General features: G+C 34.2%; 1 protein-coding gene across 2 annotated transcripts; it reads left to right on the top strand.

The window, feature by feature from the left end:
- Nucleotides 1–50,879: 50,879 nt before the first annotated feature.
- On the top strand, nucleotides 50,880–115,294 carry TFEC (transcription factor EC). 2 transcript variants are annotated; one of them, XM_061197960.1, is made up of 8 exons: nucleotides 50,880–50,902; nucleotides 62,139–62,390; nucleotides 82,641–82,727; nucleotides 102,171–102,285; nucleotides 104,282–104,338; nucleotides 107,926–108,001; nucleotides 113,846–113,993; nucleotides 114,873–115,294. In XM_061197960.1, exons 2-8 carry the CDS (start codon nucleotides 62,211–62,213, stop codon nucleotides 115,251–115,253), a joined length of 1,044 nt encoding a protein of 347 aa, XP_061053943.1. In that variant the 5' UTR covers nucleotides 50,880–50,902; nucleotides 62,139–62,210; the 3' UTR covers nucleotides 115,254–115,294. The 2 variants fall into 2 exon arrangements, with proteins under 2 accessions (XP_061053943.1, XP_061053944.1); XM_061197961.1 differs by lacking the exons at nucleotides 50,880–50,902; nucleotides 62,139–62,390; nucleotides 82,641–82,727 and adding an exon at nucleotides 91,695–91,760.
- Nucleotides 115,295–144,179: the final 28,885 nt, after the last annotated feature.

The following is a 144,179-nucleotide window of genomic DNA, read 5'->3' as shown; positions in this document are numbered from 1 at the left end:
TGTAGGGAGAAAATAATCTTCTTCCACATTTTTCCAAAGGAAGAATGAGAAACAGAAATTAAGATGTTAATTACCATGTTAGAATGTGGTGATTTACAGTTTAAGATTAAAAATAAACACTTAAACTATTAGATTGATCCAACAGCAGAATGGGTTTGAGATCTCTGTTACTGGAGGCATTTAATAGCAGTCTGAAAATTTTTCCTTTTTCATGAATAATCAAAGGTTATATTTTTCTTTCTCTCACTGGGAAGGAACTTAGAATGTTCTCAAAGACACGTTCTACCTCACCCACCCCTGAAAACATTACTAGATTGGAAAATGTGCTGTTAAGAAAAGGACAATGGAATGTAGCACTCTAAGTTGCTGACTACAGAATCTATAGAGAAGGGGATATATCTGATAATACTTGAAATTCAGTTTGTAAGCAATCTTACAGTTCATGGATCAAAACCCTATGTACTTTGGAGAAATAGTGAAGGAATATAAAATTATGGTCTTTATTGTATACAATTTCAGTTTAGATATGAAGAGTAGGATATATTACAGACAATACTAGTCAATATTTTTTAGGATTCTAGACATTCTATTTTGATGGGGTATTTGTTTTGGAGGGTCCTAACATTAATGCAATTTTTATTTTTTTAATTTTCATCTGAAATAGTCCCTTAAAAGAGAAATAATTTCATGTGATATATGAAATGGCTTAGTACAATATTTAAACACCATTTTAGGTTCTGAAGAACCTAGGGGCAGGACAGGAATAAAAACGCAGACATAGAGAATGGACTTGAGGACACGGAGAGGGGGAAGGGTAAGCTGTGACGAAGTAAGAGAGTAGCATTGACATATATACACTACCAAATGTAAAATAGATAGCTAGTGAGAAGCAGCTGCACGGCACAGGGAGGTCAGCTCGGTGCTTTGTGTCCACCTAGAGGGGTGGGATAGGGAGGGTGGGAGGGAGACGCAAGAGGGAGGGGATATGGGGATATATGGATATGTATAGCTGATTCACTTTGTTATACAGCAGAAACAAACACACCATTGTAAAGCAATTATACTCCAATAAAGATGTTAAAAAAATTAAACACCATTTTAAATATAGTTTATGATAAATAGCTGTGTTTTAAGAACAGTTTTATTGATATAAAATTGAGGACCCAAGGGTGTGAGTTGGAGGTATGGAAGTTTATAACATTGGCTGAGATGCCTTCTCTTCTTTGACCTCTAACTGACTATGGATCATGTACCAAAGAGTTTTGCCATAAAACTCCCAGTGATGGTTCAAATAGTGGCAGATTAAGCCAGATAGTTAATGAATTTACCAATGGAAAATAGCTCAAATATTATTGTTGCTGCTCTAAGGATGTCACTTCACCTCTTTTACAGCACTTGGCAGATTCAGAACTATCTCACTCATACATCCAGAGGGAATATATCAGAAGAATACCTTGTGAGATATGAGGAAGTAAATGTGGAGGCAGAAATTACATAACTCTACAGTTTCCAATCTATAGCAGTTCAAGCAGTTTACTAGTAGCTTATAAATAGGGGAGGGAAGTTTAAAATCATGAGTTGGCAATACATTCTGCTTTCTCTCTTTCCTATGGAATGCTGAATTATCATTCTTCTAGAATCTGATTCCTAAAAATAGAATCCAACTTTCTTGAAGTATTGATATTGTCACCCTGCATTTGCTAACACTTCATTGCAGGACAATGAATTTATTGTGTCTTATAGAATTACAACTTGAGAAACAGTGGGGAGGGTAATCATAAAGAAACATTCAAGATCTTAAAAAATGAGGACAAGAGCAATTGAATGGTCATTTGGAGTTGGCCTTTTTTCAATTTCCCTGGTCCTAAATGTGGCATCATTATTTTAGGATAGTACCCATAATGTGACTAGCCAGAAATAGAGAGAGAAAAATATTTAGTTTGACAAACTGGGCCAGGGGAGATGAAGGGGTTTGGAATGAAGCAAATAAGTTCTTTGAATTCTGCAGGGGGCAAGAGGGAGTTAAGGGGGTGCTAACATCAATCTAGAGCGCCCCTCTTTACTTCAAGTATGGAACTTGGAGTTAGATGAAAACCATTAGAATGAAACTACATTTTAAAACTATCATTTACCTTTCATTTATATTAAGAAAAAAGAGCTTAATACCTTAATTAATCATGAGTGAAAGAAGTTAAATTTAAAAGAGAATAATTGGCATTCTAAAAATTAGAAATAGGCAAGCCACAGGCTCTGAAAAATGTATTTTTGCAGATGTTACGTAAGAGTCAATTAATTCATGGAACTATTTTTGCCATCCTAGTGTTAGTGTTACAGCATCTTATGAAAGAGAGGTTAAAAGGATACATTTAATAACTTTGGAATCATGGTTGGTTATTTTTGTGTTAGCTTTATTAAAAGGTCAATCTGAAAAGTTATGTCATTGATAGCACTGTGAATGAACTAATCAAACACATTTAATACAGGGTTGCAGCTAAAGGTGACATCTATGTAACTTTGAATGAATGATTGGTATAACTTCACTGGCACTAATCATTTCATTTTGGCTTCATCTTGGGCTTATATTATTCTTGTGACATTTAATAAAATCTATAAACCAACTTAAAAAGCTTATTCAACAATTATGTACTTTGGGCTTTTAAATGTATTTTATTTAAGCCAAGAAGTTATTGGCCTCTTCTTTTGACACAATTGCTTTGTGGAGTGTAGGATTCTATCATCTGTTTAATGGAGATTCACAAATAGAATCTATGTGGTCAAATTAGTTCTGTAAATTAGACTCAAGTAAGTTTTATGGGTATATGCAAAGAACGCTCTCCATCACAGAAGTAATTAGAAGATTTATGGAATTCCTACTTAAAAACTGATCTCTGGCTTCGCTTCTCTTTTAGTTTAAAAACCCTTTGATGTATTCTTCTCAGCAGTATAAAAAATAATCACACCATATGCATTGTTCCTTAAATAAGTTCTTATCATAGTCTAGAACACCCTGCATGATCTGGTTCCTATTTTCCTAATCTAGTCCCCAGTCATTCTTCTCCCTCTCACTATACTGCAAATTGGCTTAACAGTTTTTCAGACTCAGCTTGCTCACCTCTAATGGGGAGCTTTTGCATATACTGTTCCATCTGCCCTGCTCTTTGCATGCAGGGCCCCTTTTCATTCTTCAGGTTAATGGTTCTGTTTTTTAATGGGCCTCCTTCTTCAAGGCAGCTTCTGTTTGTTACTATTTATGTTAGCATTTGCTTATCTGTTGAAATTTTGACAACTCCATTAACCTAAAGTTCTGTGAGAGTAGACACTCTTTTAAACTCATTCACCCTCTGTCCACAGCAGCCAGCAAATGCTGGATATGTAGTAGCTGCTTAATTAATTGCTATTCAATGAAAACACAACTGCAATAACTGAAAATAAATTGAGTACTTAATTAGTGCATAGCTCTGAAATAGATGCTTTCAAACAATTGCCAGATACTATTGAAACTGATACATGAAAAACAATGGATTCTTGAAGGTTTTGAAAAAATATAAAGACATATAAGGCATACTCAGGAAGCACTACAAGGCAGGATTATTTACTTTTGGAATTATATTTCAGAATTATAATAATGGTCAAATATTGAAAATTTACAGAAACTGTGTAGACTCACCACAGGTGATTTCTTTAAATATCCTGAAAAATTTGGGATTAGTTCATATATTACGGGAACCTCAATACGACATGTAAAAACTAAATCTCAGTTCAGATCTTGGCTGACAAATGTGCAAAAAGTCATTTTTATTAGAATGGGCTGTGACTCAGTGTAGGAAGGTAGAATAAATAATTTAATATTGCTGAATGTTCAGCAATTTGTTAAAGAATTTTTATGTTATAAATAATATATTTATGACAATTAGTACAGAAGAAAATTTAATTGTGTCATTAGAAGTTTATGAAAGATTATATCATGAAATAAGTTTTAATCAAATCTTAAAGTTGCTTGGTTTATTTTGTAGGTAACCCAGTGAAAATATTTTAGCCAAAGCTCGAAAAGATGCTGGAAGGCCAAGCAAAAATGCCAAGAATTGGGTTAATTGGCATAATACAAGGTGGCTGGGCACAGTTGGGGAAAGTGTCAGAGTAGGGAGAATCCCTACCAAGAAAGACGGTTTGTGCAATTAGCTCTCTGAACTTTAACCCTTCCAGAATAATTAATGAGTAACAGAGGGGATCAAGACAAAGACACAAAGTGATATGGTGGGTGCTAGCAAGTAATACATCAAAGAATGCTTGTAATTGGCCCTGTGGCTTTCATTCTTTGCCCTATTTCTTTCAATCCATTGACTCAAAATAATGGGTTCAGGTTCATTATCAACAGGTTTTTAGCTGTAAGAGTACAGCATTACAACAAAGCTTGGATTGTGGCAGTGTTGATGGCTACGTAAGAAGTTGTAGTTGGTAACCACACTTTGAGGAAGGAAAATAACAGATTCCTTCTAAATGAATCAACAGCTTTTATACACATATTCAGAATCTTGAAAGCCTTAAATTCTCCAACTCTACAATGCTGGAATATGGTTGGTGTGGGCAGGTATGTGTATTTCTATTTGAATGATTGATGTTTGAGGCTGTGGTGAAAGGTTTATCATCCCTATATTATTTTAAATGAAACTGAATTATTGGTATATGACACACAAAGACACCAAGGGTTTTGTCACTCTAAGCCTGTAACTGTAGATTATTTCTTATATTTTTGAATTATGAGTTTGCAGGAATTTTGATTTCCTTTAATTATTTACTTTACATCATAATGGGAGAAAATTTGGACATTTCTAAAATAAGTGGTCTGATTTCTTTTAATTTAGTAAGCTAAACCTAATAAGAACTTATACTGTACACAAGATATGTATATAGTTTCAAGATTTATGCTTTGTTATTTTATTTAATTTTGTGTGGTCATTATGTAAGGCAGGGTAAATTTTATTTTTGTACTTCAATACTTAAAAATATCTTTATTAATCACTCTAAAGTCTTTAAAAATTAGCATTGCAGTTATTAATTTATATTTTCATACCAGTACAGGTAATTTCAATTGTGGAAATTAGATATCATTATACAATTACAAATATCAGAATCTAAAACTAATTAATGCATCTAATGTTTATCATTTAAAATTTCAAATATTTTCATAGTGCTTAGTATTATCATTTTATCTAACTAAAAATTTAGCTGTATATTTTGAACTAGAATTTTATTAAAAGCCTCTGTATTTTCAGCTATTATATTGTCTTTCTCAAAAGGATACTGTTTACTGGTAAACAAGCCATCTATTTGTTGTTAATGTTGCAATCAAATTTCTCTCAAACTTTAAATATATATTGGAGTCAAATACTGAATATTAGATTGACTGAGTTAGACATTTAGCTTTGGGATTCCCATTAATTAGACATCTATTAAAATGTATTGAAAATGATTGATGGAGATGAGATTCACTAGATATATATGTATATATATGTATATGTATTTATGTATGTTATATATGTAATTTTATTGTGATATAATAACATTATCTCACAATAATGAAATTATACTAATTACCTAGCATGTATCTGCTGAGACTACAATTTGCCAACAAAAAATTTATGACATTATCACTAATTCATATGAGCATATCGTTGGAAATCATTATGCTTATGATCATTATGATTCACTCTAACAAATCTATGAATTTACAAATTTAGCTTTTACATTTCCTGGTGGACAGTGTTTCACTTAGCATAGTTTCTTTTGTTTTAGATCATAATGGTACATTAGATTTTAAAAGAGGAAGATACTCATTTTTAAAAACCAGTAACAGAAAGCACTTTTTCATTTGGTTAATAAATGATCCATTAATACATAATATTGGCCAAGTATTTCCTGTAGTGAGTTAAAATTTTCTTGGACTTAAAAGTTTAGAGTTTTAAAGACTCCTTAGAGAGCATTCTTTGACTTTAGTTTATCAAGTTAATCTAGAAAAAGGTCCTCCTAGCTCTAATATGCTATACTAAATCTGGGTGAAATAGCAAATTTAGGAGTGAGGCTTTGGAGGATTTGTCTCTCAGTGTTAAATTCTCCACTTACCCTGAAGCAAATGTGTATGTATAACATTCATTAATTCTGTATGCGTTTCATGCTTTAATAAGAATTAATTAAGTATTTCCTAATATAACAAGGATTCTAATGGATGGATTGGAAAATCAAAGATGAATAAATGTGTTATCACTAAGCTCACAGTCTACTGAGGAAAACAGATGTGTAAACAAATAATAACAATACAACAGTGTTCAATACTATAATGAAGATATGAATAAAATTCTTCCCAAGCAGAAGAAAAGAACCACTAAATATGTCTGAGGGAGTCTCCTAGAAGACTTCATAGAAAAGGTGGCATCTAAACTTGGGTCTTGATTGATAAATAAGAATTAATCTAATCAGACAGGAAAGGTGAGAGGTGGAGAGGATGTATTATACAAGGTTACTGAGGCATAAAGAGCATACTAAGTTCAAATAGCAGCAAGTTGCTTAAAAGATTACTTTGAGTACTGAGTACTGGTTGGAAAGTTGTAGGGATATTAGGCTAATTTGTTGTATGGGGTCAGGTTGAAAAATACCTGAATCTATGCTAAAGATTTTGGACTTAATTCTGGGAGCTATGGGGGAACTCTGGAATATCTCTCAGAGCATGCTTTAGGAAGACAAGTGTATAGGCAGTGAGTAGCTGGTCTGGAGAGAGCAGAGACTGGTGGCTGACAGCAAGGACTTCTGGGAGGCAGCTATGATTATTTAGACAGTAAACTATGACCTACTCAACTGAGGCAAGGGCAGTGGGCAAGGAGAAGTGTAGGAAGGATTTAAAGAAGATTGCTGAATGGTTCCACAGGATTTTGATACTGCCATATAAAGAAGATGGGATAGCTGAGAGAAAGCCCCGAGATTTTTTTTTTTTTTTTTGGTGTTTGAGACATTGTAGGTGTAATATTTCTTTGTGGGAAAATAATGAGATGGACATTTTAAAAATAGCATCATTGAGATATAATTCGTATACTATTCAGTTCACCCACTTAAAATGTACAATTCAATGTTTTTTTTTTTTTAAGCATATTCACAGAGTTGTGCAAAATCACCACAATCTAATTTTAGAATGTTTTCATCATCCTCCCCCCAAAACACCATAACAATTAGCAGTCACTCCTTATTATCCCCATTTTCCCAACTCTGGGCAACTACTACTGTGCTTTCTGTTTTTGGTCTAGTCTCGTCATTTCGTATAAATGGACTCATACAATATGTAGTCTTTTGTCACTGGCTTCTTTGACTTAGCATAATGATTTCAAGGTTCATCCATATTGTAGCATGTATCAGAACTTTGTTCTTCATTCTTTTTTATTGGCAAATAATATTTCATTGTATGAACATATTTCATTTTATTCATCCATTAATTGGTTGATGGACATTTGGGTTGCTTCTACTTTTTGGCTATTTTGAATAATGCTGCTATAATATATGGGTATAAGTTTTTATGTGGAGGTATTCTCTCATTTTCAATTCACCAAGGTGTCAAATTACTTGGTTTTTATAGTAACTCTATGTTTAACATTTAAAGAACTGCCAAATTATTTTCCAAAGTGACTGCACAATTTTACATTCCTACCAGAAATGCATGAAGGTTCCAATTTCTCCACATCCTCATCAACACTTGTTATTGTCTGTCTTTTTGTTAGAGTCATCCTGGTGTGTGTGTGAAGTCATTGTGGATTTACATTTTCCTAATGAATAATGATGTTTAGCATCTGTTCTTGTGCTAATTGGCTATTTGTATATCCTCTTTGGAGAAATGTCTATTCAAATTCTTTGCCCATTTTTAAATAGGGTTCTTACAATTTTTTTTTAATTTTTGAGTTGTAAGAATTATTTACATATTTTGGATAAAAGCCCCTTGTGAGGTGTATGATTTGCAAATATTTTCTCTCATTATGTGGGTGGTCTTTTCACTTTCTTGATGGTGTCTTTTGAAGGACAAATATTTTTAATTTTGGAAGTCCAATTTATATATTTTTTCTTTCATCACTTGTGCTTTGAATGAAACCTCCAAGAAAGCATTGCCTAACCCAAGGCCACAAAAAGTTCTTTCTATGTTTTTTTCTAAGAATTTTATAGTTTTAGCTCTTATAAGGTCTAGGATCCCTTTTTAGTCAATTTTTGTGTTTAGTGTGAGTAAGGTGTTCAGCTTTATTCTTTTGCATGTGGATATCCAGTTGTCTCAGCACCGTTTGTTGAAAAGATTATTCTTTCCCATTTTACTGTCTGAGCATCCTGTTGAAAATCAACTGACCATAAAGGTAAGGGTTTATTTCTGGACTTTCAATTCTATTCCATTAATTTATGTCTATCCTTGGCTAGTACCACATTGTATTGATTACTGTAGCTTTATTGTAAGTTTTGAAATTGGGGATAGTAAGTCTTCCAACTTAATTGTTTGTTGTTCTTTTTTAGTACTTGTTTTGGTTATTCTGGGTCCATTAAATTTCGATATGAATTTTAGGATCAGTTTGTCAATTTCTGCAAAACAGCCCACTGGGATTTTAATAGGGATTTTGCTGAATCCGTAGATCTATTTGGTACACATTGCAGTTTTAACAGAGTTGAATATTCCTATCCATAACCATGGGATATCTCTTCAAATATTTAGAACTTTGTTTTCTTTCAACAATATTTTATAGTTTTAGTATACATGTCATATTTTCACTAAATTTATTCCTAAGTATTGTCTCATTTTGGTGCTGTTGTAAATGATATTGTTTTCTCAATTTTATTGTTTGGATTGCTCATTGTGGTTTATAGAAATATAATTTTTGTTTATTGATCTTCGCATCCTGCAACCTTGCTGAATTTATTTATTAGTTTTAATAGTTTTTCAATGGATTCCTTAAGATTTTCTGTGTACAAGATCATGTCATTTGCAAATGTAGATAACTTTTCTTCCTTTCCAATCTGGATACCTTTTATTTATTTTTTTAGCCTAATTGCTCTGGCTAAACTCTCTAGTACAATGTTGAATAGAAGTGGTACAACATCCTTCTCTTGTTCCTGGTCTTAAAGGGATAGCATTTAGTCTTTCACCATTAAGTATGAGCTATGTTTTCTTCAAAGATACCCTTTATCAAGTTGAGGAAGTACCCTTCTATCCCTAGTTTGTTTGTTTTTTTTTTGTCATGAAAATGTGTTGAATTTTTTCAGATTCTTTCTCTGCATCTATTAAGACGTTCACGTGGTTTTGATGGGATGGAATGAAATTTAAAAAGAATTAGTCCATGGATACACATAAATACAACATTATAAGACTACTTAAACATTTTTGTAGCAAACATTTTATTGTTAATAATATGTATTTTTAAGAAAAATGTTTGGGCCCAAATACAAAGGCATGATCTGTGTATTCCATACTTCAGTATCCCATACTGAGTATATATTTTTGTATAAGATTTAAAATACATTCTTTTTGTCTATAAAATAGAAATTAACCAATTTTATAAACACACACAAGTATGAAACTGCAGCTATATTTTTTGCATGTATGCATTTTCAATAGAGACAGAATAAGGGCTAATCTTTGGGAAAGAAATGAACAATGAATAAATTTACTTCATGGAGTCTTGTTTGTATTTCAGTTATGACAAAAACACATTTTCTTGTTTATGTAGTACTAAATATTTTACTTAAAATGGTGGCATACATTACTAAAAATGAGTTTCTACTTTGATATGTGGTATTTAGACTTGAGAAAATCAAGTGCATTATCATAGACAGTGAGGCATTATAAGCAGGTGTTTAGATCAGAATATGAAATTATTAACATTTATAGGAGAATTATTTAAAATGAGATTTGTGTATTATGTGGCAGCTGCAGAATTTCTCTCACTATGCCCTTTACATAATTATAGCAATCATTATAAATAGACTAAAGAAATCTCTTTATATCTAATAAAGTATATGTTTTAGGAAAAGGAAAGAGGGATATTTTAGAAATTCAGTAGTTATTCTTAAAATAATAAGTCATTTCTGAAATCTACCTTTGATTATATAGTCTATTAAAATCTCAGTTCAAGATAAATATTTCTGTATTGCTACATACCTGAGTTGCCCTTTAAATGCCTAATACCTTGATTCATATTCAGGTTTTTTTTTTAACTTTAGTCTGCCTGCTGTGATGAAAGAGTCATCTCATCTTGTATTAATTTCATTTGATATATAGAATATCATTATGTCATAGCTGTTGTGGTAAGCTTAAATTTCAGAGAATCTCTGAATTTTAAAAGTAATATTTTATATTTTTCTTGTGTTGGGTGTATTTTTCCTTTTCATAAAAATGTCTATTTTAGCATCACCTAATATAGTAAAAATATTAACTTGTTGAGCATCAGAATATTTTAAGAATTCCCCTTCTTATACAATAACCAAATAAAATAGCTTAAAATGTGTATAGGCATATTCCTTATCATTTGAATCTTTGCCTTTTTTTCCTTTAATCATTATGCGTGGAGAATACAGAACACGTTCAGATTTATAGCTTAGAGGAATATTTTAAGTCGATTTCATTGTGCATTACTTGAGTGAGCATGTGTGTGTCTATGTGTTGCTTTGAGGTTTATGCCCTTACTTTTTTGTTCTGTCTTGCTCTTCTTAGAGGATTATTTCTTCAAGTACATTTTTGAAAAAGTATTTTTTCATGCTTCTCTGATAATAGTAACACGAATAGTCACATTGTTTAATTTGATTTTAACTACATGATAAAAATATCGAAGAGTGTACCACAATTTGGTCATAAGAGAACATTATTACTTTAAAATGAAATTTTGTCATTGAAACTTCAGTTTAGATCTAATAGACACTTGTGTTTATTGTTATATATATTAAAAGATGATGTTTCTAACCAACTGCCAAATAGAATATGTATGTTGAATGTGTTTCTTTTTATTTCTAATGTGTTTATGTTTTCTTCAGATTTATCTCATAACCTAATGATACTCATTTCTGAGAGTATAATACTAGATTCTTAAGTACCAAAACACTAAAATACCTAACTCTATAACTTTGTATTAGATGATCTGAGAGAATTTATTTGTTTATAAATATTACATTTATAAATAACCTTATTTTTTCAAACAAATACATGTTAGGAGATTTTTGTATAAGTCAACAAAAGTGATCCATTTGTTTGCTTTATTATCTCTTGCTTTGTCTGGTGACAAAGAAGTAATAAATGAATATACTTGACATTTTAATACAAGGAAGCATATTGAATTTTATAGGTTTTACTAACAATTAACAAGGTTGGATTTCTTTGGAAATTCTGAAAATGGCTTTGTACTTATACACACACATTTATATTGCTTTATATATGCATACATTTATGTATATATAAAATACATATGTATATTATATTTTTATATTATTTAATAAATGATTTTATTTTATTTTATATATGTATATGTTTATATATGTATTTATATTGTTCTGAAGAACATATCTCAGAGAAAATTAGAGTATACATCATCACTGGAGACTAAAAATGGTTAAATATCTTGATATATTAAAATTACCCCAGACCAGTAATTTGAGGTAAACTTCTAAAAATATTTTAAATTTGATTAGTAGAAAGGATTAAACATTAATTATGACATCTCTGGAAAAAGAAGCAGTGCTCACTAAAAACCTATATGCATAAATCATGCCAATCTAAAATTATCGTTAAGAATCATGACAGCAGACTATTACATTGTTGATTAATAGTGTTTTATCAACCTGGCAGTAAGGCTCTAGCAACATTTCAGAGAATATAGTCTGAACTTTTCCTCTTCAGGATTTTTTATCATCAACAAGAAGAGGAAATGTGCATCAAATATGTGCATAGGATTACTTGACCTCTTCATTTCTTATTGAGTCAATTCTGATGAGACATATTTTTAGGAATTTGTAAATTTTATTTTCAAAATCAGAGCCTTATAATATTCTATAATATTCTCTCATTACTTTTTTAGTCTCTTCTTTATCTTTGGTTATGTTCCTCTTTTAATTGATTATATTGTTTATGTTTTCTTTATTCTTTTAATCAATTTTGTCAGAGATCTGTCTGTTTTGTTAGGCTTTTTTTTTCCCCTCAAACAACCAACTTCAGCTTTGTTGATCTTCTCTAGAGTACCTCTAGGTGCTATTTCATTGAATTTTAAAAATGATCACTCTTTCTATGTTCAACATGTTAGCCAAGAATCAAGTACGGAGAAATGTAACATTTGCAAACCCCACATTTAACAAATATTAATGAATTGTATGTATCTATTTTTCCTGTTGTCTAAAAGTTGTGTTCTTGTTTCTATTATTTCTTCATGTTGTGATTGTATTTTTATTACTTCAATGTGTTCAAGTACAGTATATCCTATTCTTGGAAATATCCTTAGAAAATATGTGTTATTAAAAATGAGAAAGTGGATCTTTGTTAAATAGCCTGCATATAAATTAAAGAACTAGATATATCTAACAGATTTTCTGCAGTTGCTTTATGACTTTGGGATGTATTTTTGCCTTTTACTTTTAGAATTATTATTTATTATTAAGATTTGTGAAGGCAAAGCATTCTTTTCTGGTAGTGTTAAAATAATAATTAAAATTTTATTTCATAGATGATCTGTTCATATACAAGTCAACTTTTCTCCCACTTTATTAGTTATTCCAAAATTTTCCAGTCAAATTATTAAAAAACACTGTAGCTACAGTGTATTGGAATATTGTTTGGAATATTAGAACTTTTAGTGTTAGGGACTCAGCTTAATTATTTCTTTGACATAGGTGGTATGTTTTCTAGCTTTTTGTCTTCCCATTTATTTATACATCCACATTATACACCCACAGTTTACTCTCCTACCCTTTTAGGTTTTTAGAGTCAGAATCTCTGAATCCTTGTTTTTAAGTTGCACTTAATGTAATACTGAATTAAACTATTTCCATGCTTAGCAACATTGAAATAGTTATTAACCCTGATTTAGGGAGATGAGGGCTGGGCTTATAGGAAAAATAATTAATCATCCTGTTATACAATGTAAGGGAAACAGAGACCTCCAAGTCTCCCCACTGCCCTCAAAAATACAAAAATGTAATTGCTTCTGTCTTGCTGGAAATCCTCATTTCATTTGGCAACACTCCTTGAAAGTCTACCAATTAAACATTCATTTGTGATATTAAGTATTCCCTTTCAAAACAAACAAGAAAAAAATTCTCAAATAGTGCATATTTATGAGGATTTATTCTTTTTTAAGTATCTTAAATTAGAAAGATAGAGTAGGACTTCTGAGAGGAGAAAATGGTGAGCAAATTCTAGGTCAAGATTTTCAGTGAAGGAAGGGCTTAGGTGAGTAGTAGTGCACTTTAAGTTAAAACTGAGAGGAGCGCTCCTCCCTTTTCCTACTCCCTCAGGGAATTTAATTTACCAAAGTTCCCTTTGATAGCACTGAATGTTGCAGGTTAATGGACAAACAGATTATTAGGTGGAGGAGGACTGTGGTATTAGTGGAAGAAAGACTTTAGTCAAGAACACCATACCTTTTCACTAAAAGATAGATTATTTGAGTGAGTTTGGGAATAATAGCTATGAGTAGTACATAGTAAATCTTTATTTATTTATTTATTTATTTATTTATGGCTGCGTTGGGTCTTCGTTGCTGCACGCGGGCTTTCTCTGGTTGCCGTGAGCGGGGCCTACTCTTCATTGCGGTGCATGGACTTCTTATTGCGGTGGCTTCTCTTGTTGCAGAGCACGGGCTCTAGGCGCGCAGGTTTCAGTAGTTGTGGCTCACGGGCTCTAGAGTGCAGGCTCAGTAGTTGTGACGCACGGGCTTAGTTGCTTCGTGCATGTGGGATCTTCCCGGACCAGGGCTCGAACCCGTGTCCCATGCATTGGCAGGCGGATTCTTAACCACTGCGCCACCAGGGAAGCCCCATAGTAAATCTTAATAAATATTTGCTTAATTAACAAATAAATGCATGATCAAAGAAGGTAGAAGCAAGTGTCAACATTCAAAGCCATTGATACAGGACAATGTGTCATTAATTGCCCTGTGCACTTGCTCTAAGCAATACAATGTGAAAATCAGTCGAGCGGAATGCTTGTAGTCATGGATATCCAAAATTCTTGGTGGTTTGACTACAGGTTTTTCCGTATTTCTCTTGTTGTCCTCATTTCTTGTCTCGCCTTCTCTTCCATAATCCAGAGCTAAGAATGGTCAACATTTCACTGAAGGCGCCCTTGTGTTTTTGCTGAAATCAGAGGCTTTACAGACATTCTCAAATTAGCACTTGAAAATCATTGGTTCATCTCTGCCTTATACATGGAAATATCCATGAGAAGTAGGTCTTGCCTAATCATCTGAAATGAGTAAATCAACGTTTGTGGAAAATCAGGGAATCCTGAGTAATAAAAACAATGAAAGATAAAGAGCTTGTCCTGCCTCGTGTTTTACAGCCTTATCCTTCTGTACTAGAGGGGCTGTCCCAAAGATCCTTCTAACTCTCCCCTTTATAAAACTCTATATTAGAATAATAATAATTAGAATCTAAGAAATGTTAGTAGACAAATTGGAGTTTAAATGTTCACTTGAAATGTATTTTACATTTTATATAAACTGATCACAAAGCTCATTATATTATTTAATTTTTATCCTTAAATACAAATTATTCTTAGGTGAGAGAATGATAAACTCTCAATATTTCACTTGAAATCACCTCTTGGCCAAGATGAACTGTGGTCTTACATAAACTGTACATTGACTTTAATGGGTCATATATGCCTACTGTGTAAACTATGCCTAGGGAATAATTTAGTAGATTGTAGATTGCATTATCTTCTCAAGACTACTAGGGTACCATTCAGCTTTCTGAAGAGGCTTACACAGTAGACATAATTAATGTTATTTATTCAGTTTCAGATATTTAAAAAAAATGTTAAGTACATTTTTTAAACATCACATAAAATAATTACAGTTTAGCAAACTTGTTTTATCTGAACTAGTTTAACACTTCCCCAGCTAAGTTCAAAGTTCTCGAGCATTTTAAACTTTTCCTAGGCTCATTACAGCTCAGAGAAAAAAAAAATTCTCAAATGTAATTCAGTATTTTAAAATTAGAATATGTATTGCTTTTCAGATTTATCTCATACACATATTCCCTGGCAGTTTAAAAAACATGATCTCCTATTTCATCTCCCCTAACCCAGAGTTACAAACTAAAAAAATGTCTTATTTTCTAACATATTAAATGTTGATTAATCTCTTAGGGAGGACCCTACTTTAACCTAGATCTAAAGAAACATTGTAAATTGTGTTAATTTCCAATGAGAAATGCAACTACCAAGGGTGCTATATATTTGTGTCCTCTGATGAGTGCAGATAGATTTTATAGCTTTGTGATAGGCCTGGTTCAAATGTCTAATGGCGACAGGTAATGAAAGATGGGTAAATTCATTTCCTCAATAGGGACAGAAGAGCCACCAGGGCCATCAGGCTGTGTTATGTAAATAGGGCAGCTTCTTCCTTGGGTAGGCCTTGAATGGACATTGCCAGCATTCACCAGGAAGATTCTAATTTTATTTGACTCCCTTTGCTGAACAAGGCTCCTTCTGTTTTATATATTCTTTCTTTAGGTAAGATAATAACCTCAATCAGGTTGATTCAATTTTTTTTAGCTGACTGGGAAGCCCTTTTCTCTAAGATGACACTGTAACTTCAGTGTGGTCTGTTATGTCTCAGTTCTCCTGCAGACCACAGTCTCATGTTCCTAGTGGAACATCATCCACATCAAAACCATACATAAGTGTGCACATATGTGTAGACACTTTTGTATTAGCCACTATTATACAGTAGGTGAAGAAGACTGGCAATTTCAAATGGTGAAATAATCTTTGGTTTCAGTTTATAATTCATGCTCTAGTAAGTGAATGTGTTATAATAATTGTCTGTACTGGATATAAAACTTTTTGTTGGTTTCCAGTTTTATCAAAGTTGTACATATTCAAATAGTTCAACAAGGCTTTTATGAAAATCAGTAGTCTATCACACTCACCCTCTTCCTCCATTTTCCCTGTGCCAGAAACAGCTCCATTCATGACTTTAGTTGATTTGTTTGGTATTTGTCTCTAAATAATGTGATAAAAATTATACATTTTGGTTTCTCAGTTTTATGCATTATCAATCGCCTTCCCATTCCTAAGGATCAGGACTTAACTCTCTTCTCTACCCACCCCATAATGCATATACATAATGCATAATACAAAATCTTCCCAGTCCCCCCCACCCCCAATTTCCCTATACAATTATGTTGTTATTTAGGTTAGATAAATATTATGTTTAGATTATTATGACCATGTAACCACTATCCAGAACTGAACAATATGGTAAATCATGATTAATTTCCTTTACTGTTCAATGTTCTGTTTTTCCTAGAGATATTACTTTCATTCCTCATTTAAATGATTTTTTTAAATGTATTTGTAACTTATTTAGTACCAAAGACTCCCCAACATTGTGTGTGTCTTCCTTCAAGATGTTCAAGTACATCAGTATACTATCAATTTCATCTTTTTTTGGAGTAGCCTGATATTCTCCAATACAGACTAGTTGTACTTTATACCCGGTGCATAAGTCATATGGAACCTCCTGCACCATCACCCTGCATACGCCCATTGTCTCCACCATGTTGGGTCTGCTATGTCCTACCCCATGTCTTCCTTATAGATTTAATCCCTTATCTTGTATATCAAATAACATATCCATTTTTTCATGTCTGCAAATATCTTTTGCTTGGAAATAATTTTCTTTCAGAATTATCTTGAACCAATTCTCAGTGATGGTTTATTGAGAAGAAAGAGACCATTTGATACTCAATCGTTTGTATGTGTTCTTTCTTCCCCCTCCTCTCTGGAAGTTTGTAAGATCTTTTTGTCCCACTATTCCTAGTTGGGATGGGCATATTTTCATGCATTATCTCAGTGGGTCACTTTCTCCCACTGCCATTTGCAGGCAACCTCTGATCTGCCTTCGGTTACTATACATTAGTTTGTATTTTCTAGAATATTATATAAATGGAATCAAACAGTATGCACTCTCTTTTTTTCTGGCTTCTTTCACTCAGTATAATAATTTTGAGATGCATGCATGTTGTAGCATGGATCAATAGTGCATTCCTGTTTTATTGCTGGGTAGTGCTTCTTTGCATGGATAAATCTTGATAGATATTTGCATTGTCTCAGCTTTTGGCTTTTATAAATAAAGCTATTATGAATATTTGTGTACAAGTCTTTGCATGGACATATGCTTTCATATCCCTTGAATAAATACCCAGGAGTGGAATGGTTAGGTCATAGAGTAGATGCATGTTTAACTTTTTACGAGTAAACCAAACTTTTTCTGTAGATTGTACTGTTTTACATACCTACCAGCAGTGTATGAGAGTTCCCATTCCTTCACAACCTGACACTCAATATGGTCAGTGTTTCACATTTTAACCATCCTAATTGGTGGATACGTGCATGGTGGTATCTCATTGTGGTTTTAAATTGGATTTCCCTAATGACTATTGGTATTGAACACATTTTCATTTGCTTATTCACTATACTTACGCCTTCTTTGGTGAAGTGTCTGTTCAAATAGTTTTCCTCCTTTCTTACTGGATGTCTTGTATTAAATTTTGAGCGTTCTTTATGTATTCCAGCAACATGCTTTTATTAGATATATGATTTGCAAATATTTTGTCGTAGTCTGCTAGTGCTATCTTTTCATTCTCTTAATAGCATCTTTTAAAGAGAAGGTGTTTTACAATTTGTTAACATTCAGTTTATCAAATTCTCCTTTTCTGGATCAGACTTTTGATGTCATATCTATGAAATTGTTCATTATCCCCAATTCACAGCGGTTTCTTTGAGAATTTTTGTAGTTTTAGGTTTCATATTTAAGTCTTTGATCCATTTTGAGTTAACTTCTGTTACAGTGCAGGTTATGGAAGTTATTTCTTGTTTTCATATCTAATTTTTCTAGGACAATTTGTTGAAAAGGTGACCTTCTCTGTGCTGAATTACTTTACAGCTTGATTGAAATCAGTTGTCTATATATCTATTAGTCTATTTCTGGACTCCCTATTTTGTCCCATTGGTCTATGTATACGTTTTAACATCAATTCTACACTATTATGATTACTGTAACTTTATAAGTTGTGAGATCAGGTAGTATTAGTCCTCCAGCTTTTAACTTCTTTTTCATTTATTTTGGCAATTTTACGCCCTTTCCACTTCCTACGAATTTTAGAATCAGCTTGTCAATTTCTACAAAGACCCTGCTTGAATTTTGATAGAGATTGTGTTGAATCTATGGATCTGTTTGGGGATTTTTGACATATTAATAATATTGAATCTTCTGATGCATGAAAACAGTATACTTTTTCAGTTATTTAAGTCTTTATTTTTTCCCAGGAATTTTTAAAATTTATAAGTGTACTGGTATTTCACATATTTTGTCAGACTTATTCTGACAATTTTTAATGCTATTTAAAAAGTATTTAAAAATTACCCATTTTCTAATTGTTCATTGTATTTTCTAATGGTTCATAAAAGTGTCATTGATTTTTATGTTGATTTTGTATCCTACAACCTTGACAAATTCACTTAGTAGTTCTAGTAGCTTTTTTGTAGACTCAATTGCATTTTTTACATGGACGATCATGTCTAAGAATAATGACAGTTTTACTTCTTCCTTTCCAATCTGGATGCATTTTGTGTCATTTGCTGCCTTATTGAAATGGCTTAAATCTTCAGTAAAATGTTGAATAGAGATGGTGAGAGTTGACATCTTTGTCTTGTTTCTGATCTTAGTGGCAAAGCACTCAGTCTTTCACTATTAAGTGTGATGTTTTCATAGAATCTTTTATCAGGTTAAGTTCCCTTTTGTTCTAAGTTTGCTGAGACTTTTTATCAAGAATGAATCTTGTAGTTTGTCAAATGCTTTTTTTAATGTCTTCTGAGATGATCGTATCATTTTTCTTTTTAATTATGTTAATAAGGCAAATTACATAGATTAAGATTTGAATGTTAAACCAACCTTGTGTTTGTAGGATGAACTCCACTTAGTAATGATTATTTCTTTCATTTGATATATTGTTGGATTATATTTGCAAAAGCTTTGTTTAAAATTCCTGCATTTGTGTTCGTGAAGGATATTGATACGTAGTTTTCTTGTTTCGTAACATCTGGTTTTGATTCAAGGTAATACTGACCTCATAGAATAAGTGAGAAAGGATTCCCACCTTTTCAGTTGTCTAGAAAAGTTTGTGTACAATTGAAATTATTTATCCATAAAAGTTTGGTAGAATTCATCAGTGAAGCTATCTGATTTTGGAGTTTTCTTTTTGATAAGAATGTTAACTTCATATTCTATTTTTTTTAGATAGACGTAGGCTATTCAGGTTATCCATTTCTTCTTGAAGTCTTGTTTGTGCCTTTTAACAAATTTGTCCATTTAATTTTTTAAAAGGTTTTGAGAGTTTTTTCGAATAGAGTTATTTGTAATATACATTGATCATCTTTTCAAGTAGCTGTAGTATCTGTAGTGATATCATCTCTTTCATTCCTTATTGAGTGATTTGTGTTTTCTCTTTTTTACTCTCTTGTTGGATCAGTATGGCTAGAGTTTTATCAATTTTATTGATTTTCTCAAAGAACAGCTTTTGGATTCATTGATTTCTTTATTTTTTATTTTATCAATTTTCACCCTGATCTTTATTATTTCCTTTCTTTTTTTACTTAATTTGTAATTTGTTTCCTTTTTCTAGTTTCTTAAGGTAGAAGCTGAGGTTTGACATGAGACCTGTCTTCTTTTTAAATATAGTCATTTAGTGCTAAAGATGCATCCTCAAGTACTGCTTCATTAGTACTTCACCCATTTATTTAGCTCACATAGTTTTGTTTTTATTTTTATTCAGTTCAAAATACTTTCTAACTTCCCTTTTGATTTCTTTTCTAATCATGAGTTATTTAGAAGCATATTACTTTGTTCCAGATATTTGGAGATTTTCCATAAATCTTTCTGTTTTGATTTCCAATTTAATTACACTATGCAGAGAACCATACTTTGTATGACATGCTTTCTGTTATATTTATTCATATTTATTTATTGCCCATAATATGTTATCTAGGTAAATTTTTCCATGTGAATGTAAAAATAGTGTGTATTTGTTGTTGCTGGGTGGAATGTTCTGTAAATATCAATTAGGACAAGTTGTTTGATAATCCAACACCTTGGTCACATCTTCTATATTCTTACTGATTTACCACCTTCTATCTGTTATTAAAAGAAGGTTATTAAAATTTCTAACTAAAATTTTTTATTTCTCATTGTAGTTCCATCAGTTTTTGCTTCATATACTTTGAAGCTTTGTTATTAGGTGCATAATTGTTTAAAATCATTATATTGGTTTAAATGAATTGACAGTTTCATTATTATAAAATTACCTTCTTTATCCCTGCTAATATTCATTGCTGAATAACCTACTTTAACTGATATTAATACAGTCACTCCAACTTTCTTTTGATTAGTGTTAGTAAGGGTATAGCTTTTTCCACCCTTTCACTTTAAAACTATTTCTTACTGTATATTTAAAGGGCATTTCTTGTAGGAAGCATATAGTTGGGTCTTGCTTTTTTAAAAAAAATACAATCCTACAATCTTTGCCTTTTAATTAGGATAATAAGACATTCAATGTGATTAGTAATTTGAGTGGTTTAAAACTATTATTATTTGTTTTCTATTTTTTCCATCTATTCCTTGTTCTCCTTTCCTCTTTCTCTGCCTCGTTTTGGATTAGTCAAATTAAACAAATACTGCTTATGATTGCACTTTATCTCTTTTGTTGGCTTATTCTCTATAACTCTTTATTTATTTCAACGACTACTTTAGGGTTTATAGCTATGTCTTTGACTTCACACAGTTTTCCCTCAAGTGATATAACTCTTTATGTATAGTGAAGAACCTCACAATAGTATACTTCCATTTCTTTTCTCCCAACTTTTGTGTTATTTTTCGTTAATTTTATTTTTATGTTATAAACCTCACACTGCATTATTATTAATTTTGTTTAAATAGTCAATTATACTTTAGAGAGATTTAAATAATAAGAAAAAATCATAAATACGTACCCATAAATCACTATTTCTAGTCCTCTTCTTTCTTTAACATTTCTGATAGTGTGGGTCTGCTGGTGTTGAATGCTTTCAGATTTTGTATGTCTGGAAAAGTATTTCACCTTCATTTTCAGAAGATGTTTTTGTTGAGTTTAGAAATCTAGGTTTACCATTTTTATCTTTCAGCACCTTAATGGTGCTGTTTCACTATCTTCAGTGACAGAAATCTGCTGTCATCCTTACCTTTGTTCCTCTGTACATAACATGTTTTCTCTGGCTACTTTTAAGATTTTGTCTTTATCACTGGCTTTGAACAATTTAGTAATGGTATGCCATGATGTTTAGGGATTGGAGTTATTTAATTGAGCTTCTTGGGTTTATATGGGTTTATAGTTTTTACCATATTTGAAGAGTTTTGGGCTATCATTTCATCCAATTGTTTTTTTTTTTTTCTGTTCTCTCTCTCTTTCCTAACTCTGGGAACTACAATTACACATATTTTAGGCTACAAGAAGTTGTCCCATAGCTAGCTGGTACTATGATTTTTCAAAGAAAAAATCAACATTTTATGTACATTTAAGACCTCTTTAAATATTTTCAATATTAATTTTATAAAATATTTATTAGAAATATTTTTGCAGTATATAATCCATGTATGTTTCATATGTTACTTATAAATTTTTCAGGAAAAGCCCATAGTATGAAAACATTAAAAGACTCCCAGTAGATTGTAAAATCACTATGTAAGTAATATCAGAAAATATTTGTATATTTAATTTATTTTGAATTTAGATTTCTATTCTTCTTTTACACATGTTTTACTATCTTTCTTGATCTTGATTTTGTCTACATCATTCAAAAAGAATTTAAATTAAAGATGAGATAGTGTGAAATAGCACTGGAAAAAGCAAAAAAAAAAAAAAAAACCCCACAAAAAACACATTTAAATGACAGAGATTACTATAGCATTGATTGCAAACTGTGGGGCCTATTGCTTTTAAAAGCATAACTTCAAGCACAATGCTAAATTGTTTTAAATATAACTATGGAATTACTGAGAGGAATCTTTTCCCGTTTATGTCAAAGATGAAAGATAATTTGTGATGATGCATAGCTATTTTCCTGTCATCATAATTGAACTTATTCTCTAAACTGTGTTAACAACAGGGATGATCAGGGAGCCTACCCACTGATATCTTACTACACATATAACTAGTGATAAAAATTTTAGATCACAGTTTATGCTTTCAAAATGCTTTTGCTTTCATAAAATGCCATGTGCATTTATATATTCATATGAATATCATATTTAAGATCATGAAATGCATTTACTCTAGTTTAGCAAACTAGGAGTATAATTTTTGACTCAATAAGATTTATTCATTACTTTATTTGCTTAAATTAATACTAGCAATAAAGAAATGTTATCAAGTTTAGGAACTAAATCTGTGAGTTGGAAAAATCTGAATTCAGATGCTGGCTCCATTAGTAAGGTTGCCAGATAAAATATAGGGTGCCCAGGTCTACATTTGAGTTTCAGGTGAACAACACGTTATTATTTGGTATGTATATGTCCCATACAATATTTGGACATACTCAAAGAACATTTATTTTTCTTATCTGAAATTAAAATATATCTGTGCATCTTATATTTTTATTTACTAAATCTGGCAACCCTATCCATCAGTCACCATTTTAATGGCAATCCCCTTATTCCCTCAACATTTTAGCCCCTGGATCTATGTCATTCTCCCTTCAAATTGTTCTGTCTTGGTGATTTCAATTTTTCTGCACATAATGTCTCCAGTACTTTGGTCTCTTACTTCCTTAACCTCTTTTCCTCCAGTGATCTTTCTCTATTATGTTAACCCACCTTTTATGTTAATTATTATATTCTAGACCTCATCATTCCAAATATCTTTAATTCCAAGAATTCCACTCTCCAGCTAACACTTCTGATTTTTTTATTGTACATCATTGAAAATCCACAGCTGTGGTATTTGTTCTTTTTTACTCCACTGGAACCTACAGTCCACTGATCCTTCTACCATTTCATTCTTCACGTTCTTAATTCGCTCCTTTTGATAGATTCCACAGTTGTTCATGGCAGTATGGAATTATTATTATATGGAGCCAGACTACCTGGAATTAAAGGACTTAAATCCTGCCTTCACCATTTACTATCTATAACTTTCAACAATTTACTTAGTCATTCTGCCTCAGTTTACTCATCTATAAAATGGCAATACTAATAGTTAAACATGCCACATAAGGCTATTGTGAAGAATAAATAATTTATGTAATGTGTTTTGAACAGTTCCTTCCTGGTACAAAGTTTGCACTATAAATTTAGCTTTTGTTATCATTATCATCATTAACATTATTACCATTGGCAACATCAAAATGCCCTAATTCACACTCTCAAATCCTTTGTCCATCTCTTCCTTCACTTTTCTTGTCTGGCAAAACCTAAATCCTATTCAAATCCAACTGTACTCTGTACATGAACATAGAAAGTAGAGGGAAAAATCGCAAAGCAAACAGGCTGTCTGGTTTCACTTTAAATTAATATTTGTGAGCTTCAAATTGTCCCTTACTGCTCCCCAGAAATCCAATTACATGTCCAAGATTCATTGCATCTCTGTTTCACATGTCTCCTTTCTCACCAACCTTGAATGCCTCTCCTCATTCTTACATTGTACTTCACTGAGGAAGTGTGAGCCATCAGAAAAGAACTTCCAAAACCTCACAGCCCTGTTTCCCAGCCTCTTGGAGTCTGTCCACCCTTTGGCTTCCCTCCTTTCACTCTGAATGGACTCTCCATGCTCCTACCTTGACCAGTCCCCCCATTTGTGCACTGCATCTCCTCCCCTCCTGGATGTTTGCATTTGGATGTATGTCTAATAGACACCTCAAATTTAACACATCCAAAACCACAAATTGCTAAATTTTCCAGCAGATTATCTCATCTCAGGAAATGGCAGCTCCAGCCTTACAATTCCTCAAGACAAAGCACTTGGTTCCTCTCTTCCTCTCACACCTCACATCCTTTGCATGTGGCTCTGAAGAGCACCTGATATACCCAAAAGTTATTTTATCCAATCTTTAGTTTTATAATTTGGAAAAGTAGATGAAACAAATAGTATCATCTATTAAAATTTTGGGAGAGAATTAAACCAATAATGCCTGGAAAATGCTGACTGCTGTGTCTGGTGTATAGTAAATATTCAGTAAATGTTTGTAGCTATTTTTACTATTATTCATACTGCTCCTTTTTCTGTTTCTCCTCCTCCAGACTATGCTAATGTAGGTAAATATACAAACACATGCAGCTGCATATAAAATGCTATGGGCTTAAACGTCATTAGATGTGTATTAATACAAAGTATACTATTTGCCCCAGTTTTGTAGAAAAGTAATTCCTTTTGGACTGCTTATATGAGTTTAGTCTGAGATACCCAAAGAATCTCATCATTTAGTAATGATGTTGTATAATGTAAAAATTCAACTGAGCCAGACTTCCTGAGCTTGAATTTTGCCTCTAGTATGACTTTGGTCACTTACTTGAACTCTGTGCCTCAGTTTTCTCATCTGTAGTATGGGGATTATAATAGTACCTCCTCATAGGATTGTTCCACTGTTTTTCATATTTGTGCAGTTTTAGTGTGGTTACTGAGATATTATAAGTGCTTTATAAATGTTCACCACTTTTGTTTCTATTTTGTTTTTGTTTCTAAGAAGGGGTCTTCTTCATAAGCTTCCAAGGCATGAATTCAAAGGATTGTATTCTAGCTCATTTCTCTTGCAGATATTATGGTCTATGTATATGAGTATAGTTTTTCACAACTTCAGAAATGTAAAGTACAGTGTGATTTTGCCCCAGATGCTTTGCCGGTTTTTTTTTTGACATACATGTTTCTGAAACAAAAATGGATGACTTTGGCTGCATTTAAATTATGGGGAGTATAATCAATACCAAATGTCTGTCAATTTCATTCATTCCACAGAGACCTATTAAACACTGTATATATATTGTGCACGAAGTTTTGTAGTGGGGTACAATGGTGATTAAACTGAAAAAGCTTTTTCCCTCTTTGAACTTATGGTATGAAACAAGGAAAAGATATTTTTCACATAAATAACTATAAGCCTATTTCTTTTCTTTTTGATAGTCGTGTTGGATTAAGGATCTGGCCAACTTTGTAGCATCACATGGTGCCAATTTTTAGGCAGCACTGCAACAACACTGGGGTTCTTTGGATCTGGGGTGCTAGTTTGCTCAGGTTTTGCCCACGCAATTCCTTACCTAACTGGAAAAATTGAATTTGGTCTCCTTTCCACTGAAGTAGACAGTGCTGCTCAGTGTAAACAAATTTGGAAAAGAGAAACTTCTTCACGGGTGCTGCTTGTCCCAATCAAGTATTTTAGATCTTACACAGGCAGGTTCCAGGTAGAACTACAGATCATGCCTCAGAACCTGAGACTGGGAAGCTGTCAGTTGCCTGGAATCAGCAGGTGTAGGCAGTCAAAATACTGAAGAAGAGAATAACATTCAGCATCTGGCTCTTTACCAGGAACCAGTGATTCATTTTATTACCTAACATTTAGACCCTTAAATATGCTTCCCAAGTGGTTGCTCAAAAAAAACCGAGAAAACGAACACTAAAGGATTTGAAGGACATTTTGCTGATACAGTAGCCAGAGGAAAATAAACTTACGTTCTAATAAGATTTTATAACAAAGTAAGTGTAGGTCAGTTTATCTATTCTTGGTAACTATAACACTGTGAAAGGAAAAAATATTCTAAATAATTTAAATTTTATGTTCAGAGCATGTAATAAATCTCTTATTTTGAATATAAAGAGCTACACGATTAGTACTAATTAAGAGCAAATGCCTATTCTCATTAAATAGATGTTGTACAAATACCTTAAAATATCAGTTAGAAGACAGTAACATTATCATACTGCATGATATCCCATAAGACTTGTTCTGACCATGATGGAGAATATGCGTAGAAGGACTTTAGAATACTTAATGAATCCTACTCCTGTCTTCTTTGGGGCAAGTCACTTCTTTGTTTAATGTTCAGAGGCACAAGTTTACAACTTCTGAGTAAAATTTAACATCGTTCACATTGGAAGACTTAGATTCTAATTCTGCCATAAATTTAAATGATATACCTTTAGAGATTGTAGATTACCTTTTTATTTTTGAGAAAATAACTAAGCATTATTTGGCAGCTGAGGGTCCCGAAATTGGATACTAGTGGTTTTGTAGTTCACATTCACAGGAAGGCCACATTTAGCACCCAGAAGAGTTTTCTTTCATAGTGTCACGATTCCTACCCATATATTCTACTTCATTAATCAAAGAATTCAGTAATGTTTAGTTCATTTTGAGCCCCGCGTAGACTGAATATGCATAAGAAGTTGACCTTGGATTTGTCAGGGTATGAGTGAACCCATTGGTGACCTCTCATGACATTTTTTAGGTAAAGCATCTCAAATAGTCATACTCTGTTAAATACTAAAACATGCATTTTCATATGGGTTTCCTTTCCTTTTTGTTCTTAACTATTATTTGCAGGTAAAACTATATACTGTTTTTGATACTTTTTCTTTGAAAAATAAGAAATGGTTTATTTTTAACACATTTTGATAAATGTAAATAGAAATCTCAAATTTAATCATAGTTTGTTCAGCAAGATTTGCTAGGTGAGAGCCCCTTATTTTTACTTAAACCCTTACATATTGATACTATGACAGTTTTAACAATTCATGTTTTAGCCCACCATCTTCTCGTAGGAATTTGATGAAGCATTTTTAAACGACTATTTCCATTCATAAGCTTATTCCCCTTTGTATAACCTTCACTTATAGTGCATATAGTTTTCAAAAACTTTGGTCCTCTGTAGAGTTTGAGATATCTATTATTAATGAAATATTGGTGGATTTTTTTTTTCTGAATTGTCTTGAGAGAATAATGTTCTCTTACTCAGAAGAAGGTCCTTCAGAATGAGGTATTCTAACAAAAAAATCATTATATCCACATATGTTCATAAGATACACTATTAAATTTAGTAGTCCCATCACATGTAAGCTTCAGATATTGTTGCTTTAATGCATTCCCTCACTACTTTGATAAAAGCCTTAAGATGTTGCCACTAGTTCTTTGATGATTTCCTCTGATGTTACAGTACCTTTCTTTTTTTTCTCCAAAAAATCTGTTTTGCATAAACATGAGAAGTCAAGGCAGTTTGAGTTAACCAGTAAAAAGATTCAATTTTTTTCAACAAAAGTACATATATTTGTGATCACATATTATAGCCCTCTCTCTCAATGTAAGGGAAGTTTATTTTCTATTTCTGGAAAATTTGAGCCTTTAGGTTTAAGAGAAGCCCAAATATGTTGTTCAAATTTATAATTTTGAGCTTTATTCAGCTACTTCCATGTTGAATTAATGAGATTTATTAATGGAATTTAGAAGGAGAAGAGGCATATTGACCTAGATATTGACTTATTCATTTTTCCCCATCATCCCTGACTGACTCCTGAATGAGTCCTGCATTCTGTTGGATTCAGGCATGGATAATTTTCTTTTTAATGTTTAGTTCTAGCTTCCAAATCTTTTTGTGGCAATTTCTTTTAATAAAAAGCCATTCTGGATTACTTATTACATCCATAATTAGGTTTAATATTCCTATAAGGATGAAATATTAACAAATAACAAACTTAAGTTTGTCCATTTTAACTACAAAGTTCTGCTTTCAACTAGACTATAGTTAATAATATGGTGTTACATACTTGAAATTTGCTGAGAGTAGAAAAGTGTTCTCAGCATTTAAAAAAAGAGTTAACTAAGTGAGGTGATGGATATGTTAATTATTTTGATCATGGTGATCATTCCACAATGTATATGTATATCATACTTTTTTTTAAAACCAAGCATGTTCTTCTGTGACTCTATTCTAGAAAAGAATGCCATTCTACCAACTGTCAGTGGTACCTGTGGGTTTGCATTCATCTCATTGTGCTAAAATGTCATTTTTCACTTTGCTACCTATATTCTGTGACTTGATAGTATAGACATCTAAAATCTAACTATTGCATCTGATACTTTTACTTGTATTTCCTTTTCTTTAAAATGAAGCTTACTAGGCACCACTTTCACTATTGTTTTTCCCATGTCACACTTGTTGTTTTTCTCTAATAACTGATCTGTAGCTTTATATCAGCTTGCCAGCAGAAGGTGAACAGTTGAAGGTCTGTATATGGTGTGAGAGATGAATCTTTTGCCCCTTGTTTCAGGAACTGGCTGATTGTGAAGCTCTGCCATATTATTTTTGTGTGTGTGCATGTGCATGTGTGTGTGAGTGTGTGTGTGTGTGCTCTTTGTTTCAGAGCTGTCATCCAACACAGGGAGCATAGAACCTCTGAATTCCCTGGGTTTTTCAAAACTCAGCTCTGCCTGCTTTGAGTTGAAACCAGAAAATGAAGTATAGTTTTCTACATGATTAGCAAGATCCATACACATGAGAAAAGAATCACTTCTGAGCACACTATTACTTATTATAGATTTTCAGATATACCAGCATGGTCACTGCCACTTACGAGCTCTCTTTTTCTCTTATTTAACATAGGAAGTTTTCAACGGGTTGAATTTTCCAATATTCTAACTTTATAATTTCTGAAGTATGTTACCTTTTAAAAAACTTTTAAATCACTGCATTTCATATTCAAGTGAAAGCACCTAGCACAGCTCCTGGCACATGACACACATGCCCCAAGTTACTTGAATCTAGAACTGATATCGGAATAGAGTTGTGCTTATATTTTGTAATACTTGGCCGACCTTCTCTAGCAGTTTAGTTGGATATGTATACATATATATTTTTTTCTACTTTTCCCTCATTAGTTGATAGCAAAATGAAAGGAAGCATTACCATATGGGAAATGCAATAAATACAAATGTTATATTGAAAGATAAGGCAATTCACATAGCTTACACCCAGTGTAATTAGTATGTTTACATGCTAGTCTAGATAAACCCAGTTATTTATGTTTCAAGAAATATTTCAGTATATTTGACAGATCCTTCTCATTTCAGTGTCACAACAGGAGATAGATACTCAAGTTACGATACTCAAGTTACATTAACTAAGTATCCTGGGAAATTAAGTCTTAACATTCCCTTGAGGGAAACCTCTACCTAAAAAGAATGTGTTCCATTTTAAATTTCCTAAGCCATGGCAGTGTATTTAATTTATCCTAACATTTGAACTCTGACAAAATGAAAGTGAATAATCCAATGTTAATTCTTTAATATCTGGCATAAGAATCACAATTCCTACAAATGCAAGAACCATGCATGGATTCTGGCGAATCTGGGTTAACCCATATCAGATAAGTCCCAAATAGCAAAGGTGGGGATGGGAATGTGATTTAGAAAGTGTAGGATGGTTTTCATTGGCCATGATGTTAGTGGCTCTGTGTCATGAATATGTGGCTGCACGTTTGTGCTTGCCAGGTTTGATGTCATTAACCCAGGAACTCAAAGCTGACCATCACGACACTGTGCAATTTAAGCATTACAATAGATTCCTAATATGGGGAAAGAAAATAAATAAAAATGGAGTACTTAAAATGCAATTGTAAAACAAAAATAATATTAGAATATCAGGTCTTTCTATTTGTAATTTCTATTTTATGTGCCCTGTAAAAATTGAAATGAAAAGATATTTCCAAAGCTGATTTGTGAATTTAGTTTGGCCTCTCTTTTCTGAGCCCAAATGAGGTGAAAAATCTTATTAATAGAAAATATTAATGCTCTTTCTCTCTTTCTCTCTCTGTGTGTACATGTCTTCCTCAACTTACGATGGGGTTACGTCCCAATAAACCCATTGTATGTTGAAAATATCGTAAGTCGAAAATGTATTTAATACACCTAACTTACCAGACATCATAGCCTAGCCTAGCCTACCTTAAATGTGCTCAGAACACTTACATTAGCCTATAGTTAGGCAAGATCACCTAACTCAAAGCCTATTTTATAATAAAGTGTTGAATATCTCATGTTATTTATTGAATACTGCACTGAAAGTGAAAAACAGAATGGTTGTGAGTGTATCTATTGTTTATCCTTGTGATCATGTGGCTGACTGGGCTCTGCAGCTCACTGATGCTGCCAGCATGGGGAGAGAGCATCTTACCGCATATGGCTAGCCCAGGAAAAGATCCAAATTCAAAATGTGATGCATGATTTCTGCTGAATTCGTATTGCTTTTGCACCATTGTAAAGTCGAAAAATTGTAAGTTGAACCACTATAAGTTGGGGACCATCTGTATACATTTTTTTAAAAATTAGGGAATAAGAACAAATCATGTTGGCTAATTCCTAAAACATTATCAATTAAACAAAGACTATTCCTGCCAGTGCCATCATTTTCCTGGCATTTGTTGACACCTTTATTGAAGTCCTATGAGCCCCATTTTCCTTTGTTTTATTCCCACATCATCATGCACCTACTGACCAAAGTGAATTTAAATACCACTGGCATTTCTTGTCACCAAGAGTATGAATTATCCCCAGGAGAACATTTATACCTTGCTTTATTCTACTCTCTTTGTCTAGGTCACACCTAGACTTTGTAGATTATTGCATATTACTTCCTATCTTACTTGAGGAACAAGACAATCTTACTCCCCTCTTCCCCCTTCTATTTCTTCTTATTTTACTTTGTCAGAGTGTAGTTTTATCATAGTTAAAAATGTCAACCAAAAATTATAGATTAAAACAAGAAGTATACTTTGATGATTCTTTGGTGTGCATGGGCATTTTTTTAAACCTCTAAAGGAATTTTAAAAACCCTCTTATTTCTACACTTATTCTTTCTCTATCTCTGATCTTATTACCTTTCCAGATTCTATTCCTTTAAAAATTACTATACTGTTATAATTATTATAGTTTCCTCAGGGAAACTTCATGTTTGCTTATAGCAAACTATGAATTTGTGAAGTGTCTCATATTTTTATACTTCTTTGAAAGATGGCAATTCCCTCCTTGAGGATTCTGGAAAGCATTTTTGGCATAGATCTTAAGAACAAAAATAATAATATTGATAAACACACATATACTCATACAGAGAGTTTTTCTTTTATTTTAGTTTTTATCTCCCCAAATCATGGTAATCAAAATTATCATCTTCATCTCTCTGTCAATCTACTCCCTCCCTTATTCCTGTACCTACTCCCTCTTCCTATTTGTATTTATAATGAGTTTCAGAATAAAGTTCATAGCTTATTATTGCATGGGCTGAATTTGTTTCTTAGGTGACAATACAGATGAACTAAACTTTACTAAAGAGCGATTCCCTTGGGAAAAGTTGATAAGTTAAAGGCTATTAGGAGAGTTTTATAGTCATTGATCTTAATGACAAATATCCCAGTTCTCTCAACATATGGAAGGATTATGCAGGTTAATTTCCTTTGAAGTAGACATGGTCATTGACAGCTTTGGCCAATGAATGACAAACAGAAGTGACGAGTGTCACTTCCTACAGAAGCTTTAAGAACCTGCATATGGTTCATTGCATCCTGTTTGCCTGCCTCAGTGGTGTTGAAAGCGTATATGGAGATGGAGCCTCCATTATCCTGGGTTCTTGAGTAACTGTGTGGAACAGAGCCTCCCTCCCCCCACCCCCTGCAATCCACACTGGACTTATAGAGTATAAAATAACGTTTTGTTTTTAACACTCTGTATTCTTTGTAGGTTTTTATTACCACAGCATATCCTGTCCTCCCCTGTCTAGCAGAGAACAACTGTACAATTTTGGCAGACTGCAAAAGAATTATCATTTTCCCAATCTCTAGGGAGCTGCAGTGTCAATCACGGGAGATGCCTTCTCATTTGGAACTTCCTAATATTACAAAGGAAGAAGCTTTATATTTTTACTTATTTTATGGATAATAAATACATCGTCTCGTCTGAGTATAGGTTAGATGGTAGCCTCCATGGAATATTTCTGTTTTCTGGAATTTTATATATAATTTTCCCTTCCCAATTTTAAATATATCTTCTGTCTTTACCTTAAGGATTTATTACCTTCCAAATGCAAATGCTTTGGGGAAGGAGAATATTTTAAGTCTTATTAGGCATTTATACCTTGGCGAATAAAGTACATAATGAATTAATTAGAGAGTTTCCTAAAAATAGTTTTAGATAGTGGCAAAGTGGGGAGATGATAAGGGATCATGGCACCTGTCTGGCAAAAGGGAAAAAGACATAGAGATTGCATGTTAAAGACAAATTTTGCCTACTTCATAAGTTTTAGAAGAGCCGATTCTTTGTTTAATTCTCTGGTGTATGCCAAGATTAAACATAAGCTCTAGAGAATTCTTAAAGCCCTTGGCATCATAGAAGAATTAAATTATATTAATGCCTTAAAGGTTTCTATAGACTTCGTGCTCTTCAAAACTGATTTGTTGGGGACAGAAAAACTTGCAAAAGTCATTTGATTCTCCATTTCTCACGGAGCAGTGTTAAGTCATGCACTTCTGCTGACACTGTGGATGGATGAGTTGATGTCTGTGAAGTTCACTGAAGTAGATGAGAGCATTTTAGAACTGAAAAAGTACTACTACTGCAATTGTATATTTATACTGATTTTACACGTGGTCCACAGCTCTCATGCCTAGTACGCTTCTTGTTAAGGACATAATAACTTTGATGGAATAAAACTTAAATGCAGTTTTAAAAGATATATTGAAAGTTTGCAAATACTACACTTGCTAATGTGCTAGTGAAATAATAGAAATCTAGATAAGTTTCAGTGTTAGTATTTTAGTGGGATGAACTCCTATATGTTTGGTGGTCTGTAACTCTTAAATGATATTGGAATTTAAGATCAGATTTGATATTTAGTGTTTATCTTAAAGTGCTATTCAGGCAAAGTGTAGAGTAATCATATACAAACAGGGAACATTCACTTTCTAACTTACGCACTTCTGGTAATGAAATCAGACTTTTGAATAATCAATGTGAATTATTTGCCAAATGACTTAATGATAATATTAATCTCTCTGTAAAAGGATAATTTCTATCCCTGAGGGACATATAAACTCCAGTTCTATATACTCACATCTGATTTTGTTTGTTTTCTATGGTAATATTGATTCTGGACTTTTTCTCCAAACTTCTTAGGAGAGTTATATCTTTTCCTTGAATTTAGCTTTTTAAAAGAGAAGTTAGATTTCTTCAGTGTTTATCAGATTGGAAGTTTTTAAAAAATTAATGATTATCTTAAACTAGGCTACTTGTTGGTAAGAAAAAAGGCATACTTATGGGCATAATGACCCTCAACATCCCAGGTATATATGTATAAAATCAATTGCCATGAAAAGGATTCTTTACCAATAATCTTTTATCTTTGAGACTTCTATGAAAGCAGTCTGAAGTTACAATAAATGCATTGTTTTTCTTTTTTGAAGAGCTGGTATGCAATCTTCTTGTCTGCTTTCTACTTACTTGTAGGAATGTTTTTTGAGTCCATTTCCAGAAGTGCATTAGCTGCCATTTGGCAAACAGAAAATTTTTTCTTCTATGATCTGTTAATATGTTTTTAACTTAAACATTATTTATCATAGACATTATCTATTACTGATTGTTACCTTAGTGCCCCCAAATATGTTTGACTTTAGAAACCAAGCAGCCTCTACTTTTGTGGCATTTCTCATTTCAATATCCCAGTCCTTTACAAAATTAGATGTAAGAAAACAATCCATTTATTCCTTACATCATTTTTGTTTGCTATTTCATATATTAATCTATTAAATTACTGTTTCTCTGCCTTTAACTAACTTAAACCGTAGGTAATTTATCTTCCAAATTCTATTAGATTTTAATCTCCTTGAGGGTAAGGATCACAACAGCTTGTCTTTGTATCCTACTGCCTGATACATGGTAGACATTCAGTAGAAGCTGATTAATGAATAATAGATACATAGATAGATAAAGTATTGGTTTTGATGGAGAAGCTACTGTGAAGAACATAAGGCTTAGTATTTAATATACACTGTCTGTGGTGTGACAGGACTAATTATAAGTACTTGGAGCATATGCTATCCATGTTCTGTCTATACTTCCATATACCACTTACCATCTCAGTGAATGACAGCTTGTCTTCCAATCGCCTGCAGTGGAAGTTTTGTAAGAAGGCTGCCCTCAGCAGAACAGATTCTACTTTGCCCAGCTGCAACTTGGGCAGTATATGCTTGGGAGTTAATGTTCCCTTGGAGGCAGCCTGAAACCAGTGACTGATGGATTTTAGGGGGTCTAAATATCCCAGGTCCTTTGCTCCCTGCCTGGAATAAATCTAAGCATTTTACATAATTTCCAGTGTCATGAAACTAAGAATTACCACTACAAAGAAGAAAAAGTTATGGTCTAATCCAGCAATAAGTACATCTTTAGGTAAGAAGACAAACAGTCAAACCTTTATACTACAGTGTAACGATTACCTACATATTATATGATTTAAAGCTAAGGAATAAAAGCATTTTCCCAGGTTATTTTTTAGTCATTAAAAAGTATTTCTTTTCTTAGAGAGATTTTAATCTGTATGTGGTCAAATATGTTAGACTTTCTTGATATTTTTCTCTACTTTATGAATTACAAAATAGTCACATTTTGGGGGGTGATTTTTAAAATTTTATATTTGCATCTTTAAGATTTTGAAATTGAATTTTTGGTATAGTAGAAGTATGGGTCTCTGTCTACTTCTCTCTTCCTCTCTCCCTCTCTCCCAACAAATTGTTAGCTATTTGCCCTTAAAGTATTTATTGAGAAATATATCTATTTCCTACTGATGTGAAATACAACCTTCAACATATACTAAATTTCTAAACATGCATGTTTGAGTTTTCTGTCTACTGTATGCCAGCAGTAAGCTGTTTTAATTAGTGTAGTTTTACAGTATGTCCAGTATCTCATTAGTCAAGTCCTTCTTCACTATTTTTTATTTTCAAAATATTTTGGCTATGTTTTTCATTTATTCTTCTTAGTAAATAATAATAGAAACACCAATAGACTGTAACTAGAATTTTGATGGATATTATATTGAATTTACAAATTTATTTGGGATTAAAATATACTGACATTAATACTTACAGTAAAAAGATATGTGAAGTTCCGTTTGTTCACACACACAAGAGCATTTAATTCTTATCTTTCAAGAAAAGCCTATAGACAGGAGGTCAGACACAATCTAGACTTTGAAAAAGGGAGAGTCTTGCATCAGGACATTCTAAGCAGAAGGAAGGAAAGATGTTTATGATGAAGCTTGAAATCCAGACTTAGATTTGGTTGTGAGGACTTTTATATGCTATTCTAGAGTAATGGGAATCAGTTTAGGCAGTAGGAAGCTTCTGATGGTTACAATAAGGAGAATAAAATTATCAAATCTGTGATTTAGAAAAACAACGCTCTAATCACGTGGTTGTTTCCTCTTGACAACCAGCCCTCATCCGGAAACTATTTTGGGGCCTATGAAGTCACCTCTTCAACATAAACTCATGTACTAGTTGAAATGGGCTTATATGATTAACAAAAGATGCTCTACTCACCCCTATTAAGAACCGTGAACAAGGAACCAAGGATGAAGACCAAATATTTATTTCTTATTATATCACAGTATCACACAAAGTAGTATACTATCCTTAAATGTTTTGGTGTACAAATTATTTTTTAAGTCAAAACTATATTTTACTACAAATTACAAACATGTTTATTATATAAAATATAGAAGCTATAGGTAAACAAAACTTTTAAAATATCTTAAGTGCTCCTCTAGACCACCATTAAGATATAAGCACTGTTAACACATTGGTGCCTTTTGCTTCAGGTGTGTGTATCCACTTGTGCATTTCCAACTTTTCAAAAACCAAAATGTATGCCCTTATAATAATAGAGCTTCAAAACTTACCTTCTGAATCACACAAATGTGTTTTAAATTATAATTCTATCTGAAGTAGTTTCTAATATGAGTTAAAATCCTAAATGTTTCTCTTTCTTAACAATGTTTCTTATTAATCTAGTTTTTTTTATTTCTAAAATTAGCTTAAATCAATCACCTTTGCTCTAAATTAAGTACTTACTCCTTCCCATCACCTTAGGAGATTTAAATGTGTGATAACATCATAAGAAAATGTAAGGTGACTCAAAAATTAGTTATTGATAATGAGAGAACTTTTAAAATTTTTACTTAATAGTTTTGCAGTTCTTCAGAGAAGACACAAAACGCTGAGACATTTTCACATAAACTTCACTCCTTGACAAACATCAATGTCAATTTAATTGCATGATTTTATAAAACACAAAGAGAGGAATTTGAATGTAACCTTTGCATGAAACTTTAGTAATTATGTTATATGTAATGATGTAACTGTTATAAAATAAATGCAAATTTTCACAGCACAAATTATAGTGTGGGAACAAAGTTGTATCTTTAGATTTTTACTTTCATGCAGGTAACTAATATATAAAATGAGACATCTTTAGATGTTTCATTTGTAAAGGCAGTGAGTGAGTAACCAGTACTCATGTCCCTTAAAAATATGTCACACTGGGATATGAAAAATAAAAATAATAATAAAAATTAGAAATCTTGTAAGTTGAAATATATATCTTCCAACTACATGGGAAAATAAAATATTCCTGGACAAGATGAAAATTATCCCGGAATTTGAGAGCAAAATCATATGTAAGGAAAATGTGATTATATGAAATATGGGAAATTTAATGGCCTAAAGCAAAAACTCAAAATCTGTTAACACTCTTAACAAAACTGCAATTCTTAAAAACTGAAAATCGGTGCAGGTCAGCTTTTTGAAGAAACGTTAAGTGTGAGACTTGACATGTCGCAATAAATGTGGGATCTTAGTCCATTTTGATAACAACCATTTACTGCTTGTGTTTATTCTGGGAAGAAATGTTGATTATGGGGCAATAATAGGATCAACTAGAGCTTTTACTGTGGTCACATTACTGTGGAGTACTTCTGTTGGAGTGCTATTTCTCAAATTGGTAGCATATTTCACATAAAGAAAGGAAGTCCCCCTACGTGAAACTGCTGTGTCATTTCTTCTTCCTTAACTGAAATTCCAACCAAGGTTCAGGAAATGCCCTAAAGAGCCACTTCTCTTTTCTCTTTCCTCAACTAAGTGGATTCCAACCAGCCCAAACTATTCATTATTCATGATCAGGGCGTTTACTTTGGTTGTCTCCTTTGGCATGGTGCTTATGTTATGGGAAGAGGGATTATAATTTGGTGCTGTTTGTAAAGGTGATAACACTGATAGAATCCAGTCATTGCTGGTAGGTAACTAAACTGGCAAGTTAATTTTCTGTACTTTAAACTGTGAAAGACAAGTCTAATCAATACCTATTTTACTTTGATATGTGTGGCTTGCTGATAATTATAGATTCATCTTGCATGATCACTGGATATCAGGATATTAGTGTAGTTGAGCTATGATTTGCTGTAATTTGGGTAAAATATATCTAAAACTCAATCTATTAATGTCTTATTTTAATCAAGATGTAGAAATCACTGTTTTATTTCATGATAACCAAAGGAATTTCTTCTTCCAGTTTAATATTCCTGGGTATTTACTAAATTGGAACATGATTTAACATTTTATTGCATCTTTTATGTTATTTTATGAGTAAATGTTAATTTCTGTTTACATTTTAGCAATATATATTTTATTGGCTTTTAAAGGTAAGAAAATATGCGTACTATTCATAGCAGAAATAACACCAGATAGTATTTTAGTATATGTTATTTTTCCAGCATTAAAAGTTATTCTGTTTTTTTATGGAGATTTGAATCTGAAAAATTTGTGTAGGAGATGTCAAATATCCCAAAGCAATAACTTTTTATTATAATAGTTTTCAATTAGTTTATTAGTAATAGTTTTCAACTGTAATAATTAGCAGAGTTGTAGTAGGGACTGGAAGATTATATATATATTTGTTTATATATATATGTATATAAAAACACATATATTTTATATATATTTGTTTCTATGAATTATAATCCCATGCTTTCAGTATCATCTTAAAATATTTCGTTGGGAATACACATTTTGAGAAGAAAATAAACCTGAGGTAATCTTTAATTCATTTTGGGTAGCTTTTTAGTAGCTTATTTACTAGAAACTTCATTTAAAGTTAAGAGAATTTAAAATAACCTTCACAGTTCTTCCTTGTTCAGAGACTGTGTCAACAAAGCAAAGTGAAACAGAATGTAGAGTTCATTATCAAGATTATTCAGACAATTCTGCTTCACTTCTATTTTAGATGAATCTGAGCGTAGCTTTACACTTTCAAGTAACTTTTGAATTAATACTAAATCTTTTACTTTTTTTGGTGGAAGCTACCTTAAATAGGCCAAACTTTGTAATCTCCATTTTGAGAATAAAAACTCTTCTTAGCTATAAAACAAATGGAATAGAGATAATTTTCATGTTGTCTATTTCTTTGGTTTATCATTATTTTTTAAAAAATTTCTATTTCATTACAAAGCAGTAGAATAGTTCAATGTATGAGCAATTTTATTGAACTGGAAGTCGGAGCTGATGTCAAAAATGAAACAAACTGAAAAAAGTTCCTTAAAAATCAGCTTAATTTTAATGACTGTGGCACAAGTGTTTATTATAAGTTTTAGATAGCCAAAATAATTATGAGGTATTTAAATCTGACGGAAATGTCTAGCATTAGTGACATTTTCAGAAATTGTGGTAATTAACACAGTGAAAGTGGAAAATAATTTTGAAAATAGTGGTTTGAATAGTTAGAAATGAGAAATAAGGAAAGGAGAAACTGAAAGAAATAAAATATTCTTACATGATAGTTTCAAATAAACTAGTGAAATATGATTCAAAGGAATAATGATGGATACTGATAAAGTAATAAACATACAAGTGGATGTATAATCATCAATTCTTTATTAATCAATTATAAATAAAATTCAATTTTATTTTTGTACAAATCAATGCACAAAATGAAATTCACTAGACATACCAGATTCTTCATGGAGGAAAATTTAATTAACTCCTTATAGTAAAAAATATTGGATTAAGCAATGGAGTGATAGCAGATCCAGAGAAGCGATGTTTACAAATAGCAGATTGCAAATTTTATACTATTTGGCAAAAAACCCCAAAACAAATGTATAGTGCAAAATATAGTTCTTGCTCAGGTTTTACTGATTATATTTACTAAGATTAGGAAGAAGAGTCAGTGAGGCATAGAGCAGAGGATGTATGAGGAAAACAGTAAGAATCACAAGTGTTTTCAAAAACATAACCTATGAGGGGAGACCTTAACAGTAGTCTTATAGAAAAATGAGTATCAATAAACTAACATACAAAAATATCCCTTATTTTCTAGAGTTGTGAATTACCAGCCTGTTCAGGAATCTGTAGGTCAGGGTATAGGTGTTTGGAGATACACCAAAATTGGTCAGACATTATTTTGCTTGTGAGAACTTAGTTGATGATAATTTTGTGATTCCATTAAATTGTAGCTATTGGAGCATGGATGTCTTGGCCAATTACTCATCAGCAAAAAAGAATGGTATGGGAATGTATTACAGGTAGTTTATGTTAAACATTAGGAAAATTGGGGGAATCTGTATTATTGAAAAGTGAGATAGTAAGATAGGTTGTGGAATTTCCTCAGGTGACAGTTTTAAGAACAGATTGGTTAAGGACAGAAAACCCTAGGTTCTAATTTTGTAATTGTTCTCAGAATACAGCAGGAGGTTGAGCCTAATGATCTTAAAGCCCATTAGGTTGCTGTTTTACTTTTTATCACTTCACATTTGAAAGAACATGTGAAATTCAAAAATAGAACTAAAAAAGGCAATTGAAGGGAATGAGGCTAGGAAAGAGATTGAGGTTTAATACGAATTCCCATATCCCCTTACGTTTATTCCCAAGAGTTACCATGGAAGAGTATTTCCAAATCATTTCTTGCCTTTCCTGAAACACTCCTCCTCGGCCTGTGTACTGGAACAGAGTGTGATTCACTTTCTAGCTTCTTCCACTGGGCCAGAGAATCCTTCTATCCCTCCCTTTGTTCCTTTCTTTATTCCTTCTTTTGTGAACATGTTTCCAATACAAAAGTTCATATGCACATGAACAATTAAGTTCTGAAAGATATTTAGCTTCCTTGGGTGTATTTCCATCCAGAAAAGCATTTGAGCCAGGGTTATCTGTTCAATCAGACATTTCACTGTATCCCTTTTTTTCCTCCATTGGTGAAAACTCATTCTATCAGACATCTTTCCACACCCCCCAAAAATCTAGACCAGTACCTATTTGCCTTGAAAATCTCTCTATAGACAGGTAATGCTGTCAGCTAGTGTCTGCAGGGAATTCCTCAGCAGCTAGGATGTTTACATTCTCTGCTCCCTTTGATCCTGTGCAAATTCAAATAGATTTGAACCTACTGAACTATTGACGTCCGTAACAGAAGTTTTGTCAGTAGCATTTTTACCATCAGACTCTAAGGTTTGGTAAACTTTTAGGCTTCTCTTTAATTAGTCTTAGGCTAAGAGGCATCTCTCAAATGTTTCTCTCCATTTAGTCAATCACTTTTCCTCTTCTATAGGTTATGATTGTCCTACACATATGTAAGGCACTTTTCACATGATGGATGATTTGCTCTTTCCATCAGAGCAGAGATGTGAAAAGCATGGCACATTCAGGGGTCTTTGATTATAGCTTGGAATCATTGTGGGGAATAACATAAAGAAGAGCTGGAGAGTTAAGGTGGGGGCAGACCATAAGAGCTATGCTTTTAAGGGTTGTACAGATTTAACAAGAGTAGCTTGTTCTGATTGTGTTTTAGCAGGATATCTCTGGCCATTTGGAACACAGATTGGTGGGATGAAAGACCAGAGTCATAAGTTTTAGATTTTGTTTATAGAGTGCTCCTGTATCTGCTTTAAGACAGCAAGGACAATTATGTGTCTCTGGATAATACTTTGCAAAGTGGTTGTACCTCTGGCAACAACAGAAGGCAAGTTCTTTACTAAAAATGTTGTAGAACCTACTTCATAAGAAAATCAAAGGTGGTGGACTGTGTCATTTTCCACTGTAAAAATAACCACTTAAACTGAACATGGATTAGCTCCCAAACCAGTGGGCCAAGGAAATATTTGCAAGTGATTCAGTGATTTCTTTGTGGTTGCTTTGTTTAGTGCTGATAGAACACACTGTAAAATAGGAAGTCAGAAGTTCAGCATTTTTAGCTTGCTACTAACTTGCCATGTGACTTTAAATAAGTCTGTGTGTGTGTATGTGCGAGTGTTAGCTGAATATTTTATATTGAATTAATACCTAGCGTGGAGAGTGAATGAAGGGCTGGGGCTGGGCCTGAGTGTGAAGGAAGAGGGGTGTGGTTGTGTTAAAGTCTCCTATGCTTGAAGAGTAGTTCTGAATTTGCTCCTAGGATATCAAATTTAGATTGGTCATGGGAGCTCTAAGATTGGAAATAAAGGTCACAACCCAAAGGGAGGACTTCTCTGCTTCTCCCTATGGGATCCCTGATCTCACATTTCTGACAGATTTCTAGAGCATAGAACATAACCAGGGGCTACTGTCTCATATATTCTCTCCTATGAAAATAGCCTTGGAGGACTCTGCCTTAGGACAGAGGTCTCAGAGCAAAATGAAGTAGAGGATGAAGCAACTCTGCATAATTTGCCTTTTCTTCATAGGTCACATCTACTTTTCCATATTTTCTAAAAATACATTGCCAGTTCATTCTCATTTCTATTTGTTTCAATAGGAAACACTGGTGTACTAAGTAGTATCTAAATTCATTTAGATTCAGCCCCACTGAACACACCCAGTGAAATATGTAACGCAACCTTTAACCAGTTGCTTAAGATGTATTTGTCTAAAGACAAAACAAGCAGCAACAATGACAAAATAGCAAGCAAAAATATCCTATAATATGCTAGGAGAAGGAAAGAATTTATAAAATAAATGCATAAGCTGAAATATTAAGTCCTCTATTGAGGGATAAAAGAGAGACAGTGAATGTTAATTACTTCTGCTTGAGTAACAGTCATCTTAGAAGGAGTTTTAACCAGTATCAAAATCAGATATTGTAAATGAAATAGTCTTTTCTCTTCCACAGTTGATAATAGTTAACATCCATTGGGCTCTCATCATGTACTAAAGACTTTATCACCTCATTTGAGCCTGACATGCCCTTGAGGCAAGTCCGCTATTGCCATTGTTGAGAAAAGTGAGGCTTTTGAAGGATAGGTAACTTTTCCAAGGTGACCAGTGGGTAAGTGATGGAGCAGCGACCTGGATCTAGGTCTGTAAGGGTCTTAGACCTAAGTAAACTCTGTAGTCTTTTCTGGGGAACTTTTAAACTTAAACTGTATCTTTGTTGTTCTACTTTATTCATTTTGAACAAGATCCCATCTTTATAGCAGAGAAGGGGAAACAGTTCAAGGGAGAAGGGTTGGGGGAAATCAAAAATCACAGCTCTGCTAAAAGTGGTTCCTAGGCTTATACATGGATAACGAGGTCTTTGACTACATTAAATTTGCAAAAATGGCAGTTGCAGAGGTAACAAGGGACCAGAATAGATGGCTCTATTTCATAAAAGAAAGGGGCAAAGTGAAGAGACTCATTAATGTTGAAGCAGTAGATGGATAACCAGTGACAAATATCAAGCAGATTTGCTTCAGTTTGGTCAGAGAAAGGTCACTGATTATTTTTGGTTAAACTGGTTCACAGAGGCCAGGTCTCCACTAAAAAAAGGGAATTAATTGCTTCCATTTCCCACTAATTGCCTCAACATTTCCCTTTGCTTTGTCATTGGAGATTTGGTCAGAGAGGCAAAAAGTCAAAAGTCAGAGTTTGATGGAATCTACATAAAAAGGGAATCTGAGGAGACCAAATTATGGCATTTGGTGTAATAATGATAATGATATTTAGCATTTTTCCCTGGGAGTGCTGTGGATTTTTAGAGACCTTTTCAATCTTTAATCAGACCATAGGGCACATTTAAGAGAGTTCACTGCTTTTATTTCCATCTAGAGGATAAGGCATCACAGAGATATGAACTGACCTAGGGCAAATCTCCTGAGATGTTAATCCTCTATGTTGGATTACACCCTCTATGTTGAGTTTTAGCTGGAAGGCTGGGCACTTCCCAGAGGTATCATTCGTTCATACTCCTTCAGAGTCTAGACTTCTTGCACATTACTTTCTGAGATTACTACCTCTATCAATGGCAGAAAAATCACCCAAGAAATTGGCATGAAATAGTTTTGATGTCACAAGAATTGCTTAGTTTTCAGGCTATTAATTGATTCTTGAGCCATCTTCAATTAATGAGATATTCTACCTGTATTTTCTTAATTAACCAGTCTTTGAAATCCTTTATAGCTCTAAATCCTTTGGAATCTGTGAGTTTTGTCGTCCAGACATTTTGTACTTGTTTGGAACCCAAAGTGGCAGTGTAGAGAGTGGGAAGAACATGGGATCTGGATATGCCAGGTCAGTGTTCAATCTTCCTGGTTCCTCTGATTTACTAGTAATACCTTTGGAGGCCCAATAGACAAATGTTGCTCTTTAGGAAGTCCCAAACCTGCAATTTCAGCTACTCTTCTTTGCTGGAAGAACCAGAAATATGTTATTATTAATTAGATATTTATTACATTATAGGTTCTTAGAAACATGGTGTATTAGAATGAGCATAGGTTTTAAAGCAAGGCGCTTAGGTTTCAAAACCAGCTCTGTCATAACCAGCTGTTTGATCCCAGACAGGTCATGTAATTTGATTGAAACTCATGTGTAAACTCATTTCTTCATGTGTAAACCTGGTATACCTCATTGGGTTTCATGATTATTAAATAAGAAAGTAAAGGTAAAGCACCCAGCTCAATGTCCACATATACTTATTAGCCATGTACCTATTAACATCGTTATTAGAAATGATAAAGATATTAAATGGTAAAACTATTAATTGGGGCATGACTTAAAACATAAAACCCTAGTAAAAAAGAAGTCTAGTACTTTATAAAAATCCTTCCTTTGAATAAGATACTCTCACAGTTATGGTGAACTTGAGCTGGACCATCTTCTGGTCAGATGCCTCTCTACAGCAAGTCCTCCTTACCTTCCCCAACTGAAAGTGCTTTACTCACATTAAGTCATGTAGTAATCAGAACAATTCTGGAAATTAAGTAGTATTATTGCGCCCAGTGAACAGGTAAGAGTGTTTACATATGGGGAGGGAAATATCTGGCCCAAAGTCATACAACTTGTCCGTGAGGAGCCCAGCTTTGAAGCCAGGTGGGCTGATTCCAAACCCTATAATCCTAACTGCTCCTCTAACACTGCTTTGGAAACATCAGACTGCAGTTCAAGGTTGTCATTTGTGCAAGCTGAGAAATTAAATAGCCCTCACCCTCATTTTTAAATTAAGGGGATTCTTAAAGCTTATCTTTTGTCTGACAGAAATGGCTCTTCGCACCAAGAATCAAAAACCATTGTTAACAGTGATATCTATGTCACCAAACACTTCCTTGGATTCTTTCTAAGTGTTTTTATTTAATTTCAAAAGGTACAACCAGCCCTTGTCAGAACACATCTCAGTCCTCTAACCAAGAAATGTTGGGAGCTGGGCATATGGTTTCTTCCTGCTCCCATGGTGCTTTTCCCTTTTCTGCCCCTGCCCTTGCCTCCCTCTGGAGCTCTCAGCAAGTCCCATGAGCCTTTTCTCCCCAGTGCTGAAGCTGAGGTCCAGCTCTGAGGGGAGCCCTAATTGTCAAACTAGTTGCTCATAACTTTTTTGACTTGTTTCTCTTAAACAATGTAACTTAATAAAACTCTTTCAAATATGTAAACAGGGCACACCTACTAACACAGGAAGAGCTAAGACCGTGTACACATGGGAAAGCTGGTTTGACTGTTTTGATTAACTTGACTGCTCAAGTCAGTCAAAAAGTAATCACCAGTTAAGCAAACCATTTTGACAGATTTTTGGCCCACTGTGACTGATTATTTGACTGGCTTGCCTGTCAGCTTGAAGTGGTCAGATTGACTGGAGACAGTCTAACTGGAAAATTTAACTTTGGAGTACGTGTATACCAGAATCTACTTTAAATAACTTTATTTGAAATCTGTACATATTTTCCTGGGACCAGTGAGAGAAGTTTGAAAGTGACACATTGCAGCATTTGACTTTGTAGAGTGAGATAGATGTCTTGCCACTTGCTAGCACTGGCAATATATTTATAGGCTACAAAACAATCACATTTCCCCCCATGCACATATAGAGTTCAATAAAATTGAAACTCTACCTTAACTTGACCAAGTCCTAATGTAAGGCATTACATTCTCTTACTCTTCTGAAGGGTTGGTGATAGACATATGACAGCGAATGACTTCTCAGATATCAAGTTACCAATTCAGTCATTAGTGACTTGGGGTAAGACAAAGTTGACCTTGCCACTAAGAGTAGTCCTTCTAAGAAGAATTTATGAGAGAAAGAAAAACAAAACAAAACCTTTGATGAGAGGCAAAAGAATCTGGTTGACATTATTATTTGAGCTGCTTTTTCAAAGCAAGCCCCTTTATATCTATCTATCTATCTATCTATCTATCTATCTATCTATCTGTCTATTTATCTATCTATCATCTATCTATCTACCTATCTATCTATCCTTATGTTCCTTTAGGAAGTTTACTTTGAAATGAGCTCCAGCTTTGGGCAAGACATAAACAACACTATAAGGATGGAAATAATGATTTATTCTCACATTATAGTGTTGGATTTTATGGGGAGAACATAATGAGGTTATCGTCTGCTGTAAGCACATTTTTATAAGGTCTGGTTTACGCTGGTTGAACATCCTAATACATTTATGTTGAGATTTTGAAATATCCTGTTACTGTTTGAAAGACGTTCATGTGCTGCTCTTCAACACTCCTAAAATTCTAACTTTTCCCATGGAAATGTTTTGTAAATGTTCAGGACTTAGATGCTATCTCATGTACTTCTATTAAAGTTCAGTGGTAAGGCTAGATAGAAGTTAAAGCCAGAGTGTTAGTAATGACTAAAATAATGATACTTTTCTTAAAATAGCTTGCTTAATAGTCATATTTTCTCTTGTGTTAGAGTCACTTGATGTATAATTCTATTTTTAGAATTTTGTGATTAATAGAGGGAAAGGAAGCTTACTTTAACTTTGCTTTCAAAGTTTATGCTTTCTAGTCATTTTACAATTAAGTGGTTTTAGCAGTAAAGCCCTTTGACCTGAGTAAAAGAGAGAAATAAATTAAATCTCACAGTTTGAAGAATGCTATAGAGAGTCCACTGGGGTATATATTTAAATTGTATATGTTCTCTACATTATAGAATCATTGTTAATAATGTTTCAATGATCATCTTGATGCTTCAAACCTTTTACACATCTAGGATTATTTCCTTAAACTATGCAAATGTACAAATTTACTTCCCCAGCAGCAACTCACACGGATGCCTATTGCATTGTTCCTTCCTCAGCCCTAGGTATTATCATTTAAAAATATTTGTTAATTTGAAAGGAAAACATCTTCATTTTAATAATCAATTCTGATGAGGAACAAAGACTCAGTAGTGAGACCAGTGAGGCTTTGAACTCAGGCTTTGCTTCAGAGCTCCTCAACCTATCCTTTATCTCCACTTTCTCATGAAAGTGCGGAGAAAGGCTGCTCACCTCACGGCTTGCTGAGAGGATTATATGAGACATGGTGGGTAGCACTCCGTGCTCTGTGCCTGACACAAAGCAAACTTTCTATACTTATTAGCAATGTATGCCATTATTATCATTATGATTATTAACATACTTTTTCACTTTCAAGAGAACACCAGCATAGACATGAGCAGACTTCGATTGATTTTAACTCTGCGTGCTGCTTTATTAACATGCTTAACATGAGCCTTAATTAGCTTATCAAAAAAATGGGTCAAATAAGGGATCATAATCATAAGGGATCAAATGAAAAATGAAGTTGAATAGGTAGGTGGGGGACAAACTATCCATAGGCCATGATAAGGAAACTGAACTTTATTCTAGATGAAATGGGAAGCAACTGAAAGATTTTTAATCAGGAGAGAGGTTAATCCATTTTATGATTTTAAAAGTCCATTCTGAAGGGTGTATGAAGAATGGTTGAAGAGAGCAAAGGAGGGGGCTGGGAGATGAGTAATGAGGGATTCACAGTAAGGGATGATGGTGGCTTGTACTAGAGCTCTGGTAGTTGGAGATAGAGATGACTATTTGAGGTCCATTTGTGAGTTCGAATGGATGGGGTGGATTATATATGAGGGTAAAGGAAAATGAAGGACAAAAGGAAGACTGCGCAGTTTCTGAGTTGAGAAATTGGATGAATAATTATGCCATTAACTGATTTGGAGAAGAATGAAGAGAAACAGGCTTTGGGGAGGATTATCACGAGTGGTTGGACATGCAAATTTTAAATTTCGAGATATTTGTGAGATATCTATCTATTTATCTAATATACATAAACCTCAACCTCCCAGAGAGAAACTTTGGGATTTATGTTTTGTTAGTGTGTAACTGGTATTTATAACTGAGGGAATAGACGATATCATCCACATACATGAGAAAGAGGAGAAGGTGTCTAGTGCTGAGTCCTGTGTCATCTCCAATTCACTTCTCAAGTTACTGCATTCCAGTTTCCATTTCATAGAGAGTTCTGGAAGAGAATTGCAAATTTGGGTATCATTAGCATATTGGTGGTATTTAAAGCCAGGGGAACAGATGAGACCCTCTTTGGGGAGAGTGTGGAGAGAGAGGAGAAGTGCCTAGTGCTGAGCCCCGAGGTCTCCTCATTTACAATTTGCAATGTCCCTCCTGTCCCTACAGGCTGACTTCTATTCTCACTATGTCCCTGAGATCATTCTCCTGAGGGTCACCAGTGACCCAGTTATTTCCCAATCTGCCAGCAATATCTCCTGCTCTTTCTATTCCCTCATCCCTGTGCTATTTGACTCTGTTAACCACTTTTTCCTTGAAATTCTATCCTACTTTGGCTTTGTTAAATCATTCTGTCCTAATTTTCATTATACTTTCTTGAGATTTCTTTAGTCTTTCTGCCCATTACATGTTGCTATTCCTCAGAGTTCTTCACCTGGATTCTGTCTTTTTACTTCTAATTCTTTGTCCTGTGTGATTTTAACTAAAACCCTGATTCAGTGATTTGTTCTAAGCTGGCCACCATATCTGTTTCTCTAAATCCACGCATCTAGCTGTTTACTAGGCATCCCCATTGGATGTTTCACAGCCACTCTGATTTCATTATGCCCAATACTGAAGTTATCATCTTTCCTTCTAATCTTTTGCCTCCACTTTTATTCTTTATTTTGATAAATGCCATCTTCTCCACCACTTCATCATATGTGAATCTTCCCCTTCACCACATGTATAAATCAATCAGAAATCCTGTATGTATTTTACAATTTTTATCCTCTATATTATGGGTAATATTTAACCTATCTTTTTAATATCAAATACTATTGCCTTAGCTTGGGCCCTCTATTCTTCTCTCCTGGAATATTACTAAAAACTCCTAATTGTTCTCTTTGTGCCCTGGTCTTTCAATAATTCAGTTTCCATATTGTTGCCTAAGGGATATTTCTGAAATACTAATTGATCATATTACTATCCTGCTAAAAGTCTTATATGGCACATCAGGGCTATAAGCACAAACCTTAAGGTTGTATTTATTCCTCTTTATGAGCTGGCTTCTGCCTAGTTTTCTATTTTCATTTGTCCTCACCTGCACTTTATTCAGATCATACAGAGGAAGAAAGAAGGGAAGAAAGGAAGGGAGGAAGGGGGTAAGAAAGAAAGAACATTTTGTCTTTATAACTTCTGCTTTTGGAGCATTTTAATAACATTGAGAGCTTAATTAAAGACATTAGATTTGGGGAACTGAACTCCGTAGGATTTTCCTCAAATGACTTCAGCTATGATGAGGAAATCCCATAGCACCAGAATTTCCAGGCAGGGTGTTTCCTAGAAGCCATCATCAAGATTCTTAATGCTACAAGAATGAGGAACTCAGAATTTAAACGGAGTGCCTATTAGTTTCCTATTGCTGCTGTAACAAAATTACCACAAACTTAGTGATTTAAAACAATACACATTTATTATCTTACAATTCTAGAGGATAGACATCTGAAATCATTTAAACAGGGCTAAAATCAAAGTGTCACCAAGGTTTAGTTTGTTTCTGGAGGTTCTAAGGGAAAATCTGTTTCCTTGCCTTTTCTAGCTTCTAGAGGCTGCCCACATTCTTTGGCTTAATTCTCATCACTGTGTCATCTGCTTCCATAGTCATATCTCTCTCCTTTGTCTAATTCTGACACTCCTGTCTCTCTTTTATAAGGACCCTCCCTTGAGATTACATTGGACCCATCCAGATATTCCAGGATAATTTCCCCATCTCAAGATCCTTAATTTAATCACACCTACAAAGTTCCTTTTATAGTGTAAGGTCAGATATCCACAGGTTCTGGGGATTAAGATGTGGACATCTTTGGTGAAGGAGGCATTATTTTACCTCCCACAGAATAATTGAAAATAAATGGAAAAAGTTTAAAAAGGCTAAAACAAATATGTTCAAATATATTTTTGTTTTCAATGAAAAAGTTTTATTTTACTTAGTTTGTCTGCTCAGATTAGTGTGGAAAATAGAATCCTGTATCTTCATATATGAAGTTTCAGTAAAAATATTTTCCATATATTCCAAAGCTATAATATTAACTAGCACTTTGATTTTTCTTTATTTCTCAAAAGTAATCGACACAAAAGAAAGCTCTTACAAAGAACTTCTTTATTATTTCAATTCTTACCAACTTTTTATATGCAGTTATTCATTTCTTAAATTTATCCCTGAGAGCAGGAAGTTTAAAGATACTGAATAGAATAGCCATGATATTTATTTAGAATAAGCCAAGCTAAAATTAATATTATTTTCTGCTCTTTCCACCTGCTGCCTTCCCATCCACCCTTGTGAAAAGGAGTAAAAGGTTTTTGGGAAAGGTAGCAGTAAAATGATATAAGGGAAATAAAATTTCTCCTGGGTAAGGAGGCTAATACTCTTCAGAATAGTGTATATTTAATACATAGATCTAGAGACTAAAGTGGAAAAAGCATCTTAAAGAAAGGAAACACTTATCTAGGGTTCATATTTTCTGATGGTAGATTTCAATTATAGCATTACCCAACTTGTATGGAAAACCCAGGTCTTGCACCATAAGGTGGTTACAAGATAGATGAAGTGAAACACAAAATAAGACAAAATCAAAAGTGAATCAAGCCAAACTCAACTAATAATGGGGAAGCAATTCCAAAGGTTTTTCCACTACAGAGTAGAGTCAATTGATTCATATTTGTATGCAGATGTGGGACATATTTTTTTCTATTTGCAGGGGCTGGAGTTTTACTATCCTTGTGTGCTGATAATAAATAACTTGCAATTGAAAGAATACCCTCCTTGTACTCAAAAGACAAGAGGTCAAATTCACTTTTCTGCCTGTGTGATTGTAAGTGAGTCTGATAACCTGTTTGAGCTTCAGTTTTTTCATCTATAAAATGAGGATAAAAGTCTTTACTTAAATCGTTGGAGTGTTTGATTCAACTTGTGACTGTGACTACTATTATCTTGCATTCTGGGGCTTTCAACTAGTCCATGAGGTCCTGTGATCAATCTTCTCAACAAACTGATGTTTCATGCCTATATACTTTCCATAACCATAAAAAAATTAAAACAGAAGTATTTTTTTTGATTCTAAAGGAACATTATTCTTCAGGGATAAGTGGAAAGTAAAACTACAACTGAAGGCCTTTCGTACATGAGGGCACAATTACTTGAGCAGTTTGATTTATGTAAATAATGTAGTAACAGGTGCCTTTAAAACATAGAGAACCAAAAATAATTATATGTACTAGTTAGGTAAAACAAAAACAAGATAAATTTTACTTTTTTTTTTTTCTCCAGAAATACTAGTAATATCTGCAAAAATTGAGTGATAAAATGTACTTATGAAACAAAGCCATTTTCTGCCGTTTGCCAATCAAAATGAATAATTTTAAAGTCTCATTTTCAATTAGGTTATTTTAATATTTAACTACCTAAAATTCCCCAATCATATTTTTTAGAAAATGGTTACACTAGAATACTGCAGTTCTAATGATGACATTTTATTATGATAAAAATGACTTCATTAATTGATGACCATATATCAACTCATAAAGTAGATAAGGGATATAAAAAGGTTCAAGCCTAAGATAATATAAACCAATTTGAATTGTTAGATTTTCTTTTTTAGGAATAAACATTTATGATCCTTTTATTCTTACAAAATACATAAATTTATTTGTTATAAATTCACCTGCATTAAGTGGCCTATGAATTTCTTTTATAAGGTCTGCATAAGTCGGCAATATATTGATGTTATCCCAAATCTTACCATTAAGATATACTAAAAATTAAAAATGTAATGTATTTGCAGCATAATGATACAAGAGATGACAAGTATTATCGGGAAGTTTGGATTTTTGTCCCACGTATTCCTATTTATGGCTTTGGATCTATTTTAGAACGTGTAAAAAATTTTTTAAAAAAACATTGATGACTTTCCAAGATATTTGAAATATGACCTTTTGAAGAAGTCATTCTTGTTTCTCCTTTATTCTCTGCATCCTTGAAAGAACATTCACAACTTCATAATGAAAATGATATCAAAAAGTCACTATATGGAGGATGAAAAATAGTACATTTAAGCATTACATGAGAGCTTTGTTTTAAGTTGAAAGTAACTGTGAAGTATAAAGCATCATTTAAACACAATTGTTGATTTCTGAAGCAAAATGTCTTTTGTTTTATAAAAGCCTTATTAATAAATATTAATGTTTAAGTCTTAATGCCATTAGATAAATATTTTTTAAAGAAGTTAAGACTTTTTACTGAATCTAGCTTAAATAATTAACTTGTATATTTCTACATTTACAGGAAACAATTTAATTGTATGAGAAGCTTCTAAAAAGAATATAAACTGTAGTATTAACTTACTTAAATACAGCCATAAGCACTAAACATAAATATGTCTAATAATATCAAAATATAATGTTACAACTGGACAATTCTTTCTTATTAAAGGAAGAATACATCTTTCATTCATTCAATTGGTTTGTTGAATTGGAAAGGACATTTCCTCATCTCATTATTTCTCCAAGAGAGAATATGCTCAATTTTAATTTTAATTTTTGATACACTATAATCTCTGAAAACAAAATGCAGTTAAATATTGTACTGAAGTTTTAGAAAATAATTGTGGAGGCCCAATTGAGTATTTATGTATGATATTGTAAGATTAAATAAGATAATATATGCAAAGTATATAGCATAGTCCTTTCTATAGGCTGTTCACTCAATAAACAAGAAAAGGTACAAAATCTATTATTTAAAAACCTAGGGCTAGATGTGTTTCAAAATTATCAATACTTTAAATTTTGAGAGGTAATATGGTACATATTCCTTGATACCCTGCAGAGTCCAAGACAGCATCCCATAATCAAACACATTAATATACCTGCAACAGTGCATATGAATATCTACTGTAAGGAGGATAAAGAAAGACTTTAAATAACCTTACTTCATTTCAGGTTTGATTTTGCTACCAATTGAGTTTGTGCCAAACATAAAAAAAAAAAGAAAACTCCTACTTTCAGAGCTTTTTGGATTTTGGAATTGCAGTTAAGAGGTGGAGGACTAATAGAATTGTAATGCAATTGGACTAGGAAAATAGGGCTGTACCTACATCAAAAGGTTGAATGCATAATTTTAGAAATAGGGCAAACTAACTATTTAATTAATGAGGATTTACCTGACAATGTAACACACACAAACTTCAAATAAGCATTTTGCAAAATGTGAGAAAAAAATCAATGGAACCAAGGGGAAAAATAAAGTTTAGAATCGGAATAGATTTCCCTACGTGTAGTTAGAACATGGGAGTTAACCATCTTTGGCACTAGGTCCTCTCATCTTCTATTCTGTACATCCTCCAACGATCATCTCAGTTATCACCTCAGCGTAGATGTTATGTAAATTTTATCCACAGTCCATACCTTACCTCTGAATTCCATACCCATAAATGCAGCTGCCTACTTCACATACCTTCTTGGACACTTTCAAAACATCACAAACTCAACGTGTTCAAAACTGAACTTAAAATTCTCTGTCCCCCTCAGAAAACCTAGTTTTCTCTGTGAAAGCCATCACTATCTATTTAGTCACTTAAGCCGGAAACCTCAGGTGTCATTTCTTTATCCATTTCTAAACATCTCTTGAATCTGTCTACTCGTTTCCATGTGACTATGCAACCCTTATCACATGACCCTAGTTCAAGCAGCACTTTTTTCTTTCCTAGACTCTCTCATTTTACCTCTCTAAAATTTATCCCACTGAATTGTTACTGCCCCCTTTCTTATGATAAAGAAAATAAGACATCTTTCTATACCGAAAAGATTGCATGAATTGGCCCTACTGGCCTCCCCAACCTCATACCACACTCTGCTCTAGTCCTATCATCTCCTTTCAGTGCATTTTTTTTCATCTTGTTTCTTCCCACCAGGGTCTTCACATATGCTGCTTTATCTCCCTAAATGTTTTTTCTACTCTTCCTCTCTTTATTTCCTACTCATCCTCCAGATCCAGCCCTATCATCCCTTCTTTAGGAAAGTTGTCACTAACTTCTGTCTAGATAATCTTTTTCTACAGGCTCATAGTCATGTGTATCTCTCCTGCCTATCACTTGTTTCACTTGAAAATTTACAGTCATTTGTGTGATTATTAGATTAAAATCTGTCTCTTCCACCTGTCCATAAGCTGCATGGGGAGAGGGACCATGTTTCACTTTATTCATCATTGTTACCCACACAACTGGCTACTATATATAGGCACACACATATCTATTAAGTGAATGAATCAGTGAAATTAATAGCAGAAACTGTCATTTGAATGACTCGTTCCCATTTTATCTAGGTCTTTCTGCTTGATTTTGTGACACCTTTTACTTTCACAGGGTTTATCACATCGTGTTATAATTATATTTTAATTATCTATTTCTCCTAGTAGACTGTGAACTCTTTGAAGACTGGGTTATGTCTATTTTGTTCATAATTATATCCCCAGAGCTTATCACAGTCACGTAAAACCTGATGTGTAGTGGCACTCAAAAATATTTATAGAATTAATGAATACTAAGCCTGAGAATTCAATGTCAAATATATTTTAAAGTATTACGGCTTAAGTTATCTGCATTTTTCATATTAACTTATTTTGGTTATTGATGATATTGCCAGTTGACTTCAGTGTGTACGTGGCTGCTGTGTAATTTTGAAGTCAATGGGAAGTGGTCAGTGTCTGCTGTGATTCTTAGTTGATATTTATGGCTCTAAATTTCTATATACACAAACTCTTATAAAACAGATCAGACTAAATAAACCACAGTTATTTCTGGCATTAGTTCTAATTCTTTTAAAGATATAAAATGGTAATTTTCCTGAGATACTAACATAAACAAAGCAAATCAATGCAAGTATAAATGGAGATAGATGGAGTTGTAAGGGAAGCTTAGTCTTTACAGTAATAATATGAGTGCTCATGGAGTGCAAGCATTTTTACTGCTAGAACACTATTGAATTAGGAAAACTATGCTTAATAATATTCATGCCTCTTTAAGTCTCTTAAGTGTGGATCTCTTCTAAAGACACACCATTGGAATTATCCAAATTCAAGTGATAGGGACTGAAGGAATATGTTACAATCACATTTTATATTATTATCCATTAAATAGCTTTGGATTATATAATGATCAGCTGAAATATGCTGACAGTTATTCAGAAACCTAAGTAAAACTTTTGATGAACCCGGCCCTACTTTGTTCAGTAGTTATTTCTCAATCAGACAAGCTCGACTGTATAATTTTAGGTTTAGTCAGGATGAGATTTATGGATATATCATATCCAAAGACTGCTGTGAAGAAAGTAAGATTTGAAGAAACGAGTTATTAATCTTTGCTACAGAATATTAACAAACGTCATGTGGCTTTTATGAGTAGGTGTCTAGGAGGTTGTAGATTCATAAGCCCCCCAAAATAGATTTCTTCTTATATACCTCTGCTACTAGGAACATAATTAATAGTTACCTATTACTCACTTGTGAAGTCCAAGCTTTTACTTCATTTATTAATTTCAACCTTAGTACAAAATTAACAAAATTAAATGAGGGTTGTCATGTTGTAGTGAATGGGATTGTCTGTCGTGCTTTTTGATGGGGTTGTGTGTATACACCTGCCTGTATGTGTGTGTGTGTGTGTGTGTGTTTAGTGGTAGTGCATGTGTTTTTATTTACTATCACTAGATAGTAAATATGAATAGAATAAATATTTTTCTTGCTGAAAATATTTCTGTTTCTGTTTTTGCAGATAGTCTAAACACACTCATTAGGTAGGTGCCCATATTTGCCTGATTGATTTGTTTGGCTAGTCAAATTAATGGTGATAAAATGTCTTGTTATTCAGACGATTGCTTGTGTGATGTTTGCCATCACTTTTTAGTTTTGAATTTCAAAAGGCCAGTACCCAGAAGGTGTTTCATCTCCTCCCAGGTTCTGTGCCCTCAGTTTAGATAAGTGATCTCCAGGTGGATGGTGACACATGGATCATAGACCTGCTTTCTGGAGAGGAATGACTTTCCCTTGGGACTGGCTTTAACAAAGAACAAACTCTCATTAAATGTTTGCTGAGTGAACGTTAAAAGAATTAGCTGAGGGCTTTTACAATTATCTTACGGTTTCTCTATAAAAAGGTAACTTTTTAAAGAGGCTATCATATATATGCATATATATGAATTATGTTTTAAAGTATTTATATGATTTGTAGCAATATTTAAGAAGATATGATACAAGTAGACAATATTATAGACAGAGAATCACAGGGTTGGTGAAATCCTTCAAAGCTGTTTGTTTTTGTTTTTGTTTTTTTGTACAACTACCCACCCAATTGTTTCTAAAATTTCCTCATTCAAAATACTCTCCTTGTTGTTTATCTACTGGATAGGACTGAAACCCATATGAGAACTAAATCGAAAGACTACAGTGTGGAACAATGAAACGTAAATTGGGAGAATTAATTCATGTATTTAGGAGCATAATTTGAAAACCACTGTGTGAAAATAAGAATGCCTCCTTCTAGCCAGCACTGCTTGCCTGGCCTGCATTACTCCATAGTTCTTCTACCTAGCAGGAGATTTTAAATACAAATGCATATAGGGTCACATAACATTTTGTTAGCCTTAATTTCTAATTAAATATTTGCTGATTTACAGAGTTGAAACCTCCCAAGACTGATCTAAATTCTGGAATTAAAAAACAAAACAAACAAAAAAAAACTTCAGGTATCAGATACCCTAAATCATCTTCTGTTGTGTCAGAGAATGAGATCTGACTTTTTTCTATGGCATTGGGCTGCAGGCTCATGGATTTCCATCAATGCTCTCAATAGTCAGGATTCCTGCATCTATTCTAGTCTAAAAATAGGAGTAGGAAAAAAACCCTACAGTTACATAATTTTTTTAAACCTCTTTATTGGAGTATAATTGCTTTACAATGGTGTGTTTGTTTCTGCTGTATAACAAAGTGAATCAGCTATACATATATCCCTGTATCTCCTCTCTCTTGCGTCTCCCTCCCACCCTCCCTATCCCACCCCTCTAGGTGGACACAGAGCACGGAGCTGATCTCCCTGTGCTGTGCAGCTGCTTCCCACTAGCTATCTATTTTACATTTGGTAGTGTATATATGTCCATGCCACTCTCTCACTTCGTCCTAGCTTACCCTTCCTCCTCCCCGTGTCCTCAAGTCCATTCTCTATGTCTGCTTCTTTACTCTTGTCCTGACCCCAGGTTCTTCAGAACTTTTTTTTTTTTTTTAGATTCCATATATATGTGTTAGCATACGGTATTTGTTTTACTCTTTCTGACTTACTTCACTCTGTATGAGTCTCTAGGTCCATCCACCTCACTACAAATAGCTCAATTTTGTTCCTTTTTATGGCTGAGTAATATTCCATTGTATATATGTGCCACATCTTCTTTATCCATTCATCTGTTGATGGACACTTAGGTTGCTTCCATGTCCTGGCTATTGTAAATAGAGCTGCAATGAACACTGTGGTCATGACTCTTTTTGAATTAGATACATACATTTTGTATTTGTGATTGTGATTCCCCAGTGATTATATTTTCTACAACCAGAATGCTTTTTTCTTCCTGACCAATTTCTTCCCATTAGCTTGTCGTACTTGCAGGAATTTACGTATTTCTAATTTAAAAAAAATACTTCAATTGACCCATTAAGCACATTGCTCTGGTTCTCTTATTAATGAATCTAAGCATTTTTTATAGCTCATCAATACATGCATTTCTAATTTTTAAAAATACCCACATCCCTTTATTAGAATACGAGAACTTAACTACATTTGAAACATATTTTTAAAAAATAATTGGATGTTTTAAGCTAAGTTTCATTTTTGTAACTCCAAATAATGGAACTTTTTGAAAAAAAAAAACATAATTTCTATCGAAAGCCTAGTTTGAGATAATTGATATTGGGTTAATGGTCTAACCAGGTGATCCTCTAGGTTAGTGTATTTAAATATGGAGTCTGAAGTATAAATTGGTTTGGAAAACATTGCTCTGCCTGCTCTAAGTGCTGTCTAAGGTATCTAAGGGTCAAGTCAGATCACTATAAAGTTATATGTTTGGGCTTTCACTTGAGCTGATTCATATTATGCTTTGGGCCTTTGATCAAGAATAAATGTAGTGGATGTTATGGTGCATGGCCAACATTATCCCCTTTATGACTGAACCACTCTTGCCTCCACCTGATCCTGTTTCCCTCACCCTACTGCAGCGCCGATTCTGAGAGCACCCCCCCAATAAACATCCTACAGGCAAGTTTCAGATTATGTTTCCCGGCTAACTCAATTTATGACGATAAATATTTATTTTTAAATATGAGCATATAAAGAATTTCACTACCTATTCTGCAAGTTGGAATTTTGTTCAAGATATCATTCAAGTCTTCCATGAAAAAATCTAGTTTATAAATTCTCAGATATTATTCTGAAAAATATTTGTCTTTCCTCAGAGCTGGCATGATTTAATTACTTATTAAGAAATATATATTAGGTTGAACTATACAGAAGGGACAATTCATCGATCAAAAATTGTCAAATATCTGCAATTTCACAAGGCTCCACCTAATATGTTTTAAAAATTTTCCTTTTTCCTTGGCTGTCAGGATGCTCATGGGTAAATTTTGTACTCGATTGCAATATTAATCTTCAGCCTACATTTTCTGGTGTAAATACCTCTCACCACATTTACACCTCATATTTATTTATAATGTTTTGGAAAAGAGGGAAAATATAAGTAAATAAATTCTTTTAAATGAAATAAAACAGATCTCTGCACATAGACAAAACCTTGGACTTAAGCTCACCATCATTATTTTTAGTTTGCAATAACAGCATGCCAGAGAGATAATGCTGAGACATAATTCAGAGTTAGGAGATATGTTTTACTTATTACTCTCAATAGCAAAACTTCCCTACATCTGGGTGGTCTTAATTTCTTTGATAGTCCAAAGAACCAAATCACAATCTACAGCTGCTCTAGCCTTCTAGGTGAAGACTTTGGTATTCTGATTATGGTTTACCTGCTTACTCTGGTGGGTTCCCAAAGTTCTCTGCAGTCACCATAGTTATTCACACACTGTACTTTAATGATTCATTCATAAAATCACTCATTGAACACATGTGAACACATATTTTTAAGTGCCTGCTGTGTGCCCCTCTCTGGGTTATGTATAGGAAGTATGGCAGTCCAGCAGCCAGCAAGATAAATGCAGCCCTTGCCCTTGGAGATCTCTTATTTTTCTTCCCTGACTAGACTATGAGCTCTTTGAAGGCAGATACTGTGGTTATCTCCCTTTTACCTTCAGTGCACAACTCAGTGCACACACACTTGACACTCAAAAATATTTCTTAAATAAATGAATAAATGAACAATGGCAACATATAGTTTCATTTACTTCATCTCACCAACTACCAAGACCTTCAGTGAAACCAATCCAATAGATAGTTTTATAGTTGTGTCTTCAGATCCCAGGCAATTTAAAAGTATTTTAAAATTGACTGCACATGGTATAACTGATGTTTTACATTTAGTTGTCTCATTGTTCTGATATCAGTCCATGCTTGGAAAAGACAGAGGTTTACTGGGGAGTAATTTAATTACATTCCATTTAATCTTCCTTGGCTCCACTGATCTTTCAGACTCTCATGCTTAGTTTATAGATGTTGTATACATAGGATCCAAGAGAGTCTTCACTTTTGCCTGCTAAACCCTTGTAATTCCCTATAAATAACCAATAATTTAGGCAGAATTAGAATTTAATATTTTTTATTGTGTCTCTGTGTAGAGTGATCTAATGAGATGGTAGTTTTGCTTTGAGAAAAGAAAAGGATTCATGTGAATTCCTTTTCATGACTAATATTTGTGACTGTCTCCCAACTTCTTTTCTTCTTTCATTTTGATCTTTTACATTTGAGTTTTCCTTCTTTCTGTCCCCTATCCCAGGACCATCTCCTTCCAACACCTGATTTATAACCATTTTCTCTTTCAATTAGTTTTTAAAAACCACTGCTTCTTGTGGCATTTTAAATTCATTGTATACATTACTGAGCTTTTGCTTTGTATTCCACTCATTTCATTCAGGAGCCAATATCATGTAGTGTTTAGGAAGCCAGGCCCTGTATTCCAGTTCCATCCCTTACTAGCGGAGTGATAACAGCCACACCATTTAACCTCTCTAAGTCTCAGTGGCTTCAATTATATGGTGCAATGGGGGTACTATTGATACCTATCTCCTAAGGTTGTAACAAGGATTAAATGAAACAATGTGTGTAAAATGCTTAGCACAGTGCCTGATACCTGCTGCATATTATTATTTTTATTATCATCATCATTTTTGCTGTAGTTGATACTAATATCGCCCAAGTATATTGTAAATTCCTAGAGCCCTAGGATCACATTTATGACTTCCCTTGGACTCCTGATGTAACACAAAACGCAATAAGTACTCTAATGATGCTTTTAGCATCCATAGATGAAAAGTGAAAAATGAATTAGTTAATGAATGTTGTAAATTCTGATTCAACATACTTTTATTAAAATAATATACAGTGTTCTTTAGCATTCAGTTACGTTGTGTGAAAGTCATTCAGATTTGTGAATCTAAAAATGCTGTTTATAATGTATATTTTGTAAATGTATATGGATTAAGAAGGATTAATTTAAAACTGTAGGATAATCTAAATAGCTACCCCCAAAAAATTACCACAGGCATTTTAGTGAAATGTTGTTTTACAACTTTAAAGCTCACAGCAACATAATTAGTAATATGTGTAATCTTTATTACCAATCTTAATCTTTTTTATATGACTGAAAAATTATTTTATGGTAGTACAATTAAAATAATGCTAAAAATGTCAGCATAACAGAATTAAACTAAAGTAACTACTACAATATTGTACCCCAAACCAGCTAATTTAAATGCAAAATACTTTGTAAAGGCTATTTATCTGAGCTAATGCATGTTGAGGGATTTAAGGAGTAGTTTGTGTAGCTGAAATAAAAGGAAAAATAAGCACTGTACAGCAATCTTTACTATTGTTTAACACGAGGGAAATATTAAATAGGTTTATATATAGGCCACTTGAGGAAAATGTATTAGAAGTCACATCGCAGCACAGTAAATATAAAGGGGACTGGCAGGCAATACTATTTTCAGAGGTTTTTAAAGGGAAAGCTTGAAATACTTAAAATTGTCCTTATACAAATAATGGTATATCATTAACTATGATAGCTAGACTGAAGATGCCCAAAATTTTATGTCTATGATTTGAAAAAGGGATTTCAATATACTGGATAGTTGCTTAGTTGGCACATGACACTGGTTAGATTTTTCTCTGAATGCTTCTTTCTGTCAATTCATAATGATTCTACCAAAGTATTGTTATTATAAAGTGAGAATATGGAAGGGTTTAAAATTAAGATTTTTAAAAAATTAAAATAAACTCAGTATAGAAACTCTGGAAAATACAGAAAACTGAAAAAAATCACTTAGATTTTCACCACCCATAAAGTATCAGACAATATTTAGTATATATATTTCTAGTCTCTGCTCCCTCATGGAAAATTTTTTAAAATCTTTAATTAAAAATGGAGTGATTATAGCCAATGGAATATTTATATGTAATATAAAGGAATACAAGAGATATATGTTATATAAAAATCACTAATAATAGTAAATCAGCTGTGTTTTCCTTTTATTATTTTAGTCATTCTTTTTCAGACCCTCAAAAAGTTTTGCTGCTTTTATATTTATTCCAAGTTGGTTTCAGTTGCATATTATTTTAAGAGCTATTCTTAAACACTTGGTTAGCATTTAAAATATTTTAGTAAAGTTTAAATGACTTCTCAAAAACTATAGTCCATTAATATCTTATGTAAATTATGACAGAAGCATAGACAATAAATTAGAAAGAAACTAGATGTTGTATTGTTTATTGTCATAATCCAATTGTTGAAAGTGGAACTCGTTTACCAGATGATGCTACACATTGCATTTGTTTGGTTTCTATTTGGTAGGTCCCAGCACACCTGGAAAGTTCTGCTAGAACTCAGCTACAGGAAGTTCAGAGACAGCAAGTAAAACCTTTCATGACCCTTGACCACCAGGTTGTCCACCAGACTCTTAAAAGGTCACACCCTCCAACACCAAGCAGTACACTTCTGGTACAGCATGGACACCAGTCTCCCGAGAGTGACACTGGGCTCACTGGAAATCCACTCACCAAGTTGCTAACTCTTGGGAAAGAAGATGACAATGTGGAATGGCATGTATGTCTAATGGCTGCTTATGAAAATACATAATCAGTTTCTTGGGAAAAAAAATACCTCAAGAAATTGAAGTCAAAATTTTATAGTAAACATTCCATATGCAAATTTATTTAACAAATGGATGCCTTAATTTATTAATTTGTCATAATTTGTTATGCCCATAAGAATTGTTATGCATAAAATATAACAATTCATTTTTTAACACTCATTTCAGTTTTGTATCAATGTGAGTCAAAGCAGGTTCTAATAGTAATTTATGTTAAGAAGATTTAGCTTTAATTGTAATGGTTTTCTGATACCTTTAGTTAAAACATTTATCAACAGTTACATTATCTAAAGTACCCATTAAGATAAAACAAGCAAAAGAATAAATAACAGTAAACATGTGCTCTAGAAATGTTTATCAGAATGAGACTAATAATCTTCTTGCACTTAATATTTTGTAGAATTATATCAGAATTTATTACTATTGATTATCTATCCATTCATTTCTATTTTCAACAAATACTTGCCTACCATTTACTAAATAAGAGGAAATTAGAGGCGCTGAGGATACAAAATGGATGAGTGTCTAGCTTCGTGGAGTTCATAATTATTGTGACTTGCTTGTAAATGAACCTTCAAAAAATATTGAAGAATGAGTAAAAGTGGGAAAAAACTAGAACTGGGAAAAAGAGTTCCTTTAATATCTCAATGTAGAAAAACTACGTCAGTAACTGAGCTTTCTATTCTTTTCTTTTTCTTTTTTTCCATTTGATTTTTAGATGGAGACATGGTTCTATGATCTCCCAGATTTAATCTCCCAATCTACATTCCTGGTGATTATTACTGATTTCAGGTCACTGCTTTTTAGCTAAGTCTGTAGCCTCCAGGTACAAAAGAGTAATGCTCAGTATATCATTATTTGAATTCCAAGTGATAGAGGAAGATTTTCTTTTGCAAATTTTATGTTAATCTAGAAAAGAGAAAAGAATAAGGATCTGGTAGATTGTTTAATAAAATATAATACAACCACAAAACAGGACTAGTTGAAATCCAAAACTGAACATAAATCTCTACCTGTATATTTACTTAAACTTTTCAGTAGTGGATATACAAAGAATTTTCAAAAAAAAATGTAAAACTAGGTTCTCTATTCACTCTATGAAGATAATAAAAATATATGTAGGTTGAAAATCATCTGTACAGTAAATATTAGAACTCACTCAATACAATTTATCTTACAACCACCTTCTTCCCAAGTTCACTTCCTTGTGTGGAAGAGTGATTCCCAAAGGATATGCATATGCTAGTCAATTCTAGGCAAAACCCAGAATATGATCTTATTATGTGTCTTATGAAATACGTCTTCTAAGAAATGAGAAAGGATAAGTAACATATATCAGTCTTCTCGGTTTTTCTTAGATAATATTTTTATTCCTTAGGCACACAGATTACCTTTTATTTTATAATAAGTTTGTATAAGAGAAATTTACCTGATCTTAATGGACCTTTAGGTGGTGTCAATCAAAAGGAGTTGCATAGCTGGGAAGGGTTGAAAGCCTCATTAAGTGCAGTGGTCTAGGGACAACATGCACATTGGCTGCAAACAAACACTTTCTATTTTTTTAACCATTGTTCTTTAAACTGTGTATATAAGTCTCTTCAACCGTTAATGTCAATCATAATTTTATTCCATCTGTTATAGTTTTAATGTGTGTTCTCTTTGAATTTGACTTATCATGTACACATTTTCACATACTGCCATCAATTCCAGTCTTGCTATCTTTAGTAGCTAAGATGTATCCTACCTTGTTGCCATTTCCTAATATTCTTTTTTTAACATCTTTATTGGAGTATAATTGCTTTACAATGTTGCATTAGTTTCTGCTGTATAACAAAGTGAATCAGCTATATGTATACATATATCCCAATATCCCCTCCCTCTTGCGTCTCCCTCCCACCCTCCCTATCCCACCCCTTTAGGTGGTCACAAAGCACCAAGCTGATCTCCCTGTGCCGTGCAGCTGCTTCTCACTAGCTATCTATTTTACATTTGGTAGTGTATATATGTCAATGCTACTCTCTCACTTCGTCCCAGCTTACCCTTCCCCCTCCCTGTGTCCTCAAGTCCATTCTCTACGTCTGCGTCTTTATTCCTGTCCTTCCCCTAGGTTCATCAGAACCATTTTTTTTTTTTTAGTTTCCATATATATGTGTTAGCATACAGTATTTGTTTTTCTCTTTCTGACTTACTTCACTCTGTATGACAGACTCTAGGTCCATCCACCTCAATACAAATAACTCAATTTCGTTTCTTTTTATGACTGAGTAATATTCTATTGTATATAAGTGCCACATCTTCTTTATCCATTCATCTGTCGATGGACACCTAGGTTGCTTCCATGTTCCGGCTATTGAGAATAATGCTGCAATGAACATAACATTGTGGTACATGACTCTTTTTGAATTATGGTTTTCTCAGGGTATATGCCCAGTAGTGGGATTGCTGGGTCATATGGTAGTTCTATTTTTAGTTTTTTAGGGAACCTCCATACTGTTCTCCATAGTGGCTGTATCAATTTACATTCCCACCAACAGTGCAAGAGGGTTCCTTTTTCTCCACACCCTCTCCAGCATTTATTGTTTGTAGATTTTTTGATGATGGCCATTCTGACCGGTGTGAGGTGATACCTCATTGCAGCTTTGATTTGCATTTCTCTAATGATTTGTGATGTTGAGCATCCTTTCATATGTTTGTTGGCAATCTGTATATCTTCTTTAGAGAAACGTCTATTTAGATCTTCTGCCCAGTTTTGGATTGGGTTGTTTGTTTTTTTGATATTGAGCTGCATGAGCTGCTTGTATATTTTGGAGATTAATCCTTTGTCAGTTGTTTCATTTGCAAATATTTTCTTCCATTCTGAGCGTTGTCTTTTAATCTTGTTTATGGTTTCCTTTGCTGTGCAAAAGCTTTTAAGTTTCATTAGGTCCCACTTGTTTATTTGAACTGTGATTAAAAATCTTCCAACAAACAAAGCCCAGGACCAGATGGCTTCACAGGCGAATTCTATCAAACATTTAGAGAAGAGCTAACACTTATGCTTCTCAAACTCTTCCAAAATATAGCAGAGGGAGGAACACTCCCAAACTCATTCTACAAAGCCACCATCACCCTGATACCAAAACCAGACAAAGATGTCACAAAAAAAGAAAACTACACACCAATATCACTGATAAACATAGATGCAAAAATCCTCAACAAACTACTAGCAAACAGAATCCAACAGCACATTAAAAGGATCACACACCACCATCAAGTGGAGTTTATCCCAGGAATACAAGAATTCTTCAATATTCGCAAATCAATCAATGTGATACACCATATTAACACACTGAAGAATAAAAACCATATGATCATCTCAATAGATGCAGAAAAAGCTTTTGACAAAATTCAACACCAATTTATGATAAAAACTCTCCAGAAAGTAGGCATAGAGGGAACTTACCTCAACATCCTAATATTCTTTGATTGGTGCTAAGAGTCATTGTCACAAAGCAGAAAGTTTGCAGTCTTCAGAGTCAGGCACCATGAGGTTAGAACCACCACTTAGTTGTTGTGTGGTCTCAATCCTTAACCTCTCTCACCAACATTTCTATGGTTTGAAAAGTTGTCTTTTTTATATATATATATATATATATAAATTTATTTATTTATTTACATTTTACTTTTGGCCGTGTTGGGTCTTCATTGCGGCGAGTGGGGGCTACTCTTCATTGCGGTGCGCGGGCTTCTCATTGCGGTGGCTTCTCTTGTTGTGGAGCACGGGCTCTAGGCACGCGGGCTTCAGTAGTTGTTGTATGTGGGCTCAGTAGTTGTGGCTCGCAGGCTCTAGAGTGCAGGCTCAGTAGTTGTGGCACACGAGCTTTGTTGCTCCACGGCATGTGGGATCTTCCTGGACCAGGGATCGAACCTGTGTCCCCTACATTGGCAGGCGGATTCTTCATCACTGCTCCACCAGGGAAGTCCTTGAAGAGTTGTTTTGATGCTTACATTTTCCAGACGGGTTGGGGGGAGCTTCTGTGATCTTTTATTTTTATAATTATTTTAACATTATTTTATTTTTTCAGCTTTGTTGTGAAATAATTGACATAATCACTATATATGTTTGAGGCATACAGCATGATGATTTAATTTACATATACTGTGACATGATTACCACAATAGGTTCAGCTAACATCCATCTATCATATACAGTAAAAAAAAAGAAAGAAGAAAAGAAAAAAATTTTCCTCTTAATGACTTTCCTGTATGTCATACAACATTGTTAAATATAGTCATCACATTGTAGTACATTATATTATATAAGTACTGGTTGTAGTACTTATATAAGTACTAGGGTACTTATTTATCTTAGTACTGAGGTTTGTACCTTTTTTTTTTTTTTTTTTAACTTTGGGTTTATTTATTTATTTATTTATTTATGGCTGTGTTGGGTCTTCGTTTCTGTGCGAGGGCTTTCTCTAGTTGCGGCAAGTGGGGGCCACTCTTCAGCGCGGTGCGCGGGCCTCTCATTATCGTGGCCTCTCTTGTTGCGGAGCACAGGCTCCAGATGCGCAGGCTCAGTAATTGTGGCGCACGGGCCTAGTTGCTCCGCGGCATGTGGGATCTTCCCAGACCAGGGCCCGAACCCGTGTCCCCTGCATCGGCAGGCAGACTCTCAACCACTGCGCCACCAGGGAAGCCCTGAGGTTTGTACCTTTTGACCACCTTCCTCCAATTCCTCACCACTCCCCCAGCCAACTTCTGGTAGCCACAAGTCTGATCTCTTTTTTTTTTTTTTTTTAACATCTTTATTGGAGTATAATTGCTTTACAATGGTGTGTTAGTTTCTGCTTTATAACAAAGTGAATCAGTTATACATATACATATGTCCCCATATCTCTTCCCTCTTGCATCTCCCTCCCTCCCAACCTCCCTATCCCACCCCTCTAGGTGGTCACAAAGCACCGAGCTGATCTCCCTGTGCTATGTGGCTGCTTCCCAATAGCTATCTATTTTACGTTTGGTAGTGTATATATGTCCATGCCACTCTCTCACATTGTCCCAGCTTACCCTTCCCCCTCCCCGTATCCTCAAGTCCATTCTCTAGTAGGTCTGCATCTTTATTCCCGCCTTGCCCCTAGGTTCTTCTGAATATTTTTTTTTCTTTTTTTCTTTTTTTTAAGATTCCATATATGTGTGTTAGCATATGGTATTTGTTTTTCTCTTTCTGACTTACTTCACTCTGTATGACAGTCTCTAGGTCCATCCACCTCACTACAAATAACTCAGTTTTGTTCCTTTTTATGGCTGAGTAATATTCCATTGTATATATGTACCACATCTTCTTTATCCATTCATCTGTTGATGGACACTTAGGTTGCTTCCATGTCCTGGCTATTGTAAATAGAACTGCAATGAACATTTTGGTACATGACTCTTTTTGAATTATGGTTTTCTCAGGGTATATGCCCAGTAGTGGGATTGCTGGGTTGTATGGTAGTTGTATTTTTAGTTTTTTAAGGAACCTCCATACTGTTCTCCATAGTGGCTGTAACAATTTACATTCCCACCAACATTGCAAGAAGGTTCCCTTTTCTCCACACCCTCTCCAGCATTTATTGTTTGTAGATTTTTTGATGATGGCCATTCTGACCGGTGTGAGGTGATATCTCATTGTAGTTTTGATTTGCATTTCTCTAATGATTTGTGATGTTGAGCATCCTTTCGTATGTTTGTTGGCAATCTGTATATCTTCTTTAGAGAAATGTCTATTTAGGTCTTCTGCCCCTTTTTGGATTGGGTTGTTTGTTTTTCTGATATTGAGCTGCATGAGTTGCTTGTATGTTTTGGAGATTAATCCTTTGTCAGTTGCTTCATTTGCAAATATTTTCTCCCATTCTGAGGGTTGTCTTTTGGTCTTGTTTATGGTTTCCTTTGCTGTGCAAAAGCGTTTAAATTTCATTAGGTCCCATTTGTTTATTTTTGTTTTTATTTCCATTTCTCTAGGAGCTGGGTCAAAAAGGATCTTGCTGTGATTTATGTCATAGAGTGTTCTGCCTATGTTTTCCTCTAAGAGTTTGATGGTGTCCTGCCTTACATTTAGGTCTTTAATCCATTTTGAGTTTATTTTTGTGTATGGTGTTAGGGAGTGTTCTAATTTCATTCTTTTACATGTAGCTGTCCAATTTTCCCAGCACCACTTATTGAAGAGGCTGTCTTTTCTCCACTGTATATTCTTGCCTCCTTTATCAAAGATAAGGTGACCATATGTGCGTGGGTTTATCTCTGGGCTTTCTATCCTGTTCCATTGATCTATATTTCTGTTTTTGTGCCAGTACCATACTGTCTTGATTACTGTAGCTTTGTAGTATAGTCTGAAGTCCGGGAGCCTGATTCCGCCAGCTCCATTTTTCTTTCTCAAGATTGCTTTGGCTATTCGGGGTCTTTTGTGTTTCCATACAAATTGTGCAATTTTTTGTTCTAGTTCTGTGAAAAATGCCAGTGGTAGTTTGATAGGGATTGCATTGAATCTGTAGATTTCTTTGGGTAGTAGAGTCATTTTCACAATGCTGATTCTTCCAATCCAAGAACATGGTATATCTCTCCATCTCTTTGTATCATCTTTAATTTCTTGCATCAGTGTCTTATAGTTTTCTTCATACAGGTCTTTTGTCTCCTTAAGTAGGTTTATTCCTAGGTATTTTATTCTTCTTGTTGCAATGGTAAATAGGAGTGTTTCCTTAATTTCTCTTTCAGATTTTTCATCATTAGTGTAGAGGCATGCAAGAGATTTCTGTGCATTAATTTTGTATCCTGCTACTTTACCAAATTCACTGATTAGCTCTAGTAGTTTGCTGGTAGCATCTTTAGGATTCTCTATGTATAGTATCATGTCCCCTGCAAACAGTAACAGCTTTACTTCTTCTTTTCTGATTTGGATTCCTTTTATTTCTTTTTCTTCTCTGATTGCTGTGGCTAAAACATCCCAAACTATGGTGAATAATAGTGGTGAGAGTGGGCAACCTTGTCTTGTTCCTGATCTTAGTGGAAATGGTTTCAGTTTTTCACCATTGAGGACAATGTTAGCTGTGCGTTTGTCATATATGGCCTTTACTATGTTGAGGTAAGTTCCCTCTATTCATTGTCATTTGTTTCTAGGTATTTTTTGATTTCCTCTTGATTTCTTCAGTGATCTCTTGGTTATTAAGTAGTGTGTTGTTTACCCTCCATTTGTTTGTATTTCTTACAGATTTTTTCCTGTAATTGATATCTAGTCTCATAGGGTTGTGGTCGGAAAAGATACTTGATACGATTTCAATTTTCTTAAATTTACCAAGGCTTGATTTTTGACCCAAGATATGATCTATCCTGGAGAATGTTCGATGAGCACTTGAGAAGAATGTGTATTCTGTTGTTTTTCGGTGGAATGTCCTATAAATATCAATTAAGTCCATCTTGTTTAATGTATCATTTAAAGCTTGTGTTTCTTTATTTATTTTCATTTTGGATGATCTGTCGATTGGTGAAAGTGGGGTGTTAAAATCCCCTACTATGATTGTGTTACTGTCGATTTCCCCTTTTAAGGCTGTTAGTATTTTCCTTATGTATTGAGGTGCTCCTCTGTTGGGTGCATAAATATTTACAATTGTTTTATCTTCTTGGATTGATCCCTTGATCATTCTGTAGTGTCCTTCTTTGTCTCTTATAACAGTCTTTGTTTTAAAGTCTATTTTGTCTGATACGAGAATTGCTACTCCAGCTTTCTTTTGATTTCCATTTGCATGGAATATCTTTTTCCATCCCCTCACTTTCAGTCTGTATGTGTCCCTAGGTCTGAAGTGGGTCTCTTGTAGACAGCATATATATGGGTCGTGTTTTTGTTTCCATTGAGCAAGCCTGTGTCTTTTGGTTGGAACATTTAATCCATTCACGTTTATGGTAATTATGGATATGTATGTTCCTATTACCATTTTCTTAATTATTTTGGGTTTCTTTTTGTAGGTCCTTTTCTTCTCTTGTGTTTCCCACTTAGAGAAGTTCCTTTAGCATTTGTTGTAGAGCTGGTTTGTTGGTGCTGAATTCTCTTAGCTTTTGCTTGTCTGTAAAGCTTTTAATTTCTCCGTCAAATCTGAATGAGATCCTTGCTGGGTAGAGTAATCTTGGTTGTAGGTTTTTCCCTTTCATCACTTTAAATATGACCTGCCACTCCCTTCTGGCTTGCAGACTTTCTGCTGAAAGATCAGCTGTTAACCTTATGGGGATTCCCTTATGTGTTACTTGTTGTTTTTCCCTTGCTGCTTTTAATATTTGTTCTTTGTATTTAATTTTTCATAGTTTGATTAATATGTGTCTTGGCGTGTTTCTCCTTGGATTTATTCTGTATGGGACTCTCTGTGCTTCCTGGACTTGATTAACTATTTTCTTTCCCATATTAGGGAAGTTTTCAACTATAATCTCTTCAAATATTTTCTCAGTCCCTTTCTTTTTCTCTTCTCCTTCTGGGACCCCTATAATTCGAATGTTGGTGTGTTTAATGTTGTCCTGGAGGTCTCTGAGACTGTCCTCAATTCTTTTCATTCTTTTTTCTTTATTCTGCTCTGCAGTAGTTATTTCCACTATTTTATCTTCCAGGTCAGTTATCTGTTCTTCTGCCTCAGTTATTCTGCTATTGATCCCTTCTAGAGAATTTTTAATTTCATTTATTGTGTTGTTCATCTCTGTTTGTTTGCTCTTTAGTTCTTCTAGGTCCCTGTTGAACGTTTCTTGTATTTTCTACATTCTATTTCCAAGATTTTGGATCATCTTTACTATCATTATTCTGAATTCTTTTTCAGGTAGACTGCCTATTTCCTCTTTATTTGTTAGGTCTGGTGGGTTTTTGCCTTGCTCCTTCATCTGCTGTGTGTTTCTCTGTCTTCTCATTTTGCTTATCTTACTGTGTTTGGGGTCTCCTTTTTGCAGGCTGCAGGTTCATAGTTTCCATTGCTTTTGGTGTCTGTCCCCAGTGGCTAAGGTTGGTTCAGTGGGTTGTGTAGGCTTCCTGGTGGATGGGACTAGTGCCTGTGTTCTGGTGCATGAGGCTGGATCTTGTCTTTCCGGTGGGCAGGTCCACGTCTGGTGGTGTGTTTTGGGGTATCTGTGGCCTTATTATGATTTTAGGCAGCCTCTGTGCTAATGGGTGGGGTTGTGTTCCTTTCTTGCTAGTTGTTTGGCATAGGGTGTCCAGCACTGTAGCTTGCTGGTCGTTGAGTGAAGCTGGGTCTTGATGTTGAGATGGAGATCTCTGGGAGATTTTCACCATTTGATATTATGTGGAGCTGGGAGGTCTCTTGTGGACCAGTGTCCTGAACTTGGCTCTCCCACCTCAGTGGCACAGCCCTGATGCCTGTTTGGAGCACCAAGAGCCTGTCCTCCACACGGTTCAGAATAAAAGGGAGAAAAAAAAGAAAGAAAGAAAGAAGAAGATAAAGTAAAATAAAATAAAGGTAAAATAAAATAAAATAAAGTTATTAAAATAAAAAATAAAAAATAATTATTAAGAAAAAAAATTTTTAAGTAATTAAAAAAAAAAAAAGGCTAGACAGAACCCTAGGACAAATGGTAAAAGCAAAGCTATACAGACAAAATCACACACAAAAGCATACACATACACACTCACAAATAGAGGAAAAGGGAAATATATATATATATCGTTGCTCCCAAAGTCCCCCTCCTCAATTTGGGATGATTCGTTGTCTATTCAGGTATTCCACAGATGCAGGGTACATCAAGTTGATTGTGGAGATTTAATCCGCTGCTCCTGAGGCTGCTGGGAGAAATTTCCCTTTCTCTTCTTTGTTCGCACAGCTCCCAGGTTTCAGCTTTGGATTTGGACCCACCTCTGAGTGTAGGTCAGCTGAGGGTGTCTGTTCTTTGCTCAGACAGGACGGGGTTAAAGGAGCAGCTAATTCGGGGGCTGTGGCTCACTCAGGCCGGGGGGAAGGAGGGTACAGAATGTGGGGCGAGCCTGCGGCGGCAGAGGCCGGCGTGACGTTGCACCAGCCTGAGGCGCGCCCTGTGTTCTCCCGGGGAAGTTGTCCCTAGATCACGGGACCCTGGCAGTGGCAGGCTGCACAGGCTTCCAGGAGGGGAGGTGTGGAGAGTGACCTGTGCTTGCACACAGGCTTCTTGGTGGTGGCAGCAGCAGCCTTAGTGTCTCATGCCCGTCTCTGGGGTCCGCGCTGATAGCCGCGGCTCGCGCCCGTCTCTGGAGCTCCTTTAAGCGGTGTTCCTAATCCCCGCTCCTCGTGCACCAGGAACCAAAGAGGCAAGAAAACGTCTCTTGTCTCTTCGGCAGCTCCAGACTTCTTCCCGGACTCCCTCCCGGCTGGCCGTGGCGCACTAGCCCCCTTCAGGCTGTGTTCACGCAGCCAACTCCTGTCCTCTCCCTTGGATCCAACCTCCGCAGCTGGAGCCTCAGCTCCCAGCCCCCGCCCGCCCCGGCGGGTGAGCAGACAAGCCTCTCAGGCTGGTGAGTGCTGGTCGGCACCGATCCTCTGTGCGGGAATCTCTCTGCTTTGCCCTCCGCACCCCTGTTGCAGCGCTCTCCTCTGTGGCTCCGAAGCTTCCCCCCTCCGCCACCCACAGTCTCCGCCAGTGAAGGGGCTTTCTAGTGTGTGGAAACCTGTCCTCCTTCACAGCTCCCTCCCAGAGGTGCAAGTCCGGTCCCTATTCTTTTGTCTCTGTTTTTTCTTTTTTCTTTTGCCCTACCCAGGTACGTGGGGGAGTTTCTTGCCTTTTGGGAGGTCTGAGGTCTTCTGCCAGCGTTCAGTAGGTGTTCTGTAGGAGTTATTCCTCATGTAGATGTATTTCTGATGTATTTGTGGGGAGGAAGGTGATCTCCGCATCTTACTCTTCCACCATCTTGAAGCTCCTCTGATCTCTTTTTCTATGAGGTTTTTTGTTTTTGTTTTTGTTTTAGATTCCACATATAAGTGAGATCATGCAGTATTTGTCTTTCTCTGTCTGACTTCTTTCACTTAGCATAATGCTGTCAAGTCCTGTTCATATTGTTGCAAATGGTAGGATTTCCTTGTTTTTTATGGTTAAATAATATTCCTATTTATGTATTTCACAATTTCTTTAGCCATTCATTGATGGATGGACACAGGTTGCTTCCATGTCTTGGCTCTTGTAAATACTGCTGCTATGAACATGTGGGTGCAGATATCTTTTTGAGTTAGTGTTTTTATTAGCTTTGGATATATTCCCAGAGTGGAATTTCTGGATCATATGGTAGTTCTATTTTTAATTTTTTGAGGATCCTCAATACTGTTTTCTTTAGTAGCTGTATCAATTTACAATCTCAACAATATTTTAAAAGTATGCCCTTTTCTCCACATCATGCCAGCATTTATTATCTCTTATGTTTTTGATGATAGCTATTCTAACAGGTATGAGGTGATACTTCATTGTGGTTTTAATTTGCCTTCCCCTAATAACTAATGATGTTGAGCATCTTTTCATGTACCTGTTGGCCTTTCATGTATTTTCTTTGGAGAAATATGTATTTAGGCCCTTCACCCATTTTTTTAAATTGCATTTTTGTAGTTGTTGTTGTTGTATGAGTTCTTTATATGTCTTGGATGTTAACCCCTTATCAGATATATGGTTTATAAACATTTTTTCCCATTCCACAGATTGTCTTTTCACTTTGTTGGTGGTTTCTTTTCTGTGCAGAAGCTTTTTAGTTTGATGTAGTCTCGTTTATTTTTTATTTTGTTGTTTGTACTTCAGGTGTCATATCCAAAATATCATTACCAAGACCCATGTTGAGGAGCTTTGTTCCTTTGTTTTTTCCTAAGAGTTTCATGGTTTCAGGTCTTACATTTAGTTTTTTTAGTCCATTTTGTGTTATTTTGTGTGAGTAGTGTAAGATATCAGCACAGTTTCATTCTTTTACATGTGAATATCTAATTATTCCAGTATGATTTATTGAAGAGAATGTCTTTTCTCATTGAGTATTCTTTCCTCTCTTGTCAAGTGTTAGCTGACCATATATGCTTGGGTTTATTTCTGGGCTCTCGACTCTATCCTATTGGTCTATTTGTCTGTTTTTATGCCAGTACCTTACTGTTTTGATGACTATAGCTGTATAGTGTAACTTTAAACCAGGAAAGGTGGTATCTCCTTTTTTGTTCTTCTTTCTGATGATTTCTTTGGCTATTTGGGGTCTTTTATGCTTCCATATAAATTTTAGGAGTGTTTCTTTTTTTTAAACTTCTGTGAAAAATGCCATTGGAACTTGATAGGGATTGTATTGAATCTATAGATGGTAGCATTGACATTTTAAGATTATAAACTTTTCCAATCTGTGAACACAGGATGCCTTTCCATTTGTTTGTGTCTTCTTCAATTTCTTTTATCAACTTATTGTAGTTTTCAGCGTAGAAATCTTTCATCTTCTTAGATAAATTTATTCCTATTTTTTAATTGCTTTTGATGCTATTGTAAATGGGATTGATTTCTTTATTTCTTTTTAAGAAATTTTGCTGTTAGTGTATAGAAATGCTACTGATTTTTGTATGTTAATTTTGTATCTGAACCTTTACTGAATTCATTGATTAACAGTATTTTGGCTGAGTCTTTAAGAATATCTGTATGCATATAAAGTCATGTCATCTGGAAATAGAGACCATTTTACTTCTTCCTTTTCAATTCTGATATTTTTTATTTCTTTTTCTTGCCTGATGCTCTATCTAGGACTTCCAGTATTATGCCAGATAGAAGTGGTGAGAGTAGGCACCTTTGTCTTGTTTCTGATCTTAGAAGAGAAACTTTTGTCTTTTCACCACTGAGTATGATGTTAGCTGTGGGCTTGTCACATATGGCCTTTATTGTGTTGAGATATGATCCTTCTATGCCTAATTTGTTAAGAATTTCTTTCATAAATGGATGTAAAATTTTGTCAAAAGCTTTTCCTGCATCTATTGAGATGAACATGTGATTCTTTTCTTTCATTCTGTTAATGTACTACATCAATTGATTTGCATATGTTGAACCATTCTTGCATCCCAGGGATAAATCACACTTGATCACTGATGAATTATACTTTTAATGTGCTGCTGAATTTAGTTTGTTAGTATCTTATTGAAAATTTTTGCATCTATATTCATCAGGGATATTGGCCTGTAGTTTTCTTTTTTGGTAGTGTCATTTTCTGATTTTGTTATCAAGATAATGCTGGCCTTGTACAGTGAGTTTGGGAGTGTTCCCTTCTCTTTGATTTTTTGGGGAAGAGTTTGAGAAGTATTGGTGTTAATTCTTCTTGAAATGTTTGGTAAAATTCACCAGTGAAGCCATCTGGTCCTGGGCTTTTCTCATTGGGAGAATTTTGATTACTGATTCAATCTCCTTACTAGTAATTGGTCTATTCACATTTTCTACTTCTTCCTGATTCAGTCTTGATAAGTTGCATGTTTCTAAGAATTTTTCCATTTCTTCTAGGTTTTCCAGTTTGTTGGCATATAGTTGTTCATAGTTATCCCTTATGATCCTTTGAATTTCTGTGGTTGTAATGTCTCCTTTTTCACTTATAATTTTGTTGATTTGTGTCCTTTCCCTTTTTCCTGGGTTAGTCTAGCTAAAGTTTCATCAATTTTGTTTACCTTTTCAAATAATCAACTCTTAGTTTACTTAATCTTTTCTATTGTTTTTCTGTTCTCTATTTCATTTATTTCTGCTCTAATTTTTATTATTTCCTTTCTTCTACTAACTTTGGACTCAGTTTGTTCTTTTTCTGCTTCCTTAAGGTGTAGGGTTAGGTTATCTATTTGGGATCCTTCTTGCTTCTGAATGTAGGTATTTATTGCTATGAACTCCCCTCTTAGAACTGCTTTTGCTGTATCCCATAAGTTCTGGTATGTCGTGTCTCTATTTTTGTTTGTCTTAATAAACTTTTTTATTTCCCTTTTAATTTCCTCTTTGATCCATTGAATGTTCAGGAGAGTGTTGTTTAATTTCAATGTGTTTGTGAATTTTCTAGTTTCCTCTTGTTGTTGATTTCTAGTTTCATGCCATTGTGATTAAAGAAGACACTTAGTATGATTCCATTCTTCTTGAATTTGTTAAGACTTGTTTTGTGGTCTAACATATGGTCTATCCTAGAAAATGTCACATGTGTACTTGAGAATAATGTGTATTCTGCTGTCACTGGATAGAATGTTCTTTATGTATCTGTTAGGTCCAGGAAGTCTATAGTGTTGATCAGATCCACTGTTTCCTTATTGATTCTCTGTGTGGATGATCTATCCATTGTTGAGAGTGGGGTAAAAAAGTCTTCAACTATTATTGTTTATAATAACTATACCATTTATTTTTCTCTTTAGCTCTGTTAGTTTTTGCCTTATATACTTAGGTGCTGTGATGTTGGACTCATAAATAGTTACATCTTTTTGATGTATTGACCCCTGTATCATTGTATAATGACCTTCTTTGTCTCTTTTTACCATTTTTAGTTTAGTCTGTTTTGTCTGATGAAAGCAATATAAGCTGTCTACCCCTGCTTTCTTTTGGTTACCACTACTTGAAATGTCTTTTTCCATCCCTTCACTCTCAGTCTATTTGTGTCTTTAAGGTGAAAGTGAGTCTCCTGTAGACAGCACATTTTGGATCTTCTTTTTTTAATCCATTCATCCATATTATGTCTTTGAATTGGAGAATTTAATCCATTAATATTTAAAGTAATTACTGATAGATAAGGGCTCACTACAATAAAATATTGTTAGTTGTTTTCTGGTTATTTTGTAGTGCCATCATTCCCTGTTTCTTATCCTGCTCTCATTTTTTGTGTTCTGCCTTTTGGTATCAATATGCTTTGACCTCTTTATTGAGTTCTTTTGTGTAATTACAATACTATAAGATTTTCCTGTGGTTATCATGAGGCTTACATAAAATAACTTAAACTTATAACACCCTATTTTAAATTGATAGCAACTTAACTTCAATAGAATTTGTATTCTTTACACTTTTACTTCTTCTCCCCATCACACTTTAGGTTATTGCTGTTAAAATTTATACTTTTTAAAATATTGGGTTATTAATAATAGATTATTCTATTTATTCTATTTCTTAATTTTGTTTAGTTATCTGTCTGTGTTTTCATGTAGGTCACTAAGCTTCCTTAAAAGGATTATTCTGAATTCTTTATCTGACAGTTCATAGATCTCCATTTCTTTAGGGTCAGTTATTGGAGTTTAATTAGTTTCCTTTGGTGGTGTCATATTTACCTGATTTTTTATGATCCTTAATTCCTTATGTTGATATCTGTGCATTTGAGTAATAGGGCTCCTCTTGCAGACTTTACAGGTTTGCTTTGCCAGAGACAGTTCACCAGTCTGCTCAGTTTGGGTTTCTGGGTGTGTCTGCCATTAATGCCTTTGGGCAGGTGGGGCCTGATATTATGATATATTTGGGTGAGGCAACTGTTAGAACTCTGAAGACAGGGATTGGGGGTTGTGCCACTAGCTGAGAGCAGTTGGATAGGACTGCTGGCTTTGTTTCTTACTCAAGTGAGGCTGTAGAATGGGCTCCACAGTTGCCTGAATTCTCTGATCAGGCTTACTAGATGGTTGGGACTGGATGTAGCAGGTGGGGCTATGAATTAGCTTCCCTGTCCTAGCAGGGAAGTAGGTCAGGGCCCAGGGCCTGTGCAGTTCATTGTTTGGAGGCCTGAATAAGGCCTGAGTATGCACTGAATTCCCTGGTCAGGTGAGGCCACTGATTTTGCTCTGCAGATAGAGGAAGCCATGGCTGTACTCTCTGTTCAAGTGCCACTGTATGTGGGACTGTTGACTTCCCATGTGTTCTGGTTAGGTTTCCTGGCTGGATGGGCTGAAGGCTGTATTCGATGATGAGCAAGACTATGAATTGGATTCCCTGCCCAGGCACAGTTGCAGAAGCGGCTCTAAAACAAGTAAAACTCTTTGTTGTCTTAACTCAAGCTGACCCACACCCAAGTTCCTTGGCTGAACAGGGCTGCTGGCTTTGCTCTCCAGACTATCAGTTCTGTCTACCCTTTGCTCAGCTTGAGTGCTGCTGTGCTGCAAAGCTTTCAGGTATTTTTGCTAGCCCTTCTGATCAGTTGGGGCCAGAGGAATAGCCCTCCAGACTATTCTCAATTTTCCAAGGAGGTTCTCAGTTTGAGAGAGGCCAAGAGCTACCGTTGGCTATGAATTCATCTTCCTGCCTGTGCATAGCTTGGGAAGACCCCATGACTGGTACTGGCTTTGCTCTGTGGGTGATCTGCTCTGCCTGTCCACCTGCCTCTTGACTCAAGCACCACTGTGCCACACAACTTCCAGGAGTTGTCACTAGCTCTTCTGATCAGATGGGGCTGGAAGGTACTTTTCACTGTGGGTGAGGCTATGACTCAGCACCTTGCCTGGGTGTGGACAAATGGGCTCTAGGGCTGATAAAACTCCTTTGAGGATCTGAATCAGTCAGATCTGTGCCCCTTCCCCCCAAGTTACCTGGTCAAAGTGTACCCCTGATTTGGTTCTGCAGACCAACGATGTCGCTGGTTGGGTTTACTACTCAGGCACGGCAGATATGAACTGTCTGCCAAGATCTGTGTGTTGATTGTTGCAAGCCCCTCCCTGGTTCTCTGTCACAGATTCCCAGTGGCTGGGCCCCATAGATTCCTCTGCAATTCCCATAGTGCGAGATCAAAGTAGGGGCTCCCACAGAGCAGCCCACAATGTTGAAGGAGATTGGTTGTCCGCCCTGGGTTCTCTTTTCCCTCTGGAGGAACCAGCGGCTCAGAGAAGACCTCTCTGCATAGTGTTGCACTGTCCTAGGGGAGGGTCAATGTGGTCAACGTGTAGCTGCTTCTCTCACCTTCTGATGCAGTCTGCCTTGATCTCTGAGGTTCAGGGGGTATTTCAGCCTCACCCCCATGCTCTAGGATTCTCTTAGTGGTGTCTTGTTTCTGAATAGATGTTAATTGTTCTCCTCATGATGGTGAGTGAATTCAGGAACTACCTATGTTCCATCTTGGTGATGTCACTCTGATGCTTACATTTTTTGAAGTTTTTAACACAAGGGCAGTGGGATTGCTCAGGATTTGGTGGCTGTTGCCATATTTTGGTGTTTCTTTCTTCTATGCTTGTCCTCCTGTGACATCACGGAACATTTCATTAATTCAAAGACCCCAGAAATCATAGCTACCACAGAATAAATCTATGTGAGCATCCATAGATTTAGGATTTGGGGGTTGGAATTAGGAGCAACTAGGTGATTAAAGCTCTCCAAGACAATCCGATATAAAGTCGAATAAGCATTTTATAGCATGGGTCTTTCCAAGATAAAATTCAAATTTGGACTCACGGCACACAGGACTCTTCCACACTTAACCCTTGCTACCCTACCCAGACTTATCATTACACATCTGCATGGTACTCTGTTCTTCAGCCATATGGTTCACTAGTGATTTACACAGCGTCCAGGTTCTCCTTCCTTATATCCTTTCTTTACCAACTACTCATTCAATCTCCATTTATCTAGATAATTCTGACTGACTCTTCAAAATTCATCTCAGGTTTCTTCTTTCACTGGGGGTACTCTGTGTGGATTAGGTGTCTATTCTCTGAGTTTTCATAGTAACACCTATATCATGTGGATAAAAATTGCTCTTATCATAGTATTTTTACAGCACATGCTATATTTTAATTATTCCTTGTCTTGTTTTTCTTGTCCTCTGTACTCTACAAGAACTCTAAGTTGAAGGGAAGAGGAAAAAAAGGAAGCAAATAATTTTACTATTATGTAGAAATTATACTATTATGTAGAAGTGCAGAAGTGCTGTTCTGCTTCAGAAGTATGTCAAGTAGACTTAGAGGAAAATGGCTAGTGGGGCAATTTAGCCAAGTAAGATAGCATGAGCAAAGAATAGGAAACAGCATGAGGTGAGGAGAAAATGAGAGGCAGGTGATGACAAAAGGTCACACTAGAGAAGCAGGCAATAGACAAATCACAGAAAGGCTGGTGCTCCCTGTTAAGTAATTTCAAATCCTTGAAAGGCTTAAATGTAAGGGCTAGGGCGACATAATCAGATTTGACTTTAATATCACTCTGTCAACTATGTAGAAGAAGAAGCCTGGAGGGAGGGAGCGACCAGTGGGGAGGTTATTTCTATAGTGCAGTGAGAGATGATGAGGCCTTATATTAGAACATGTTAGAACTGAGGTATCTGTGAGACCACCACGTGGAGATGCTGGTGACAGCTAGATATCCAAGTTTGTCTTGAGGAGGAATAATCTAGACTGGAGGAAGAGATTTAAGAGTTGTCAGCCTATGGGTAGTACTTGAAAACTTGAATAAGGAAGAAAGCTCCTGAAGAACATGAAAACAATGAGAAGAGTAGGAAACCAAGGGTGGGATTGAGGAGATCACCCACATTTAAGGGGTGGTCAGAGGAAAAGGACTGTAAAGGTAAAGTAAAAAGATAACTAGTGTGGTGCCACTGAAGGAACCGGTTTAAAGAAGGAGGAAATGACCCACACACTCAAATGTAGTGACTGAGTCTAGTAAAATAAGGACTGATAAATATCTATTGAATTTATCAGTCAAGCAGTCAAAGAAAATAGCAACAAAAGGAATTTCAGTAAAATGGTGGGCAAGAACCATTCTACTTTGAATTCAGAGTTAACAGGAAGTAGAGAGATAGAACTCCTGGGGAGTTAGGGATGATTGGGCAGAAAGATAATAGGGTAAAGGCATAGAGAGTAATAATGAAAATTGTTCAGTTGATCTGCCATAGGGGGTCTAGATTGGATCTAAATGGAATATTGCATTTGATGAGTGAGATAATTGAATTTAAAATTTCAGAAATGGAGTGGTATAGACTAGAAGGTGGTAGGACCCAGGCATGGCCTAGAGAATAGGTGAAGAGAAGGCTAAATTCAGATTTATGATTTTGAGAGTGGTGAGCTAAAATATTCAACTACAATTGAATTTATTTTTCATAGATTTCTGACAGCTGTTGCTACAGATTTTTTTAGGTGCATATGTATTCATGGTCACTTGGTATTATTTTTCCTTTAACATTTGATCTTGAATTTTATATGGTCTAATATTAACATTGCTACTGTTGCTTTCCTTTTGGTCATTTTTGTGGTACATCTTTGCACTTTATTTTCCTCTTTCTCTATTATTTTATTTTAAACGTGTCCCTTATAGACAAAATATTACAATACCTTTGAAAAATCCAATTTGAATGATAATTTCTTGAGCACTATGTTAACTCATTTACATTCTTGTAATTACTTTACCATTAGGATTTAATACTTACCTTTTTTCACATTTTTTTAATTACTATGCTTTCTGTTTCCTTATTTGCCATCTTTTTTTCTATCCTCTATTGGATAGGTTAAATTTCTCTCTCTCTCTCTTTTTGGTTACACCTAACTTAAGACACATAGCTATATTTCTTCTTTATCTATGTCATTGTTTAACAATATCTATGTCATACCCTTAAGTAAAAGTCTATCTGAGTATGGTCTTCTCCTTCTTGTTCTCACCTATTTTTCTTTCTTTTTTTTTTAATTCAAACAGAAAGTCACAAAAATTATAATCATCCTCATCAGTTCATGCAAAGCATGTAGAACAGCTCCTGCCACATTTCCTGCATTATCTGTGTTTGTTACTATTTAAGGTGTCCATGATTATTATTGTTGTTGATAGTATTGTAATTATTATTATTAGTGATCATTAGGGAAAGTTGGATAATACATTTCCATGTAGTTTCTATCCATGTGGACTAATTGGCTAAAGTTTGATCACTGATATTTGAATATCCAACTATAAGATGCTATCAAAACATTTTAAAAGAAAAATAAAGTTTGTAGGAAGTCATCTCTCTACAAGCTAAGTATATGAGCTCTGGCTCAAGGTATTCATGATAACCACTCTATTTATGCAGATACTAATTTCCAAAGGACTAACCCAGGGTGATTTGCCCAGCCATCACCTACCAGCTGGCGTAAGCTAATGCAAGGAAAAGCAACACAGATCAGAGTGTCAGGATTACTTCATTTTAAGTTCTAAAATATTCTGCGTTTTGATACACATATAATCTAAATATTGTAAAAAAACTTTTAAAGATTGCTAAAATTTTTCTCTCTGAATTCAGACCGACGTGCAACTTTTATCATTATGCACAATATTCTATATGTATTATATTTTGCTAGATGGAGGACGTTATTGAGGATATAATCGGTATGGAATCAAGTTTTAAAGAGGAAGGAACAGACTCTCCTCTGCTAATGCAAAGAACAGTAAGTGTTTCCAGACCTGAGGAGGTCAATGAGATTAAAATCAATAATAGCATCTGATGATAAAACAAGAAATTTCATTTGATTAGTAAGTGGTGTTTTCTTCTGCACTTTTGAAACAGGTACAAGATAGATAAATATTAAAAAATATTTATTGGTGCAGAAAAAAAGATACATAATTTTATTGAGGAAGATAATAGGACGTGTACTAGTCTATCTATCTATCTATCTATCTACTTACCTACCTAATCTCTATAAACACCCATCTAAATATATATCTAGTCTGCTATAGCATTTTCTGTGAAATCTTCAGATTTCCGTTTGAAGCACAACATATCATAATACCCTCATAAGTTCATGGCTAAATTTTAACTATTTTACCATGACTAACAGCTATCAGATTCAGAGGCTCTACACCTTATAGAGGAAAGAAAAAAATTATAACAACAAAAATATAACTTTACTTCTGAGCCAATAACCAAAGGTTAAAGATGAACTGAAGAAAGGTAGAAGAGCCTCACACTACTTTAAGGCATGTAGACAGACTTCTGTGTTGAAATCACAAATTCCTGGAATAATATGCAGTGAAGAGATATCTTATCTCCTATTTGATTACTGTTGCCTTCTCATTGTTCATTTATTAATCTCTAGAAATGAATCTGTAAAGGGTGTGCAAGCTCTTTCTATACAGTTTGAAGGGTTGTTGTTGGTTTGTTTGTTTATGGTTTTAGACCTTTTAGAAAACATGAGAAAAAATATGAAAGACTGTGATTTAATTGTTATTTTAAACATTTCATTTAAAGAAAGTGAATTCTGACTATATTGTGTAGTGTAGATACTGTTCATCAGTAAATCAGTGGGCTAAGTTGTATTAATGTTAACAGTGGACATTTTAAATTTAAAACTTTAAGAAAAAATTAGACAAAGCATCCCTCTTTTCTTTATTAATTCCCAAATAGACTACAAAAAGGAGAATTATCTCTTTCCTCCTTTTCTCTCGTACAAAGGACCTCCACTTTATAACAAGTCACTAATACCACTATTATCAGACAAAGATCAAATGAGGTTTAAAATCTAGTTTTTTTTGGAAGGTTTTTTTGTTTGTTTTTTGCCTGTTTGTTCATTCGTTTTTTAGAATGAAGTGACAGTTCTTTCTACCTCTTCTCTCTTCAGATTTCAAGCAGCATATTTATAGGAAATCTGACTAATTATCTAGATAAATATGTTATTAATGCTAAGTTTCCCCATCTAATTGCACAGCATGAGGGTACTGTTTTCTTAACTAGTATTCAACTTCTGGGTTTGAGGAAATGATATTAATTTCCTGCAATCTTCTCTTCCTTGTATGTGGTACTTATTTCTTTGAAACTGTATATTGAAACATTCTCTTTGTCAAATTATCTTACTTGTTTTGTAGAGGTTGCATAGATTGCTTATTCCGTGCAAACTGGTGACAATGACTATTGGGAATTTGCTTTTGATATACAGAATGTAAAAGATAGATACTACTGGCCTATTTGTACTTATATAAAGAAGTATCTGCTGTTGACCAATCAACAATCATTGATAAATCAAGATCAAGATATAAACCCAAGCAGTTCAATTGACCAAATATTTATTCAATAGTTATTATATGCAAAGCACAATACGTGCACTATAGGAAACTAAAAGTTGAGTGAGACACAATTCACATACCAAGAGGCCACATGATAATGAGGCAGTGCAGTGAGGCACACCTGAGAGGCAGGGAGGGAAAGAATATGGATCTTGGTATTAACCCAGGTTGTCAGCTAGGTATCGTGCAAGTCACTTCTCTTTATTTCATGTTCTTCTTCTGCATTATGAGAATAATTGAAAATATTTATTACCAAAGCTATTTTTATATTAAATCTTGGTAGATGACATATATATATATATATATATATATAATTTTTTTTAATGCTAGTCAGAGAGTTGCCCTGGAGTTTGACTAAAGTAGAAACCATGCGAAATTGAGATATTTTTGGAATGCTTTAGGAAAAGATGATATTTGAGATATAGTTATAAAAGAAGGTTAAGATTTTAAGAGGTAGACATGAAGGCAGCAAAGTATAACAAGTTAAGAGAACAACATAAGAAAAGGCAAGAAGTCAGAAAAAAAGAGAATGTATAAGAATAGCTGGTAGAACAGAGATAGGAAATTCTGAAGGATATTTATAGTTCATGTGGATAAAAATAAAGACCTGTTAGATTCAGAGGAATGCTTTGAGTAAGCATTTTAGCTAGTGAACTTTTGGTTGTAGATGATAGAACCTGGCTTATATGGGGCTTAAGTATGAAAGGAATTTGTTGGCTCATGTCATCCATAAATTCCTAAGTAATATTGTATGTGGACATCCCTCCATAACTTTGCCTTTGTTCTGTACTGGCCTTATTCTCAGCTGTTGAGCAGACACTATCACAGCTTATTCCTAGCTATGCACACAATTCTTCCTTGCTAACCCAGTTTTTTTTCAGACATCCACTCCTTCACAAGGAAGAGGAAGTTTCTGATTAATTTAAGCCAACCCTGGTGGCCCCATTTCCCTTGCCAGAGATTGTTTTAAGAATGAGCTTGTGTTGCAATTCTGGCAGGTTGAGCAGGTTCCTGGGGTCTTCTAGAATTTACTTCAGTCTTTAAAGGAGACCCAAGAAAGAGAAGGTTTTGCCTCTCCATGATGTTGTAAGACAATGTGACTTACGTAGTCATTTTATTGCCCAGAAGGTAAATAAACTGAGGAAAAATGAAAGAAACAAAGGGAGAGGAAAATCCAAGCGGAATGCAAAGAAATACTGCTTATATGCCCCTGGAGAATTCTTTACCTATGGATTTCACACATTAAGTAAGATTTTTTTCCTTTATTTTATAAGCTAATTGTGTCAGGATTTTCTGATTGTCATAACCAAATGCATCCTGGTGGATACATTAAGTCAAGCTTAAAAACTTAAGAGGAGAGCGTCCTTTCCCACTTAGTTCCAGTTAAATCTCTGGGCTAATTCCTTGTGGAGCAATTTCTGTCATATATCTGTCTGTCAGCCAATTTTTCTGGGTCTTGGGCCCACCCTAGAGCTGTGAATCAAGCAGCTCCACAAAACAAATTATCTAGGTTAAGAGTGAGAACCAGGAGAGCAGGAGATGTTACCAAAATAAATGTAAATGAATTCTAGAGAGGCTAAAACAACAGATGCCCATAATGGTAAGCTTCAAAAGTGAGGATATTTATCAATAATAATAATTTTTCTTAATGTCTCACCTACTATGTCACAGGCACGTTGCTGAGTATTTTACATATTTTCTCTAGTTCTCACAGAAATTGCAAAGTCTTAGGGGCAATCTACTGATTGTGCTGTTAGTCACTTTGGGGTTCTTTTGCTGTGACTTAAGCAGAAAACCTTGAGTGTAGATTTATCCCAGGACCACTGCATATAGGCTTAATTAAAAATCATGTTCTAACTTCTGTTGGTGGAAAGCTTGGAAGCTGCTAAGGGGTAGCTTGGACCACTTGTGGTGGTCCTTCACATTTCCCCAGATTGAATGGAATAGTTTAAGGTTTTCACAGATCAATTTAGCCCAGGTATTTCTGACCCAGAAATGAATATTGAGTGATTAGTGACTAGACTCAGAATAATTGAGCAGACGTTACCTCTCAATTTCTATTTGACCAAGAGAGCTAGGCAAGTGTCAATTAGTTCTTACTGCAACAATTTTGTAAATTGGACTGAAAAGACCCAAAGTGCAAGAAACATTCAGTGAAATCAGCTGTGTTTTCATCAATACCTTAACCTCTCAGTTTCTCAGTCTCCTTGGTGTCAATGGTATTTTTCTCCTTCCTATCCAGCCATCCCTTCACATGATGATATCCTAGATCTTGTTATTATGTATTTCTCTATCCTATAACATTTTTATTTCATACTTTTTGACCATTACATTCTGTTTTTCAGTGCACCTCCTCTAATGTTCTTACTTCACCAATTGCTCAAGCTTGTGGAGACTCCAAATCAATTGACTCTACCACTGTTTTCAATAGCTATTATTTCTCACTCATGACATTTTTTTGATATAGAATATGTTTATTATACATAATCTAGGTATATTGAGTATAAAATAACTATCAGTGCAAATAATTACACACACACATTATTAGGGTTAAGCGTCAGGTTAGGGTTTTTGTGTCTCGAAGGCTTGTGTTGTGCGACTTCTCGGTCTGTTTTCCAGATGATCGCTATTCTCAGATACAACGTTTGCAAATCAGTGTTTTCTCACATTCGGTCCACTGCCTCTGTCGTCATGCGTACGCTTTGCCTGTGCTGTTGAAAACCTTTTCAATCACCTGGAGCCCCAACTGGGTTTACTGTGCTTCTCTTTCCCTTGCTTGAGGACACCAATCCACAAACATGGTTCTAAGACTGAGGTCCAAGAACGCAGTGCCTATGGGTTTCTTCTAGGCCTGGCCTGGCTTCAGGTTTTACGTTGCAGTAGTCGATTTGGTGTGAGTTTCTTGTTGTAGGTGGCACGAGAAAGGAATCCATTGTGATGCTTGTGCATGGAGCGGTCCTGTTTCCCCAACACCATTCATTGCACAGGCTATCATGTCCCCATGGGACCTTCTCACCTCCTTTGTCAGAGACGAATAGACACACAAGCGTGGCTTTCTCTCTGGGCTCTCCTTTCTCCTCCATGGATCTATGTGGATGTCTTGTGTGCCTCTACCATGATGTCTTGATGATGGCAGGTTGGCGGGCTAGTTGGAAATCAGGCGGTGTGGGAAGTCCGAAGTCTGTGCTTCTGTCCGAAGAGCGTATTGACACTCTCTAGGTTCTTTTGTGTTTCCAGACGCATTTTGGAATTCTTGGTTGTACTTGTCTGAGAAAATCCGTGGGTATTTTGAGAGGAATGGCATTGCATCTCTGGATTGCCTTGGGGGTGTGGAATCATTCCCACAAGACGGACTTTTCCGATCCATGAGCACCACCTATCTTTCCATGTTGTGTGTGTATCGTTTTCATTTTCTTTCATTGATATGTCTGTCATCCAGTTTTCTGAGTTACGGGTCTTGTAGGTCGTGGGTTAGATGGACTCCTAGGTATTTTCTTTGTGTTGTTACCGTCATTGTCCACAGCGTTCTCGTCTTCCTTCCTCATTCGGATAGCTTGTTGTGAGTGTACAGAAAGGCAACCGATTTCTGTAGAGTCGATGAAGTTTCTACCCTGCAATCGAACTGAGTTTCCTGATGAGTTTTGTTCTGTTTTGTTCTGTTTACTTTTGGGGGTGGAGGGGGTCACCTTCAGCATTCTCTGTGAAGAGAATCAGGTCCATTGGCGTCTTTCCTCTGCCGTTGGATACCTCTTCTTTCTTTTTTCCATGCCGTTAATATGGCGAGGATTTCCTCCACCTTGGAAAATGAAAGCGGCCAGTGTGGTCAGTGTAGAGTTGGGCGTATGCAATAACTGGCCCCCTTCTCCTTCCTCCGTCTCTATCTGAGACCTCCAGGAAGGGCAGGACTAGGCCAGGTCTCCATAGAGCTCAGCTCGGTGAGCTGGATCGCTGTTTGTCTGCCCCTCCGTCCAAGGCGTAATTTGCTCTACCATCTGTGGCCGGGGGTGTGGTCATGGGGGGTTGGGGGTCCCGTCAGGCTTTTCCCTCTTTGAACCAATCTTTTCTTCGTTATGTGTTGGCAAATTGCAGTCCACCAGACGGGTTGTCTGAGGCCAGCCTTTGGTTCGGGCCGAACACCAGCCTCTGGGGGTCACCCTGTGGTGCCCAGCATACAGCCCCACCCTGCTCACCTTTGTGCTCCAACTGGCTGTACTCCGGGTCCTCCAGCTGACACTGGGGGAAGCGTGGCATGGTGCTCCAGGTCAGTGCCAGCTGTGCTGTGCTCTTTTCAAAGCCCGGGATTGGGTCCCATGGACCTCTGGGCCCTGGTTCCGGAGAACCCTCCATGGCCACACTCACCCGGAGCCCACGCTGGCCCTCGTGGGCAGTGGGGGCAGGGGGAGGGTGGGCTGCCCCGGCCCCTCACTCATGACATTTTGACAATTTCTTCCTTAACCTATTCTTGGTCAAGTACTATAACCATTTCTCTTGCAAACACTCTTAGCATATACCCATTTTTCTTCATTTTATTCTCCTAACAAAAGCCCAACCCTGATTAAACTTATTTTTCATCTTACTCCACATCTTCACCTGAGTAGCTGAATGGATAAAATTTTACCACATTGCTCATAGTACTCACCTCCAATACATCACCAAAATTTCATAGGGGCTTTCATTACTACCAGACAATACTACAGCTATTCCTTGGTGAAAATTCTCATTAATTAAGACATTATACTTTCTCTTCTCTTCTCAAATCTCCACCATTCCCCATCCATTCTCCATTTTCTAGCTGATTTCTCTTTCACAACATACTTCAGAAAGAAAATATATGCAATCAGATTAGAACTTACTTGTTAGCTTTGCATCACAAATTCTATAAGACCACCTGCATCTGTTTTGATTTTCTCTGCCATCCCTTTTATTAGAATAGAATTGTCCCAGCTCATAATCTGAAGCCAGCCCAACTACTTGTGTCCTGGATCTCACAAATTCTTACCTTCTCAAGCACTTTCCCTCTCTAAATAGCATCTCTTCCTATATCATCAGTCTATTCTGATGTATTGAATTATATCAGCATTACACTTGTCTTTACTAAGATTCCCCCAAAATAAAACCAAATCAAACAACTCCCTTTGAATGCAATTCCTCTCCAGCTACCACACCATTTCCTGACTCCCTACCCCTCAAAACTCTCTCTGCTTCCATTTCCTTACCTCCCATTCTCTACTCTCCAATACAGCTGTTGCCCTTACAATTCTAAAAGAGCTCTTAAAACCAACCAATACCGAAGCCAATAGTAAATTCTCCATTCTCACCAGGCTTGGTTTTCCTGTGGCATTAGCCATGGTTGACCACTCCCTCCTTCTTGAAGTATTATCTGGGATTCTGTAGCACCATATTTTTTGGCTTTTCACCCACCTTACTGGTTCTTTCTCTTCTAATAGACATCTACATGCTAAAGTGCTCCCAGGCTTAGACTTCAGTCCTCTTTTCTCACATATCTATACATTCTGTTGGTGATCTCAACCCTTCTCCAGCCTAGCTCTCTCCCCTAATGCTAGATTCGTATGTCTTACTGCTACCCTAACATCTTTTGTGCTTCCAACAGACATCTCAAACCTAATCTGACTGAAAAGAAGTTTTTGTCCCCTTCCTTATCCATCTAGAACCAACACACCCCCCAAAAAGTCATTCTTCTTCTCTTTCTTACTTCCACACAACCACATTTATCAGTATGCCCTCCTACTCAGCGTCCAAGATTTCCTGAATCTCACAGCTTATCAGCTCCTCTACTAAAACCCTCTTCCAGGCTATCATCATCTCTCACTTGAACTTCAGAACTAACCTCTCTTCTACTTCTTTCCCCCTTACAGCTGTTGATCACACAGCAGCCAGAATGATCTTCACAAAGCAAAAATCAGATCCTGTTTCTCTGATTGCTGAGCATTTTATTAACTTCCTGAAGTCCTCAGAATATAACCACGACACTTTACCATAGTCAGCACTTCCCTTTAACTTTAGGCTCTGGTCTTGATAGCCTTCTTCCTACTCCTTGAATATGACATGCATATTATCATTTTAGGACCATTGAATTTCCTTTTTTGGGCTTGGAATGATTTTGTCCCAGATCTTTGCATGACTATCTCTTTATGCCTCAGATCTTTAGTCAATATCAACTTGTCAGAGAGGTCTTCCACAATCACCCTATTTGAAAGACCCCATCCCACACTTCCTAAATCAATATCTTATTTAATTCCCTGGGACACTTAGGATTAGAGTTACAAAAATTATCTTGTTTTTTATTTTATTTACCTATTTATTGTGTGCTCCCACCCTTAAAATGTAAACTCCTGGAAGCTGGTGATCTTGTCTCTCTTGTTCACTGCTGTGTCCCTAAAGCCTAAAAGAGTGACCTGTTCATTATTTTGTTCTCAGCACCCAGCACAAATGCCTAGCACATCATAGGTGCTCAGCAATGCATATGAAATAAATACTTTAAAATTCACACACAATATTTTAAAAAATTGTTCCCATTATACATTACCATTTAGGAAATTTTTTAATGGCTAAAATCAGCAGCAATAAGGATAACAACAATAATAATAGCTACTATGCCTTGGGTACTTGCTATGTGACAAGGATTGTGCAAAACACTTTTCATGAAAATTTAATCACCACAACAAACATATGAGATAGAGACTATTATTACGGATTATCATTTTACAAATGAGGAAAGAGGCTTAGAGAAGTTCAGTAACTCACTCAAGTTCATATAGTTAGTGAATGGCAGGAGAGGGGTTTGAATCCAATCCTGTATGACACCAAATGCAACAATCTTACCCAATCTGCTGTGCTAGCAGCCTCAGAAGGAAGCCATTTCATAGAATTGTAGAATCTTGGAATCTGAAGGGACCTTAGCCTGATCCGATCCTCTGTCACATTCCAGCCAAAGGATTGTTTAGCCTCTGAGTTTAAATCTGTCTCCCTATAATTTCTACCCTTTAGTCTTAGTTTCACCTCTCCCTTTCAGAGATGTGGTTGTGCACAGTAACTCATTTCTTTTATCATAGATGGGTATTTTTCAATCAAGTGTCTGTAAATGCTGGTGGCATTTGACAATCTCAGTATACTGTTATAGTTCAAGACTATTTCAGAGACAAGGACTGAGTAAATATTAACAACCCCCTGTGCTTGGTTGGAACTTGAAAGAACTGCATAACACCAACAAGCAAGCATTTGTCAATCACAATCTAGAGCAGATTAGACTTAAAGTCCAAGGAAGGACCAAAGTTCACCTTAGAAGTTTCTGCACAGCTCTCCCAGTTATTGCTTGCAAGTGTAAGGAAAAGAAAATGATGAAGGAGAAAGAGAAAACCATTGCTATTGTGAAGGTTATAGACACTTCAAAGTTAAAACTGGTGAGCAAGTGCATTTTGGAATTCTTTCAATGTTTGGAGATGAAACCACCTTAAATACTGAATTTAAACTTTATAAACTAATAGTCAATAAAATAAGGTATGTAGAAGTTGAGCATTGAAAAGTGTAACATATAATCTGCTGTACTGACAAGCTTGTGTACTTACAAGATAATTTTTAATGCTTTGGCTACAGTAAAAATATTTTTATAGTCTATTTAGTTAAAAAATTGTTAAAAATAATGTTATATTATGACCTTTTTATCAAAAAGTGAAGGTTCTACTAATTATTTGTTGCAGCGTTTACATTTAGTACTAAACAGATTATATATATATAAAGTGTATGATGCAAAAGCATTTATTTTGTTACCATTCTCTGTTTTGTATTTTATCTTTTCTATTTGCTTTATGAACCAGCTGGTCAAGGACAGGAATCTCCCACTCCCGCCCAACAGATTATTTTTATTCACTTATAATAGAACGAAAAAAAAATAACTCAGTGGGACTTCTCTTTTCAATGTTTATCATTCAAACCTCATAGCCCTGCTTCAGCAAATAAAATAAAGTTAGGGGGAGATCAATTGTACATGTCCTAAAACTGGAAAAATCTAGTTTACTATGTTTAAATGAATAAATACACAAAAGGAAAGAAAATATTCTCTTAAATGCCAGTTTTTATGTATGCTTACACTGTGTGACATATGCTCTCCTACAGTGCTCACTCTTTATTCCTGAAGTTTATCTTCTTTCTATGCCTACAGTTATTCTATCTAATAGTCTCAAGCTCAGTTTTGCCATTTTGCATTCACAGTAAATGTCTTCAGAGAAAAGCAAAATAGAGAATCCAAACAACTCAAAATCCCCTCACTTTCCCATGAAACTCACACTAAATATTTGATATAGATATAGACATATAGATACCACACATACACATCTACGTATGGGTTTAGAAGTTTTTCTTCTTTTAGTCTCTATACTGAAAAATTGTCTGGAAATATATGTATATATATATATATATATGATTTTATTTCCTTTTTTGCATTTATAATGAGATTATCTGGGAGATAGATACATCACACACACACCACACACACACAAACACCCATATATAATATACATAATACATATATGCATATTATATGTATGTATGCATATACACAAATACACATGTATGTATCTCCAGGAAATTCTCAGGGTTTTACATAATAAGTTTTCAGAAACATGATGAGTGTTCCTGGGTACTATAGTACCCTCTGTCTTGCTGAGTGAATATAAATGAAGAGGGGTAAAACAATAAAATGAATTAAATTATTGAATTTGTGGTCAAGTTTCCTCATACTATAGCGTTTTGGTGAAGAAAAAAATTAAGCCAGGTTGCCGTAGGGAGAGTGTTGGAGATGGTTTGGACCTTAAGTTGAGCCTTAGAGAGTAGGTTGTAGTTTGATACTTAAAGAAAGCTTGAGGACATTTGAGGTGCAGAAAATAGCAGTGGGAAAGAATAAAACTGAGAAAAATATTCTCCAATGGCCTCCAACTTTTTTGAGTTTTCAAAACACTTCTTACCATTAAAAGTGTTAAGGCAAGGGCCCTTCCACAATAGGATAGGTAGTAAAGAATCCAGCCTCTGTGTTAGACAGACCTAGGTTTTAATCTCAAGTCTTCTATTTATTACAACTGTATGATCTTGAGATAAGTACTTAATTTTTCAGAGTTTTAATTATTTATATTTAAAATGGGAACTATGAGACTTCACTCACAAAGTTATTATAAAGATTACCTGAGAAGCTGTTATTTGTTGTTACTATGAAACATGCTTATCTGAATATCTGGCATATAATAAATCCTCAACTACCTATGATGTTGCATATATATATTATGATATTGCTTGTATTTTATTATCTTTTAAAAATTCTCCATATGCGGATTCATAGGTTCCATTTGGCAACATTCTATCCTCTTGCCTCTTCCCTCCCACTGGAATGGGAGATCTATTTTTGCAAGCTGTGACATAGTCTACATATGTGTATGTGGTGATGAGAAATCTTTCAGAACTTGAGAGTAGTGGGAAATAATGTTGACCAGATAATGTGGGACCATTTAATGATATTTTGAAAGCTGGACACAAGGGTTTGAACTTAATATATGAGTTAAAGGGGAGAGGTTTAAATTTTAGGTTTTTGAGCTGGGAGAGATCAGAAGAAAGTTGTATTTTTTAAAACATGAGTTGGTTTGAGAGGAGCAGTTGGAAACTAACTGAGAGGGATGGAGGGCTACTGGAGGGAGGGACATAATTTAGGCTGAAGGCCCTGAGGATCTTGAGATATGAGGATAGGGAAGAAAATTTAAACTGACCAATGATTTAAAAGAAAAAAATGTCATAACTGAGTAATAGATTGGACCTAGTACATGGAGAGGGAAGAGGCCAAAACAGTCAGAAAAAACATATGTGGAGTTTAGGTCAGATCATTTATGCTGCCCTTTACTGTATTTGGCCTGAGAGTAAATGGTTATATGAACATTTGTACAATAATTTTGGACCCAGATTTTATTTTCTCATAGGGAAGCACTTATTTTAAACACAGGCAAAGCTATATTTTTCTATTATTGAAAGTTATTGTCCTCTCACAAACTAAGAATTTTATGATAAATGGGATTGAATTTTATCAGATACTTTTCTTAAATCTATTGAGATGATCATAGAGTTTCTTTTTCTTTTTTAACATCATAAAATATATTTATGGGAAATCCAACTTGATTATGGTAAGTTACCTTGTTTATATTCTCTTGAATTCAAATTACTAATAATATTTTGCTTAAGATTTATAGTAATGAATGAAATGGGTCTATAATATTTGTTTCTCATAATGTTTTCATATGGTTTCAGTCTCAATGAATTGGAACGTATTCTCTCTTGTCTCTGTTGTCTGGAAATGTTTGTACAAAATTGAGATGGTATGTTTCTTGAAAATGTGACAGTTTTGCCCATAAAACTGTCTAGTCCAGATATTTTCTTGTGTAATATGTTTAAAGCTTGTTTTGATTTCTTCAGTAATCATATGACTATTCAAGACTATTAATTACTTGTGTAGTAAGTTCTACCAAATAATACTTTTCTAGAAATTTATGTATTTTTCCTAAGCATTCACAGTCATTGGAAAATTATTATAGGTAATCTCTGTTATTATCTTTTTTATTGTGGTAAAACATGTATAACATAAAATTTGCTATTATAAACATTTTAAAGTGTACAATTCAGTGGCATAACATAGATTCACAATCTTGTGCAACCATTACCACTATACATTCCCAGAGCTTTTTCATTCTTCCAAACAGAAACCCTGAACCCATTAAACAATAACTCCCCATTTTCCCTTACCTCCAGCCCTTAGTACCCTCTATTCTCCTTTCTGTCTGTATAAATTTGACTATTCTAGGTACCTCATGTAAGTGGAATCATACAATATTTGTCCTTTTCTATCGGCTTATTTCACTTAGCATAATGTTTTCAAGATTCATACATGTTGTAACATGTATCAGTACTCCATTACCTTTTATGGCTGAATAATATCCCATTATATGAATATACCACGTTTTATTTATCCATTCATCTATTGATGGGCATTTGGATTGTTTCTACCCTTTGGCTCTTTAATGCTTCTATGGACATTGGTGTGCAAATATCTGTTTGAGTATCTGCTTTCAACTCTTACTGGTATATGCCTAGAGGTGAGAAATTGTTGGTCATATGCTAATTATATGTTTAACTTTTGAAGAACTGTCATACTGTTTTCCACAGTGGCTGCATCATTTCACATTCTCAGCGGCAATGCACAAGGGTAACATTTTTTCCATAGCCTCACCAACATGTTTTCCTTTCTTTTAATAATAGTCATCTTAATGAGTGTGAAGTTGTAAAACATTGTGGTATTGATTTATATTTCCCTAATGACTAATGATGTTGAGTATCTTTCAATGTCCTTATTGGTCATTTGTGTATCTTTTTCAGAGAAACGTCTATTCAAGTTCTTTGCTCATTTTTTAAATTGGATTGTTTTTGTTGTTGTTTTTGTGAGTCATAGGAGTTTATTTTATGTAGTCTAGATATTAACCTCTGAACAGATATGTGATTTGCAAGTAATTTCTCCCATTTTGTGAGTTGTCCTTTCACTCTCTTGATAGTGTCCTTTGATGTACAAAAGTTTTAAATTTTGATGAAGTCCAATTTATCTGTTTTGGTTGTTGTTGTTGCCTGTAATTTTGGTATCATATCCAAAAAATCATCACCAAACCCAATATCATGAAGATTTTCCCTCATCTTTTCTTCTAGGAGTGTTATAGCCTTAACTTTTATGTTTAAGTCGTTGATCCATTTTGAGAAACTTTTGTTTATGGTGTAAGAATCCAACCTCACCTTCTGCATGTGGCTATCTAGTTTCTCAAGATCGTTTGTTGAAAAAACTGTCTTGATCTTGGCACTCTTGTCAAAAATCGTTTGACCATATATTTGAGGAATAATTTCTGGGCTCTCTATTCCACTCTCTATGTCTGTCTTCATGTCAGTACCACACTGCTTTGATTATTGTTGCTTTGTAGTGAGCTTTGAAATATGGAAATTTGAGTCCTCCAACTTCGTTCTCTTTCAAGATTGTTTTTGCTATTCAGGGTCCCTTGAGATTCCATATGAGTTTTAATATGGGTTTTTCTATTTCTGCAAAAACCACTGTTAGGATTTTAATAGGGTTTGGATTGCATCTGTAGATTGCTCTGGGTAGAACTGTCATCTTAACAATATTAAGTCTTCTCGTCAAAAAACATGGGATATCTTTCCATTTATGTATATCTTCTTTAATTTCTTTAAGCAATGTTTTTTAGTTTTCAGTGTCTAAGTCTTTTCCTCCTTGGGTAAATTTATTCCCAAATATTTTATTCTGTTTGATGTTATTGTAAATGGAATTGACTTCTTAATATCCTTTTCAGATTGTTCTTTTTTAGTGTGTAAAGATGCAACATATTTTTGCATGTTGATTTTGTATCCTGCAACTTTGTTGAATTCATTTATTAGCTTTCATACTTGTGTGTGGGTGTGGGTGTGTGTGTGTGTGTGTGTGTGTGTGTGTGTGTGTGTAGCCTCATGATTTTCTACATTTAGGATCATATCATCTGTGAACAAAATCATTTTACTTACTCTTTTCCAATTTGGATGACTTTCTTTTCCATGCCTAATTGCTCTGGCTAAGACTTCCAACACTATGTTAAAAAGAAGGGGCGAAAGAAAGTGGGTGGTATCCCAGTCTTGTTTGTTCCTGATCCTTGAGGAAAAAAACTTATAAATCTCAACTTGTACTGTGGTTATATCCTCCTTTCATTTAAGATATCATTTGTTTAGACTTCATTCTTTTTAATCAGTCTTGTAAGAGGCATGCCAAGTTTGTTAACTGAAAAAACAAAACAAAACTTGTCTTTTGCATTGTTTTGTTTTTCACTGATTTATGATCTTATATTACTATCTGTTCTACTTGCTTTGGGTTTATTTGGTTATTCTTCTAACTTATTGAGAAGTTTACTTAGTTTATCAAATTTCAAATTTTTATCTATTTTTCTCATATTTAAGGGTATAAATTTCCTTCAAAGCATTACTTTACCATATTCCAGAAGTTTCTTAATGTGTGTTTTCAGTATCTTTCATTTATTTTTAAATTCCAGTATGATTTGCTCTTTACTCTTGAGTCAGTTAAGAATTTCTAAATATATAGGAAATCAAGGACTCTATGAAATGTTTGAATTTTTGGGGGGGGGGTGGTTTTAGTATTTTTTCTGAGTACATGATCAATATTTATGTACGTTCCATACGTACTTGGAAAACGGTGTGTTCTCTAATTTGTAGATGTAGAACTATATACATGTATTAGGCCAAGACTTTACTTTTATTGTTCACATCTAGAACATTACTGATTATTTTTGTCTACTTGACTTTTCAAAAAACAGGGAGAAATGTGTTGAAATCTCCGAATACGTTGATGGATTTATTAATTTCTCCTTGTAGTTACAAACATTTTGTTTCATATTTTGAGGTTATTCTATTAGGTACAAGCCTGCTCATAATTGCTGTGCCTTTTTGGATAATTGAATTCTTTATTATTAGATAGTGACTCTCTCTAGCCCTAATTTTTCTAATTTTAAAGCCTATTTTCTCTGATATTAATGTAGTTCATTGGTTTCCTATGGTTATAATTTGCTGGACGTATCTTTTCCCATCTTTTAACTTTCAATCTTTTGTGTCCTTTTGCAATGTAGCGGTGTCTCTTGTACGCTATATAGATCTAAATACTGTCTTTTTAACCAAACTGTCAACCTTTTAGCTGAGGAGTTTGACCTATTTACATTGATTATTCTTATTGATATATTTTCGTCTGTTTCTCTCATCTTATTTTATTATTTAAGTGAGTCCTATATTTTAATATGTTTTTCTTTAGTACTTTTTTTTTTTTACCACTTTCACATCCATTGGCTTTTTTACTACTTCAATCCAATCATACTGATATTATCTAGACTTTAATACTGAGTTATATGGTTATACATTTCATTTTATCTTTGATTTTAATTCCCTTCTTCTTTTTTAGACTACAACCACTTTACCAAGATATTTGATTATTTTTTATGACATATTTTATTATATCATATTTACTTCATCCAAAACTGTTTTCAGTGTTAGTCTTTGAGGGTAAGTATTCTTAAGCATTTTATACCTCTAAGAATATTTTTCATCATGGCCTCATATGTGGATGATATTTGGGCTGGATATAAAACTCTGTATTTTAAGTCCTTTTCTTTAAACATTTGAAAAATACTGATTCACTTTCTTCTTTCATCCATTTTGCTATTGAAAAATTTTATGTTAATCAGATTCTTGTTCCTTTGAGCATAATCTTCTCTTTTTCTCTTTAGGCTTTTCGATCTTTCTCTTTGTCATTGTATACTTTTAAATTTCACTATAATGTGTCTGGGTGTAGGTTTTTCTTCTTTGATATTCTATAGGCCCTTTGATTTTTAAATCAAAATAAAACAATGATAAAATAAGTTGAGATAAAATAAAAGACTTTTTGGCCTTTTATTTAGTGTTAATTCTAGGAAATGCATCTCCATTATTTCTTAAAATTTTTTCTTCTTTCCAGTTTTATTTATTCTTTCTCTCTGAGAGTCCTAATACCTGTCTGTATTGTAGGTTTAATAATTCTATCCTACATACTAATTAGATTTTCTTTCATATGTTTTGTTTCTTGGTTCTTTTCATCACCCTCCTGAGAGATTACTTTAATTTGGTAATTCCTTTATTTCTTTCTAAGTGTATGCATTATGCTGTTTTTCCATAGTTTTCTTTTGTTCAAGTATTATATTTTCATGGCTCCTATTTCTGCTTCATCACTTCAGCCATTTTATGTTTTCTTGTTATTATTTTATATTATAAATTATTACAAGTTATTTTATATTATAAAGATATTACAAATATCTTTATTTCTTTTAGAATGTACACTAAGTCAATTTTAAAAACTTGGTTTCATGTGATCTTTTACTTTTTATTTCTAAAATTTTTGCTTTTGATGTTATTTCTAACACTCCATATTGTTTAACTTTTAAAATAGTCATTTTCCTCTAACGTTTTGATATATTGACCTGTGAGCTAATTTTCTTTAGGGAATATTGGCTACTCTGAAAGGTAGCGTATGTGTGGAAAGGCCAGTGCTCAGTCCACTTAAGTCTCTATGATCTTAGTAATGAGATGTGACTAAAATCTAGGGTAGAGAATCTTGGACATCAGGAACCACTGCCAATCGCTTCTCACTTCAAAGCAACTTCTTAGATCAGGAGTTCACTTTTTTCTACTGGAAAGAAGAATTGTCTTGAGTATGTTTTACCTTGTTGAAAATATTTTATAATAAATTCTTTATTAGATGTCTTTAAAATTTGTGAGTTTATTTCTAATAATAATATTTCCCTATTGTTATGTCAATGATTTTGCTTTTCTGAAAAAGTAACCTGTGTTTTAACCAGAATAATAAATACTTCTTCATAAAATATCTATCCAGTTGCCTACTACTCTATAAAATAAAGCTAAGACTTAGACCTTAATACCTAAGTAACTTACACCTTTAAAAAAAGTAGTTATAATTTTGCTTTGTAAGCCTTTTCCAATGTCTATGTAATCTTTAAATTTTCACTAACACTGTACGCTTATATCTTTTATTTTTAATTTTTATTTTTTTCCCTTATATCTTTTAATGGAGAAAAGGCTCTTTAGATTATGTGAGATGTATTACATACTTTGAAATTGAAACCAATTGTTTAATGATATTCAAAAAGTGATTAGCCATTTACATGAAATAGAGTAGTACCTACAGCATAAAATTAAATAGGATATTAATCATTGTGCTTCAGGGCATAAATTAGACAATAACCAAGGTCAGGAGAGGATGTAATATACCCACAGTTAAGCAGGATTAGATTCATTTTCAGAATTCCAGACCCATTTCTAAGGAAAAATGCATTGGGTACAGTCTGATGAGGTAATATGGACCCAGTGAGATGCTATAGTTAAGAATCTATCACTTTATTGTTGCAGTGTATATGTAATATGTCTCCTTTTCTTCTCAAACATTTCTGCTATTTACTACTGCTGCATTGAAATCCGTCGGAATTCAAACTCTTCAGAGAAAAGTGCCCTTTTCCTAGTTCTTTCCCCCTTCCTTCTCCCTCACTGCCTGTCTTTTTGTTCAGCATGTCCATTATATTTCTCAAAGGCACAGTGGATATGTATAATTCAGGTTGGTGATGCCCCAGCTTATAACCAACAGGGTTTTCAAAAAAGATCTTGGAAACTTTTAAATTTTACCAATATAACTAAATGACTCACATGTTAGGGAAATATCTGCTTTTAGGATTTCTTCCTAATTGTGTTGTACTGATACTAATACTCATCATCTATCCAATTTGGTCAGCTTTGTCCCTGTCCCTATTTTTCAGATGAGGAAATTGAGAGGGAATAAATATCCCACTTAAGGCGCTCCCTTCTAAGGTCCAAGAAGCAAAAATACATTTTAAAACAATGAATTTATATAAAATAAAGATGAGGAGTCCAAATAGAGTAAATAATGAGAAGAACCAATATATGAAAACATACATCAGAATACCATATGCAATCTATAATGTCCTTATTGATATGCACATACACTTAAATATTAGCCTGATTTCCACTGTATTTTCAATGATTTTTTTCCCTCAGAAATATACAATATTATTATATAGTTTAATAGATTATTATGTCAGAAACTAATTTTGGTCTTTCTTCACATTTATTTTCAGTCTGATTTTATAAGTATTAAAAAATTTCCCTCCGTTTGAATTGGAGTTTTACAAAAAGTGGGAATAAGATGTTAGAGTCTCCATAATAATCTGGTTATAGCTTTGCTTGGTTACTTGTATTATTTTTAGTTCTTTAGGAAAGAAAAAAGATACTGCTTATTCAGTTCTTGGTTGACTTCCCAGAAATGAAATAAAGATACTTAGAATGGAAATATTTTAAACATTCAAATCTTATATTTTAAATGTAGCTTGTTCTGGAATAATGAATATTAACTTGAGTTACGAATATTATTTAAATTTTTTTCTTGGGAGATCAAATCAATAAGCACATTTTAACTAACAAATTGGTATGATTTTAAATTGTGTATAAAGTATCTTAGCTTTCTGAAAAATTGTTCCCAAGAAGCACTTTAAGAATTGCAGTGTTGCTATAATTAGACATACCCTATATCCACTAGAGGCAAAAGCAGTTTTAGACTACTTTTGGTTACCAGCTAGGATATTTATAATAATCTAGAACATTAAGTTTACAGTGAGAAAAGTATGCCTTCCAGGAAGGAAAGAAAGTTTTTCACTTAATTAACAGTGTAGAACACCTCTTGACTGTGAGTTGCTGGTAGCACTGATGGTATTAAGAAGGCTTCCAAAATGTTCAACCATCATACCTAATTTATGATATGCAATGAACTTTCCAGCTTTGCTAATATGTATATTGATTTTTGTCAAAAATGATATTTTTAATCTTTTTCATTTATAACTGGGTAATGTGATGGATCAAATTCCCATAACTTTGTAAATATTAATCAAAATTTTTCTTCGTGAGTGAACTAATTTCTCCTTTTGCTTAAATACAAACAGCTTTTTTCAACATAGCTTATCCATAAGCATGCCACAATGATTTTACAAAGTTAAGGCATACTCACTTTTGTTTAAAATTAAAATGCTATCTATTACAAATTACTATTAATAAAGTGGTAAATTTAAAATGAACATCTAAATACTTCGTCAATATCCAATGAAGATTTGATTGATCTTTTCTTCCTTTTTCCTCTAAAGCTTTCTGGAAGTATTTTGGATGTGTATAGCGGTGAGCAGGGAATTTCACCAGTTAATATGGGCCTTACAAGTGCTTCTTGTCCAAGTAGTCTACCAATGAAAAGAGAAATTACAGGTAACATTGCTTTTATAGTTTTATCCTTTTTAAAAATCAACTACATAAGACATGAGTGACATATATTTCCAAGTTAAAGAGGATTTAAAAAATATTATTAAAATAGTTAGTTAAAATGGGAGACATTTAGAGAGTAAATCCATCTTTTTTTCCTCTATGACAACCAAACAGCAAGTTAACATAACTTACAGTTCAATTGAATTAATTAATTATTTTAGGAATTGGGTGAATATACACATAACCTCTATTCATATGTGTATGACAGTTTGACTAAGTTCTTCACTTAACATATGTTCATTTTGATATTGAATAGATGCAATTTATTAACATGGTTGCAAAAGAACAGATTAATAGATTAAGGAAAATTAGATTTTCCCCTTTTTAGCTTGTTTTATGTATTTCATGATTCACATTTAACTTTCTCACGTGGGTAAAAACCCCTCAGTTTTCAATAGTAAATCTCAAAATTGTTACAACTCAAGGGAATTATAGGGGCACTGTCAAGTTCCTCCAATATGTTGATGCGGGAATCAAGAGTCAGAGGAGTTATTTTCCCAAAGTCATACAGCTGATTAGAAGCAGAAGTGGATCAAAATAAGGATTTTATGACTTACAAGACCAGTGTTGGTTTCTCCATAAGAATAAAATAAAACTCAGTCGAAATTTCTGTAACAAGTTTTTAGTTTGGAGCTCAAACACTGGTCTTTAAATATTTTTATACAGTTAATATAAACATTTTTAATAAATGCAATATATCCATTCTTGGAGTCTAACCAATAACTCAAAAATATCTATGCATTCAAATTATTTAGACTAAAATTAATGAATGTAGCCTTAACTAAATTTAAATAAATGTATTTCTATTTTAAAACTAGAATAATTCAAAGAACATTGTATTATTATCTATTGCTGTATAACAAATTACTCAAAATTTAACAGCTTGAAATAATAAACATTTATTATCTCATACAATCCCTATGGTTCGGAAATTCCGGGGGTGACTTGTAAAACTGGTTTCGGCTCAGAGTCTCTCATAAGGTTGCAGTCAAGATGTTGGCCAGAGGTACAGACATTTGCCACTTGACGGGCTAGAGGATGCACACCCAAGGTGGTTCACTCACAGGTCTTCCAAGTCAGTGCTGCTTGTTGGCAAGTGGCCTTGGTTCTTTACCACGTTGACCTCTCCACAGGGCTGCTCAGGTGTCCACATGACATGACAACTAGCAATTCAAGGGACACCAAAGTGGGAAGCAGAAAACGTCTTTTATGATGTAGTCTGGGAAGCCACACTAATCATTTCCACAAAATTCTATTAGTTTCACGGGTCAGCTTTATTCAGTGTGGAAGAGAGCTAACAAAGGTGTGAATATCATGAGTGAAAATCATCGTGGGCCATATTGGAGACTGACTATCACAAATGCTCACAACTATATAGCACGTGAAGTGTCACTTACTGAAAGTATGGAGTTGTCCAATAGAAATATCTGAGAAATGTAGTTAGTTCCAATTCTTGGGATGTAGAAATCATGATTTTTTATAAAAAATTAAGGTTGTAAAAATTTAGGTTGTAATAATTTTGAATAATCTTAAAATTCTGAGAACAATACTAATAAAAATGATTAAGCAGTTTAATATTTTCTGTGTGCTGTACCTATTTTAATCATCACAGTGATTATCAGGTAAGTATTATATCAGTTTTACAGATAAGAAGCCTGAGACACAGAGAACTTAGGTAACAGTCCACAAGGCTATTAAATGGAGGGCCAGAATACAAATCCAGGTTTTACTGCTCAAAGCCCATAGGCTTTGTCACTGCCTTCTTACTAAAGAGCACTCTGTTCCAAATTCTGAATATTTGCAATATATATATATATATATATATTTTACCACTTGGAGCAAGTAATATTGTATTTTCACTAGTATTTCTGAATTATGTTGACTGGAAGGATTGTAAGGTAGAAATAAGTACTGTTTCGATTGTCTTCCTTTCGATCAGAAACTGATACTCGAGCTTTGGCAAAAGAGAGACAAAAAAAGGACAACCACAACCTCAGTGAGTATATTTTCCTTTTTCCGAAACAAAATTAATTAATGCCAGAGGAAATGCAGAAGGTTAAAATGTGTGATGTTTTATTGTCGCCCCATAAATATTTTGAGGTCAGATGACCAAAAGTAAGTGTACATGCTCACTGGTAGAGCTATGTTGGGAAATTTAAACAATGTGAACTCTCAGAAAAGCTAGACATTTTTATGAAGTTCAGCATCTCAAGTTCTCTCCTTGATCATTCTCTCTCTCTCAGGAAGACTTCATGTGAGCATTGAGTTATGTTTGAACTCAGTTGTGACTCATTGACTCCAAGGTTTAAAGAGATTAAAGTGACTTTAGAAAATGTCCACCATTTAAATAGCAAGAAATGTGACTCCAGGTTCTTATCTTTCTGTGTCAATCTGCTCCTCCCTTCCTAATGATAAGTTATCTGAAAGTATTGCTTATGTTGTACTGCTGAATTCCACTGCTGCTGCCAAAAAAGGGGCCTCTTACGCCTTTCTGGGGGTCAATTTGACTCTGATAATGGGTCACATGAGATGGGTAAATGCATCCAGGGAAGTTGTTGAGGGGCAAGTTGAGCTTTAGAGTGCTTTGTCATGTCTCAAATGCTTAACTGTCTTAAGTGAGCTTGACTAATTGAGTGTGAAGCTTTTTTGTTCTGGGAGCCAAATCAAAAAATGAGAAAAAAATAGAATAGAATAGAATTAAATAAAAACTTTAAAGCTCTAAAACAAACCAGGAATTTCCTTACATGTGGTTAGTTGAAATTGATTCTACATGTACCTGTGAAACCTGCATATATCTGTTCATGAAGCATCTGCCTACGTCACAGAGTAGGTTGACTGTGTGACTGAGGAGAGGGCTGACCTGTGGTTATAACAGTCCTTAGAGTAATTGTGGAGAGGGAAATGATTTGATTCTGATCACTTAGTGGCAGAGCAGATAAGTGTTGGTGCAGTTTATGAGACAAGTAGAACCTGAAAGACAGAGCTAGTTGTTGGCAGAAGGAATTAATACATCGAGGCGCTAAAGGCTTCTCTCTTAGTTTTAAGCCTGCTAACTATTACCCTCCTTGCTCCTTTCTTCTCTCCTCTATGTTTGCACTTTAAATAACAGGTCATTTAATGTAAAGTATGATAGGTACCTGGTATGACCATTATCAAAGTGTTTTCTAATTTGGATTCTCTTACTTAGTGATCTTCCTTTTTGGAGATATCAATGTTACAAAAAATTAATATCACATTTTAAATATGAATCTAGGATATCCCTTAACATTTGTGAGGATCATGGCTGGAGGACAAATAAAGTCCCACTTACCAGATGTCTAAATACTTAAAAGCTATAACTCAAGCTAGAAATGCTAAATTAAGTATGTTCTATCCTTCCTAAAGATTGGAAGGCCAGGTGTGAAATAAGAATTCTCAGATCCTTGGAATTCTGAGTAGGAATGTCAGGGTGGGGCAATGCCAGCCTTTAACCAGCAGCCCATCTCACTTCTCTCTCTACCCCCTAGAGGCCACTTGCATTTCTATGCTGCAAGTGGCCTCAAACACGAGTGGGAACCCCTCATCCTGTATATTCAAGTTCTATACATATCTCTGCAAACAGCTGCCCCTTGTCTGCATCTTGGGACTAGGGTAAGCACCTTGGTGTCCTGATCCTCCCTCCAGAGGATGGACCTGGGAAGCAGCCTGAACAGGCTCAGGGTGTTTGGGAAGATATTCCTGCTGCAAATTACCCGGAATGTAGTTTAGAAGGGGGATCCCTTTGTCCTGTGGCTGCCTTGCTCAGTGTGGATGGGTATGGTAAGAAAAGGCAAAGGGGGCTCCTCATCAGTATGGGGTTTGGGAAGAGAGGCCCCTTTTGCTTGGATGTAAGGACAGGAATGAGTAAATATATCAAAAACTTTGTAAAGAGTGAAATCACATGTAGCATGAAATAGTTTAGTAATTTCTTAAAACTTGACTCCTTTACAGACAACTAGTACTGGAGATGAAAACATTGAGGAACCAAACTTCTCATCATAATTAGCCATTAAAAGTTTTACTGGGCACAGTCTAAGAAGAGCTGGGTAGGAATTTCTGATATTTTACGTAAGGTGCATCTAAATAATAGATTTTGAAAAAACATTATAGGACTAAACCAGTCTCCTATTTTGAGATAAAACTGTGAACATCCTTCCTAGCTGCTCTCCATCTTATATTTAAAAGTCTGTTTTATAATATAGGAGTGAGTATGTGTGAACATAGACTTACTAATAAATTCTCACTGTAAAATATAAATGTATTTCTATCAGCGTTATCTTTGTTTATTTTCTTTTCAGTTTTTTATTTGGTGTCAGTTTTTTGAATCACATGCATAGAAAGACAGGATTGGTAAAGAGGGAAAATAAACTCTCCCAAGAATCAATTATATCCTAATTTCAGAGGAATCCCAATGTATTATTTTTGAAGGTCAAGTTCATTCATGGTAAATTGTTTTGTAGAGTAGGTTCACCAAGACAATTGATATTTTTTTCATGACTTTCCTTGTTTCCAGTAGCAGATCTTATTTTTGAAGCACGTATGGTTTAATGTTTTTGACATATAGTTTTCTTCTTCTTCATGACATTTTACTTCCTTCATTTCCCTAAAATGCTTTAAAAATGTTATCTACTTAAACAATATTATGCATAAGTTGTGGTTCCTGATACTGGGAATATAGAGTACTGGGAATATAGGGCTACTCTGTGCTCTATAAGACTGCTCTTAGGTAAGGGTCAATATAGAAAACTCTACTTATTTGTTTATTTGACATTTATTGAACATTTACTAGATGCACAAAATTTCCATAAGCAATGGATGCATAGAAATGCAAACAGAGAAAACAGTCTCTGAATAAAAACCTATATCAGTAGTTCTCAAAGTGTGGGCCCTAGACAAGCAGCACTGGCATCACCTGGGAACTTGCTAGAAATGCAGATTCTTGGGTCCCAACCCAGTCCTACTAAAATCAGAATCTCTAGGTGCGGGGTACAAATTTATTTTAACTATCCCTCCAGGTGTGTCTGATGCATGCCAGAGTTTAAGAATCACTGCTCTATGTATTATTGAAAGTTGTTAAATTAGAAAACTATATTTATAGTCTAATCAGCGTACATTTATTTAGCACCTTTTACATGCCAAGGCCTCTGGAGATACAAAAGAAATGGTCCCTGCCCTCAAAGAGGTCATAGTCTATTTGGGCACACATACCTACCATGTACCAAACTTTGTGTTAGCCTTTCAGTGGAGTGTATGAGAAAGGAGAGTATATAAATACATATATATCTGTATGAGTGAATATTATTGCATTTCAAAGAATGATAAAAATGTTGTTTTTGAGAGAAAATGTTTTAAAATAATTGTGAATAATAGACTCACAATTCTAATATTGTTATTTTTACTTTTAGAATAAAATGTGTTTGAATTTTTTATTTTTGAGAAGTACCCTTTTCACTAAATGAAACTTTTTTGCTCATTGTTTTTCAAAGATTGTTAAGAAAGTTTACAGCTGACCAAAAATGAATTGTGCTTTAATGAGAATAATCAATAATATTTCTTTTTTAATAGTTGAAAGAAGAAGAAGGTATAATATTAATTACCGAATCAAGGAGCTTGGCTCTCTTATTCCAAAGTCTAATGATCCGTGAGTTCAACAATCATTTCTTAATAATATTATGGTTTCAATCCCCCCGCCCCAAAATGGGTGAGAGGGAGAGGGGGAGGGGAGAACCAAAGACTAGGAAACTAAGCATCTGTGGTAAAGATAAGCCTACTGCTGGTCTCATTTTTTAATATCTATTCAAGGCTGATAGTTATTAAGCATCAACGTTGTTACTAACACTTGTCCTATTGAGATATAGGAAATAAGTAAATTATTTCTTCTCAGTATTTAGTGGATTTTTCTGTATGGCACCAATATTTGCAAATTTAGTGGTAGTACCAAATGCTTTCATGATACTGACTGGCATCCTCAATTTATGATTATAGCACTCCTTCCAATTTAAGATTTATGTGTACATGAAAATTGGAATGTTGAATTTTCAGAGGTTCCAAAATTCTGGCGATATGCAAGCAGAAAAAATAGAATTGTAAAAACAGGCTGATTGATGCCAGTCAATAATCGGTTATTGCAATTAAATTTTCAGCTAGGTTATGGTGTCATACAGTCACAAAGTCAGTTAAACAAGATGTTTGAGGTTGTAAATTTCAAGAAATAGTTGATAAAACAAAATATCAATTTAGCATGTTAAGTGTTTCTCTAAAAACATGAAAACATTGTAGCATTAATAATGACTAGAAAAAAATGTTTTGTTCAGACTGAGAACTGGACTCTCCAAATACTGGCAAAAATCCATTATTCGGAAATGATGATGTTTGATAAAGTGATATCTGTGAAATTTGAAAGTATTCTTTCCCTAAATATAAATGTGCTAATTCACTTGGACAACTCATCCATTTATAATAGAAGGGAATGCCATACTTATTCTTATGGGCATAGTAGGTAGTGAAGGCATCTCCAGTAGAATGGCAGAAAGAGCACTGGACAGAAAGTCTGAAGAGCTCAATCTTGGTGTAGGTCCTACCAATAATTTTTCAAATCTTTTGAAGTCTCTAAGCATGCAACTCTTTCTGTTAGCAGAAGGGAACATCCATTTTCCAGATAAGACATTTTTTAACACTTAAAATATAAATGCACATTTATTCACCAAACATTTGATGTAAGACCAAGACCTTTTAGTTTGAATGTGTTTCAATTTTTCTTCCTTACGTAAACTGCACAAAAATGTATAGTCTATTTCAATTTCTTAAAGATAAAACAAAAACCTAAGTGCCAACCACCTAAATATAGATGGATTTTTTTTTTAATGTTTGCACTCTAATTTGTTACAGCATATTTTTTAGCAACCTATCTCTACTGACATTTTACTTGAGTTTTTCCAAAGCTTTTAATATACTTTTCCTAAGAACAATAGCTATTTTTATAAATGCTTTTTCTTCTTTTGCATTCGTATTTCATTAGTTAACATACATATAATTTAATTATACTATCACAATAATAAGTACAATGGGCATTCATTTAACAGCCTGTCAGTAAGTACATGTCACCACAAGGATAACAGAAGTACCTGGGTGTCTTAGAAGGTAGCCTAGTGTCTACTTTGTTCTGTCAACAGTCAGTGAGTATCACGAAGGGAATGGAGAACATTAATTAATCCTGAAAGTGATTAGGTAAAGGTCAGTTAAGAGAGCTTCCCTTGTAACTGGTAGAGCTAACCCACAGTGCCAGGCCCAGGTTATATGCAGAAAACAGATGAGACTATAAAATTGGACGCTGAAGCCTGACTGAACATCTTTAGATGTCACCATGCCTGTAAAGCACCAATTATATGGCTGGGTTTTTATAAAAATAAGATCAAGTAATATGTATGAGAATACCTTAAAAATTATAAAGCTTGTGTGAGGGATAATTATTACTCTACATTTTTATAGAAGCTTTGGTTGTAAAATGGCTCCTTTCTGGTTCTAATTCATTGTCTAGAACAGGGGATGGAAAACTTATCCTCTAAAGGGCCAGATAGTAATTATTTCAAGCTTTGTGAGCATAAAGTCTCTCACAATTATTCAACTCTGCCATTGTAGCATGAAAGTAGACATAGACAATATGTATATGAAAGAGCATGACTGCATCCAATGAAACTTTATTGACAAAAACAGGCTGCAGGCTATAGTTTGTCTACCCCTGATCTAGAATATGGAAAATCAGTTTATCACAGAATCACATCTGAAAGGGACCATAATTGGGAAAGCTTCATTTTAAGTGTTCTTAAGGGACTTTCTCTTTGTGGATTTCAGAAAGGGGAAGTATCAATTGTTTTAATTCTATTATATTATATGTAGGCACTGAAAAATATCAGAGTATTACATATTACACGTTAGAAGGATAGTAATACCTCATGAAACCTTTGTTGCTGTTATATGTACAAAGAGCGCACTGGGTCACAACAGAAAACACATTTCTTATGGCAGATGCATTTGAAAAAGTGGGAAAGCCACAGATTTGCAGATACAGCACTGAACTGAGAGAGGAGACCTAGGACTCATCTTCTAAACACCGCATGCTCTTGGGCAAGTAGCAGGAACTCTGAAGCTTTGGTTATAAAAAGGCTCCGAGGACCTTTCCAGCTCATGGCTAGAATAAACTTAGGGCTTGGCTTAGCAAATGAAAGCTAATACCTGAAAGCATTTTGAATTCTATGAAGTTGCCATTTTTGTGTATGAAAAACATTCAGAAATTTGTACTTCTTTCTTCTTTGCTGGGTCAAAATAGTATGGTCAGAGGGAAAAAATATAGTAAAAAGCTATCGTTGAGGTATATATGTTGAGAAAATGAAATGAAAAACACACAGTCTCTTAACCGTCAGTGAAAAATAAAACCAAACAGAACTAGCAAATACAAAAAGTGAAGCATTTCTACAGACGTGTGGTAGTGATTTACTTCATATGTGCTTTTAATTAATCATATTTACAAAAAAATCATATTTGTAGATATAAAAAAGCCAACAGAGCATGAATTATTCTAGTTGTGCTATCAAATTATTCTTTTCTTTCTACTTTTTTATATATAAAATTAAGGTGTTTTTGTATTGATTTTTTTATCTTCTACAGTCAGAACTTTCTCCGGCTTTTGTGTAAGAATGGCAGTTGAGGTAGTAAATGATACCTAACAAGACTTTCTAAATCAGAAGTTATAAAAGTTGATCAAAGCAAGAAGAATCAGACCTGTCATGGTGTTTTCTTTCTTTTTTATTTTTTTAATGCTTCTAAGTGGATGTGCACTCCTAAGATGACAACAGATTGTACATTTTCCATAGTTTTGCCTGGCAGCATTCTTACTCCAACTTACATATTTCTGTTACCTGCTTTAGCCCTATATACATTCAAGCTTTTAACTTTCTCAAAGATATAAGTTCTTCAAAGAAAATTATTTTGTAGAAAATGAAAAGCCAGTATCAACATTCACTCCTTAGGTATGTCTTTGTATGTGTTAGTATTTACAGTATAATGTCATATATAATGTTTTTTAATGCCTAACTGCATGAAATTATCTTGGGAGAGAGGTAAACATCTCTTTAATATATTTGGAAAACTTGAAATATTTTAAGAAGAAACCTCATATATTAAAATGGCTTTAAATAGAGTGAACTTTTAAACATTTAGTGAAATGGCATCAAGTAGATATTGTAGCAAAACCCCTTGTGTGTTTTCTATCACAACTTTTTTTTTTTAAACATCTTTATTGGAGTATAATTGCTCTACAATGGTGTGTTAGTTTCTGTTTTATAACAAAGTGAATCAGCCATACATATATATATATATCCCCATATCTCCTCCCTCTTGCGTCTCCCTCCCACCCTCCCTATCCCACCCCTCTAGGTGGTCACAAAGCACTGAGCTGATCTCCCTGTGCTATGCGGCTGCTTCCCACTAGCTATCTATTTTACATTTGGTAGTGTATATATGTCCATGCCACTCTCTCACTTTGTCCCGGCTTACCCTTCCCCCTCCCCATGTCCTCAAGTCCATTCTCTACATCTGCGTCTTTATTCCTGTCCTGCCCGAAGTTCTTCAGAACCATTTTTTTTTTTTAGATTCCATATATATGTGTTAGCATACGGTATTTGTTTTTCTTTTTCTGACTGACTTCATTCTGTATGAGAAAACCATATTTCAAAAAGAGTCATGTACCACAATGTTCATTGCAGCTCTATTTACAATAGCCAGGACATGGAAGCAACCTAAGTGTCCATCAACAGATGAATGGATAAAGAAGATGTGGCACATATATACAATGGAATATTACTAAGCCATAAAAAGAAATGAAATTGAGTTATTTGTAGTGAGGTAGATGGATCTACCACAACTTTGAAGGTTTATTTTAGACCTAAATAAACAGTACCTTAAACTTCAAAGTTGACTAGGGTTATTGTTTTCATCCTATTCCTTCTGTCCTTCAAGTTTTTCTTCCCATGAGAAGAAATAAAACAAAATTAAGGCCTTTAGGCTCCTGTTGCTGCTTAGAGTTTTAACTCAGGAGTTCACTACACTTTTCAGTGACAGATAACTTCTTGGTTTAATGACAAAAGTAGCCTCTTTTCCCTCTACCCTTCCCACCACTAGATAAATCACTGTGCTTGGAAAGATAACAACAGCTGTATGGCCCCAGAGAACTGACAAAGCATTTTCAAGCTTGAGACAGACGTGGCAATGGTTTGGTGCTTTTCAGTAGAAGATGGCTTATTCCAGCATTCTCACCTAATAAGCATTTTCACCTGTGGTAGAATAATGTCTCTTCCTTTAATTTGTTACAGCTAATGGAATTGTCATCTAACCTGAACTTCCAATGAGGCACATGCCAGTCAGGTTTTTCATAAACTACATTTTCCCACTTCTGAACACTTAATAAATACATATTAAGTTCCATGAATTTCGTGTAGATCACGTAAACCAAAAATACACGCAGTGTAATGTCTTTTAAAATTTTCCCTACAAGTTTACTTTCTGTTGTATTAAAAGAAATCTCATGATTCTAAATGGAAAATTCATCCAAATTTTTCAACAGCTCTGATTAACTTTTAGCAATCAGTTTGGCCCTATTCTCCATACATATTATGAATTGTCAGATAGTATTAAATTTATTGATGTATGTTTTTAGATATTAAACTCAGTAGCCTGTTCTGTAATTCCAGATTTATCATCTCTCCTGTCTAAAAATAAGTTTTAATAAAATATTTTTTCTATGCTACAGTCTGAAGATTATTGGCAATGTTCAACTGTATATACTTTTTGTACACTTACTTAAAAATAGATATCCAGCTTTTAAAAAAAATGTTGATGCTTTTTGTGCAGAAAAATTTGCCTAATGATTCTAGAAAGTTTTGCTCTATTGCATAAAGTGATGTTGCCAAACTCCGATTTGTTTCACAATTACTCAGGATCACCATTCAGGAGGGACTTTTTTTTTTTTTTCCTAGAAGCATAAAAGCAACCTTATAGAAAGTAGGTTAAAAGATTGGTACATTTGAAATGATCTTAAAAAATTTAGGCTTAAGTCCTCAGTAATGTACATTTCCTCGTTCATTAATGCAGAAATACCGCACATAGATTTTAATCTCGGAGTTAATAATAAAAGCAATTTTCACTAAAAATATAAAAACTGTAATGGTAGAATCATGATATTGCATTTAGCTCTCCCACAAAAAGTCACTTTATTACTTTCTTTTGACACTTATTTTCATTCTGGGATTAATTTTACTATATAAGGGCTTCTTAACTATTCTATTAAAATTTCTATTCAGAAGCAATAATATCTAAGAGTGAATAATAGTCATGTAAATCATTATTTCATATTAATGTGAAAGATTTTGTAAGTTCTTATGAATTCTGCTGACATGCACAATTGTGAAAAGGTTATCTCTCCTTTCTACAGTGATATGCGCTGGAACAAAGGAACCATTCTAAAAGCATCAGTGGAGTACATCAAGTGGCTACAAAAGGAACAACAGAGAGCTCGAGAATTAGAACACAGACAGAAGAAATTAGAGCAGGCTAACAGGCGCCTTCTACTCCGGATTCAGGTTTTTATAAGAACGTTGCCATGAACCATGTAGCTTACATATGACTTATCCATCATCAGTTTTATTCATTGGTCTCATTTATTTTTTTCTCATTAACAATTATTTTTTCTTCCCAAGGATAATTTTATTGCCTTTTAGAAGTTCATGAATTAGATTGATTCAATTAGGTTTTGATTAGAAATCTAGGATCAAGTTGGCTTTAAAACTATATAATGAATGATAACTAATTGCAAGATGCAGAAAATAGAACCAGTTTTATAAACACACAAATATTATCCCAGTCAAAAAATAATAATAAGCAGAACCTTTGTTTCTCTGGATAATATTGGACATTAAATTCTCCTCTCCCCCTTTTATTTCTATAGTAACATTGCTATGGATTTCATTGCCTTAAGGCATATTTTGCCAGTTTATATTGTCACTCCTCATCTGTTCATGTGACACAAAATCTCAAAATATAGGTTTTCATAAGCCTCAAGATTTTTTCTTTAATATGTGAGCAAGCTTACTGCCAGGTAAAACACTCCTGTTTCCATGAAATGGACCTATAGAGAGAAATTAATCAGGAAGAATGACTGGAAGATTTCCACTATCTCCAAATAGTTGTACTGTAGCCTGAGCCACTATGGGACCATGATATGTCATGTATTCCTTTAACAAACAATCTGAGTATTTTTTTAAAATCTGAGTATTTTCCTCAGGGTTATTTTTCAGGCATTAGAAATATACCACACTCTGTTATTTGCAAAGAATATTTATAATATGTATTACTCTTCATTTTGAGTGCTTGTTAATATTTTAAATCTATTTGTGGCTTATTCTCTAGAGTTGATTTTACTTTCAAAGTCATTATTTAATTATTCTTGTTTGAAATTGCAGGAACTAGAAATACAGGCTCGTGCTCATGGTCTGCCAACCCTGGCTTCACTTGGCACAGTTGATTTAGGTGCTCACATCACCAAACAACAGGCCCATCTTGAGCAGAATTCAGTAGACTATTGCCAACAATTGGTTCTGTCTCAGGGGACAAGCCCTGAGCTCTGTGATCAAGCTATGGCCTTCTCTGATCCTTTGTCACACTTCACAGATTTATCATTTAGTGCGGCTTTGAAAGAGGAACAAAGATTGGATGACATGCTACTGGATGACACAATATCTCCGCTTGGAACAGATCCTCTGCTATCTGCCACTTCCCCTGCAGTTTCCAAAGAGAGCAGTAGGAGAAGTAGCTTTAGCTCAGATGATGGTGATGAGTTATAAAAAATAAACAGGCTCAATTCATCAACTGGGAATCAATTCTATGCTGGTGCTATGCAATTAAGTTCTGTGTTTCATATATTGCTTTGGCTCAATTTTTCTGAAAGGAATATATTGTTCATGAGAAACTGATTGGTTAGAAACAACAGAATTCACAGGAAGAAGAAGCACAGTGTTGAAGAATTATTAAGAGCAAAAAAGATTTTTTTTCTCTTTGACTACTGAGTCCAAGTCTACTTAAATTTTGTTTTCCTGGAAAGAGGCACAACATAAGAAATAGCTCTCTACTGATATTTTAAAAGTAGTGACTTGGTGGTGTACTATTGGAACTAACAGACTGCAAAGAATAAACCTTCTGAAATATACATTTTCTTACTTCTGTCTCCTTCCTATTCAGCTCTGACAACGTTAATTTTCAAGAATCAAGATCGACAGATCTGGTTGTTCATTGCCTTTTTTCCACTGTCTGGGGGATAGTTGTCTAAAGTTCAAGCCTTATAGGGGAACTAATTAAAAGACAGATTATCTACCACTTCTAATTGAAAAGTGAATCTACAATAAACATTAGAATTTTCCACTATAAAATACAGAAAATTTATAAAAACTTAGGATTCTAAAATTAGACTCTAATTCCCTTGGTCAGTTCAATCACGCTAACTCTAAAAGCATCTTTGCATATTTATGGAGACATGCTGAGTTCAGAAAAAGAACACATTGAATACTGTCCTCAAGAATACTGGCTATAATCGTTATCGCTTCACACAAGCATACCCACTGCTCCCCCAAACAGGTACACAATGCAGTTAATACATGTTCTTTTTTTCCCTTCATTCTTCTGATTTTCTAATCAGCATCTGAAATTACACTCCAAATCCTTTTTACTTTATCAAGAAGAGATATTGGATAATCAGTTTCAGCAAATAAAATATCGAAAGTCCCCCTACTAGGACAATTTGTTAATTTGTTAAATAAAACTTATCACCGTTTCCAAAATTGGATTTAAATTAATTAGTTGATACAGTTTTGCTCCAAATTGATGAAATACTGAAAACTGGATTGCCAACTGACAAAATAATTAGTAAAACAGAAAATCTTTCTTATTACATTCAGCTCGGAGCGGAGGATAAAGTTCTATTCCTGTGAGTACTTAGAGTACCCTACGATCTCTGTTAACCTTGTTAGCATTTATTATTTATATCTATGGTGCTTCACTCAAATTTTTCTCTCTTGAGCTTCTTCAAAGCATTGGGAATTGACTTACCAAGGATGTTACTCTGTGCTAGACCTACATGAATGATCATCTGATCAATGAGTATTTATGGAGGGATACTCAAAACTGCAGTAAGTTCTGTGAAAATATAGAACAGATGAGCAAGATATGGTCTTTCTCCTCAGGGAGTTAAAATGACTGCATGAGAAACCACAACAAAAGATAGAAGACATTTAAAATTAAAGCCTACATGGTGCAGCATAAGCTGCAAATACAGGAGGTCAGAAAAACTAAAAATGAAGATTGGAGAATCACAAAAATGTATGGGAACAGCAGAATTTAACTTCTTTTAAAAAGCATACATTTGGTGGAGGGGAGGCTATACAGGTGAATAATATCAACCAAATCATAAAAGCGAGAATAAGTTGGGGAAGTGTCTTCATGACACATTCATTAGAAAGATCTGACCACCCTAGAAGACGCCTGTTCGGAGTCCTGAAAAATACTGGCAACAAGTTATGAAAGCCCTTGAAAACCAAGATGAAATGATGTAGCAGGAATAGATTTTTTTACTAAGAGGAAGAAGCCTAAAAATTAAAATGCTACTGTATATTACTAATGTGATTGACATGTAATCTTTCATGAATATTAATTTTGGGATAAACTTTTGAAAGGGTGCTTCAGGTATTACTCACATGAAAAATACGTCATCACAAAATTTGAGATTTTAATGCTAATGAAAGTGGAAAATATTAAATCTTTATGGTATGTTTATTATCTCAGGCTTAGCTTACAGCATTAGCTCAGAGTTTGGAGAATTAAAATAATTTTCATTTTTTGACCTGAAAAAACTCTTAATTTATAGGAATAGTTGTCAAAGCCAGATAGATAAATTCATCTGAAATAGATCATGAGAAAGAGAGCCATAAGATACATTTCCTCAAGAATTTTCAAGAGAACATTACATGCTTTATGACAAAATTCCACTTTATTATCTGAGTTGATAAGTTAACATTGCAAATCATAGAGAAGGAATATATCTTGAAGTCAATGGAAAACACATCATTCTAGATAGAGGCTAATTTCTGTTCTCATTTTATACATTATTCTAATTTCTTCATATTCTGAGAAAACTTACACTGAGGATTTCTTTACTCTGTCATCATTTTCCATTCTGCTAAAACACTACTACTCAGCCTTGAAAGCCATTTCTCATAATCTTAGCTAGTGAATGGCTTGACACAGGATGGTAGAGTCTGGATGAAAGAGATCTGGAAAGGGTAATAATATTTGCTACTACTTACAGATTATAATAACTATCAGGGGATTGTAAAACAGGTAATGGATTTTTAAAGACAGAGTGAAGAGTAGTGTTGTGTCACAGTCAACTGAAGTAGATTAAAAAATTAATTTTAGTCAGTAGTTCTTAACTTTTTAAGGCCTTGAGAATCTATTGAAAGTTATAGACTTTCTCCCTGGAAAAATACAGAATTTATATAGACAGCCCCAAATTTGTATGTGTTAAGAGGTGTGAGGGATCTCCTGAATATCTCCTTGGATCCCAGATGAAGAATTCCCACATCAGGTCTGTTACTCAGTTGATAACATTGTAGCTGTGTATCTATCAAGAGCTAAGTGTACAGTTAATGTCATATGTAATGATGGAGGAGGGAGCCCTAGTTATCTGAGTATCATTATCCCAGCCCCAGAAATGATAAGGTTGCATAGGTAAGTGAAAGTGTACCAAACACTAAACTATTCACGAAAGAAGTTTTTCACTTATAAAGTAGCCCCTTTCTAACATCCCCTGTTATATATATGCCTCTGTTATATGCTTATACATTTATGGGTCAGTTTCTCTATGATACATAGATGTTGTAACTATCTGACAATAACATTTGAAAGTTTTATATATATATATATATAACTTTATATATATATAACTTTATATATATATATATATATCTAAAAGTAGAAATAATGTAAATTCACAGGCAAATTATTTGAATATCTAAGAATCAAGAGTGATCCTTGGGAAAATTGATGCCTAGAATATGTTTGCAGAAATGAGACTTACAACAGTAAAAGAGGCATATTGTTTACCAAATAATTTTGTCACAGAAAATATCAGCTACCACTGAACTATTAATACACAATTAACCAAGCCTTGTTCATTCAAATAATTATTACATAATTTCTATCATAATAAAAACTTTGTTAAAAATGAAATAAAACAATTTAAAAATTATTTTTAGTTATCTTTTCAAGATAAGGTCCCATGCAATCTTTTTTCTCTAAAACATTGGCTTCCTTTTCGTGGACTCACATTAAACAACCTTTCCAACTCCCAGTTATCTTAAAATAACAAGGGCCTCTTACGAGTAGATGTAGCTTTTCATATTTTTTTCTTCTTAGTGTCCTTTCTTATTGAATTTTCCCCATAACTGGAGAATATATATACAGATCATATTTTCTCAGTTTACAGATGTGAAGTCAGTGACTATAGCTTTCTAGATGTGGGTACAAAAGCTCTAAATAATAAATAGCCAGATGAGCTGGGGACATTGAGAAATAGCCTTTCTCTTCCTTTTTTAACTCATTCTTTCCCACTCATATGACTGTAAATAAAATATTTAATAGCTCTTACTTTAAAAAAAATAGACACAATGAGTTTCTTGATTGGTATGCTCATTTACCTTCATTGTCAGGGGAGAAGTTAGATTACACAAGGTAAAAAAGAATTTATTTTTTTCTTTGTTTTGATAGATTGAGCCATGCTTGAATTTTCTTATACTTCAAAGTATCATGAAAATATTTTTTGCTGCTCTGGTATTGTGGAATTTTGATATTTAAATAAATGGCATAACTAAATGTTCCAATGTTTTTACAATATGTCTAGGCTGATAGTTACCGACCTTATAATATCTAAGATGTAGATGAAAACTGGAATCAATTAATCTTTTGCTATGTTATCAACACTAGATCAACCATCTGGGTTTCTTGAAAATACCTGAAGGATTGAATTTTGCTTCAGTTTTGATAATGGCACAGCCTATATCTGCTACATGGAATTACATCCTTTGCCCTTCTGGTGCCCTGCTTGTTGATAAATACAAGATGTCAATTTGAGTTAGTGTAAGTTACATATACAGAGATTTCATTTCATTTACTTAATAAATACTTAACACATTTAGAGTGTTGCTGATCTAATGCATCTTATGACCTTTCTGTAATCATTATTCATTGTATACACCAATATCTTATCATTTGTATGATTTCTAATTTGTAAACAAAGTATTCAAAATGATAAAAATAGTTTTCTTAAAATTTTTCTGTGCTACATTTGTTTTCTGTGAGAGTCATAGAGAATTTTAGTATATAGGAGATCATCAGAAAATAATTATTTTGATTAAAAAAACCTCCCACTGGATTCAACCAATTTAATGATGAAATACTGCTGTCTGCTGCTTTTTACATAAAAGGGAACTTTTAATCTTTTTCTTGTAAAAGGATCTGTGTATGTATTTCTACATATCCAAATGATTTCTATTGTGTTTTCTACTGATGAAATCTTTAGTAATATATCTTTTTTCCTACATTTATCCAACATGCTTCAAGAATAAAGTTAAAGACTTTTGTGTTTCCAATTCTACCTCTCCTATTCCTGCACTACCATTTTATTTCAAAAGTTCTGTATTTTCAACTTTGCTTTTGCCACAGAAATAAATTTTATTTGTACATTGTTTAAAGCTGGTGATTATATATAACAAACAAAATAGAAAATATGCAAAATATGCTGAAAGAATTATATGCAATCAGGAAGTTACATATTATGTTATTCTTTACTACATGGCTACTGAAGTTTAAAAGCTAACTAAATTCAAGGATCTTATCTAAAAGCACTGCAGTTGCTTATGGCATACAAGGCTACAATTAATTCAGCTATTTAATCTTAATAATAACAACGTAGTTAAAAATCTTTGACTTTAATAACATTTTATATATATGAATAGCTGAAGTAATATTCCTATAATTTTAATCTGACATTGGTTAGATCAAGAAAACATTGTTAGTATAATAAGACTGTAGAATTTGTAACTATTGCTATTTTTCATTTTTAATAACAAAGTAATGTGTCTTATTTTCTAAGAAAATAGAGAGCACTGGTGTTCTCTAACACATAAATGAATGCTTGTACACATACTTTTTAAAAATGTACCAAAATTTTCTTTGCATATGTATAAAATGAAAGCATAGAATCATTAAGTGCTTTAATATACTTTTTGTTCTGCCTTTGTATATAGATTGCACTGGAAAATATAGAATGTGGGTTAATCATCTGAAAGGATACTTAACAGCCATGAGACTTCACAACTGACAACTGCTTACTTCATAGTCCATGCTGAAAACAGTAATCCAGTATTTCCTTATTAATGAAAGTAATTGTTACATTTTAAAGTATAGTCTCCTGCCATCTGCTTCTTAAGCTGTTATGATTTTGATTTATGGAAAATGTTCATCAAAGTGTTGCAAAATTGCTAACAGGCATACTTGTAGCAATGAAATCACTAAGAAACTCTGCAAAATCTTTTAATATACTAGATAGTCCCCAGACAATCTAGGATAAACAGAATACTGTATTTTAATATGTAAAACATTTTAAAGCTGCTAATTGGTATTGACTAGACCTATCCCTTGATAATGAAATTAATAAGAATTTCAGTTAAATGTTAAGACTTTCTAATATTTAATACCATGTTTGTGAATTTTTTTCTACACACCTGCCTCAGAAATAATAAAAAGGACGGCTCTGAGTTGACTATAAAAAGATGCTATTCTGTGTTCAAATATAGGTTCATTGATTTTTAAAAAATGTTATATCAGATAAATTTTTTTCTTAATGAATTATCAATGCCAAAAATACTGATCAATACAGTAATTTCTGTGTAGAAAGAAATAACCACTCTAATAAGGTAAAGGTAAGTCAGGATGATTTTCTGACACTATATAGACTGAAAAAAGGATGACTGAATGGGTTCTATACTTCATTGTTTATTGTATGTGTATGTACATATGTGGTGTATTTGGGTACAGATACATGTCTGCCTATGTGGGAGCTTATAAAAAAGTCTTCTAATCTCTTGATGCTAGGAAAGACTCCACATGTAAGAATATGCTATTTTTATGTTATTTTTTTATTGGAACCTACATGTAGGCAACATTTGAAGCTATCCGCAAATCCCTTCTGCTAGAAACACACACACACACACACACACACATGCGCGCACACACACACACACCCCTTACTCTGAGTTGAGTCAAAAAGATGGAAAAGATGAAGAAAGTTGTAACAAGTTTTAATGTTTCTGTTAAAATAAGTGATATTTGCAGCTATAAACCTTTTAAATATATTACAAACATTGATTTTATTGACCACCAAAAGGAATATTGAAACCCACCTAAAAAATTGTTATTATTATTATCACCTGCAGAGTTCTAGCTGTGGGGTGGTTAAGTGGTAAAATACAGTAAGGTTTATGGGTTAAGGACTGGATACCCATGATGTTAAATATATATCAGTTTCATTAGTTGGCAACCATAAGACAAGAGTACAACATTCTAGATGGTGATGATTTTGATAGGACTGACCACAATGTGGTTAAGTATATAATTCATGTAATAAGAAAAAGGTGCCTGCAGGCTATTGTTCCTAGCATGGATTAAAATTTACATTTTGCTTCTCCTTATGTCAAAACATCTGGTGCCTGCAAATGCTAACATTTTGTTAAAAAGTTTCACAAGCCAAGAAAAGTAGATTGGAAACATTGCATGTGAATCATTCAAGCATTATAATAGAATAAGAACTATGTTCAGAAAAAATTAAATTGCTGCAAACAATACCGTAGTCAAGATTATAATTTATTTGCTTACACAAGTGAAAGGTGATGCTGTGTGTTTCTGTGGAGAAAAATAGTGTTTGAGTTATATGGTTATCTCTTCAAAAATACTTATTTCATATAATTACATGGAACAAGTAGGTTTCTAAGTCCTTCAAGACTTTAAAATCACTCTAACTATGTTAGAAGCAGAATGTAGTTGTGTAAAACCCATTGTAATATTCCTAAGGACAGGAAGAGGGGATCCCTGAGACTTTATTTATTCTGACATTAAATTTCTATTTATGCATTGGTAAATATAAAAAGTAGGTTTCAGATATAGATGAATTACCTTTTCTTTAAAAATTTTTTTTTATTGAATAGATGAGTCACCTTTTCTACCTAGGTCCTCAAATCAATAAAGATAGTTCTTCCAACTTCCATCCTAGTCTGGCCTTCTGTTCTTTAATCTAAGGCCACTTTAAGATTTTCCAACTTTGAGGGTTTTTCTCACTACCCCAGTCAACGGTTATCATTGTCATGGTCCTTGATGGCTATAGCAGCTAGCTGCTACTTAAAATCTATCTTTGTATTGCTGTTTTTCATAGCCATGCATATATTACCTTCTTCAGTAGATGGATGAGCATTGGAAGCAAAAATTAGCTTTCTCTATATCTCACATTATTTAACACAGTGTCTTGCTTAACATGCTATTTTATTAATAAATGATTAAGTGATTGTTAATTATAGGTGAGGGAAGTGTGCAGGTGTAAGATTCTTCAGATAATGAAATGGTGCTCACTCAAGGCTGTGACCATTCATTGAAATGAATCTCTTCCAGTCTCTCTTTGTCAGTTCTTTCAATTGCCAACTCTGTGGTCTGGGACATGAGTAAACAGAAAGTCCAAAGGACAGAAATAAGCTTAAGTACATATTGGAATTAAATATAAAGGAAGCATTGGGAATCAATAAAGAAGACACTATTCTATAAATGGTGTTGGAATTAAACCACATGCCCACCTATATGAGAATTAAGGTACATCCATGAAATGGAATACTATGTCCCTGTAATGAGAAATGAAGGGAAAAAAACACTCTGTGTTCTGGTATGAAAAGTTTCTATAAACAGTTTTTTACTTAGTCATATATATATATATATATATATATATATATATATATTGCATGCATAGAAATGTTCTCTTTGGTGTAATAAAGAGAAAGATAAGAATATGTATTTATATTTGCTATATATGCAAAAATAAGCTGTTGAAGGATGTACAAGAACCTAATATCTGTGTTAAAGGGGAAGCAGATGAGGGAATATTTTCACTGCATATCTTTTTATTACTTTTTCTAATTTTTGAAGCATATAAATGTATTTAGTCAAAGACAATTTAAGATGCATGGTATGTTTATATTAATGGTTTATTGACCCAGGTGTCTCCATTTCCATTCTCTTTATTCACCCATAGTACTTTCTGCAATCTTGGTTTTCAAATCCCTTTGGCCAGTGACAGTCCTTACTTTCTTGTTTAAAGACAAGAAAGGCAGATGAAGCAAAACAGAAGTAGAGTATTTATATTTATTTTGTGGGTGGATTCTCAGAAGTAACTAGATCTCCACCCTGATATAAACATTAGCTTTAAGACTCCTGTAGCAGGCAGAATAAATGCCCCCCCCCCACAAAGAGTCCACATTCCAATTCTTGGAGCTTGTGAGTACATTAATGACAAATGGGACTTTGCAGATGTGATTAAATTAAGGATCTTAAAATGGTAGATTAATTTCTAAGTGAGCCCAATCTAGTTATATGGATCCTTAAAGCCAGAAAACCTTTCCCAGCTATGGTCAGAAGGAGATGAGACTTCATCATTGTCTTGACAAACAGTATTCAACTGAGATAGGAGAAGTTGTGTCACCAGTCACCATCACAGAACTAAACCTAGGGTTAGAATCCCAGATCAATTGGTTTCAGACCAATGTGCTATTACCCAGATTGTAGGATCCCAGTCTAGCTACAGGAACAACTGATATTGTGCTTGCAATACAATTATTTCTTCAATAAAGGTTTACTGGATGAATAGGAGTTGGAATTTGTCAGTAGATGAAGACGTACACAGAAAAGAATTAGTTCAAGATTTTACACCTTAAAAATGAGGAAAATCATAATACTTGTGTAGACTGGGCTTTAAAAGCATCCAATTTAGAGTGGTGTAAGTAGTATGGATAGTTTATTAGTGAGTACGGTGGAATAACTATGGTTTTTGTAGATCACTGAAGAGAGCATCAAGGAGATGGAGACTGCTCATAGTAGACTTGATGTTCAAATCTATGAGTATGAGTGGGGTCTCAGAAAAAGGAAAAAGAGAAAAAGAAGGATGGAGGGGCTAAGAGTAAAATAGAGTAAAGAGGAGGAAGAAAGAAGAAGAGGGAAGGCAAAAGAGAAGAGGAAAGGGGGAGTGGAAGACAAGGAAGACAATGATGAAGAAGAGGAGGAGATGAAGATGTATCATTTCAATGAAAAAAAGCCTATCTGTTTTCTTTTAAATTACTCATAAAAGGAAAGGAAGAAGGTTGAGTCTTTGAATGACCTTTTGCTTTTCAATTTTTATTCTCCACTCTAGATCTTATTGCTTTCAGCAACTCTTTTGAGTAACACCAATCGCTTTAGGTATTTCTCCAGAGAGATCACATTCATTTAGTAGACAAGAAAATGTGAAGGTTCTTGGAGACTTTCAGATCAGATGCTGAGACAGCATGTAATATCTGAGATGTCTGTAATAACTTGAGAGCCCCACAGTGTTTGTAGTCAGACAAAGTTGGTTCAAGTCCCTGCACTACAATTTAAGGTCTGTGTGACCTCGAGGATTCATTTAATCTCTCTGTGCATCAATGTGTAAATTGGCAACATATTAAGTTGTTAGTGAGGATTAAAAGAGAGAAATTGCATAAAGAATTTAGCACAATCCCCTGCATATGTTTAGTTAGCACCCAGTAAATACTAGCCATGGCAACTATTATCAACTATTTGCTATTTCCTAACAAATTTTTATTTATTTAATTTTTAGGTAAGCTATTTGGTGGCATGCTATTATCATAGTTTCTGTTAACATATTCAGCCATGTCTTTCTGTCTGTCTATCTAGCCATCTATCCATCCATCAAAAAACTTGATTATTACAGAAAGAATTTGAAGTGCATAGAATTTTTTATAATTTTCAAGGAGATTCCCTATACAATAGTTCATTTATACATCATAAATATTCAAAATCTCAGCATAAAAATGATGAATGACAGGCCTTAGATCACATAACTCAGATCACAGCTTCTCACTCTAAACTATTTGCACTTTTCACCACAAAAATGGTGTTTGTGCTTTGTTGGACATTATTACAGATACAGAGACATTGTAGTAAATAAGACCAAGACGCTGCCTGCATTTAACTTAGATTTAAATAGGGAATATAGGCAATTAACAAATTAAAAAATAGAAAACAGTAAAATTTAGTAAAAAATATATAATACTCTGAAGTACTATTAGTCCTATGAAGAATATAAAGGATGATAATATTATAGACTGTGATGAGAATAGAGATATATGCTTTGAACACATAATCAGGGAGAGTACCATAGGTTAGGTGACATTTGAATAAAGATCACAAAGCTATGAGTGTACAAGTTGCACAAAGGACCAGGCCAGGTAGAAGAGAGAGCAAATGTGAAAAGGGCTCACTGTGGAAACAACTTGGCCTGCCTGAGGAATAGAAAGGCCAATGTGCTATATTGTAGAGAAAGAGGAAGAATATATTAGGAAATGTGGGTATAGAGACAGATAGAGTCTTCTAGTTCTGCAGGTATCAACTCCATACCTTCCTGCTACAGCATAATCTTCCAAATGGATCTCATAATAGGACAGTCTGGATTTGCTTGTGGGCTAAAATTATGGCCATACGTGTCTGGTAATATTAAGCTGTTTATTCCCCGATTTTACCATGACTAGATTATTACCCGTTAGGATATAAGCAAGTTATTTATTACAACTTCTCCTTTACAGTACTAATTAAAGTAGTGTGGTTAGCACACTGGTGTCTAGGATATTTCTTGTCAGTCATTTGTAGTATTGAATGTGTTTCTCTGCCAAATACCTTGCAGATAGAGATGACTCATGAGTATTAGAAGGCATTTACTGCAAATATGTCAAAAGTCTACTCTAAAACATTTGAATGTTGGCAAAAGCATTCAGGGCTTTCTTCAACAGTATGGAAATGACATAGATCATCATTCATTCCAGCCCTTCCCCCTTGGGAAGAATCTGTGTCACTTTGGCAGAACAGATTCCACCCTGAGTTTTGAGTGTGTGTTCTTGCAATAGGGGTTGGTTCAGGTAACTCAGGCTTACAACAATCAGCTCATGGCTTTTCCTTGGCAACATAATTGGTAGTAAAGGGTAGTAAAGTTCAGGAAGCTCAAAACTCTCATTTAATCACTTCGAAAAGTGATTTGCTTGCTGTCTCTCCATGTTTGTGAACAGAGCAGCATGTGGGACCAGTTAATGCTGGTGGCCATCCCATCATATGGAGGAAAGTCAGCCCAAGAACAAAACTGATATATGTGGGGACGAAGGAGCTTTGAGAATTCCAGAGAAACATGGCGGGAACACTCATTGACTCCCACCTAAAGCCTACCTTATCACATGTCTTTTTAAGTTCTGTGGTTTAAAAAAATTCTTTAATATTTCAGCCAGTTTGGGTGGGAATTTCTGTTACTGGCAAATGAAAACATAGTAATAGATACACCAGGACTAAGGGGCCATTGCCTAATCTTCTGACAGACTTGGCCTTGTGTGTGAGACATGGTCACTTGCAGAGCAGCAGGCGCGACTCCCATGTGTTGATGTTTAAGACGGGAACAGGGGATTGCGAGATTCTCCGTCTGAGCTCTTTGCAAGCATCATAAAGTAGATCTCATACTGAAACCCCCATTTCTTTGTCTTAGGGACATGTGTCCAATATGATAAGTCCCTCTAAGCTTGAGATATGTGCATGAGGAAATTTAGGATGTCAGAGAAACACTTCTTTTTCCTTTTCAAATGCAGCAAAACTTGGTCACAATTCTTTTTTGCATCTCCCCCCCCCCTTACTGTTCCTAGATTATTTCTCCTATTGGTGAAAATAATTTATATCATTTAAAAAGTTATTCTCTTGATATTCACAGAATGCAAGTAATTCTGAACACAAAATGGACAGGATCACTGTGAAACTGTAGCTTCTCCCATTCACTCATTTATCTATTTATCAAACATCTCTTGATTTCCTGCCAGGTGTCCTATGTTTTACATTCTATCAGTGGTTAACAGTGATAATGTTTCCTTAGTTCCCATCCTTAAGGAACTCATTGGTGGAGGAGAGGAACCAATATACCCACGATTACACACAGGATCACATAGGAGGACCCAGTAACCCAGACTTACGGGGGTCAGGAGAGGATTCCTGAAGGAAGTGGCTTATTCCCTGAGTGTATGGTGAATGCCGCTATTCCAAGTCATGGTAAGCAGATTTCTTATAATTTTTAGTAAATTATTTCTTTCATTTTTTTTAAAGTAAACTAGTATTTATGATTTTTAAAAGAAAGAGTTAATAGCTAAATAGCCCAAATATATAAAATAATATGAACAATATGATATATAAAAAGATAAATATGAAATTATATATAATAGTTCAAACTTCTAAAATATATACAACTGATTTATTAGTAAAAATAAATACAACAAAATTTAGATATGAATACTCATATTCCCACTATGTAAAGAAAGATTTCTACTGATATTTATCTGTTATATGTGTATATGTGTTTGTGCATGTGTGTGAATATGTGATTCAGTGTACATAACATGTATAAGATTTGTTTTTGCAAAAATAAGATCATATTACATTTTACTTTTTTCACTTATTGTGTTAGGGATATCTTTTTTGTCATGGAATAATCTACATTGTTTTAATGGCTTCATAAGTGTGTCTCCTAGTATACATGTAGAACTTTTTCTCTAGGGCACATATCTAGACAATTAATAGCTAGAATATGGGGTAATATCCTTCAAAGTAGGAGTATTATTTTGTTTCCCTAGTTGAAGCATTTGATCATTCTCTGTGGCCACAACTCAGCAATGCTTAGTTTTGTCTTCTGTTTTATTTTTATCAATTTAATGGGATAAAATGTTACTGTTTTGCCTTATTTTACATTTCACTGACTACTCTAGGACTAAATTTTTAAAATATTTAAAAAATATTTGGGTTTCTTTTGTGAGTATTTAAATTTTATTGTATTTTATTGTATTTTGTTGTATCTAAATTTTTTTGTATTTATTTTTACTAATAAATCAGTTGTATATATTTTAGAAGTTTGAACTATTGTATATAATTTCATATTTAACCATATTTTAAACATTTGGGTTTCTTTTGTGAGTATTCTCTTTCTATCCTTTGCCTCCTTTGGCTGTTTTATTGTTTGTTGTCTGAAACTATTTTTAATTGATTATAAGGATTTAAAATATATTCTGGGTGGCAATTCTTTGTTGGTTGTACCTTTGTAGGTATGTTTTGCTAGTCTGTGGCTTTTTTTTTTTAACTTTGTTGGTGATATGTCTTTTTAAAAAGAAATTTTAATCTCCGATGTAGTCAAATTTTTCAATCATTCTTTCTGAGATGTATTTCTTATATCTTATCTAGGAATTTTTTTGCACTCTTGTTGATTGAAGATATTCCATATAATACCTTTTGATAGTTTAAAATTTTTATTTTACACATATGAATCAAAGTCTTCTGGAGTTTATTCTTGTATATATTGTAAGGCAGCAATCAAATTTTCTTTTATTCCAACTTATTTCAATATCATTTGTTCAGTAATCTCTCCTTTCTAAAATGATTGTATTGTTCTATGTCATGGTATATACTTGGGCAATTTTCTGTGTTCTCTTATCCTTTTTGTTTTTCTGTTAAATATAATTTTGCCAGTATCACACTGCTTTTCTGCTGCAGTTTTATAATAAGCCTTAATAATAGGAGAATAGGTTCCTAGTTCTTTCCTTCAAAACTGTCTTTTTGTCTTCATGTGAGTATGAAAAATAGTTGTCTATTTTTGCAAATCATGTACATATTTTTATTAAAATTACATTTAATTTAAAGATTAACTGGGGGAAATTTACACCTTTATTGTGTCAAGCCTTTCCCTCTATGACAAGTTTCATGTGGCTAACAGTGTTTTGTAATTTTTTTCTAAGATCTTCCACATTTTTATTAGGTTTATACCTCTGTTTTAAAATTTTTTCTTCCATCAAGATGCAAATTTTTTACATTAAAATTTTTCTATGCTTACATTTGGGGTAGAGGAAAGCTATAGATTTTTGTATTTCTAGGAACTTGTCCATTTCATCTGAGTTTTCTAATTTGTTAGCACACAGTTATTCACAGTATTTCTTTATAATCCATTTTATTTTTGTAAGATTAGTAGTGAACTTCTCTCTTTTATTCCTGATTTTAGTAATTTGAGTCTTTTACTCAAATTTCTTTTTTTTCTTGGTCAGTCTAAGCCAGTGATCCTTGTATGTTGACATTAATCAAAAGAATCTTGCTGGATTTTTTGTTGTTGTTGTTAGTTATAATAATACATTTGTAGATGTTCTTGAATTTTCTATGTTGACAGTCTCTGAAATTTTTTTTCTTCCTTTGTAATGCTTATATCTTTTAGTTCTTTTATAAGTATCAGTTTATTGACTTCTATCAACAGTAGAGTGTTAAATTAACAATGATTCGGGCTTCTTGACTTTAGCAGTGTCAATGAAAATTACCCTTTCAAGAAAAAAGTATTCAAAATTGGAAAAATGTAAAAGAGAATACTGGATGCTTTTCCAGTGCTTGTAACTTTGATTGACTTTTTAATTGACTAAATGATTTTACAACTCTGAAGGGGTAGACCTGAACCGGCAGAAAATTGATTGTGATGTAAATTATTCTTGTATTAGAGAAAAGCAAATGATCCTTGTCCATAGCAGTGCAAAGGAATTTTGTCTGGTAGTCATGCAATTGATTTTAATACAAGTTTATTTTATGTTTATATGAAGGTTATGTTTTAACTTTTTAAAACTATGCTTTGGCAATGAAAACATTTATACATTTTTTAACAATAAACATGAAACTTGCTGTAAATTTTTAGTAAATTGTTTTTATCAGTCTAGGGAGGTTCAATCTGTTCATATATGTGGCGGGGGAGGAGTATTTGTCTCTCTTTTTTTTTTTTTACTTTAGTTTACTTTAGTTTTTTTCTGTCTTTTTATTTTACGCATATGGATATCCAATTTTCAATTACCATTTGTCAAAAATATTACTCTTCTTCCATTGAATTGTCTTTGTACCTTTGTTGAAAATCAATTGTCCAGGTATTTGTAGGTGTATTTCTGGACTATCTATTCTGTTCTATCGACCTCTTTGACTAATTTATGTCAATACCACACTTTCTGGATTACTGTACCTTTATAACTTGTTTTGAAAGCACATAGTGTAGGTTTAAGAACTTTTTTCTTCTTTTTCAATATCCTTTACTTTTCCATATGAATTTTAGAATCAGCTTGTCAAATTTTGCAAATAGACAGCTGAATTTTTGATTGGGATTATTTTGAATCTATAAATCAATTTTGGAAGAAATAGCTTCTTAACAAAATGGAGCCTTCTGACCCCTGAATTTTGTAGAGTCCGTCAGATTTTCTACATGTTGTCTGTGAATAAAGACAGTTTCACTTATCCTTTCTCAATGTGGATTCCTTTTATTGTTTTTTCTTGCCTGACTGTTTCATTGGCTAAACCCACAGTAGAAATTGAACAATAGTGGTGACAGCATAACTCCTTATATGTTTCTGATCTTTTGGGTAGAAAATATTCATTGTTTCACCATTAAATATGTTTGGTGTATGTGTTTCATCAATGCCCTTTGTCAGGTTGTGGAAGTTTCCTTCTGTATTAGTTATCTTTTGCTACATAAATAATTACACCAAAATTTAATGGTTTAAAACAGTATTTATTATCCCACAGTTTCTGTGGGTCAGGAATCCAGACATAACTTAGCTGTATCCTTTGATTCTGAGCCTCTGCAAGGCTTCAGTCATTTCAATGTTCATCTGGGAAACAGCCACTTCCTGGCTCACTCACATGGATGTTTGTTTTGAAATGTAGTTGAGTTACTTGGAGAAAAGTTTGATCCTTTTGAGTCTTACTTTATGACTTTTTGGGAGTCTGGAGCAGTGGTCAATCTAGGGCTAAATATTCCCCATTGAGGCAAGACCTTCCTAAGTACTGTATGCAAACCCTATGAAGAATTTTTTTCAATTTGCTTCAGAAAGCAAAGAGTGATATAAAGAAATTAAAGTTCAGCCTCAGTCAAAGAGTCCTCAGTAAATATCTCAGGCTTTTATTTGAGAAAGTTTATGCCCCAGGAGCCAGGATGCCTGACTAAGTTGCCTCTTAGTCAGCCCTAAGAGTAATGGATCTGCCTTTGGAGTAATAGCAAAGCTGAATCATACTCATTTTAACAAAGCCTAAAAACAAGTCTTGATAGCTGTAATTCACCTCCAATAATGTAACATTTTGCCAAAAGAAAAATTTACATTCTACAGAGGAAAATAACATAATCCAGAGTTTTTCTACTATAACTTTTACAACTTTGGGAATATAATTTGCTATCACTAGACCTGTGAAGAAGGAAAATGTTACCGATAAACAAGAATTTTTTTTTAAGTCAATAGGAGCAAATCCAGGGATGATCCTGATATTGGATTTAGCAGAAGATGACTTCAAAAATAACTTAACTTTTCAAATACTTTTACTTCTGCAAAAAATTTTATTTTGGATTTAGAAACTAATTAAATACCTTTGTTTCTCTTTCTACTTCTGTGGTAACAATTCTAACATTCTCATAGGTAAATGAATGGCCTTGTAAAAGTAGGAAAGAGATCAGTGTAAGAAAATAAAAAGGAGAAACATCATAAATAAAGTTTAATAATGCATTATCCTTGTTGAATTTGCAAATTTAAAGATAAATAAAATACAATGTTATGCCTATCAAATTGAGAAAGATGAAAACAATTATTAAGATGAAACTCTATTACTACTTAAAGGGTTTAAATTGTATATACTCAGCAACATGGCATTATATATCAGAAACCTTAAAGTCTTTAACATTTTTGACACTAAGTTCATTTCTCAAAATATATCACAAGAAAACAATGTTAATTGCAGGCAAAGATTTATATGTAAGTTTGTTTATTCTAACCTTATTAACAATAGCAAAATGTGAGGAGCACATACATTTCCTATAAAGTTGAATGATTAATTAATTGTTCATCCTTATTAAGAAAAAGTAAGAGCAGTCATTTAAAATATTCATTTTATTATTTAAAATAAATAATATAAATGTATATGACATACATATATACACATATGCATATATGTATATAATCATATATATACAGTACATTCTCAATTATTTAAATAAAATTATATACATGAAACAACTAGAAAAATGTAGAACAACATTAATATTGATCATTTTTAGCTGCAAGACTATAATTCAAAGTTATTATTTTCTTTTATACATGCTTCTGTATCTCCTTCCAATAGTGATAAGATAGAGTGTCTTATCCTCTCTTTCACACACTCAGAAATTCCCACTTTCTTGCCCTTGTGCCCTAAGCTCCTCCAGAATGGACATCCCTCTTATCTCTGCATGCTAATTAATCTTCATGAATCAGTTCAAATTTCATCTCCTCCAAGAAGCTTTCCATAGGACTTCTGGCTGGAAGTCATTTTTACCATGTCTAAACTGTCATAGCACATTATCTTTACCTTCTTTATGGCCTTATCACTTTCCAGCTTGGATTATAACTATTTATGTATATCTTATGATTCAATGTATAATAGAATTTAAGTTCATTGAGAAAAAGGATATTTTAAAACTTTTTTTGTGTATTTCATAGCATCTAGCTTAGTGCATAGCATGTGTGTTTAAAAAATCTGTTGAATGAATAAATTTATGAAACTATAGATAACAATCAAAATCAATAATTCAATAATCCAGAATTTAACAATCAAAGTCAATAATTCAATAATCCAGAATTTACTTTGTAAAAATGTGTGTTCATATTTCAGAATATTGGCTAATTAAGCTCCTTCTTAGGCAACAATTTACTCTCTTAATGACAAACATATATATGATGATTTTCACTTATTAGTCATTGATGTGGGTACTCTATATAAATTAAAGTACTAAATCTTCTATATTACTCTATGAAGAAATTTAAGCATGGAGAAGTTAAGTAACTTGACCAAAGTCACACAGCTAGTAAGAATTGTAACCCAGGTAGTCTTATTTTTGAAATCTTGCTCTTAGACATATTACAGTGTTGTAAGTTTTTCTTGCATCTTCTGAAATGTTGAATGCCTCTGCAAATCAGTGGCTATGAAAAATTTTTCTTCTGAGTGGAACTAAGGTTTGGGGATGAATTACATATATATACATATTTATATTTATTTATATTATATGTATATGTGTGTGTATATATGAGGGTGTGTGTATAAATATATATATATTTTTTCATGATGAATGGAATTCAATGCCCAAACAATTCAAGTTAAGTGCTAACACTGGCTTGCCACAGTATCAACTGCCCATTTGATTTGCCTTCATGTTTAATCTTTGGATTAATTAACTCTAGAGTTATTACCAGAAAGTGTCTTGAAAATGCTCTCCATATAGTAATCGATGCCTTTGCAAATAAATGCAGATAGTTTATTAGACAGTTAATTATTATCCTTCTCCTGCAGGAATAAAACTAGAACAAATTTGTTTCTGTGGAAACGGAAATATGGCAGCAACAAACAAAAATGATAGGACATGGCTCTGACAGGTGACAATCCAGGAGAATAATTCTGGAGTGCCTTATCTGATTCTTGGGAAACTAGAGGTAAGCTTGGGGTTGATGGACATTGCTGTTCAATGCCTGAGAGAGAAAAGTAGGAGATGCTCAAGTCTTAACTTATTTTAGAATATTCCTGGGAGATTGACTTCATTTGGGGTAATTAATCTGAGGAGCCAACCTAGAATATTCTGAAATTACTTGTGATATCCTGCTATATGTTATCTTAGTTTCTTTCAGAAAAAAATTAAAATAACAGATGGAAGAATTGTTTGGCTACAATCCAGGCCATCTGGCTTAGTCGCATAGACACATCCACTAGGACAGTTTACTCAAAACAGAAAAATATAACTAAACGAGCTAGAAGACTGGAATTCCTCTTCATCATCAAAGATATGCCCAGAATAGTTGAAGAACTACCATTGTCATTTTATCTTCCCAGAAAAGAAACTGGAAATACATTATTTCAGAGTTTCAGAATGGCTATATGTCAACAAAAACCAGTCCGTTCAGTGGAAAATTAATTCCATCATAATTGTAATTTTCTTGTAGAGAGCACTAACAGGGTGGTTGATATTTTACACTCTTCAGCTAGTCACTGTGGTGTTATGTCCTTTTGTGTACTAAGAAAACTTATTAAATTTGCTGGTAACACATATGCAGATAGTCTTTTGTACTTCTAGCAATTAGGTTATGTATGACCGGTCAGAATATGTTCTAACTATTATGGTTTACTCTCAGAGCACACAAATACTTTCTCCAGAATGACAGATATTCTACAACCCTGGATTTCTTATTTTATCCAAAAACACATCTTCTTGCGTAAAAGAAGCCTGTAAATACCAAGAAAAATGACATTCCCATATATGTGTTTTGTAAAACTTTATCCCCAATTACAAATAATAATAACTGCACGTGGTACATAATTCTAATGATATAATCCAGTCTTAGTGTTTTACTGCCATTCATAAACTGCTTCAGCAGAACTCCTTGTGATTTACAGCATCAATAGAACCCTTTAAATTACATCCTATATTATGTCGTAGGGCATGTATTGCCCTATGGTCTCACATGCAATGTCAGAGACAGAGGGAACAGGAAATGAAGAATTGTGATTTCACTGCAAATCAAAAGCTAAATGTTGTTTATGAGCACTGGGGTTTTAGCTCATGGTATCATTTCACTTCTTTTTTTCCTTATAGCAGTTAACCTGACGTGGGACAAACTTAATCCAATCAATAATTATTTACCCTTTAACATCTTTGGTATCAATAAGCAAAAGGCAAGTACTAAACATATAATTTATTTCCCTAAAATTAGTCTGTTATTTTAAAAATTGGCTGGATTTTTACTGTAAGAATAAAAAGAATATTGAAAGATGTGTATACTTAATCCCAATGTCATGTATACATTGTAGGCACTCTATAAACACTTGTTGACTTTCCACTTAGTTTTAAAAATAAAATTTCCAAATTAAACCAATTTATTAATTTGTATTTAACTAAGGATATAAAACAGTGAAGTTTGCACTTGAGAAGCCATCTATAGTCACCAATGAATTTGTTATTTTTAAATTTTGATTAAATGTTTTAATAACATTTAATAACATTTTCGATGTCACAGACACCCAAACACAAAAGTTGGATTCAGAGGAGACACTCAATTTGTTTCATGGCCAAGTATTTGAAGTGTTCACATCAAATTCAGTGATTTATTTTAAGACTTAAGAAGACAACTACGATTTTTCAAAGCATTTTAGGACAGCTTGACCTTGATTTTTCACAGAATAAATGTGTCTTTTGACTTCAGATTTCCTCACAAAGTCTGAGCCTAGTAATAAGTAGTTATAAATGAGGGCAATAATAATTTGTGATTCAAATGCAAGCATCTCATCTGAGCAAAACCATTGGTCTTGTAACCATTACTTAGCCCTGGTGCACACATAGGGAGGTATGCTGCATCCTAATGAATATTATCTTCTCTCTTCCAATTGTGATTTGATGTCTTCAAATCCTGTGCATACCATAAGCAGCAACTCTATGAAATTTCCATGAACAAAAGATATGTATACAGATAGAAAGAGTCATTTAAAAAAATAGATCCTCAAGCCCATTTGGATTCAGTTAGTCTCTAAAGAGGCTGGTTAAGAAATCAAAGAAGTAGATGGGATTCTTTCTATATTCTATGTGTCTAATATTTCCCCGCAGGCATCTATGAAATAATTCTTAAATAACTGTGGCTACTTAAAATTTACAGAATTGAACGTATGCAAGGAGTAGTTGATCTTAAACTGACACAAACCAGATAGTCTCTTAATGTTACTCTAAGGAATTTTAAACTGACTCTGTTAAAGCTGAGGTTATTTGCCTTGGGGATGCCTAATGGAAGGGTTATTATAACATTGTCCACAAATAGGGGTCTTGAGAGAGTCAGGCCATAGCACTCCATTGACAGCTAATACACAGGGCCATTGCCATGTCACAGAGATCTCCAAAGTCAAAGGTCATGTCTCTCCCTTAATATTTAAATAAAGATACTTGACAAAAGCAGAAAACACCTTATTGTCAGTGATGGCTGCTGCTCAATTTATAAGAACCTTTACAAAGTCATGCTAATTCTCGGCCTTCTTAGAATGCATGGTAACCTTTCATAAATCCATCTTTTCCAGATGTCCTTGGAAATGACAGTTATAAAACTACAAATGATTTGTAATGCAAAATGGGACTGAGAGACTTGAAGATTAGGGCTCTGTGTACTAAAATGACTGAGATTATAGCTAACAAAAGGCATAAAATGCACCAATAAATAGCTGCCTAAGTAACTCAAGATTATTTTAAACATCCCTAGTAAATGCTAGAACAACAACAGCAACAAAAAACTTATGCTTATAATTTTACAAGTAGCAGTTTACTTCAAAATAATGGAATAAAATTCCTCTGTGTGGGTCAGCTGGAAGACAGATAGCAAACCAGTTATGCTTTTTTTTTCTAGGCAGTATAATTTTTTTCTCTCATATCATTTTTTACATGTCAACATATGAACTTGATTTTTTAAATCTTTAAGGAACACTGGACAAGTTGAACTTAATTATATATTCTTTTTTCCTTAACTTTTTAAAAACGAATCAACCAAATGCCTTATCCTATTGACATATCTAAGATGAGTCACAAATTAAAACCTAATGAAAAATAATTTTCATACTTAATCTTTACTGCTGAGATGACTTACATTAACAGGGTAAGTTAGGGCAATCTATTTAAGCAATACACACTAATGGATATTTTCAACTGCCTGTTTTCAGGGAGACTGAAAGTCAGGAAATAATTTGAGGCATATAACCTGAGATGCTATAACCTGAGCTTTTGAATAATACTTGAAGAAATGACTAAATACTACTTTTTTCTGTATAATCTTCAAAAACCTACGTGATAAGCCTCTTGCCCTGTTGCGCTTACAAATAGCAAGTATAAGACCTGCCTCTGAAAGCATCAGGAAAGTGCTAAGAGCTTGGATCCAAAGTGACCTTCTGCTGGAGAGGAAGCTCATGGCTGACCCATTTTCAGTGCTTTGGGTCTGTTTGCTTCCTATCCCTTTTTTCTCCATATGTCCTCTACTTGAATTTAACTCCTTCCATTTTATTCTCTCTTCTCCTCTGCCTAATGACCGTTCAATAAAAATGAGACCAAGCCCATAGCTGTGATTCTGCTAGGTGAGGGGGAAAAAAACAACTTAAAATCCATCGAAACCTTCAAATATTAGTCCTTTATTTGCATGCTGAGAGCTTGAAAGTGAGCCATAAGCCTTTCAATATTAGTGACCTAGAACTAGAATTATAGTAAAGACTTTTTTGTAGAGGAGCTAATACATCTTTGGAAACAGGAAATAATACATTTCCAAGGAATCTCTAAGTTTTGCTGTGAATAGTTGCATTCATTAGCTCAACTTTACTCAAAGTAGGAAGTTCATTTCTGAACATTTCTGGAAACCCCATGTGTGCTAAGTTTAGTTAACTGTAAAATATATTTGACCAAAGCAGGGAGGAAGGATATTTCCTTTCCTTGCTTATTTTTCCAGTGCCATAAAATACGCTATCACATTTACAATATGTCAGAGTGATGTCATATGCAGAACATAAAAACAGATTGTTTTCAGTATGTGGGTAAAAAAACCCTCAGGACTCACTAGGAGCCCTAAAACCAAGATATTATACTGAGGCTGTATGGACTGTACGGAGTAGGCTAGGTCCCCATGGAAACCAGGGTGTGACTTACCTATCACATGGTCAACTTATTCTCCTTTCTCACTTAGTCCATCTTATGAAATGATTAAGTTGTTGGGTGAAAAATACAGTGCAGTGTGAGGTCAAGCTACTCATGCAAGAAAACTTGCCATTTCTAGATATTTTGAGCAGCAGGCCTGCAGTATATCTTTCATTCACCCTTAGCTTAACATTTATTTACTCACCAGAGCCAAGGAAACTGACTCTTCTGGGGTTCTTTGAGTGCAATGTTTATTCACTCCTTCATTCATTCATTCACTGTCTTCCACGTATCAGCAAAGCTTCCAGGCACCACGGGGATAAAGATGAACAATGCAGTGCCTCCTTCTTTAAAGGCCTAATCATTACCTTGGCATTATACCCTCATCAAGTGACTTGGCCTTCTTCTTCTTCATTTTGACTCTCATCTTCAATATTAACTGATATATTTTCACTGAAAGAGACAATTGCATTTGTCTTTCTTACCTCACTAAGCTGTGGATTTCTGCTGGGAAAGAACTATGCTTCATCATTTTTATAACCCCAGAGTAAATGGTCAATAAAAATGTATAGAATGAATGAGTGAATGAGTGGATGAATGAATGAATGAACAGGATACATAACAGCACAATTGTACTTGCTTTGTGATCTGCAGCTTGCTAGTGTTCAGTCTGAGATGCTCAAACATCCCCATGGCACAGTATTTCCAATAATCTTAAACATTCTTTTATTCCAAACCTTGGTTTGGGGAAATTTAAAAGAAAAAGCAGAAGGGGAAGCTCATGATTCAAATATGGGACAGAGGTGCCACTGCTTATTGTGTAGCTTAGCTATACTTGAGAATAAAATAGACTCAAAATCAGGATGAGATCCCCAGAACTTTCTACGTTTATTCCAATCAAGATATGTCATATTGACGTTTAGAACATTTAACGCTCTTTAAATGATTCCTCAGTTGATATTTCCTTATGCAGTTTGTATCTCATTTGATCTACTGTTTAGTCTAATTAACATGAGTGTCATATGGTCTGATTGTCTTAAATGATTCTTTATAATATTTCTCCTGTATACACAGGATGTCATCGTCGCCCTAGCCCCCTGCGTCACCACCCCTTTGGTTGCAACACAGAAGCTTTTTGGGTAACATATTCTTTTTTCTCTTTTTAATACAAATCCAGCCTGGCAGGCACAGTGCTATGTATAGACTGGATTGAATCAAAGCACTATTCTCCTACTTTTCCCATGTATAGGAAGTGATACTAACAAGAATCAGATTTTCCTGGACCGGTAACAGAGGAAACAACTTCTGGCACAGTAATTCTTTGAACTGGAACCATGAGGGCAAGTACTAACGTATCCTTCTATTGCATGCAATGTCTTATGCACAAAAGCAGTTTTTTTGACTGTTGAAATGGACTGAATCAGATTTGTGTTACTAAATTTTTTAGGGTATGTGAATATTTTTATTTAGTTTGAAAGATTCTGTGTTCACAATTCATCTGGTCAGATCAGGAGTTTCATTTTTATTCCATGTAACTTACTTATGGAATGGATTTAAGACAGATGTTTAGGAAGATGTTTTATAAATATTTTCATTTGATCAGAAGAAGAAGACAACTAATAATCCAAAAATATTAATAATCCATCAACACGATCTTGTATTGTTGGATTAGTATTCGTTAAGCACCCACAGGATTTGGAGTAAGAAGCCTAGAGCCTGTGATCTGCCATTGATTAGCTGAGTGACCTGAAGCAACATAATTAACCTCTGAGAAACTCACTTTCCTCATCTGTAAAAATGGAGCTAATTATACCAACCTCAAATGGTTGTTAAGGTTCAAAGGATATCATGGAAGTAAATGTGCTTTTCAAACTGTACGGTTGCTAAAATCATGTAATATAATATTATTTTATTTCCATTAGACTGTGAGCTCTCTTAGGGCTAGGATCATGTATTCATCTTCGTAAAAATTTCTACACTTAACAATATTCCTGGCATGTAGCAGGTGCTCAATAAATGCAGAATGAATGCACAAATGAATAAATTCAGGATATTAGAGCTATGATGATTCCTATGATCCTTGCCCTCAGAAAACTCATAATCTAATAAAGGAGGTGGATATATGTACAGTATACTATAACACAATTTAAAATTACACCTGCACAACCTCAGCAGTGTTATGTTAATCACTATCTGGTAATTTCTCTATTCTTTTCTGTGTGCAAACATCTGCAGAACAATATGCAAACACAAATTGAAGCTCACGCTGATATGTGCTATTTTCAAATTACTATGAATTTTACCATATGAACAAAGAAAAATAAAATCAAAGGTTTTAGAGTTGGAAGAGATACTTTAGATAACATATCTAGTGAGGAAAGCAAGCCCATATTATGTGCACATTCTTTTAAAGAAGATAGGTGAACAACCCCCATTTACTATTTCCCTATATTTGATGTAGGAACAACGGTCTTCCAGAAAATCTATACTGACTGACCTTTGTGATTTCTCATGATAAAGGGAAAGTAAGCGTAATGTTTAACTCTAGTGAAAAAATCTTGAATTGATTAAGATGTCAGGTATAATAACTTACATCTCAAGGATATTTCCTACCAGAAATGTTCTTGTTCACAAACCAGAGAAAGCTCTGCTTACTTAGTAGGTGCTTAAATAATTCCTGTTGTATGAATGAACCAGATAACCTCTTAGGTCCTTCTTTCCTCTGAAATTCCTCGAGGATGAAAAGCCTAGAACAATCAGGGATTAGACACTCTAGCCCTCTTTGATGCAGTTTGCATCTGGAACCTGAAATCGCTTCTCAGCTGGAAGATGGTGTTGAACACTAATTGGCCACAGCTGCTTTATTGGCAAAGGGAAGAAAACACAGGTCACTTCAAAGTTTGGCTTAGTCTCACCCACAATTCAGCGTCAGTCATTTGTGTGGCTCTAGCAAGGTCCCAAAGCAATGGGCAAAGGATTTAAGCTGGAGGATTTCAAGTACAGCCATCAATTCTATTAAGCAGAGGAATTCTAACAGCATCCGACAGCTGCTGTCTTCATTTTCAGATGCATAATGTTACCTTGTATTTGTATTTCTTCCAAGCATTTCATCTTTATATCAACATTCCATTAGGGCAAATAGTGATATCTTTATATGTTGAGGATAGAGAAACCAAAGCACAGAGGAGTTAGGGACCTCCTAAGGTGACCTGTTTAGTGACAGAGCAGTGACAATAATCCAACGCTGCAGAAATGAGAAGTTGGGTCGACTGAGTGCCATTCCAAGGGTGTTTGTTTTTCGCTAGAATGCTTTTCTGTAACAGCACATCTGGTGCCTACTTGGTGGTCCCTGCGGTTAGAATGGGAATAAGGGTGAGGATGACATTGAATGGTGGGAAATGATAAATTCTGAATCAGTTTATTGCAGCCTGAAAAAAGTGTATGAAAACACAGCCCCAAACTAAAAAGTGAAATGAAAAATATTGCCCATGTTTAGGGCAGAAAGGGCTCTGATTCTCTTCCTTCCTTCTTTTCTTTCTTTATTCCCCCCTTGTTTGCACCCAAAAGAGAAGCATAAAGGGCAATAGTAGGTGTATAAAAATTAATAATTAAGACAAGGGTCTGCAACAAACCTAAAATAAGAATGAAATTGTATTTGCAGAGTTTTTTCCTGTTGCCGGTATGTGTGTGTGTGTGTGTGTGTGTGTGTGTGTGTGTGTGTGTGTATGAATGAGGCCCTCAAGCAAGGCATAAGGTAGTAAGTGAAGAATGGTTTGCATTTACCCCCTTTAGCCAGACCCCATTGTGACTTTTCCTTTTCCAGTGAGAATTCTGGCAAACTCAGAAGGCTTTTGTTTTCACTTTCACTCTTTCTCGCGTACTACGGTGCTTGTGGAAATTAGTCTTTTTGTGGAACATGAATGGTGAGATCTATTAAGATCAGAAAGAGTGCAAGGAAACCATTCACGAGGTGTACATGCCGATAGAGACAGGGTTCAACATTGTTAGGGGAAATAGTTATAAACTGAAATGTGCAGTTTCATTTGAAGAACACACAGCAAGCTAGGAATGTGAATAGCTTTATTTTAAAGAAGAAAGAATCAGAAAGGAGGACAGACAAATATGTTGCTTTATGTTCTTCTACCTTCGGACACTTTCTGTTAGCCATTATAATTATTTTTAAATATAAAAAATCTCATTCAAAGCCTTTAAAATTTGAAGCTATTTTTTTCTCTGAAGAAATGCCATTCTAAACTGGAAACAAAGTCAGGGAAATAAAATTTGAGTGACACTCTCCAGTAACCCCTACCCCCCCACTACCAATTCTCATTTAACTGGCTGCCAGCCACCAGCCCAAATTTGAAAAGATTCATGAAGCACGCTTCCTCGGAATTATGATGTCCTGTTTTATGGGATGTTCAGACTTTGGTAAGAATGGAAAGATAGATCCTCTTCAGCATTAACTGAGATATATTAGTATGAGGAATATAAGGGCTGTTAATAACCTGCCTTGCAAATAGGCTCTAAAATTTCATTGTCCTAAGGAGAAATTGAAGAGAGTTTTATTAAAGACAATAGGAAGAATTAAAAATGGATAAGAAAACTAGGGACTACACTGAAAGTAAAAAATAGCCTCACAAAATACTCCTTTCCTAAATTTGGATGAACATCTGAACAATAACAAAACCTAAAGCTCTATTGTGGTTAAATTTTTAAAAGTGTATGTAACAGTTGTCATTATTATAGAAGCGAATTTCAGAAATTGTTACTGTAAGCAACTGGTTCCCACAGCTATAATACTTTTCTTAAAAATTGTGACCATATTTCAGTGCTGAGTTAATACTACACCTTTGGATTATCAACTTCTTTCACTTTCTTCCTTATGCCTGGAGCACTTTCTCAAATTATGTAGCTCTGGGTCACGGTGTTTCTCTGAACTCAAGTGGATGTCCTAATTTAAATTAGAACTTATTGCCTAGTTCATAAACAAAGTTAGTAGACCCAGATTTCTCTGGGATTTACTGCTATATCTCTAGCCAGAAAACATATCCTAATTATCATATTTACCATTACCATTGTTTAAAGTAGAAAACTGTAATAAGTGATTAAAATTAGTTATACATCAGAGGGAGAATTAAATGCAATTGTATGAAGGACAGAGGAAAACGAATCTTAAAACTAAGGAGCACCAGTTGAATGAGACACTCTAATCCAGAGGCAACTATTTTCTCTAAATAACCTGTACTTGGGTGCCTTCTTACACTGCATTTGCCAGCCTTTACTGTTTCTCTTTAAAAATAACATTGAATTAATATTTTATTATTAAAAGTTATGGTTCATGAAAAAATGGAAAATCCCCAATCCCTGCTCTACCCTCCACCCATAGAAAAGTGCTTTGATATTTTATATGTAAAACAATTACCTACAATTAAAGTATAATTCAACAAACAAATAAGGCTATAGTTCCTAGCTTATGGAGTGCCTCCAAATTCTGGTTTCCCTCTTTTACAAATCTTGTCTTTCTTCTTAGACACCTGTAACATGTTTTCCAAAATCTAATGTCTAAGAAGTTGTCTCCCTCAAGCACTTTGTTGGCTCCGTTCGGAAGATCATTATTTGCCTAAAC

This window comes from Eubalaena glacialis, chromosome 8, assembly GCF_028564815.1.
Source record: "Eubalaena glacialis isolate mEubGla1 chromosome 8, mEubGla1.1.hap2.+ XY, whole genome shotgun sequence".
Lineage (NCBI taxonomy): Eukaryota > Metazoa > Chordata > Mammalia > Artiodactyla > Balaenidae > Eubalaena > Eubalaena glacialis.
This window is presented reverse-complemented; position numbering and strand designations above follow the sequence as displayed.

Bases quoted from the DNA above. Each gene is read 5' to 3' on its own strand.
- TFEC (XM_061197960.1), top strand. From the start codon at position 62,211: ATGACCCTTGACCACCAGGTTGTCCACCAGACTCTTAAAAGGTCACAC. The intron at 62,391-82,640 runs GTATGTCTAATG...ATATTTTGCTAG, and splicing joins ATGACAATGTGGAATGGCAT to ATGGAGGACGTTATTGAGGA. The intron at 108,002-113,845 runs GTGAGTTCAACA...TCCTTTCTACAG, and splicing joins ATTCCAAAGTCTAATGATCC to TGATATGCGCTGGAACAAAG.